The 121,896-nt window shown below is 42.5% G+C and overlaps 3 protein-coding genes and 1 pseudogene across 3 annotated transcripts; 3 read left to right on the top strand and 1 right to left on the bottom strand.

The window, feature by feature from the left end:
* Window positions 1–3,966: 3,966 nt before the first annotated feature.
* On the top strand, window positions 3,967–12,747 carry LOC140906734 (glioma pathogenesis-related protein 1-like). The gene is made up of 6 exons (XM_073331262.1): window positions 3,967–4,235; window positions 5,149–5,394; window positions 6,038–6,150; window positions 10,322–10,404; window positions 11,757–11,783; window positions 11,881–12,747. Exons 1-6 carry the CDS (start codon window positions 4,056–4,058, stop codon window positions 12,102–12,104), a joined length of 873 nt encoding a protein of 290 aa, XP_073187363.1. The 5' UTR covers window positions 3,967–4,055; the 3' UTR covers window positions 12,105–12,747.
* A 1,413-nt stretch (window positions 12,748–14,160) lies between these two features.
* LOC140909457 (E3 SUMO-protein ligase KIAA1586 pseudogene) lies at window positions 14,161–16,118 on the top strand (annotated as a pseudogene).
* Window positions 16,119–24,659: 8,541 nt separating this feature from the next.
* LOC140905095 (glioma pathogenesis-related protein 1) lies at window positions 24,660–40,617 on the top strand. The gene is made up of 6 exons (XM_073327734.2): window positions 24,660–25,046; window positions 32,434–32,679; window positions 34,675–34,784; window positions 37,222–37,304; window positions 38,783–38,809; window positions 38,890–40,617. Exons 1-6 carry the CDS (start codon window positions 24,867–24,869, stop codon window positions 39,057–39,059), a joined length of 816 nt encoding a protein of 271 aa, XP_073183835.2. The 5' UTR covers window positions 24,660–24,866; the 3' UTR covers window positions 39,060–40,617.
* An 11,298-nt stretch (window positions 40,618–51,915) lies between these two features.
* KRR1 (KRR1 small subunit processome component) lies at window positions 51,916–62,847 on the bottom strand. The gene is made up of 10 exons (XM_073327733.1): window positions 62,725–62,847; window positions 58,205–58,380; window positions 57,747–57,881; window positions 57,254–57,379; window positions 57,076–57,159; window positions 55,771–55,827; window positions 55,030–55,200; window positions 54,788–54,865; window positions 54,561–54,654; window positions 51,916–52,635 (listed from the first exon to the last, which is right to left on the bottom strand). The coding sequence occupies exons 1-10, from the start codon at window positions 62,795–62,797 to the stop codon at window positions 52,493–52,495; spliced, it is 1,137 nt and encodes a 378-aa protein (XP_073183834.1). The 5' UTR covers window positions 62,798–62,847; the 3' UTR covers window positions 51,916–52,492.
* Between the last annotated feature and the right edge of the window lie 59,049 nt (window positions 62,848–121,896).

Raw genomic sequence — 121,896 nt, 5'->3', positions numbered from 1 at the left:
GAGCCCTTCACATGCCATCTCAAAAGATAAGAGAGATGAACTAAGAGTCCTGAGTTTTTATCCCAACTTTTCTGCTATTTGTATGTTTGTTTATATAGTGTTAGTATCTGAAATTGTACAAGACAACAAATGTTTTATTTGCTGTAGATGACAACTTTATTTCCATGTTTGTTTCAAATAAATTCTTTTCACCTTCACAGACTGCATTTTATTTTACCATAGTCTGTGTGTCCATTGTAGTCACCTAAGAAAGAATGACACTTGCAGTAATTAATTGAAAAGTAAAGGAGTACTTGTGGCACCTTAGAGACTAACAAATTTATTTGAGCATAAGCTTTCGTGAGCTACAGCTCACTTCATTGGATGCATTCAGTGGAAAATACAGTTTCCTCTCAGTGGACTTTGATTCTTTGATTGTGCATAGTTACTTTATTCATAGTAGTTAAGTTTTGGTTGTTAAGTTAGGTAGTTAGATTAGCGAGCCCCGCTGGGGCATGCCTAGGTCTCAGGGGTTTAAGCAATGTGCTTAATGCCACAAGCCTATGCCTGTCAATGATGCCCACTGCAGTTCCCTTAAGTGTCCGGGGGAAGCTCACGTGCGGGAGCACTGCAAAATCTGCAGAAACTTCAGGCCCTGCACCAGGCTTAGGTTCCTCCTCACAGAGGCAACAGTTGGCCCTCCCTTGGAGCCTAGTCACTCCGACTCAGCATTGAGTACTTCAGCCTCAGGAAGAAGTGCCCAGGCTTCTATTAGTGATACTCAGTGCTGTTCTATATCTCCAGGGCCAAAAAAAGACACTTCTGCTTCTTGGGACTCCTGGCACCATCAGTCAACCCCAGTGCCGAAGAAGATCACTCTGGCAAGGGACTCTCCATCATCAGTGCCATGGCGGTGGGTATAATAGGCCAGGGAAGGCTCTGCCTCCCCTGACGCTGCCACTGGACCCCTGGTTGTGGGATACTGGGGGAAGTTTTTGCTTTATTATGCCCCATGCAGGTTCTGAAGCCGCTGAGGAGGCGGTATGGGCTATTCAGCTTCCTGGGTTCTTCAGTAATCTCTCTGGACTCCAGGGCGATTACGGACAGACCCAGGAAGGTGAGTAGCAAATACCGCCTCCTCAGCGGCCTCAGAACCTGCATGGGGCATATCAAAAGCTTCTTCAGATGAGAGTGAGAGGCAACCACATGTGAGGAGCGACAGGGCTTTTCCCAGGGCTGTGCTGCAGCCAAAGCCTTTAGGAAGGAGAAGAGAGCAAGGAGCGGTGTTGCCTGGTGGGGTACATGGTGTGGTGTAAGCTGGCCATAGCTGGTCTCCTAGAGTTCTGAGCAGTACAAGGCCCTGCCTTGTTAGTGTAGTGGTGAGTATCCCTGCATACCCTACAGGAGACTGGGGTTCAATTTCCCAGTGGGGAGAATCGCACCTTTCAAATGGGAAGAAAAACACCTTGTCTGGCCAGCACAGTCCACATTTCCTGCTTCTATGGCAACTTCCATTCACAGCCTGCAATGTTGATTTTCACCTCCTGCGAGACAATTAGCCCACAAGGCCACCCCTGCCTACTTGCCCTAGTGAAAACCTCTACTTTGCCTTCCACCACTGGGCCCAGCTTCAAGATCTGCATGTCAGGGCACGTTTCAGAGTGGCAAAGGGAAATAGCCCTGTGACAAAGGACATGAGGACAATCACCCAGCCAAACAGGGGGGCAGCTGGTCAAGGGGCAAGGAAAAGACAAAAGCGGACAGGCAGCAGACTGGCCTCCTGTCTTTTTTCCTTTGATTACGATTTTAACTGTTGGGGAGACTTGAGAAATACCTGTGGCCATTGGTGAGGTAGGTGGCTTCCCGAAAGCGCAGACCTGAGCATTTTAGGCTCAGCTGCTATGTAACTTGGCAGCTGGCCATGATCGTATGCTGTTAGTACTCTGTGCTGTGGCCGCAGCAACCTCGGCTCAAATCCAAGTCACGGCCTTGCTTTTTGGTGGTGGATCTCCTGACACGCACCTAGTGGCTCAGCCTGATCGTATCCATTTGCAAAGACAGACAGAAGTTGGTTCCTAGTTTCTGCTTGGTAAAGGAAAGTCAAGCAGGTAAATCAATCAGAAAAAGAGTTACAGGAATTCTTCCTGGGCGCCAATGTCCGGAAGCAACATATTCCATCCTGGAAATGGCTGTGTTTTGCATGTCCGGCCACTGCACGTTGAAAGGAAGGAGCTGCAGGCCTGAGAAGCTGCAGCCCTCAAGAGGCGCTTCTAAAGCCAAAGGGGCCTTGGCTGAGTTTGTGATGGTGTGACTTTGAGGAGCATCTGAAGTGTGGAAGGGGGAGGGTAGAAAGAGACGGTTGTTATGAGAGGAAGAAGGTGCTGAACAGCCCATCATTGAGGGAAAGGTCCCAGACAGGTGTTGTGGGAGGAGCTGTGTAGCCCCCAAAAGCAGCCTGCAGCCAAAGCCTTTGGGAAGGAGAAGAGAGAGTCTTCTAGGACCTCTCCTGTCATCCATGAGTTTGTAAATATTGTTTGCACTGGAGATAGAGAGTTCTTCCCTTCCCAGGAGACCTGTGGCCATGTTGGGGCTCCCTGACAGTTCAGAATGGGGTGCTGCTCCAACCAGACCATTATACACATGGTAGCCAACCATACCATTTCTGGGGAATAAAGTCAGCATAGCCTCTGTGCTGCCTCAGTGCTGAGGCCTTGCAGTGAACCTGTGGGCCAAATGCACAATATTATGCCCTCCCAATCACAGTGAGAGGGGGCTTCTCCAGAACTGACTGGTGTAAATATGTGCCCCTCCTCCAGTTACCTGGAAGGGTAGTGCCCTCCTCCCCCCAGCCTGGCTATATTCTTTCTTGCCCCATCCAGGAAAGCATTCCCTTCCATCTCCTATTTCAGAGCACGCTCATATGGAGTAACAACCCCTTTTCGTCCAGCCAGCCGGACAAAGGAAGGCCCCACAACATATAGTTGTGGTGAGCACATTTTTGCTTTCATCTAGGCATCCAAACAATAATAAAGCTCAACAATAATCTAAAGAATTATGAGGCTCCTTTAACAACTAAATAGTTCAGTTGTACAATGCTTTAAAGCTATGAAGTGATAGAAAAAGTTATTTTCTTCTTGGAAAACTTCTAAAAGAGTTAAACACATATTTTATGTTGTTGTTTTTTAAAAAGACATAATCCAGTCTCATAATCAAGGACATTTTTAATGTAAATTATATTTAGTTTAGAGAGGAAGGAGAGTGAAGTGGTTAGGGTGCTAGTCTAGGGCTGGCAAAATTTGAGTGCCACAGATGTGTGTAACCTTAAGCAAGCCACTTAGTCTCTCTGTGTCTCAGTCCCCCCACCCCTTTACAATGTGGTAATAATACTGTTCTACCTCACAGAGGTGTAGTAAGGATAAATACATTAAAGACTGTGAGGTGTGTAGATACTACAGTAATGAGGACCATTATATCATTTTGTTTTCAAGGCCTCCATAAACATTAGCTAATTCTGCTAACAGCCCTATTGGTTAAGCACTACCCCCAAGCTGACAAGCTACACCAAATTCTGAGGTTCAGGTCATGAAATCCAGCACTTCCCATGGGATTCTTTTGTAAATCAGAGTGGGGCAACACAAATCTCCTGGAGGAGAGGTAGGGCCTCCTTGATTTCCAAAGATTAGCTGACCTAGAAATCCCATCCACGTTTCCTCATTTGTAAAGAAGGATAATGTGACATGAGGTCTTGTAGGAGGGGATTGAACTGTGGTCTCAAAAAGGTAAGAAGGCATCTTCCACAGAGGGCAATTTGATTTTTTTTTTTTTAAATTAAGCAACATTAAAGTGACAAACCAGTTTCCTTACTTTTATGTTGAAGCTGCTGAAGCAATTCATTTCCTGTTATCACACGGGCACGAATCAGCATGACTTCTTCTTAGGAAACTGACAAGAGTGGAAGATAGAACCCAGTTTGAAACCGCACCCCCAGAGTGCTATGTGGGAAGCAAACAGCACCATAGCCACCTAAGAGATTCTTCTTACAAAGTTTTGAGAGAAATCAAAAACAGCTGAGAATCATGAAAGTCAGATTATTCCTTGGTGTTCTGCTATTACTAAACCTTTTAAGTTCCTGTTATTCTTATGAGCCAAATACTTTGCCTGATATAGAAGATACACAGTTTATTAAGGAGTGCGTGAATGCTCATAACAACTTTCGGTCCAAGGTGAATCCACCAGCCAGTAACATGCTTCACATGGTAAGGAGACCTTCACCATCTATTTGTAATGGAAATTGGATTGTGCTGTTGAATTAACACATTTGCCTTGTACTTTTCTCACCAGTTCTGTGAATATTTGAGCTACTCCAGTTGTTAGTAGTTTATAGTAAAAACAAAAAAGGCAATTAATGATTACAGCTGGGTACAGACTTCTTCAGTCTTCCTCATTTGGAAGGAGAGTCCTTCATTTAAGACTGGATTGCCAATTTGTAGTCCTGCCTGAGTCAGGAGGGCAGTGCATTGCTGTGCTGCTTCAGGAGAAAGACAGAGACCAGATAGACTTTGAGTGCCCTTGTAATACTGGCACAGTTTACTTGCCCTGCTGTCCTGGCTCAGGTGTCAAAATTAAGGCTCTTTCCACTTCTTGCCCCTGCCCAGCCACTCCTCCCCCTGGTGACAGCAGCTACTGTCCTGTCAGAGCCACACACACAGTCTGATGAGTGGGTAGCTTAGAAAAGTAAAGGGGCTTCTTATGCCCCCTACTCCCTGTGCAGGTGCACAGCTGAGCTCATGACTGAGCTCTCACTGTTTAAAAGCTTCCTTAAATGAGTTCAGTTATAGAGGGCAGATTTTACAGCGTGTTTCAATAAGACACTTAGAATTTCTCCCATTCAGATTGTCATAGCTTGACAGCACATCAGAGGTGAGTGCACATTAAATGTCTTTCAAGATATGAGGGACAGACAGGAAAGAGTGGATTTTGTAGTGAAAGGGAACAAGTGACAGGATTTTAGGAAAGACTGGATGTGGGGCAGGGAGACAAGCAGAGAAGAGTCCAAGTTTGGAGGCCTGGGAGGCAGGAAGGATTAAGAGAAAAGTTTCATCTAAAGAGGTTTGAGTTTGTGCAAGTCGTTGCATTTTAAGTAATTTTCATGTCTTTTTCATTCTGCAGTCCTGGGACTCTGCTTTAGCTAAGAGTGCCAAAGCATGGGCAAAGCGATGCCACTTTGATCATAATGTCTACCTTAAAGTACATGGAAAAGTGCACCCTAACTTTACTCCAGTTGGCGAAAACATCTGGACTGGCTCTCTCTCTCTTTTCTCTGTGAATGCAGCTATCAGCACCTGGTATAATGAAGTCACAGCCTACACTTTTGAGACCCGCCATTGTACAAGAATATGTGGCCATTACACCCAGGTGATTCTTTTGTTTCTCCATCTTAATTTCAAATGAGCTGTGGTCTTTGAAGAGAAAAAGACACATACACATTTTGCCTTCTACATGTTATAAATTGTAGCCTAAATCACTTACAAAATTGTGATTTACAAAGTGTGGGTTAGGAGAACTTTGTGCTAAAAAAGAAAAAGGGACAGAGGCAGGAGGGTGCTGTGCAGCAAGAGACCCACTGACCTTGGTTTTGGTGTGGAGACACAGCACCTCCATGCAGATATTCCTGTGCCTCTCTTGGAGAGATCCGTGAGATGACTGGTTCTGGCATTGAATCTGACATAGAGCGGGAAGGAGGCATGCTCTGGTCTAGGGAGAACTCAATGAGAGGATATTTAGATTTTTCTCCCCTATCCTCACAAGCCCTGGGGGATTTCTCTGCAGGAGGGGGATGATTTGAGTCTAAGAAATATTCCAATATTACACAATCACAAACCAAATAGTAAATACAAGAACTGTTCATCTAAACGGCTCCCTAGGCTGGAACTAACGCTTCTGTAGTTGCTGTTACAAAACATGCCCCCTCATCTGGTTGTTTCTTGTTTGATATCATAACTGCAGCAGTCTCTGGGTAGTCCTGGAAAAGTTTAATATATTTTGGTTTTCCTTTTAGGTTGTTTGGGCTACAAGTTACAAAGTTGGCTGTGCAGTTCAGTTCTGTCCTAGCGTTACAGGTTTCAAAGGACTCACCAATGGAGCACATTTTGTTTGCAACTATGGACCAGCGTAAGTCAGTTGATGTTATTTTAAAAGATCCCAGAGCAGGTGATCAATTCCACTCTGGCTGATGTTTGGAGTGGTCCAGCCAGAGAGCTGCACCCAGGTTTCTTTGACCTGAGGAACAGTTGCCTTGGACCTTTGCTATGGAGGCATGAAAGGATATGCCCATCATCTCCTTCCCTGCTCGCAGTCTGCAGAATAGCCCTTCCAAAAAAACTGATTAGAGGTTATGCAGATGCAGAAGGCATAAAAACTGCACCTTCCCAGGGGGAGGGGGAGGAAATAAACCAAATTGCCAACTAAAGCTTCACTGTGTCCCTCTCCGTGAGGAAGCCTAGGGTCAAACAGTGCATTCATTTTAGTACAACTTGGCAAATTGCAAACCAGCCAGTGTTATAGCTTTTCTGACAAGGGGTAAGCATGACTATTTTCTAATAAAAACATACCACCCAATCACACCTATGCAGGGCGTGAAATGAATCTACGCAGGAGGGATATCTTTTATTTAACTAGGTCCTCAAGCAAAACAGAGGCACAGTAAGTTCTGTGGCTATTCTGTATTTCCAGTTTGATTATTTATTGGGTCTTTATTACAGGAAAGCAAGAGTTAGATACTGCCCCTCACTTTAGTACGTGTTGGCTAGCAACCCAGTAATAATGTTTTTTTGTCGTTGCTTCACTCTGACTATTCTATTGTACTTCTGATTAAAACCACTAAAGAACCAATAAAAAAAAAAGTTACTTCCCCACAAAACCATTTTAGGTTCACCCATTACTAGTACACCAAAACAGATACAGTGCTTAAAGCTCCTTAAAAATCTGCAAAAAGAAAAGGAGGACTTGTGGCACCTTAGAGACTAACCAATTGATTTGAGCATAAGCTTTCGTGAGCTACAGCTCACTTAATCGGATGCATACTGTGGAAAGTGTAGAAGATCTTTTTATATACACACAAAGCATGAAAAAATACCTCCCCACGCCCCACTCTCCTGCTGGTAATAGTTTCTCTAAAGTGATCACTCTCCTTACAATGTGTATGATAATCAAGGTGGGCTATTTCCAGCACAAATCCAGAGTTTAACAAGAACGTCTGTGGGGGGGGGTAGGAAAAAACAAGGGGAAATAGGTTACCCTGCATAATGACTTAGCCACTCCCAGTCTCTATTCAAGCCTAAGTTAATTGTATCCAATTTGCAAATGAATTCCAATTCAACAGTTTCTCGCTGGAGTCTGGATTTGAAGTTTTTTGTTGTAATATAGCAACTTTCATGTCTGTAATCGCGTGACCAGAGAGATTAAAGTGTTCTCTGACTGGTTTATGAATGTTATAATTCTTGACAGCTGATTTGTGTCCATTTATTCTTTTACGAAATTGGTTAGTCTCTAAGGTGCCACAAGTACTCCTTTTCTTTTTGCGAATACAGACTAACACGGCTGTTACTCTGAAACCTTAAAAATCTACTAACAGCCAACAAAAGCTCCCTTCCTGGGAGACTTCTTATTTCCTCCATACTAGCTCTCTATTTCTGTAACACATGCCTAATGTAGTTCCAGTTTACCAAGTTCTGCACAACTATGTAAGTCTCATTGGTGTCAACATGCTAAAATGTGTACAAAAGGGGGCCCTTCACAAATCGCATTTTTAATGCAAAAAAGTTAGTAGCTTAAAGGTAACCTGCAAGGGATTTTTTTAAAACGGGGTTTGTGCCTCTTTTAGCGTCTTGATAATGTAAGAAAGTTACAGAGTTTTGTATGTTTAATTGAAAAGGTGTGGGAAGAGCAGCTTCTGCTTCAACTCAAATCTCAGGAATGTCACATTTGTGCTTCTTTGATTTTGCTGGAATATTTGTTGGCGATCTCAGCTGTGTATTGGAAGCTCTCTCATACCTATGAATGAGCGGGAGCATTGAGTTTTCAACACAGTTCTCCTTTCTCTCAGCTATTTTAGACATTGATATTAATTAGGTGTTGATAAAAACAGACAAGCAAAAAACCAGAGTTTTAAACGGACTAAATATTCTTACCACCTTAAAATCACTCAGTTTTTAATCTCATCCCATTCATAGGCAGGGGTCCTTAAAGGACCCAGAATTCAGAGGTGCTTTCACGTGGGTTCACATATCCCACCCCTGAAAAGGGAGCCTGCTGCTACCACCTCTGCCAATGCGGTCATCTCTGCTGGTGCACTCTGTGGCTGCCACCACTGTTCTCTCCACCACTACTCACCTCTGCCGCCGCTTGCTGCTCGTTTGCGTCTCAGAGCCACTTCTGTGATGCTGCATTCTGAGGGCCAACCCCACCCTTAGTGATTTCACTAGGTAGCGGGGAACCTCTCAGCTGCTGTTGTTGGATCATATTAAAGAAGTTCTGTATTAAAATCACAAATGAGTTTGATTCCCCATAGTTTAAATTCCAGGGTATTACTAATTAAGAGGTCTCTTGGTTTTTGGTACTGTTTCTCTCCCTCTATGTGTGAAACTTGCAAGCTGCTAATTGCGTTAGTACATTCTAAGACAGAGTCTGTTCTCAAAGCAATTCACAGAGAGAGAGACTCAAAGCAATACTCTAACAACAGAAACAGCACCCAGACACTCCCCGCCCTTTTGTTGTATTAACAATTGTAATTAAAATAGAGATAGAGGATGCATGTGGATGGATGCTTGGTGTGGATAATAACTGAATGATCAGGGAGGTACCAGCCTAAGAATCCAGTGTCCATCGGCTGAAGAAGGCGTCAAGTGGAAATAACCAGAGGACCCCCCGGAGGGCAGACTGGAATCCACCCAACAGCCTCAAGAATGGGAGAACCAAAGAACAAGATAACATCTTAGAGCCGTCAGGAATGTGCTATCTGCTGATTGATTCAGCAACAGCATGATGAAGCAATTCCCATAGACTGGCATAGGAAGAAATTCCTATAAAAATAGACTCTAAAAAGTGAGAACTTTGGGGTCTGATTCTGCAAACCAACTTCCAGGAGCATCAGATGAGCATCTGACAAGGCCCTGCTCCCTCCTCATGTCCAGGCCACCTGGCCAGTGGCTTGGCATGAGCAACTCTAAGGCTGGTAACTATGATAACAACCTTGCAGAACCTCTGTGAGAGTGTGTGTATGTATGTATGAATGTGTGAATAAATATGAGATTGATTGGAATGTTATAACTATAACTAACTGCTTACTATGATTCTTTCTGTATTCACAATAAATGTGGTATTTTGCCTTTTTCCCTTTAATAAGATCCTGCTGGTTTTTATTTTATTGGTATAACACTGCCTCAGTTGCCTTTCACCTGAACACTGTTCCCACACCAGATACAAGACTAAGCTACTAGACCAGCTCATCAATGATGTCAGCCATTGTAACCCCAATAACAAGGACTTTCAATTGAGTCTGGTCATTTTTGTCTTTAAACACTGGAGAGGGGAGAGGAGGGCCAAATAGTGTATAAGACCCTTTGGGTAGAGTGCACATCATCAGCTGAGAACACCTGTCATTGTGCCTCTCATTTTCACTGGGATTTGACATCCTTACCCATTTCTTAGCAAGTGAGGTTCAGTGTAAGGTGACCCAGTCAATCAGGCATGTGAAGTACAATGCTGATGCCCTTTACTCATACAATAAGGATAACATGTTTCATTGCCCCTGCATTCAATACAAAAGTGAATCGTAACCCAAAACCAGACAAAATTGGGGGAAAGGAAGCAGTTCTCCACCAGGCTAGCACTGCAATCCTGCTACAGCCCACTCAAACTTTGCAGCTACTGTAAATTCAAACTAAAAAAAAAAAGATAATTTCCATTAAAGAAATACCCTCAAGTTACTGTCTTCCACAACTGTGGTATAAATTCTTTAAATAAAACAGGTTTCAGTAATGCTGAGCCAGATTCCCAGACCCTGAATAGCACATTGCTCTCCAGGAAGTCCCATTCATTTAAATAGGATGAGTCATGTGAGTAGCTGCTCCCCAATGTGAGTGAGAGATTCATAGTCTGGACCAAAAGAAATTTCTAAAACAATTGATTTTTATTTTTAAAAGCTACATATTTCTGGGTCAAAGGTTTTTTTGTTTGTTTGTTTTGTTTTTAATAATCTTATGTGATTGTAACAGTTCAAATCACATGATGTATTTAAATTCTTCCCCCAAAGGATTAAACAAAACATTCTTCTGCTTTGCAGTGGGAATTATCCAATACAGCCTTATAAAACAGGAGCAGCATGTAGTGACTGCAATGGTGAAAAGTGTGTGGACAAGCTCTGTGGTAAGTGCAAGGGAATCTGCTAGGGGCGTTCTATGGAAAGCAAAGTCGCATAATTGGCAGGGGAAATGTGGCAGGTATTCAAGCTGTACCAGGTTAAATGAGTTATTGACATTATTCCATCAGCTGGAGTATTTTCCTAGAATTTTTATATCTGAATTCAGAATTGACATGGAACAGAAAACCAACAATGAAGAACCTCTGTGATTTCTGAAAAATAGCAATAAAGCCTAATCCGGCAAAAGGGTCTGCAACACAGACCCTTACTGCTATGTAACATCCCAGTGAAGTCAGGAACCATCTTTAACATCAGGGATATTTTCAGTAGGTGCAGAAGCGCTTAAAGGACAAACTCCAATACATAAAATGAAAATATCTATTTTTAGACTGAATATCCCCACTAACCAGGCTCAGGGGTGCTCCAACCGCACAAATACCCAAACCTTTAGACTTTTTGTTTCCTGGCTGTGAAATCCTGCTGGCATGTTTTGCAGTCCATGGCATCTGATATCACAGACTGATACATCAAGGGATTACCAGAAACATTTCACAGAGGGAGTTAAAAAGAATTTTCAAACGTTTAAGGCTAGATCCTGCAAATATATCCACCTGCGCTGTTCTGATATGGAGTATGACTGACTTCCATGGGGTACGCCCAGGCAGATTCACTTGCAGGATTCAGCCGTTAATGAAAATTGTGTTTCAGCACAAATGACTGTGCTTATTGCACTTTTTAAAGTTATGTAAATCTATCACATTTTAAAAACAATAAATCCCACCTTTTATATTTGCGGTTTCCCTCATCTCAGTGTTACCAATTTTATTTACTGCATCTTCCACCATTTTTTATTATCAGTTCACAGTCAGAGCCAAACTTTTAGATACCCCTCAGCTAGGGATACAGTTTTGTTGACATGGGTCAAATTCTTGACACGGGTCATTTTTGTAGGACATTTGGAAATCTACCTGGGGTGTGAGTGCAGTCAGTGAGTTAGTCATCTAAATGGTGTTTGCCACTTCCTGCTCTTCTCTTGTGCCTTTCACATCATGGGTTGCTTTATATGATTTGCTGAGTGATCTGGCTCAAGTCTCTGCCACTTTGGCGAAAGTGGGTGATGACCAAATTCCAACTCAAAAGCCTCTGTAAAAATCTGCAGTTGTTGATCTTAGTACTTTAACACTCTTATAAAATTAAGGGGGATCCTTAAGTATTAGCTGCTGTCCAGGCAGGGAGAAAACAAATCCTAGACCGACCATTATTCGGAATTCATCAGCACCAATGGGCTATCCAGTTTTCATTAATAAATACAGCTGAACGATAGCCATAATTACATTTCTCTCTCATCTCTCACCAGAAAATCCAGAACGTGAGAAATTGAAAAGTATGTATCACAATCATATATTGTTACCTGAATTACTTACATGTCTTCTACATGTCACATGGCTTGATAAATACATTATCTCCTTTTTGTTTTCTAGGTTACTCCAGTTGGTATCCAGACTGGGACACCCCTCCACACCCCAACCCCTCTGGTGCCCCACGCCCCAACCCCTCTGGTGCTCCACGCCCCAACCCTCCACGCTCCTCATGTGACCAATACTGTATTACTGTTTTAATAGTAAGGCTACTGTTTGTGTTACTGACTTTTGGTGCTGTCTTAGTAGTACAATGGCAGTATCCCCAGATATTTATATATGAGTAATCTCCATTTGCCTCCTATTATCAATGTACATAAGCATTAGTACCAGACAGGTTTCAGAGTAGCAGCCATGTTAGTCTGTATTCGCAAAAAGAAAAGGAGTACTTGTGGCACCTTAGAGACTAACAAATTTATTTGAGCATAAGCTTTCGTGAGCTATAGCTCACTTCATCGGATGCCAGTTTTCCTGGCTGCTCATGATTGTTTGGGACAAGGAGAAGGAGGAGGAAAGTATGTTAACTATTCAATCAAAACCAGACATTTTGTACCTCTCTGCACCCCAGGTATACCTCTTTGTTGTCCATTCTTTTCCCTACGAAGCACCTTAGAACATAAGGCCAGAAGGTGACAGCTTTAGATATTTCATTATAACTGCCTTCTCCTAACCATCACCATTGTCAAGTAATGATCTCCCATAAACACATCATGAGAATCACCCCAGATACCTTCCCTAAAGGGTTCCGCAGTTAAAGGAGGGTCATTGCCAGTGGTGAGCTGCAGCCGGTTCGCACCAGTTCCTGGGAACCGCTTGCCAAATTTTGAAGCAGTTTTAGAACCGGATGTTAAAAATTGTTAGGAAATTAAATGTTATAAAATGATCTTAAAATGTATAATCTTAATCTTATAAAATGGTGTAGAAAATAATAGGGCAGGGGTTGGTAACCTGTGGCACACCTGCCAAAGGCGGCAGGCGAGCCGATTTTTACTGGCACGCTGCTGCCAGCTGGGTTCCACTGGCCCCACTCAGCCCGCTGCCTGCCTGGGTGAACAGAACTGAGCAGGGCCTGCGGTTGGGACCCCGGCTGGCAGGAGCCCGCAGACGGAACCCCAGAGCGGCCGCGGGTGAGCCGCTGCCGGTCTAGGGTTCTGTCCGCCACCCCGCTCAGCCCGCTGACGGTCTGGGGTTCCAGCTGCTGGCACCTTGCCAGCTGGGGTCCCAGCCATTGGCCCACTCAACCCGCTGCTTGCCTGGGTGAACAGAACTGAGCGGGGCCGGCGGCCGGGACCCCGGCTGGCAGGAGCTGGCGGCCGGAACCCCAGACTGGCAGCGGGTGAGCCGCTGCTGGTCTGGGATTCTGTCCGCCACCCTGCTCAGCCTGCCACCGGACTGGAGTTCTGACCCCTGGCCCCTTGCCAGCTGGGGTCCCAGCCATTGGCCCACTCAACCCGCTGCTTGCCTGGGTGAACAGAACTGAGCGGGGCCGGCGGCCGGGACCCCAGCTGGCAGGAGCCGGCGGCCGGAACCCCAGACTGGCAGCGGGTGAGCCGCTGCTGGTCTGGGATTCTGTCCGCCACCCTGCTCAGCCTGCCACCGGACTGGAGTTCTGACCCCTGGCCCCTTGCCAGCTGGGGTCCCAGCCATTGGCCCCTCTCAGCCCGCTGCCTGGCTGGGACCCCAGCTGGCAAGGGGCCAGGGGCCAGAACTCTAGTCTGGCGGCAGGCTGAGCTGGGTGGCGAACAGAGTCTGGGGTTCCGGCCGCCGGCTGCTGCCAGCCAGGTCCCGGCCGCCGGCCCCTTGTCAGACGGGGTAATGGCCGCCGGCCCTGCTTAGCCCGCTGTCATTCTGGGGTTCCGTGGGGGGCTCAGGTAAATGTAAAATTTATAACTGGCACAGGAAACCTTAAATTAATGAAGACTTGTAATACGGTATACAAAATAAACTTCAAATGCAAAGGGACGCGGAATTCTAGCAGTTAAAGAGCCGTTTCTACAACAGATAGTTCAAGATTTATGTTGCTATGCGCGTGTGCATGTAATGTCGCAGTCTGCGACTCGGTCGCATCTAAGTTCATCCTGATGCAAGACAAATGTCTCGTTTATTATTTTATTAACAGGGTTTGCACTTGCCTTGTTCGTACACTTGCTCAACTGTTTTCTATACAATTCAACACGACCAGTGAGTCGTAGTCGGTCTGTTTGTTTCTAGTAAGTTGTGTGTGATATTTCGGTGTGTAATACTAACTGGACTGTTATTTGAAGATTAAAGTTTTCTATTCAATATTATTTATCCTTCATAAGGAATCGCCAGAAAAGCATTAGTGACTGGTTTTCCACTAAAATGACAAAATCATTTGTCAGTAGTTCTATTAGTGAAAATAATGATTTAAATACTGAAAATGCCAATGACAATAATTTTGGTGATGAAAATATCTTAAATGTTGAATCATCTGAAAATGTGTCCGCAATGGAAGAGGATTTACATGATTGTGAAAATGTAGTACCTGATTGTTGGACTTCCAAGCAGGCACAATATTTTTTAAAGAAATATAATGGCTTGATAATTGAAAGCAAAAAACTTGGCTGTTCCCACTATGCAAATATGTCACATTTGGGGGTCCTTGGAGGAAAATCTTGACACATTTCTTTGGAATGGCAAAAGTGTACTATTAAAGTCTCTGGAACTGATAAAAAAGTTCAGCAAGCTTCATTAAGGAAAAAAATGAAGGAACATTTCAAATCAAGCTCTCATTTGAGAGTTATAAATATTTTAAATGAATCTAAAAATAGAACCTCTCACTAGAGTGATTGATAAAGTTACTGAAAAAAATATTGCAATAACCAGCAAAATTTTCAACATAGTTTGCAGCTTAGTAAAAAGAAACCGACCAATGTCAGATATGGAGGATGAAGTAGAGCTACAAATTAAGAATGAAACCGATTTAGGGAACGGGCTACATTCTCGATTTTCGGCCATCAGAATCGTAGAGCATATTGCTGAATTAATAAGAAAACAAATTTTTAGTAAAATCATTTGAAAACAATTCAAAGATTTGCATTATTATTGATGAAGCTTCTACAATTTCAAGTAAAACTGTGCTTGTAATTCTTATAAAATGTGAAATACAAGATTCTTCACCAACAATTTTTCTCAATTTAGTGGAATTAGAATCAACAAAAGCAGAAAATATTTACAATGCTTTGAGAAATACGTTAACCAATACAGGATTTGACACAGAATATTTAAAGAAAAATTTAATTGGATTTTGTTCTGATGGCGCGAGCACCATGTTTGGACATAAATCTGGAATTGCTACAAGACTCATTCAAGATTTTCCAAACATTATAATTTGGCATTGTTTGAATCATCGGCTACAACTGGCTTTAGATGATGCTATAAATGATATCAATGAATTAAGCCATTTCAAGGTTTTTTTGGACAAGATTTATGCAATTTTTCATCAGTCAAATAAAAGTCAGTTTGAACTTAAACAAGTTTCTGAAGAACTATATATTGAAATAATCAAAATAGACCGTGTTTTTGGTCCACGATGGGCTTCTTGTAGCCTTAGAGCTGTCAAAGCTGTCTGGAGAGCTTATCTAGCTCTTTATATCTATTTTTCCAAAAATAAGAAATTTTCTGGCATGGAAAAAAGATTGAAAAACAAAGAATTTTTAAAAGACTTGGCATTAATGATTGACATTTTGGATTAACTTGATTATCAAATGCACTGCAAGCAAGACAATTGAGTTTAACAAAGGCAGATAAGCTAATCGAATGAACAATTGATTTTTTTCATACAATTAAAAGATAGTTTTGGTATACATGAAAATAAAATTAATGAAATGATAGAAAGTGATGCTTTTAAATGCATAGAGTTTGAAGATAATGTAAGGTTTAAATCACTGCCACGAGACAAAGTAATAGAGTGTATTATTGAAAAAATGAAGGCAAGATTATTAAACGAAAATCACATTAAATATAAAGAAGATAATTTAGGTCATTCTAGTAATACACCTAAAATAGTTGAATTATTCAATGTTATGGATCCCACTTCATGGAATACTGAAGAAGTCAGGTTACCTTGGAAATCAGGAGAAGAAAAAGTGCATGAATTAAACAAATTCATAAAATTTGTAGTCGATTTAAATGATTTTCGTGACTATGTAGAGAATAACATTCAATCAAAACATCTTCCTGATCCGGAAATAAGGAAAGCAAAGCAAATTATGAACACAATTGCAATTAGTTCTGCAGAAGCAGAAAGAGCTTTTTCGTTTTTCCCCCTCAACCCCTGATTAGACACAGGAGGAGTTGACCTGGTCTGTGAGAAACACCAGAAGGGAAGGTCTAAATTGGAAAGGTATCTGCCCTGTCCCTGACCCACTAGGTAGGACACAGACCATGGGGATTGACCTCTGTTTCCCCCATGCTGGCCAGTGGTGAGGTTAGCTGAGTGGATGGCAGGTTTGAGCCACTAGCAAGAGTGGCTAAACTGAGAGCTGCTGTGAATCTCTGAGGCAAACAAATCTGCCAGTAAGCACAGGACCCACTGAGGCAGGGGAGGAACTTTGTCACACGTATATATATATAAAAGTTGGTGTATTGAAGCATTGGCAGAGCAATGATGGAGTCAGCTGCCTGTGTACTTGATAGCAGCAAGGAGCCCCATTCCAACAACAGCAGGCTGTGTGTCATGTCCTACATGATCATCTGTTCTCCTATTGTATCCTCATCACTAGACATTACACGCACACTTTCTAAGGGCTGAGTGACTTTAGGGAAATAGAATACAGAGCATTTCTGCTTCACATCCAGAGCAAGTGACTGAGATTGGAAGTTTTTACCAACCAAATGACTAAGGAGGAATTAATTTGTTAGGTCTCAGTCCAATTCCAGGAGGACAAGTAGTTTGAGGACCTACAAATATAATTACAGAATACTCCGTATGACCCATATTCCCTTAACTGTAGCTCCAAGGACTCCACTCAATGTTTCCTTGGCTTCAACCTGGGATAGGTTATAGAATCATGGGAACTCCCTCCTACCTTCTGTCATAAATATAAAGGGAATGGTAAACACCTTTAAAATCCCTCCTGGCCAGAGGAAAAACCCTTTCACCTGTAAAGGGTTAAGAAGCTAGGATAACCTCGCTGGCACCTGACCAAAATGACCAATGAGGAGATAAGATACTTTCAAAGCTGGGGGGGGGCAGGGAGAAATAAAGCTTCTCTGTCTGTGTGAGGCTTTTGCCAGGAACAGAACAGGAATGGAGTCTTAGAACTTAATAAGTAATCTAGCTAGATATGCATTAGATTCTGTTTTGTTTAAATGGCTGATAAAATAAGCTGTGCTGAATGGAATGTATATTCCTGTTTTTCTGTCTTTTTGTAATGTAAGGTTTTGCCTAGAGGGATTCTCTACGTTTTGAATCGGATTACCCTGTAAGGTATTTACCATCCTGATTTTACAGAGGTGATTCTTTTACTTTTTCTTCAATTAAAATTCTTCTTTTAAGAACCTGATTGCTTTTTTAATTGTTCTTAAGATCCAAGGGTTTGGGTCTGTGTTCACCTATGCAAATTGGTGAGGATTTTTATCAAGCCTTCCCCAGGAAAGGGGGTGTAGGGTTTGGGAGGATTTTGGGGGGGGGGGGGGAGACGTTTCCAAGCGGGCTCTTTCCTGGTTATATATTGGTTAGACGCTTGGTGGTGACAGCAATAAAGTCCAAGGGCAAAAGGTAAAATAGTTTGTAGCTTGGGGAAGTTTTAACCTAAGCTGGTAAAAATAAGCTTAGGGGGTTTTCATGCAGGTCCCCACACCTGTACCCTAGAGTTCAGAGTGGGGAAGGAACCTTGACATCTGTTTCCCCTTCCTCTGCCCCCAAGCTGGTTTTCCATACATAAGGTTTTAATAAGTGTTTGTCCTACCTCTGTCAGCACTGCCATGAGGCTCTTGTCTTGCTCACTTGGCAGGTTCTACTCAGTCACTCTGGACCCAGTGCTGCTTCCAGACATGTTGATTCAGCACAAGGGGCACAAGTGGGACTGCAGCAGAGGTAGGACAGAGAGAGGCCTTAAAAGACTTATTACCAGTGGGTTGGATTTGACATTAAACTAACAACTAGCTTGGATTAAAATAACCCCCCAAAATCCCTGCAGTTCTAGTTGAGGGGGTGGGGGCAGCAAAAGAGCTGGAGAGGTATCTATTTAATACACAATAAACACTGAATTACATACCCGAATACGCTATACGTGACTTTACTCACCTAAAATGTAAGCCACCACATTGCAAGCCCAGTGTTCTTGTGTGATACCAGACTAAACTTAATGGTTTCATGTTATGACTCTGGCAATGGCCATACCCAATTATTTACAAAAAAATAACCCATATGTACCTGGCTGATTGCGCAATGCTTTGTCCCAGGAGAAAAATTCCTCCCTGACCCCCAAGGCAATCAGACTGTGCTCTGTGGTATGACATTTGGCTGCACTTCTCATGCTGAGCTATAGTACAAGTATTCTCAAGGATCATAAAATTAACGATAGTCAATATTGCCCTTTAAAAATATGGATATAGCTAAAGCATTGTTCAGTTAACTGTCTGCAGCACGGCAATGCAGAGTTTGATATTACCCTGAATAAAGGAATATTTCTTTTTTATCGGCTGTAAATTGACACTTCACCAGTCAGAGTAAACCAAGGGTCATGGTAGATTCTCCTTCACTGACTATTTTTAAATCAAGATTGGGTGTTATTCTAAAAGCTGTGCTCTGGGAATTATTTTGGGGAGTTCTATGGCTGACTGTTATACAGGAGGTCACAATGATCTCTTCTGACCTTGGACTCTGAATCCATTGAAGATACTCATGAATTGTTACTGCTACATCTCTGAAATAAGAATGACCATCACACCGCTACAAGAACAGCTTAGTTGTGTTTGTCATATATTGCTTTTGTATATAATAAAATCTGCCATTTATTATTTTTAGTCTTTGAATCTTAGTCTTTACACTAAAGTTTTTTGCATTTTAATTCTTATTTTAATTTCTGTGCCAGATATTTTGCCTCCTATAGCACTATCTCCCTTGAGAGGTGGGATCATTATCCTCAGAACAGCTTCAGGGAAAGAGAGATTTGTGTTATTGAGGAGTGTGAGAGCACATAACAATGGGGAAGTGGCCTTCATTGGATTGTAGGTTGGACAGATGCAGATGTGAAAACACCTGCATATGCAATTAGTAAATAGCAAAACTGTAAGTTTAACTTTAGGTTGTGTGATATACTATGGAAAGCCTGGACATTGGAAATGTAAAGATGACAATGCATTCTAACTTTCAAAGTTGGGGGAAAAGAGGAATAGAATGGGGTGGAGAAAGTGAGCTAAGAGGAAGAGTCTGTCCTGGAGAGCAGAGCCTAACATTTTTGGGGACGACTCAAAGTTGTGATGGATTCAACTCTCTTCTCCCGCCATTTACCCTTAATTCACCCTGTCCACACATCTGTATACAGAACAATGAAGAGATTTAAAAGTTATATTTGCACACACAAGCTAATTTTCAATGGTTAATTTGCCAGTTTCAGAAAATGATATACAAAAAGACTTTTACATTAGAAACCTAAATAAAACCCCATTCATTTTTAAAATAGTTTGTTTTAGCACCTGAAATTCTTCAAGCACTCTGTGTGTTCCACTTCTGGTGCCCATGCACCAAGTGTGCTGGAGATTGGAACGCTTTAGCCAGCCATATCCACTGGGCCATGACTACACCCTTCCTGCCCTGGAGTCCCCAATCCCAGGGCATAACGGGGGCAAAGCAACTAACCAACCCTCAGTTTCATCTTACCACCTGGCTATGAGATGGAGCCAGTTAGTAGCATCCAGTCTCTTGCTCTTGCAGTTCTCCTCATTTAGTTTTTTGTAATAGTTGATAGTGTTGTGTACATTTGGTTTTAATTAAGGTGAGCATTTTTCCTCTTAGTTTTCCTCATCCAGTACCAGGAGCTAGCTCCATGTAGTGCCAGAAGTCTCCTGGGCTTAAATATTGTTTCGAGGTGGTTAAACACCTCAGCAATGAACATTCAACATGTTTATTTTGCCTCAGACAGGGGCATGTTAAGGACAAATGCAGTTCTTGTAGAGATTTTACTGAAAGAACTAGCATCCATGGATTTAGCAAATTAAAACGGTCTCCTGGAAAATAAGTGAGGCCTGCCTCAGAACCTGGAAGAAGGCAGGATCCATCTAGTCCTCAGCACTTTTCAAATAAGAGCACTCCAGCAGCTGCTTATTCAGCCTCCAAGGCTGTTGCTGCCTTTCTGAAGAACTCCCCTACTACCTTGATGGTTGTTCCTTCATCTCATTCTGAGAGAGGGGTAAATCCCTGCACAGGTGTCGGAATGGATCTCTATGTAAGGATGATCCTAAAAAGCAAAAAGGGATAAATCTCTACTTCTGCTAAGAAGGCAGCACAAAGCCAATCTTTCACCCTTCTGGTGTCTGTAAGGACTTAGCACCTAGGCCCTTGGTGCTGGTGGCATCCAGCCCCTTGGGGATCGCTCAGGGGATTCCCAGAACTGATAGGTAGCACATCTATCTCATCACTAATGCTTTTGGCACATATCACTTGGGTACAACCAACCCAAGTACCAATGGGGTCATGGTTTGTCTCAGCACCACAACAGTTGTTGTCGAGCTTTACGGCATCAGAGAATTTGGCCATCTCTACATTTCCTGAATCTTTTATGCTGGCTTCATTGGAGTCACAGATGTTTGTATCAAAGGCATTCTCAGCACCAGTCTGGAAGCCTTCTCCAGTGCACTACCTCCAAACTCCAATAAGGACTGCTCCACCACTTCAGGAACAAGAGTGATTTTCCTCCTCAGCCCCGTGTAAAAAGAATTTGAAGAGCAGTTAGCAAAAGATGACAACTGTCAAGGTTCATTCCCCACTCTGAACTCTAGGTCAGTGGTTCTCAAAGCCGGTCCGACGCTTGTTCAGAGAAAGCCCCTGGCGCACCAGACCGGTTTGTTTACCTGCCGTGTACACAGCTTCGTGGCTCCTACTGACCGTGGTTTGCCACTTCAGGCCAATGGGGGCTGCGGGAAGCAGCGTGGGCCAAAGGACTGTTTTTGTCAGTAAATTCAGAAACTGACAGTATATACCTGAAAGAAAAGGAGGACTTGTGGCACCTTAGAGACTAACCAGTTTATTTGAGCATAAGCTTTCGTGAGCTACAGCTCACTTCATCGGATGCATAAAATGGAAAATACGGTGAGGAGATTTATATACACACAGACCATGCAAAAATGGATGTTTACCATACACATTGTAAGGAGAGTGATCACTTAAGATGTGCTATTACCAGCAGGAGAGTGGGGTCGGGGGAGAGAAAACCTTTTGAAGTGATAATCAAGGTGGGCCATTTCCAGCACATTTCCAGGAGTTAACAAGAACGTCTGAGGAACAGTGGGGGGGAGGGGGGAAAGAGAAGAGGAGGAATAAACAAAGGGAAACAGCTTTACTTTGTATAATGTCTCAACCACTCCCAGTCTCTATTCAAGCCTAAAAGAAAAGGAGTACTTGTGGCACCTTAGAGACTAACCAATTTATTTGAGCATAAGCTTTTGTGAGCTACAGCTCACTTCATTGCATGCATACTGTGGAAAGTGTAGAAGATCTTTTTATATACACACAAAGCATGAAAAAATACCTCCTCCCACCCCACTCTCCTGCTGGTAATAGCTTATCTAAAGTGATCACTCTCCTTACAATGTGTATGATAATCAAGGTGGGCCATTTCCAGCACAAATCCAGGGTTTAACACGAACGTCTGGGGCGGGGGGAGGAAAAAACAAGGGGAAATAGGCTTGAATAGAGTCTGGGAGTGGCTAAGTCATTATGCAAGGTAACCTAAGTTAATTGTATCCAATTTGCAAAATGAATTCCAATTCAACAGTTTCTCGCTGGAGTCTGGATTTGAAGTTTTTTTGTTGAAGAATAGTCACTTTTAGATCAGAAATCGAGTGACCAGAGAGATGGAAGTGTTCTCCGACTGGTTTATGAATGTTATAATTCTTGACATCTGATTTGTGTCCATTTATTCTTTTACGTAGAGACTGTCCAGTTTGACCAAATGTACATGGCAGAGGGGCATTGCTGGCATATGATGGCATATATCACACTGGTAGATGTGCAGGTGAACGAGCCTCTGATAGTGTGGCTGATGTGATTAGGCCCTAGGATGGTGTCCCCTGAATAGATATGTGGACACAGTTAGCAACGGGCTTTGTTGCAAGGATAGGTTCCTGGGTTAGTGGTTCTGTTGTGTGGTGTGTGGTTGCTGGTGAGTATTTGCTTCAGGTTGGGGGGCTGTCTGTAGGCAAGGACTGGCCTGTCTCCCAAGATTTGTGAGAGCGATGGGTCGTCCTTCAGGATAGGTTGTAGATCCTTGATGATGTGTTGGAGAGGTTTTAGTTGGGGGCTGAAGGTGACGGCTAGTGGCGTTCTGTTATTTTCTTTGTTGGGCCTGTCCTGTAGTAGGTGACTTCTGGGAACTCTTCTGGCTCTATCAATCTGTTTCTTCACTTCAGCAGGTGGGTATTTTAGTTGTAAGAATGCTTGATAGAGATCTTGTAGGTGTTTGTCTCTGTCTGAGGGGTTGGAGCAAATGCGGTTGTATCGCAGAGCTTGGCTGTAGATGATGGATCGTGTGGTGTGGTCTGGGTGAAAGCTGGAGGCATGTAGGTAGGAATAGCGGTCGGTAGGTTTCCGGTATAGGGTGGTGTTTATGTGACCATCGCTTATTAGCACTGTAGTGTCCAGGAAGTGGATCTCTTGTGTGGACTGGTCCAGGCTGAGGTTGATGGTGGGATGGAAATTGTTGAAATCATGGTGGAATTCCTCAAGGGCTTCTTTTCCATGGGTCCAGATGATGAAGGTGTCATCAATATAGTGCAAGTAGAGTAGGGGCATTAGGGGATGAGAGCTGAGGAAGCATTGTTCTAAGTCAGCCATAAAAATGTTGGCATACTGTGGGGGTATATACATGTGGGTACCCATAGCAGTGCCGCTGATTTGAAGGTATACATTGTCCCCAAATGTGAAATAGTTATGGGTGAGGACAAAGTCACAAAGTTCAGCCACCAGGTTTGCCGTGACACTATCGGGGATAGTGTTCTTGACGGCTTGTAGTCCATCTTTGTGTGGAACGTTGGTGTAGAGGGCTTCTACATCCATAGTGGCCAGGATGGTGTTTTCAGGAAGATCACCGATGGATTGTAGTTTCCTCAGGAAGTCAGTGGTGTCTTGAAGATAGCTGGGAGTGCTGGTAGCGTAGGGCCTGAGGAGGGAGTCTACATAGCCAGACAATCCTGCTGTCAGGGTGCCAATGCCTGAGATGATGGGGCGCCCAGGATTTCCAGGTTTATGGATCTTGGGTAGCAGATAGAATACACCAGGTTGAGGTTCCAGGGGTGTATCTGTGCGGATTTGTTCTTGTGCTTTTTCAGGGAGTTTCTTGAGCAAATGCTGTAGTTGCTTTTGGTAACCCTCAGTGGGATCAGAGGGTAATGGCTTGTAGAAAGTGGTGTTGGAGAGCTGCCGAGCAGCCTCTTGTTCATATTCCGACCTATTCATGATGACAACAGCACCTCCTTTGTCAGCCTTTTTGATTATGATGTCAGAGTTGTTTCTGAGGCTGTGGATGGCATTGTGTTCTGCACAGCTGAGGTTATGGGGCAAGTGATGCTGCTTTTCCACAATTTCAGCCCGTGCACGTCGGCGGAAGCACTCTATGTAGAAGTCCAGTCTGCTGTTTCGACCTTCAGGAGGAGTCCACCTAGAATCCTTCTTTTTATAGTGTTGGTAGGAAGGTCTCTGTGGATTAGTATGTTGTTCAGACGTGTGCTGGAAATATTCCTTGAGTCGGAGATGTCGAACATAGGATTCTAGGTCACCACAGAACTGTATCATGTTCGTGGGGGTGGAGGGGCAGAAGGAGAGGCCCCGAGATAGGACAGATTCTTCTGCTGGGCTAAGAGTATAGTTGGATAGATTTACAGTATTGCTGGGTGGGTTAAGGGAACCATTGCTGTGGCCCCTTGTGGCATGTAGTATATATACCTGGGGATTGGCAAATGCCTGTTAAACGGCTTCATTACCACTTGAATGGCTCTTTAAGTTTCAATGTGCTAATAGGTCTGGCAGGCTTTTTCACTTTTAAGTACTAGATGCACTCCAGAGGAAGACTCACCAGGCTGCAGCAGCCAGCTGTGGTGGGAGCCTACAGGAAGGGTCAGAACAGGGATAGGACGAGGCGGAAGGGTGAACACTAAGACCCAGGGATGCTCCACATTTTCAGGTGCCCTACGCAGCAGCTGCATATGTCTAAGGACACCCTTAACTGTGATCATCTAGTCAGACCTCCTGTATAACACAAACCATAGAACTTCCCCATAATAATTCCTAGAGCAGATCTGTTAAAGTTACGCCTTAGTTTCAGTCCAAAACAAGAAATGAAACACACACAGACAACACATCTTGAACTCCAGTTACTATACAGAGAATTAACATTGCTGTAAGAAGTGCATTGCTATAGAGTTCACTAATTTGGGCGATTCTAAACTCTAGAAGTTTCTGTCTGAAACGGAGGACGGGGTGCCAGTGGGGCGGGGGAAGTTTCCCCACCTACCACCAGCTGGAGCAATGCTGCTTGTTCGTCCCCTCCCCTCCCCTCCCCTGCCAGGAGCAACATCACATGCTCCTCTCCCCCCCTCCCCTCCCTGGCCTATTCTTTGCCCAGCCAATAAAAATGCTCACTAAAACAGAAACTTGACAGCTTCAGTGCAAAATTTATTTACCACAATTTCTTCATTCGTTTTTTTGAGGCTGCTGAAGCTGAGTAGTTTCCTGTTACCAGTACCCTATTAAGCAGTTGTAATTTGAAGATAAAACTCAGCCTTCCAGCCAAAACACCATCCGGGGAGCTAAGAGCACCTTATATAGCTAAAATATTTTGCTTTCAAAGTTGGAACGTCAGAGAGACATGAAAATCATGCTGTCCCTTCCTGTGATGGTAGTATTGGCTCTCTCAGTTTGCTGCTACTCTTATGAGCCAAGTACTTTACCTGATACAAGAGACAAACAGTTTATTGAGGAGTGTGTGACAGCTCATAACCGTTTTCGGTCCCGGGTGAATCCAGCAGCCAGCAACATGCTTCACATGGTAAGGTGACCTTCAACAATATCACACAATTTTACTCCTCACTTGCACACAGATGGTGAATGTTGCAATGCTGTTAACAGTTCTCAGGAAGATTTACTTTTGTAACTGCTTGCAAAAGCTTTTCAGCTACGCCAACCCTCCTTGAATCATAGTCAAAAAAACAAAACCCACACCCCCAAAGCCTCAAACCACTTCAGTAAGACTCCAGTTATCACAGCTGGACATATACCTGCTCAGTGCCTCTCCCTGGGTTCCGATGGATTTTTCAAACCCCACTCTTACGCTTGAGGTTTATGGTATGAAAATCCTCCTTGTTTTAAACTGTCACAGCTCAGCAGCCTGTGTGATTTATGTGAAGCCTTAAATATGCCTATTAGTTGGTTTCCACCCCCTCCCGGCTCTCTTCAGTGTTGTGTGCTGTAAATCTACGCTGGAAGAGGACACTGTCATCAAGTTACTTTGTAGATTTTAAAGCTGTTTTGTTACCTGCTATGCTGTCTCAGGATTTTATCCAACAGAGGATTATTCACAGCTGGTGGTGGTCATAGAATATTTGGGTTGGAAGGGACCTCAGGAGGTCATCTAGTCCAACCCCCTGCTCAAAGCAGGACCAATCCCCAATTTTTGCCCCTATTTTGTTCCTATAACCTAGAGGTGCTGGGGCGGCAGCAGAGGCCCAAAAGAAACTAAACCAAATCTAACCAGGAATGAAGTCCCTGGCTGTCAGTTCTAGGATCATTCAGGCTCCCCATTCACCTGATTATTACTGTTGGGAGTGCAGTGTCTACCCATCCCACGCTTGGATACAGACAGATCCAGCCTTCTGTTAAAAATATACAAAATCCCCTTAAGGGGATAACTCCCATTTGTCAACTGCAACAGTGATTCCCTTTCCCTAGTTCAAGAGACTCACAAACTACATTGATAAATGTGTTATAAGTATGTAACAGAAACCCTGCTGTTCTGTTCAGAGGGACAAATCCTTGGGAGGGTTTCTTCAAAGTCCTGTTTCAGAGTAGCAGCTGTGTTAGTCTGTATCCGCAAAAAGAACAGGAGTACTTGTGGCACCTTAGAGACTAACAAATTTATTTGCGCATAAGCTTTCGTGAGCTATAGCTCACTTCATTGGATGCATTCAGTGGAAAATACAGTGTGGAGATTTATATACACAGAGAACATGAAACAATGGGAATGAAGCAGGAGAGCGGGGGGGGGGGAACCTTTTGTAGTGATAATCAAGGTGGACCAGTCCCTTATAATTTTTTATTATTAATTTATATTATAGCATCACCTAGAGGCCCCAGCCAAGCTCAGGGTCACCTTCTGCTAGGCATTGTACAAACCTGTAGTAAGAAAAGACAAATATAAAAGTCAAATATAAGACAGAAGGGGATACAAAAGGATTAAATGATTTGTCTATAGTCATCCAGTAGGGTAGTGGCAGAACTGGAAATGGAATATAACTCTCCTGAGTTTCAGTCTTGTGCCCAATCTACTAGACCATGCTGTTTATTACATATCTAGTGATGTTTAGAATGCTTAAAAGAGATTAATAATAGTCCATCTCTTACTTGGTTTATAATCTCTTACTTAGTTTAGAAGGTAAATAGATATTAACTTTATCTGGTTTGAATTGCCCTGGGCAGAAAGCAATAACATAACATAACAATATAACATTAAAAAACCAATCGGAGAACACTTCAAACTCTTTGGTCACTCGATAACAGACATAAAAGTGGCAATTCTTCAACAAAAAAACTTCAAAAACAGACTCCAACGAGAGACTGCTGAATTGGAATTAATTTGCAAACTGGATACAATTAACTTAGGCTTGAATAAAGACTGGGAGTGGATGGGTCATTACACAAAGTAAAACTATTTCCCCATGTTTATCCCCCTGCTGTTCCTCAGACGTTCTTGTCAGCTGCTGGAAATGGCCCACCTTGGTTATCACTACAAAAGGTCCCCTCCCCCCACTCTCCTGCTGGTAATAGCTCACCTTACCTGATCACTCTCATTACAGTGTATATGGTACCACCCATTGTTTCATGTACTCTGTGTATATAAATCTCCCCGCTGTATTTTCCACTGCATGCATCCGATGAAGTGAGCTGTAGCTCACGAAAGCTTATGCTCAAATAAATTTGTTAGTCTCTAAGTTGCCACAAGTACTCCTTTTCTTTTTTTAAAGTCCTGGGAAAACATCCCACCCTACCTAGTTCCTTTTCTTGTTAGGTTGGGTAATATTTAGGTTGTGATGCTTCCTGTATCTTCTCGTTGGAGAAGTCTCCATTACTGAACTTCAAGACAGGGAAATCAAGATATATTGATGCTGTGGCCAAATATACTCTAGGGAAAAATCTGCCACCACATAAGATGTACTGTGTCCATGCTCAGCAAAATCCCTGCCAACATTCTAAAACTCATTTGCATATATGACAATTGGAGTGACCAGCAACTGTGAATCCACCACCAGGAAAGAGGTGGCCGCTAAGAAGCGGACCCTATATACGCACACACCATGAGTAACTTTGCTGAGACAACTACTGGAGAAGCAATTTTTTTTTCCTGGATAAACACCACAGATTGGAAGTTGGAAAATGTTTTTTTTCTTTTTATAGTTATGAGAATAGTGTGTTTTTGTTACAGTAACTCCTCACTTAATGTTGTCCCGGTTAACGTTTTGTTATTAGGGAACATGCTCGTTTAAAGTTGTACAATGCTCCCTTATAACGTTGTTTGGCAGCCACCTTCTTTGTCCACTGCTTGCATTGGAGCTAGCTGATGGGGGTTGGAACCAGGGTGGACTGGCAGCTCCCCTATCAGCTCCCTTAAGTTCCCTGTGCAGGTTATCAATTGCTGGGCAGTTCAGCTGTCCCTCCCCCCACTGCCGTGTGCTGCTCCTGCCCTCTGCCTTGGAGCTGCTCCCAGGAGCCTCCTGCATGCTGTGGGGGGGGAGGGAAGAGGGGTGCTAATGTCAGAGTGTCCCCCTCCCCCCCACTCCTGCCCCCCATCTCCACAGAGCAGGGAGGAGGGACAGGAAGGGGATGGAGGGAGCTTGCTGGCAGCAGCTGCTGTCTCAACTTGCTGATCTACTTAAAAGGCAATGTACTTAGAGTGGGGTCAGCGTACTTAAAGGGGCAATGCACGTCTCTCACACTCACGGTATATGTCTCGGTGTCTCTCTGCCATGCTGTGTCTCCTCCCTCCATTCATGCTGCCTTGTAGAGTGTGAAGCTACATTAACAATGTGTTACCCTTGAGGGCTCAGTGGAGTGCTAGTTCATCATTTAGCAGTAAGGCATTCCCTGGGAAATATCCCACCCTCTTCCACCCTCTGACTCCACCACCTCAACCAAGCTTCACAATCATAATTGTTGTGTAAAGTATTAAATTGTTTGTTTAAAATTTTTGTACTATGTAGATGTGTGGGGGTATGCACACACACGCAAATCTAGTCTTTTGTCAGGCGAAAAAATTTCTTTGGAACCTAACCCCCTCTATTTACATTAATTCTTATGGGGAAAATTGGATTTGCTTAACATCGTTTCACTTAAATTAGCATTTTTCAGGAACATAACTACAACGTTAAGCGAGGAGTTACTGTACGTGCTGGTTCAAAGCTTCCAGATGAAGCTGGCCCTCTCACTAGGTTCTACCTGGGTCCTGTCTGCCTATGCCCCTCAAGGTTCTTTTACTGGTGCCTATCAGCATCCTGAGTCTTGTACGTCTTATTGAAAGAGCACTAGGGTTGTATATTAGGATTACAGCAATGAAGTGCAAAATTTCTTTGTTTTAAATTAGACACAAAATCTGAAGAATTATGCTCACAAATTATAGGAGAAAGATTATATTACAACTAGTATGAGGCCTAAAAACCTTGACAGCATTATTTTTGAAGGAGGTCAGACTAATTCAACCCCGCCCCCCAATGAGGTACCTAATGTGGAAGAAGCAATAGAGGAAGTGCCAAAATCTATTGTGAAATACAGTGTAGTGTAAAACCACACACTGCTTAGCTCTTCAACAATTAGAAGTTAAGTATGACTAAGACAAGAGAAGTACAGTATTTCACTTGGAGCCCTTGTTTACCTCAGGGCAAATCTATACTACAAAATTAAGTTGACCTAAGTTACACTGATATATAGCCACCACAGAATTGAATCAATTTTACACGTCCACACTACTCCTTTTGTTGGTGGTGTGCATCCTCACCAGGAGCGTTTGTGCTGATTTAACTGCTAGCATGGGGCATTGTGGGACAGTTTCTGAAAGGCAGCAATAGTCAGTATAAGCAAAGCATGTCTACACTGACAGTGCATAAACCTAACTACATCGACTTAAGTGCTACATCTCTCTCAGAGGTGGAGTTAATAAGTCAGTGTAGAGGGCGACTTACATCGGTGGGAGCTACATATTATTGTGGACACTTACAAAGAATTAGGTCAATGTAAGCTGCCTTATGTCAATCTAACTCTGTAGTATAGACCAGGCCTCAGATCACGCTCAGGATTCTATCTAGAGATATAAGAGAACAAACTCAAGATATTCCACCTTTTTGAGAATAGCCTTTTTAAAATGGATGTGAGAAGCATTTCCTCTTTCTCTTCATGCAAGCAACAAAAATACAAGACGAGGCTGTTGACAGTGTTTGTGGTGTCTTTAGCATCTAAAGAATATGCCAATTTCAAAATAACTATACACATCTTACTGGGAGGTTACAGAGGCATTACCAAAGAAGATAGACTGTCAAATTCTTCGTTGCAAACAAGTGAATGACAAATGTAACCCTTCCCCCCTGCTCAGTTTGTGTGAAGGCACTCTTTGGGCCTCATCCAAAGGCCATTCAAGTCAGTGGAAAGACTCCCAGTGACTGCAATGGGATTTGGACGTGTCACTTTCTTGCAAGTATTCAACTGTTCATGCACTGTTCACTTTGGGTACATTGACACTTCCTCAGGGACCATGCTTCCCAGCATAGGTAAACAGACACGCACTAGCTTTGCTCGAGCTGGTTCGCTAAAAATAGTGGGGTAGCATGGGTGGCAGCTTGGGCTAGCTGCCTGGTGCAAACCTGCCCACTGCCCCAAGGTACAGAGTCTGGCGGCTAGCTTGAGCCACCGCCCATGCTGCCCTGGCTACACTGCTATTTTTAGCATATTAGCAGGAGCAGAGCCAGCACATCCTTCTCCCCACACTGGGAAGCGTGCTCCCAGATGTAATGTAGTGATATTCTTTGCGTGTACAGTGGTGGGCCATTGGTCACACAAGTCATATGGCATTGTTTCTGCTCCCTAATTTGATGTGTGAATTATTTTTAAATGTGAGAATAAAAATTGATGAGGAGTTATTGAAAAATAATGAATATGTTTTCCATGTGGTATTTGTACAAAAAAACAGCCATTCCTCACACACTCTTATTGGCTTTTCACATGAATCAATCTTTGTTTATGTGAACAAAGATGCATTCACACGGAAAGCAAATAAGAGTTATAAATATGGTCAAACAAATCAGTCCTTTGGGATCTGAGTGTTTACAAACACTGTTTTTGCGGGAGTCAACCAACTCTAACTAGGAGTAGTCACACAAATAGGAAAAAAAATTCACAGATTGTTTTCGGAGGTAGAGGAGAAAAATTGAATTGTAAAGAAGAACAAAAACTACAGAACAGGTCCCCTAAACTCTCTGAACCAAATTCACTACTTGCAACCATTGTCTGGGTCTCTTTCTTAAAACTCATAGGGGTTGCACAGATGTAACAAGGAGTATTACTCTTAACTTGTAATAATATTAAGGCTGGAATATTCATTCAAGCAGATCTATTGTATTTGTTCTCTTTAAAAATTAGGGAAATATCTAGTAACAGTTTGTCTAAATTACTGACAAAAGCTTGATAAACCAGTCAACATGAAAAAACAAACTTCACGAATATTTTGTTGGGCAAAGTTGTTTTTATATCGATTTTGTGAGACAAACCCAAGCAAAGTCAAAGATTTAAACCATAAAAGCTGACATTATAACTCACCTGTTCTGAAAGGAAATCACCTCAACTTGAGTTAGTTACTAAATGTCAGATAAAAATATCTTCGCTTTTGTTGATTTATGCACAATTCACTTTTACGGTCTTAGCTACAAAAAGAAAGGGAAAAAATATATATTTGCAGTGGGTTATAAAATGTATCTCTAAAATATGTTTAGAAATTACCTCAGTTTAATACTACTGTAACATAATACAGTTGTCAGCATATTTCAAGTACTGTACTTAGATAAATGTCATAAGCTACATTTCATAAAATTTAAAGTCTCATTGTGTTAGTTTTACATTTCTAATGATCATTTAGTCCTTGACAGAGCAGTTAGTATTGATAATTAATTTGAAAAGAAGAAAGTTTATTTACAGACACTTAGGCAGTCAGGAGATGCAACAGAAATTCCACAAGTTAAAATTTTTCTAAAAAACAAAATACCTCATGCAAGCATGGAATTGACTGGGTCACTGAATTTTCACAATAAAAAGGGGTCTTTTTAAAGATACAAGTGTAAGATCCTAGGGCTGAGTTTTCAGAAAGACACAACTCTACATTTGTCCCAGAAGGTTTTGTGTGCACAAAGAAAAAGAAAAAGCAAAAGCAAAAGCAAAAGCAAAACCAAAACACTTGTGGAAATAGGCATTTGAGTACACAAATTTCATAGACAGCAATTTGACTGTCTGATTTGCGTTTGTTTATGTAAATATGGATTTGGAGCCAGCATTTGCACTCACAGAACTTGTGAGTACAAATTTACAGGCAGAGTTTAAACCACGTTAGAAGTTTGGCTCATGGTATGCACATGACTTGATTAGAAAGTCAAGGAGCTCTGCCAACGGACATGCATATTAAGCTCTCATTGACTTTAATGTTAACCACAGACACAGACAGGATTTGCTCTAGGATTGTGCAAAAAATTGGAACATCTGGGATTTTCCTCAGCCCATAAAACTGGACAGATGGCAACACAAATTTGCTCTGAAATACCTATGTTGCTCTTGAAAATTAGTTCTTTAACACAGCAATGAATCCCCATTTTTGACTAAAAAGAGCTTAAATGCCTACATTTATTTTCCAAACAATTTTAGTGTTTGTCTTATAAACCCAGAACTTTTAACGTGCCTGTCTGAATGAGTGGTTAAACTTATCAAAAACTGTCCTGTGTACTCATTTATCAGCTGGTTCTATAAAACTCCCGAACCCTTTCTTGGAAATCTCCAAGGAGGCCAGGAATGAATAGATATGCAGAACATATGAAATTTTCACATCTGTGAGTAGCCTCCCTAGGAAATTCCTTTGCATTACTGTTATGCCAATGTAACTGAAAAGGGTTTGTGTCTGTCTTTACATTTGGCAGAGCTGGGACCCTGATTTGGCAAAGACAGCCAGAGCATGGGCAAAGACATGTCAGTTTAAACATAATATCTATCTCAAGATACGTGGGAAGGCCCACCCTACCTTTACTTCTGTTGGAGAAAACATCTGGACTGGGTCTCTCCACATTTTTTCTGTGACTGCAGCCCTCACTAGTTGGTACAATGAATTCAAAGACTACACCTATGGCACCAACACTTGCACCAACGTGTGTGGCCATTACACTCAGGTAAGTCATTTGCTACATTTCTCCAGCTGAACTTCAGAATTATTTTTGTCGATTGTAATTTAAAATGGGAGAGTCTTATTCCAATTCAACAAACTATTTTCTAAGTCTTGTAATCACACTGTGCGCATGCGCTTTTTATTTCACTGTTTTAGAAAGGGCCCTTGAAATAAAGAGGAATTTTTTTTTTTATCTTTTAAATTTAATCTTATTTGTGTTTCCCTGAAAGAGACTCTCTTCTAGCAAGGAATCAGATACAGACCCTCAGGCTAGTAGCAGCAGTACAGGTTATTTAAGAGTTCAGAATGGGCTCAAAATCAGAATGGGGCAAGACTGGAAACTGGCTACAGGGTCTTTCAGTTTTAGGTCAGAAATTCAAAAAGATCAGGCTCAGATTGGTAATGACTAAAAAAATCATTATTACTGTTACCCGCTGTCTAATCCAGAAGCTATTTGCAATGCACAGCTTTATTCAGCCTATATTTATGAAAAATATGCACCATTTTTATGTGCAAGTAGGAGGTTTGCTTTATATTAACTATCTACATATTCTTACATATATATAGCTCTCACTTTTATAAAGAGTCCCATTAAAAACTGCTTTCTGACTGCACAGTGGCCTATATGTTAAATGAAATTGTGGCATCAGTCCAGTTCATAGCAGATAAGGTTCATGTCTCCTGTGGGCAGTCTCACCAAAAAGAGGCAAAGGATCATGCGGCCATGAAGGCTGAGCTGTTGAGCTTTGCCTATAGACAAAAAGAGGATTTCAGTTTCTGGGAACATCATACCAGCATTTTTTGGGAGCAGTAAATTCACTAAAACTTTTTATAACAAGTTTAAAATAGGGTGGAGGAATGGTTAGCGAACAGAAAGTCACATTCCTGGGATGCTGAGAGGCAGGAATCCAGCTGACACCCTTTCATTCTCATTGGATAAAGGGTAACTTTAGGTACTTTGAGCCAAACTGTACTTTTAGATAAATGTACATAACCTAACTGGCTTCAGCATGTGGGGAAATTGAGCTGAGTGAGAGATGAGCTGAATTGGGCCTTTATTGCAAGTCATGTCTTTGACCTATTAACACTTTTCCAGATAGAAAAATAGTGCGGGTCAGTGGACTACAATGAAGTCAATGAGACTGATTCAACACACCTAACCTTCACGTTTGCTAGAAGAAGTCAACTACCTGCCCAAGTTATTTTCCTAGTCACACAAGATCAACATATGAAAATGCATCAGTGGAAAGAATTCCCGTTTGCCAGTGTTTTCAATAATTTAATGTCTTCTCCTTTATATGCATTTAAACATGACATATTTTGGGACAGGCTTGGTTACTTTTTGCAGAAGCCAGTCCCTGTACAGCATTCTACTTAGGCTATGTCTACATTGGCATTTGTCGGTATAACTTATGTTGCGCAGGGGTGTGAAAAACACACAGTCCTGAGTGACGTAAGTTACACCAACAGAAGCACCAGTGTGGACAGCGCTATGTCAGCAGGAGATGCTCTCCCGCCAACATAGCTACTACCACTTATTGGAGGTGATTTAATTACGTTGACGGGAGAGCTCTCTCCCGTCAGCATGGAGCGGCTACATGGGAAGTCTTACAGCAGTGCAGCTGCATCGGGACAGCTGTGCCACAGTCAGGTCTCTAGTGTAGACATGACTTCACGCTGTACCTCATCTTTATGTTCCTGACTTATCCATTGTAAACGGTGCCCTGGATCTTCCACCTTTTCTTAGCTGGTACAGACCTTCTGTTTCCAGCCTGCTGATCCATTTACCTCCCTAGTCCTGTCTCCCCAGAAACGAGGCCTCACCCGTGTCCAATTACTCATGTCAAGCCAGGCCTGGACAAATGAGGAGCCCCTAGGATACATTTTTCTTAGTTCAGCAATTCTGTGTGTGTGTCACAAGTACAGTAGCAGTCTCTCTGTAGTCCCATGAATGTTAAATCGGGTATTTGATTGTAGCTTATGGTCCACTGCTTTTCAGGTTGTTTGGGCGACAAGTTACAAAGTTGGCTGCGCTGTTCACTTTTGCCCTACAGTGACAGGGTTTCATGGATCGAAGGCAGCCCATTTCGTTTGCAACTATGGGCCAGCGTAAGTCCTCTCATTACAATTATTGTACAAGGCTGTGGTGTGGGGGAGGAGCGACTCGTTACTTTCCGAGAAACTCGTGTTGACAGTGCTTGAAGCAGCAATGAGATCTTCCAGAGGAAGCCATGCCCAATTCTCTTTGCTCAGGGAGAGGGCTACCCACTGGAGTCAATAAAGGGGCCAAAGGTAAAATAGGGGAGATGCTGGAAGATGGACTGCATTGAATATTTGAGCAACTGATCTTCTGATTGGTTTGCCAGTGATACACCATACACTTGATGTTACTTCTGAGCATGCATGGAAATTTTTTAAGACTTTTGGCAGGAGTTCAACCCTAATTTTGAAATTTACATTCAGGGGATTTAGCCCTTAAACACAGAGCCTTTATCTGTGTAAACCTCGCCACTCCTTTTATCTATTCAGTGGCCCTTTGGGGGGAGGGGAGTAGTTCTCCAATTTAACTAGGTCATTCTATACATAGGGTATGTCTATACTGCAATTGGAGGTGTGGTGGTAGCTTGGGTGGACATACCTGAGCTAGCTTTAATCTAACTAGGGCAAGTACTAACAGCAGTAAAGCCGCAGCAGCAAGGAGTCCAGCCTAGATTTGCCACCCAAGTACTTAGGGTTCCCGGCTCACAGGCCAAGTAATTACCCAGGGTCCTGGGCAGACTTGTACAGCCTCACACTGAAGCCCATGCTGATGTGACTTCACTGTTCTCAATTTTCAGGCTAGCTAGTTTATACGATGCATCATCCCTCCCTTCCTCCCCCACCCCCAATTGCAGTGCAGACATACCCTAGGGTATGACTAGATTGACTAGAATACAAGACCGTACTTGCAAATATGTCAAACCAGTGCTTTATAAATTGTAATGCAGTATCCTTGGACTTCTAATACATCTCTTGATACTATGTGAGCCAGCATCCTATTGGTGTCCTTTACCGCTGCTGAATAGTGGATTGAAACTCTGTATGCCGTGTTTCTTGTACACCCAAATTCTATCCTTTAGCATGTGAGCTAACCCAATCAAACTATACTTCATTTGGGCATTAGTTCCATGAGTGTGCCTTTTGATTTAGTTTCAGAGGAACAGCCGTGTTAGTCTGTATTCGCAAAAAGAAAAGGAGTACTTGTGGCACCTTAGAGACTAACCAATTTATTTGAGCATGAGCTTTCGTGAGCTACAGCTCACTTCATCAGATGTTTACCGTGGAAACTGCAGCAGACTTTATATACACACAGAAATCATGAAACAATACCTCCTCCCACCCCACTGTCCTGCTGGTAATAGCTTATCTAAAGTGATCAACAGGTGGGCCATTTCCAGCACAAATCCAGGTTTTCTCACCCTCCACCCCCCCACACAAATTCACTCTCCTGCTGGTGCTAGCAATGGTCAGTTTAGATGAGCTATTACCAGCAGGAGAGTGAGTTTGTGTGTGTATGGGGGTGGGGGGGATGTGAGAAAACCTTGATCTATGCAGGAAATAGCCCGACTTGATTATGTAAAGAGTTGTCACTTTGGATGGGCTAGCACCAGCAGGAGAGTGAATTTGTGTGGGGGGGTGGAGGGTGAGAAAACCTGGATTTGTGCTGGAAATGGCCCACCTGTTGATCACTTTAGATAAGCTATTACCAGCAGGACAGTGGGGTGGGAGGAGGTATTGTTTCATGATTTCTGTGTGTATATAAAGTCTGCTGCAGTTTCCACGGTAAACATCTGATGAAGTGAGCTGTAGCTCACGAAAGCTCATGCTCAAATAAATTGGTTAGTCTCTAAGGTGCCACAAGTACTCCTTTTTTTTTGATTTAGTGACATTCAACCCTGTGCAGGGGGAGAGCACAAAAGCTATGGACCACTTAAATTCCACTTAATCCTTCATTTGAGTGCTTTGTCCTCAAGAGCGTTTACTGGAGATTATATAAACAAACAAATATGGGGTGAAATCCTGGCCCCATTGAGTTCAGCTGGGCTACAATTTCACCCAGACAGTCCCTAGAAAGGAAGGAGGGTGCGGAAAGAGAGAGAGAGGGAGAGACAATCGATGCCTATAACAGGCTGCATATAAACTGAAATAAAATAGCTCCCTTACAGATTCCCAGCCAGCCTGACAGGGATTCCTCTGTATTAAAAGGTGCAGTGCTCACAGTGTTCAGTAACTCTTTCAGTAGCATAGCTAAATACCACACTTTCAAAGTTCTCAGCATCTGGAAGTTGACATTTGGCCGTGTTAGACAAAACTTCATTAAAATGGAGTTCCTAAACATGAGGTCCAGTCATTCCTACTCTCTTCCATTTCACTGCATGTTCTGTGTGCAAGGGACTTTGCTGTAGTATTTCCTCATGATAAAATAATTGCAACAAAACGTGAACCCAAGACAGTCAAATTCTTCCCAAGGAGGTCAATATCAGAACAAAGTTGTCCCTCTTTTCAGTGGGAATTATCCGACACAGCCTTATAACACGGGAGCAGCATGCAGCAAATGCAACGGTGAGAAGTGTGTGGATAACCTATGTGGTAAGTAAAAAGGAAAGTTTCTCACTGAATGATATCATATGGAAAGACCCATAAATAAGACATAATATCAATGGACCATTGTCACAAGACAATGGTTGCTTGCTTTCAAGTATGTATGAGAAACGACATCCAAAAGCCAAGTATGGTGGGGATCCACATGTAGGAGGAAAATATGAAGAACCCTTTTCCACCCCAGGTAGCAAGAGACACTCTTAGCACACCGGTGAGCATTAGGAGTGAGCCAGGCTAATACCCCCACCAGTGCAACAAAACTGCAAGGGAATGGCTAGCCAGCCTGGGATCACAGCTAGGCCCAACCTTCTGTAAGCGTATGATTTGCTCCCCACCACGTGCTTGGGGTGGGGATGCAAAGAGGCAATATGCTGGTTTTTCAAAAGGAACATGAAGCAGCCCAGCTGGAAAAGTTTTCAGAAAATGTTCAGCCCAGTGACTGTACCACTGTGGATAACTACTTAATAGTCATTGGGCCAGAGTCAGAGAACACAACATTACAATCCACCTGGCAGGTGGAAGACACAGGGTCCAGTCCCCCTGCTCCAATCTCTCTTTTGTTATTTATCCACAGTGGAACAGCTTCAAAAGAAGAAACTGAGGGAGCCCCAACATCAGAATATCCCAAAGCTCAGGGGTTAGAACCTGCTCCTGGGGAAGGGAGACCCCTGTTCAAATCCTTCCCCTCCCCTCAGAGAGGGAGAGTGGGGAATTGAACCAGCATCACTTCCTCCTCTGGCTGTTTTGGACGGAGCAAGGCAGACGCCAAACTCATTCCTGCAAGAGGTGCCTAAACTGCCTGACTCCACGCTCTGGATTCCCATTCATGCATCACTAAGCAGAGAGAGGTGCCTAAGTCCAGGCTGCAGGGAGACGGGGCTATCTCAGAGGGAGTGGGGCAAAGGACACACCCCTCTCATCAGCATCTCCCATTGGCTATCTTAGGCTGCTCCCCATCTAGTGTGTTGGCTTTTGTGGAATGCATTAAGAGGCACTAGTCTCTCCCCATTCCTTGTATAGGAGCCTAAATGAGACTCTGTGGATCAGTGTTTGTTCTGTGATTTTCTAGAGGCCTAAAAGTTAAGTGTTGCGATGTTCAGCATTGTAGCTCCTAGGTCCCTTTGTGGCTCCAAGCCTAAGTAAATAGCGATAGCATTAGTTGCAGTGATCAAATCCTACTTCCTCTATTTCAGTCATTAGGGGCTAAAAGAAGCAGGTGGTTATGAGCAAGTTCCGTCTAAGCGAGGCCCGGAAGTATACGTTATTCTCAGATTTCCTCTTTTGAGAATTTTTTCAATGTTTTATTAAAGTGAAACAGACATATTTGTATTACACCCAGGTGAGAAAAGCACAGATCCTGGAACATCTTGTTATGTACCCAAGTTCTCAATTATTTTTCATTTTTTTTAATTAAAATGGTTTCTAACTGGTAAACATGTTTATGTTCCTTTCTCTTCTCTTGCCAGAAAATCCAGAGCGTGAGAAAGTCATAAGTATGTATCAGATATTGTTTCTTGAATTTGTTACCTTAAGTACAGTTATGCTGGAAAATAATTCCTCGTTTTGTTTATAGGTAACTCTGGATGGTATCCAGACTGGGACAAGTATCCAGACCAGGATAAAGCCATGTGTGACCAGTACTGCATCACTGTTCTAATTTTAAGGCCATCGCTAATTGTACTGACTTTTGGAGCTGTCTGGTTTCTACAGAAGCATTATCCCCAAATATCTGTAAGTGACTAATATGCATTTGAAAGATTGCAGGAACACTTTGGGCTATTCTGCTCCTATTCCAAGTGCAGATTTCCCATTATTAGTGTGTGGGGAGTGGGGGAGAATCTAACACAATGATCTGTAGAATGAGGCCTATTCTATTAATGATAAATTGCATGTGATTTGAAAATAGATAAATGCAAAAAAGCCACCCACAACCCTTAATCCAAGGTAACTATCTGAATATAGGTGAAGGCTCACTGTAAGTCACTTGGTTAAGGGCCAGAGTTCAGGGCATGAATTCACCCTTCTCTTTTACGTGCCCTGATATTTGAGGACCTAACTGCACAAGCTTAAGGACATATTAACATACAGCTAATTAGTGCTGTCCTTACCCACAAGGATAGTTGAATAGAAGTCAATTGGATTACCTATGTGAGTAAATGAGGCAAGATGTGGCCTGTAACCTTTTGCATTTGACACTGTAGGTGTTTGGTTTTTGTTTAAATGTTTGAGGGGATGAAGAGAAGAGTCACAAGTTTCTTAGCTAGCAGGCACCCTCAGTCCAGCCAAAGGCCACCTGGTGCCCTTCCTCATCCTCCTGCACCTCAGTCATATGTGCATTTCTTGACAGGCACCAGTTAGTGGCAGGTGACTAGTGTTTGTTCGTACTGTGGGCTGAGCACCGGATATAGCCGTGCAGTTATTGAAATGTGCATTCCCTCTCAGAGCTTGCAAAGCGTAAACTTTTGTAACTGGAAAACTACTGATTAGATTTTCTTCACTTAGATCTTTTGATTAGATTGTGAGCTCTTTGAGACAGAGACTGTGTCTTTATTGTTGGGTGGAAAGCACCTAGCATGTTGTGAGGACTACCAGAATATAAAGAACAATAAACTCATGCTTTCTAGAGTTTAATGAAGTCTAAAAGCAAGTCAAATAGAAGAAAATACTTCAAACCTGCAATAAAAGTTATCTATTTCACTTTATACAATGTGCATCATAATTCAATAGTTACATAGCCTAAACAATGTTTACCTACAAGGGGCCCAATCTTGCAAACACTTAGGCATGTGAGTAGCTTTGCCTATGTGAACAAACCCATTAGTTTAACTATGCAAAAGAATAAAAGGACACAAATCTGACATCAGAAATTATAACATTAAAAAACCAGTAGGAGAACACTTCAACCTCTCTGACCACTCAATAACTTAAAGACTTAAAGATAACAATTTTGCAACAGAAAAGCTTCAAAAAAACAGACTCCAACGAGAAACTTCTGAACTTGAATTAATTTGCAAACTAGATACCATTAACTTGGGCTTGAATAGAGATTGGGAATGGCTGGACTATTACACAAATTGATTCTATTTCCTCATGTTAAGTATCCTCACACCTTCTTGTCAACTGTCTGAAATGGGCCATCTTGATTATCACAAAAGTTTTTTTTTCCCTCCTGCTGATAATAGCTCATCTTAATTAATTAGCCTCTTAGAGTTGGTATGGCAACGTCCACCTTTTCATGTTCTCTGTATGTATATATATCTTCTTACTATATGTTCCATTCTAGGCATCTGATGAAGTAGGCTGTGCTCAAATAAATTTGTTAGTCTCTAAGGTGCTGCAAGTACTCCTGTTCTTTTTCCGGATACAGACTAACACGGCTGCTACTCTGAAACCTGTCATTAGCTTAACTGACTACTTGTGAGAATGTTACTTATATGCATTAAGTGTTTACAGGCCTGGGCCCTAGCCATTCCTCTGAGACCCCCCCAGAATAAAAGACAACACCCTCACTTGCTCATCTCATCTCTTCCAAAACATTTGGCTGAGTAAGAAGTATTTGCAACATCCCCTGTGACAAATCTTGGGGCTCTGTCAAAGAGAGCAAGATGATTTGGGGAATCTATGTGCAACCTACAAACTGTTTGGTGTTATTCACCCTCTGTAAGCCCTTACGATTATTTTAAACTGTATTCTGACTACATACTCCTTGTGCTAAACACAAAGGGAAGGGTGCCTGACTGTCTGTCTTTGAACAAGACTCTGATGGGCCTTTAAAGACTGGAGGGCTGAGAAGTTGGGGAAGTACTCATAGAAGGACTGACAGAGAAACAGGTTTCCACACAAGAGGGGAAACCTTTTAGACTGCTGGTCAGGCCAGGAGCTGGAGGACATTGACTGGTGGGGTCAGAGAGAGAGAGAGAGAGAGAGAGAGACAGAGACAGACAAACACTTCATGTTCTGAAGAAGTCATGTGCAGGAGGTAGGAGGAGGAGGAGGATCCTGGACACCGTAGAAGACCCTGACCAAATCCCAAAGAACCCTCAACAGTGGTGAGGAAATTGAGGCAGGGAATGGCGTATAGGTGTTTATTTTTTTGCCTAGATCTGTATGGCTCTCGTCTGTGCTGTCTAAAGTAAAGTAAAAAGAGGAATTATTTTTAGAAATCCTACTGTAAAATCTCTGTATTGTCTTCAATATCACAAGTCCCTGAAGGGGTAAACTATAAACCAGAGTGCCCGCATGTCTGGAGCCTTGGGAAAGGTTGTGCTTAAGCTACGAGGGATCAGCACCAGCTAGGGTAGCTGAACCATGATGTGCACACCCACTTCCAGAAGGGGTATCAGACAGAGAGTCTGTGCCCAGGAAGTGTACCAGTGAAGTCAAAGAAGAATGGTGACTGAATAGGGTAGCTACATTCCCAGAACATCGGACATTCTGGCACTTCCAGAAACACCATGGGCTTGCCCCAATCAGTGTGACCTTCCTCTCCACACACCAGTATGACCCCATAAGCATGGAGCGTGTGAGGTAATGCCATATGGGGGAAGGGGGGACACCATTTTTCAAGAACACACTGCCCTGCCTATGTCAGCTTGACCTGACACGCAGCATGGAGGTCATGGGGCAGGGCAGCACAGCACATTGTTCAAAATTGTGTTCCCTGTCTGATAATGGGTAAAACTACATCTGGTTTTGTCCCAGAACCAGATGGGCACAAACCTCTCCAAAAGGACTGTCTGGTATAAAATCAGACAAGAGGCATCCCTGTGACTGACACCTGCCTAGAGTAAAGGGAGCATAAGAGCACACGAGCCCAGCATGTGGGTCCAAGGACAGCGGTGTGTTGAGTGCCCAGCAGGGGGAGTTCCACTAAGGCTTTGTAAGGAAGCGCAGCATAAGTCCATTCCAAGTCAAAGGCCCTTCACCAAGATCTAAAATTGATCTTATAGAATCATAGAATATCAGGGTTGGAAGGGACCTCAGGTCTAGTCCAACCCCCTGCTCAAAGCAGGACCAATCCCCAATTAAATCATCCCAGCCAGGAGTTTGTCAAGCCTGACCTTAAAAACTTCTAAGGAAGGAGATTCTACCACCTCCCTAGGTAACGCATTCCAGTGTTTCACCACCCTCTTAGTGAAAAAGTTTTTCCTAATATCCAACCTAAACCTCCCCCACTGCAACTTGAGACCATTACTCCTTGTCCTGTCCTCTTCTACCACTGAGAATAGTCTAGAACCATCCTCTCTGGAACCACCTCTCAGATAGTTGAAAGCAGCTATCAAATCCCCCCTCATTCTTCTCTTCTGCAGACTAAATGATCCCAGTTCCCTCAGCCTCTCCTCATAAGTCATGTGTTCCAGACCCCTAATCATTTTTGTTGCCCTTCGCTGGACTCTCTCCAATTTATCCACATCCTTCTTGTAGTGTGGGGCCCAAAACTGGACACAGTACTCCAGATGAGGCCTCACCAATGTCGAATAGAGGGGAACGATCACGTCCCTCGATCTGCTCGCTATGTCCCTACTTATACATCCCAAAATGCCATTGGCCTTCTTGGCAACAAGGGCACACTGCTGACTCATATCCAGTTTCTTGTCCACTGTCACCCCTAGGTCCTTTTCCGTAGAACTGCTGCCTAGCCATTCGGTCCCTAGTCTGTAGCTCTGCATTGGGTTCTTCCGTCCTAAGTGCAGGACCCTGCACTTATCCTTATTGAACCTCATCAGATTTCTTTTGGCCCAATCCTCCAATTTGTCTAGGTCCCTCTGTATCCTATCCCTGCCCTCCAGCATATCTACCGCTCCTCCCAGTTTAGTATCATCCGCAAATTTGCTGAGAGTGCAATCCACACCATCCTCCAGATCATTTATGAAGATATTGAACAAAACCAGACCCAGGACCGACCCCTGGGGCACTCCACTTGATACCGGCTGCCAACTAGACATGGAGCCATTGATCACTACCCGTTGAGCCCGACAATCTAGCCAACTTTCTACCCACCTTATAGTGCATTCATCCAGCCCATACTTCTTTAACTTGCTGACAAGAATACTGTGGGAGACCGTGTCAAAAGCTTTGCTAAAGTCAAGAAACAATACATCCACTGCTTTCCCTTCATCCACAGAACCAGTAATCTCATCATAGAAGGCGATTAGATTAGTCAGGCATGACCTTCCCTTGGTGAATCCATGCTGACTGTTCCTGATCACTTTCCTCTCATGTAAGTGCTTCAGGATTGATTCTTTGAGGACCTGCTCCATGATTTTTCCGGGGACTGAGGTGAGGCTGACTGACCTGTAGTTCCCAGGATCCTCCTTCTTCCCTTTTTTAAAGATTGGCACTTGACTGAGAATACTGAAATAAAAGGTTTTGTTTTGCTTTGTTTTTTAAACCCAGGATTGCAGTTAATCGGATGAGGTGTTTGAGATAAGAGAATTTACGGACACAATGTGTTTCATTTGAGAGAGAAAAATCAAAGGATATGTCTCAAAAATCACAAGTGTAGCTTCTGCAAAAATTGGACACTCTCTTCCTTTCAATCTCTATGGAAAGTTGTGGGGTTTTATTTTTGGAGTCACTCTCTGTGGTCATATGAACATCTGAGAACTGACTGAGATCTCAGCAGGGCTTTTTAGCGTCAGTCAACACATCTTTGGACTCCAGAACCCAACTAGCCAGATTCAGGCCTTTGGCTCTGATCCTACAAGTGACTTTATATGGATGGACCCCTGAACCCATAAGGAGCCTGGTGCAGGAGTCTGCTTGAGTGAAGTCACATGCAGATGTGTCCTTTTAGAACAGATTTAATTATATGCAGCCCAGCTCCTACGACTATAAAAGAGGAGCATACAGTCTGCTGCTGTTTTGTGGGAAGTGAAGTTAAACATAGTAAGATTTCTCCTCCCTGACATAGCTTACCTTGTGCTCTATTTTATTACACTTCCTTATTCTCCAGGGAAGAGTTTAAAAAGTTCAGAACAGTCACACAACATTTCAACACACACTCAAACATCCCTGTGGAAATACCCATACAAAAAGCTTCATTAAGATGGTTGTAAATCATAAACTTTAGATACCCAAACACAGGATTTATCAAATGATTGAAAGCCAAGAAATTTAAAAGTTAAGGATCAATAAACAAACTCTGACCTGACGACACCCATTCAATGGCCACAAAAAACCCAGATACTATTTCCAGTCATCCCAGTAAGTCACCATAACTCATCCACATTTTCATTATGAACTACAAATCCTCACCTTCTATATGAAAAAGTGCAAATTACATACAGGCCATCAGCCTTAAACACAAACCCTTTCCTGCTTCAGCTGCTCTGTGTTTCTAGCCCATAAACATAATAATCCATTCAGTTAGGAACCAGACAGCCCAAACCACTGTAGATTGTTGCTGGGGAAAAAAAATCACTATACCTGCCCTTTTCAACTCCTTACATAGCACACCATTAGAGCCATATACTCACATCCTCTCTTGAAATTAGACACAAAATTCACTAAGAATGATTATATGTAGCCAGTTATAAGTCAGGAATGAACACTGGGTGGGCATATGCATCAGTTTAGATTGTTTACAGAAACATAATTAGGCATTTCTTGATTTTCCAGTATATCACCTTTCTACCCCAAAACCCCTGAACAAGCCAACCATAAAAGAAAATAAAAAATTAAAAATACATAACGCTTCTGCAAGCAGAGTTCTTACTCTGAAACAGAAGCAACAGAGATTCCATGAAGTTAACTAGGGACTTAGTTATTGCTAGTGATTTTATTTGGCAGGTGCTCACATACTATAGTGATGGGTGGCAATATAAAACCCTAAGTTCAATAGGGCTTTTTCTTTATTTTTTTCCTTTTTACTTGAACCTTAATTTTGCATTTCTTGGTTTTCCTCTCACTCTCTCTCATATATATACTATTTTTTTTTAAATCTCACCTATCAAAGTTTCTCTGGGGATAGTAACATTCTGAATAAAATGTAGTCATATCTAAAGCCAAATTTCAGCACAAAGGAAAAAGGAACACCATCAGCTTAACAAAAAAACTCTGTACAACTTCGTCAAAGTCCCCCTCCACCCCCGAACCTACTGTTGTTACAACTATTCAGATTTTTTTTTTTTTAGTGAATGCATCTGTCAGCATTTTATGCCTAGTTCATTTCATTGTTCCCCTGTATAGGTAAATAAAGACCAATTCAGTATACATATATGTGAGTAGCTTTACTCCAGGCCAGACAGTAGTTCCATCAAATTCAGTGCACAAATGACCCACCTGAGTTACAATTTGAAATCAATGGGGCTACTCTCACATATAAAGTTGTTCATATACATAAGTATTTGGAGTCTTAGGGCTTTAGTTAGTTTCTACTGTTGTTTAGTGGGTCTTTCAAACACTTACAAGTTAAAAAGAAAGTATGTTTAACAACTGGGAAAGCGCAGTTGTAAAACCACAGAAGTCAGTAGGGATGCCAAGGAACAGGTGCTGTACCTCAGGCTACTTTTTGAACTCATATTTTAATTTACTAGATTTCATGTTGGCAGGGTCCCTTGAATATGTTCTTGGTAATTTATCCTTTTTACTCTTGTTTCTATTATTACAAGATAGAAAGGTCTTTTTGTATGTGATTGACTCATTTCAGTGTTGCAGCTGTCATACAGCAAACTAAGACTGAGAGGAGAACTATCCCAGTTGCTTCAAATACTTCTGACTATAAATGGAGACAAGCCCAAAGTGGCTTCTCTACATATATGTGAAATCTGTAAGGTTAGTGACAGGATTAGGAAAGAAAGATTAAATTAAAAGCATCTTATTAACAACATCTAAATAAGTGCATTGTAAGACTTGTAGGAATAAAAGTTTCATGTCACTGAACAGTTGCAGCCACATGACTCATTAGAGAAAAATCAAACAGAAATGTTACCTCAGACTCTAACCTGTGAGAGCACAAATTGCAGGTGTAGCCCAGAGATTAAAACATGCAAAGGTTCAAGCATTACACAGTGCTATTTTATAACCCCAGTCAGGCAAAACAATCAGATACCAGACTATCAATACCAGAGTATTTTGAGGTCTAACTAGCAAGCATTTGCAGACTTTATAGAAGCCGTTGAAAACAAATGGACAATCTTACCCCTTCTCAGGATCTTAAACAAAGATCAAAAAGGCTGATTTCTAAGTAAACATAATAAAAAAAATAGTTTTAAACCAGCAACATTTGAAGAGACTTTTATAAATTAGCAAGGTCCTTTCCCCACAGGAAAGAGCTGTCAATTGCTGACACTAATGGCTCAAAACACATTACTTAATAATTCATTTCAGCTGGTCCAGTCCTGCATTTAGCTAGCCTGATTCTCCACAGCTTGCAATCTATGTTACTCCTGGGGGAATTCTGCACCAAAAAATTAAAAATCCTACACACAATATTTTAAAATTCTGCATATTTTATTTGTCAAAATAACACAATAGAATCATAACAGTTTCAATTATTTTGGTAATTTATTTCAAAATACCTGTCAGCAAGTATGTCTGTAACAAAACAAACAACAAAAAAGATTCAGGAAATGTTTTTTGACAAATAGATTCCTTCTGCATAATTAATACAGAACTCTGAATAATGAATAACAATTAATTTAAAATACAATACAGAAATGTATTTCCCGCACCCCTCAGAAACAGTGGAAAGGCTTTGGGGAGTCAGGGGTAACGGAGGAGCTGAGGGAGAGGAAAATAATTGCTGGGAAGGAGCATGGGTGTGAACTTGAAGGGTTGTTGGGTATGGGTGGGAAAGGAGGGGAGCAGGGAGGGATTGTTTTTTGAGGGGTGGGGAGGAGGGGAGCAGGGAGGGATTTTTAGGGAGCTTCCCCCATGCAGACCCTGGCTGACCCCTAGTCTCTCCCATTCAGTCAGGCACATGTCCCTCCGTCCCCACACAGATACCCACTCTCCCTATCCCCATATGCTCCTGCACCCCTTCCCCCATCTGTCTCTGTGCCCCCCAGCTGCCCTCTGTCCCCATGTATCCCTACTCCCCTACCCCAACCCCATGTGTCCCTGCAATCCATCAGCCAGCTCCCTCCCCTCAGCTCCATGTATCCCTGCACCCCTGTCCCTATGTCTCTATGCCCCTACTCAGCCATCTCCCTTCCCCCCTGTAACTCTGCACCCCTCCCCCTCTACCCATATGACCCTGCACCTCCCTCCCACCCTTTGACCCTGAGCCTCCACTCCCACTGAGCCCATCCCAGTCTGTCCTCCCCCACTAGTCCTTATGAGCCCCTATCTGACTGTCCAGCAGCCCCATGGTGTCTGACTCCCCAACCTCTGTCTCGTGACCTGGCCTGACAGGCGCTGTGAAGAAGGCAGGCTCTTTCTTTTCCCTATCATAGCTGGGTCTGGCCAGATGTAGCTGCTTTGTTCTAATGCCACACACCCTCTGGTGGGCAAAAAGCAGAAATGTAGCAATTTTTCTGCAAACAAAATTAAAAATATGTGCGGCACAGGAAATATGCATGTGCACAGTGGCACAGAATTGCCCCAGGAGTAATACTATGTGTTCCTTTGCAACTGTGCAAAGTGGGTATAAAATGGTACTATTCAGCTTTGAGTACCCACGTACTGTCTTTACTCTAGGAGAGTCAACTTCACTGTGCCAAAGTTTGGATGAACCTTATACACTCACACTCCACAGAGTAGGTGATCCAAGACTTGATTAACACACTTAAATATATATTTTAAGAGAAAAACAATACATGGTTTTTTAAAGCAATCAATTTGATATAAGCCCATCAAACATTAACAAGGATACAACAACAACAGTATGCAGTATAAGTACACACTAACAAGCAGTATGCAACTCACAGGTGATTCTTAGCATTATTAAATAAGTTGTCCATATCAGTGGTGCCCATTAAACCTACATTGACTGCCATTAAGCCTCCCTCTTCAATTTGATTTTCATGGTGGGTAGGTCCTCATGACTCACTATAAATAGGACCTATTTTTAAGGTAATTTTCATATTGAGCTTAAAGTAACCATACTCTTAATTAGGGAGTCTTTCTAGATGATTTTTTAAAAATTAGATTAACCTTGAAGGGGATTAAAATTTCTTTATATTAATGGACAGATCATGCGGTAGCTAGATCGTATAGTGCAATGTGTTTCAAACAATTGGTCATAATCTCTGGGAGTGACAGGTGTGACTGAATGCACCATGTAGTCACACACTACACAGTATTAATCTTTATACAAAGTATGCCTTGTGGGGTATCGTTTGAAAACTCATAAATTACTGGTTAATAATATCATGGTGAAACTTGTGAAGCAACATTGTATGTAACATTATCAACATAAAATGAAATGATGACTGAAATGTTGCTACCAGTCAAATCTGGGGAATGGATAAACCTGTTTCTCAAAGACAAAGGACAAGCTGAGACCTCTAGCCACGTGTCATCAAAGTTGATGGGCAATCACCTGTCAAGTGGCCATTTCTTGGCAAAGAAAGGGGCAAAAACAGATCGATGTACATTTTAGCCAACAGCAGCAGGGAATCTCTTTTGTCACAAGATCCCGTGGCTTCCAATCTCACAGCAGGAATGAACTTTATCTAGGGGTAACCCTCAGGAAAATGCATTTCAAAGATTGACTGGACTATAAAAGTGAGGGACAAAAACACCCCAAGGAATTTCTCCCTCTCTCTCTTTCTCCTAAGATGACACAAGCAGCAGCCATTTGGCTTTGGGAGAGAGTCCAACCTCAAATTTGGTCAGTCTTCTTACTGGGAACGTATTGTAAGAATTTTCTCTCGACCCAAGTCTAGTTTGTGAAGTTTTAGCACTAGAAAGCATTTTATCTTTATTTTTCTTGTAACCATTTCTGACTGTAATGCTTTGCACTTTTACTCATTTAAACGCTCTCCCTCTCTTTATACTTAAATAAACTTGTTTTATTCTTGAATCAAAACTAATCCAGTGTGGCATTCCAACTGAATTGTTTCGATAACTCCATTGAAAGTAGCAAACTGTTGGCTATTGTTCCCTTCCAGGGGCAATGGACCTAACATACCTCAATTGTCCAGGAAAGGGCTGGACAGTGCAGAATACACATTCTGGGGCAAAACTCAGGTCTGGGAGTGTGTTGGGGTCATCCTGCAAGCTATACACAGACACTCAGTGTGACCTCCATGCTGTTTGGCTGCTTGTGAGGGACCCACCGTGGGAGCTACAGCAGCAAAGCATTGAGGCACCCCAGGTTGCACAGCAGGTGGTGAAAATCCCTCACTGGTCTGGATTGCATCCCAGAAGGTCTCCATTGTACTTACCACATCCTTGTCCTTCAATGTCAGGTATTCTGACACCTCAAAACACAGGCAACTAACTAACTTAGGCTTATCATTATGACTGATTTGTTTATTCTTACTTTTAAAATAAATGCAAGGGAGTTGTGAAAATGTTCAATTTCAAATAAGGGGTCACCAAGCTGAAGAAGTTGAGCAGCATTGGTCCAGTGGAATAGTTCTTGCTTTCTATGCAAGTAATCATGGGTTCAAATCCCAGCTAATCTTTCACAGACATGGGGGAATGTACTTTATGAGGTTTATTGCCTGTGTTATGTAGGTGGCCAGACTAAATGATCACTAAATGACGTTCACTTCTGGCTTTAAAATCTATGAATCTCAAAAGCATGAATTGAATGCCAGCCAGTTGGTTACTCCTGGAGTTTTATTTCAATTTAATCTCCACTTACGGAAATAAAATAAAAAGGTCCTAAACATGTTCACAAAACAAAAGGTTAATTAAGAGGAAGGCCTACATACATTTATTAGTCAAAGAAAATGTACCGAGTATGATGATGTCCCTTAGAAATAGCAAAAACTTGAGTAAAATTGCTTAAAAATGAAAGTTAACAGATACTTTATATATTACCCTCTACAACCAGGGCTCAAAAAGTTAGGTACTTGTCTTGCAATGAACTCCAAAGGGCAAATCTCTGCATCATGCCTCACTTGTGCATGACATAGGTATGTTATTCTTAAGACAATAAGTTAAATGGTAACCAATAATTTTCACGAGTTAATTAGAAGGGTGAGAACTAAATTTTAGTTGCACACTGCTTTGATACTGCCATATCCTTGTTCAACTTTGATTGGCTTAATAACTGTTCCAAAATTCATTTTTATGGAGAAATATATACTGTCATAAATATAAAGGGAAGGGTAACCACCTTTCTGTATACAGTGCTATAAAATCCCTCCTGGCAAGAGGCAAAATTCTTTCACCTGTAAAGGGTTAAGAGGCTAAGGTAACCTCGCTGGCACCTGACCCAAAATGACTGAGGGGACAAGATACTTTCAAATCTGGAGGGGGGGAAAAAGGCTTTTGTGACACCTTTGCCAGGAACAGATCAAGGATGCAAGCCCTCCAACTCCTGTAAAGTTAGTAAGTAATCTAGCTAGAAAATGAGTTAGGTTTTCTGTTTTGGCTTGTAAATTCGCTGTGCTGGAAGGAGTGTGTATTCCTGTTTTTGTGTCTTTTTATAACTTAAGGTTTTGCCTAGAGGGATTCTCTATGTTTGGAATCTGACTGCCTGTGTGATTATCTTCCATTCTAATCTTACAGAGTGTTTCTTTTATCTTTGTTTTGTTCTTCTAATAAACTTCTGTTTTTAAAGAATCTGATTGGGTTTCTAGGGTACTAGGAAACCCAAGCTGATCTGTGCTCAACTTGTTTATTCTCAAGCCTCCCCAGGAAAGGGGGTATAAGGGCTTGGAGGATTGCTGGGGGAAGAGGAACTCCAAGTGGTCCGTTTCCCTGGTTCTTTGTTAAAGTGCTTGGTGGTGGCAGCATACCCTAGTCCAAGGACAAAGATTTTGTGCCTTGGGGAAGTTTTTAAACCTTATACTTAGGCTAGGTCTACATTAGAAACAATTTGCCAAGACCCTACTTATACCACTGGAATCAGTTATACCAGCAAAACAATTGTATGCCATCACGTAGCTGTAACTACACTCTGACTTTTGACATTATTCCCACATTGAAGAAAAAGGAAAAAAAAAAAAAAAAAAAAAAAAGCACAGCGCTAGTCAGCATTACTACACTGGCAAGTTTCTAGTGCAGACTTTGCCTTAGTGAATGAAGTTTAAAATTTTTAATGTCAACTTTATATGCAACTTGAAAATGTAAAAAGTACCTCCACATCACCACTCCTTTTCTGACTTAGTTGTATTTGTTAAAGCTTGTTTCCTACTGCCATTTTATAAATAATTACGTATGGCAAACACTGGCTGATAGACCATCCTCCAGGCCACCTGTTTTTTTGTTAGTATGTTTCTCAAGCAGTTACTTCTCCTTCAGTATTTTATTCCCTTGGCCCAGAGTTAAGGTATCAAATGTCAGTGTCACGCACTGAAATCTCCATTCTTTCATAATGTTTAGTTTGTTTCAAAACTGCTTCCATAAACTGAAGAAATTAAACAAGTGTCTTATGATAGGTACCTGCATACTCTACATGGAAACAATGTCACACATGTTGCAGTCACATTATAATGTGTAGAGGACAAATAGTGAAGAAATACACACCACACGTATAAGAAAATAAATATTAGCTCTGATAAACAGAATGACATATAATATATAAAAATACAACTGGTTGCTTTTACAAAAGTTATCAGATTTAACATCTCCATATCTGAAGCTTGTTATACAGTGGCAGTCTGTTAGAGAAACATTTCTTCAAAAACCCCTCAAAGAAACAATCCCCTTCCCCTAATATATTCCCGTCAAATTCTTATGGCCAACCCCCCTTCCCCAATATGTGTTTTATATTATGCAAAACTGAAAACCCTCACGTAAGGTTTAAAACTCCTAATCACTCTCAGACATATGATGTGAATGGTGAAAAGATACTATTGTACGTTCTCAGTTGTTTAGGATGTGACAGAGAGCATACCAAATTATTTTCTTTACAAGTTCCAAGGATTTTACACTGCTTATTTAGGTCCACAAATCCCCAACATATTCTCGTTGTCATGAATTTGTTTTTTAATCTTTTCATCAGTGTTCACTGGCAGTATGGCAATGCTGATAACCCCAAGTCTTAAATCTTCAAAGTACGAAAAAAGTTCCTTTGCAAATGTAAAAGAAATGCAAGTGTTCCAGCTGACAAATCATTTCTTTTTCTTCTTTTTCTTTTCACCTGCTGCAATTTTTAATTTAACTTCTTCCACTGGAAGTGCTCCCAGCTTCTTTTTCTTTGCTTTCTTCACCTTTTCCTTGATTGCTTCTATATCAATTTTTGTTTCAGTAGAAGCTATACAATAAAAACCAACATACAAATATGAGAAACATCCCTTTTGATTTTTTTCCCAGTATCTACTGGAAACAGTCTACAAAATGATTCCATGTTTATACACAATGAGCTATGTTTAACAGTGGACATAGAAAGAGACATGGGGGGAAGGCAGGTTGGCACGTGTGTTTTTGTATTCCCCAGCCAGTGGCCTTTGCGAGCAGTGATTTTAATAAAAAGGGTTTTAATATCACATATAAACCAGGACCTTGGGATTTCCTGCCCCCACCTCCCTCTTGGGCAGAAATTATGAGATAGGATCAAGTGTTCTCTCACATAAGCTACTTCCTACCAGAGCAGAGGTGGGCAAACTCCGGCCCGCGGGACCGTCCTGCCCAGCCCTTGAGCTTCTGGCTGGGGATGCTAGCTCCCAGCCCCTCCCATGCTGTCCCCCCTCCGTAGGCGTGCTGCCGCGTGGGCGGCACGGCTGCCAGTCCTGCCACTCTGAGAGGCATGGTAAGGGGGTGGGGGGACTGGATAAGGGACAGGGAGTACTGGGGAGCAGTCAGGAGACAGGGAGCTGTTGCATGGGGCAGAGGTTCGGGGGGGTGGAGGGGGACGGTCAGGGGAGGGGGTTGGATAGGTGTGGGAGTCCAAGGGGGCCTGTCAGGGAGCAGGGGTGTGGATAGGGGTCAGGACAGTCAGGGGACAGGGAGCAGTGGGCGTTGGCTAGGCAGTGGGGTCCCAGGGGGGGCGGATAGGGGGTCCCGGGAAAGGGCAGTCAGGGGACAGGGAGCAGGGGAGGTTGGACAGGTGGGATATGGGGCGGGGGCCAGGCTGTTTTGGGAGTCACAACCTTCCCTACCTGGCCCTTCATACAGTTTTGCAACCCCGATGTGGCCCTCGGGCCAAAACGTTTGCCCACCCTTGTACTAGAGCATAGGCTTGAGCTGACATTTTTAGATCTCAGTTCTTCTCTTTAGCTTCAAAAATGTTTTTGTAATCTATTTTGGAAGGCTGAGAGATTTACATTAAAGTATATACAATAAGTAAAAGTAGAGCTGGTCGAGAATTTTTTGACAAAATCTTTTTTCATGAGAACAATGCCCATTTGTCAAAACCAAACTGTACAAAAGGGTTGGTTTTGATGAAATTCTTGTTTCTACATTTTTTGTTGGAAAAAGTTTCAAGGTTGCCAGAAGTGTCCCATTTCAACATTTTCCAAGTAAAAAATTCTGATTTTCAGTCAAAAACAACTTTTTGTTTAGCAATCAAAGTCATCATAGTAAAATATTAAAAATAAAGAGGGTTGAAATGTAAAAGTTTCAAAAATATTGAAACAAACATTTCGATTGATCTCAACAAATATCCCCCCCACCCCTCCCCGATTGTCGATTCGCAAAAAATGGTAGTGTGTGAGACCTTTAGTTCCAGGTCAGGATGGGATACTTTTTCAGCATCTCAGTTTCTCCCTCTAAGTAGTGTCTTTATGTCTCAAACATCAACCAAGTATGATTAGCAAGTTCATCTTTTCTTTAAATTTAAAGAAACTGTTAAAGTGGAAAAATCAACAGACCTTCACAGCTTCTATTCTAGCCCACAGCCTGAAGTAGCAAACACATCTTCTGCATACCTGATGATCCAGTAGGCCCTCTCTGGCTTTTCTCCCAATGTCACTCTCTAGAGTCAACACTCTGTTACACTAAACATTCAAAGGCAGCACTGCTGTGGGCTGCTACACCTATTCCGTTGCCCCATGCAGCTCTACTGATGGACTTAAATAGCAAGGGGGCCTTGCACTGAACCTCCTCACCCACAAGGTGAATTTCATACTTAATGCTCCATACACTTTGGTTGGCTAAATAGCCACCAACCAAAGGAACAGTAGCTTTAAAAAACAAAAACAAACAGTGGAAAAGATTCTAAGGACAGGAAACAAACATTACCTTTTTTAGGTTTTACAACAAGCTTTTCCTTGGGAGGGATAAAAGCTTTATTTCTTTCCTCTTGTCTCCTATTAATGGCTTCTGCTTGTTTTGCCTAAAATTACGAACAAAAGGTCAAACACTTGACTTACCAGTCACATTAGACAAAATGAGAATCATATTGAAAACAAAAAAAACCAACCCATTTTCATTTTGCTGAAGACTGAAACAAATCAGAACTGCCTTACCTTTATCTCTTCCACCCTCTTTCGTTTCTTCTGGCTTTCTTTCAAGAAGTATTCACCACTTGCCAATTCTTTATCAACCTGTAAAAAACACATTTATGATTCCTAAGAGTCTTTAGCTATGTGTTAGAGACAGATACTGAGGAAAGCATCTGGCATCAACTGATTAACGCTCCCAATTACTTACGAGCAAGATTTCAGGACCTTTTATCTTTCCTACAGAATTATACGAGGCTTAGACTGACCTGGCTTTCTGGTTGCGGAGGTGGGAAAGGCGTGTACTCCTTCTTAACATTTTTCTTCTTTGGCTCCTTGCGTTTGTTCAAGTTCTTGTGTTTGAACTGAGGCAAAAATCGTTCCCAACTTTGTGTTCTTAGTTCAGGATCCTTTGACAGCTCCCGTTTAATCATGAGAGTCTTCAATCATTTCAAAATATTAAAAAGAAATATTAGTTAAAACATATAATTGACATACTTCCTAAGTCCAGTTATTTAAATGTATAGTGAATCACCTACACTCACAGGGAAACTGGGTGGTTTAAGCAGGAGCAGTCAAACACGTGAGGTAATTATGTCTCAAGGAGTTTGTTCTACAGGGGCTCAGAGACATTAACAGTACCAGGGAAGCTGCCTTGATATTATATTAATGAGTATCAAGCTGCTAATCATGGAGACATGTAGATGAATATGCACTTTTCCTTTGGTGCCTTGTCAGGTACTGTTATGATTACACTGATTGTGCACCCTAATACACAGAAGTATATTCAAAGCAATATACTGTAAAAGTTTCTTTAAAAAAATTGCATTATAGGAGAAACCCTCAAAATAAAGTATCACAGGAATACTTAATTGATATAGCCTTTTATAAATTAAGGTGGCTTGTGACAAGGAACATACCTTAATACAGAAAAATAGGCAAAGATGCAACCCCATACAAAATGCACAGTAATGTACTAGCCTTAATGTAATACACCAGGCCACACCCACCTTTATGTTATATATGGGATGAATATTCTTCATAGTGTCCAGGACCACTTTTCTAACCTAGGTTTAAAAAAAAGCAAGGGGAAGGGAAAACATAATCACTATTCTAAATTATCGTAAATGAAAGTCCTAAATATATGTTTTCTTCAAACTCCTTTGCACAAGTGGACCTTTAGAGAAATATTTTTTCTAAACCTTTTTGAATTAGTTATCGTAAAACTAATTACTTATTAGTTCCCCATAACAAAAGTAAAAAAGTTTCAGATAGCAATATGATTTTTAAATTTTTAAGTGGTATCTTCAATTTAAAGAGGCATAATCAAGTCAAATTTACCACCAAATTTAGATTTTTATAAAACAAATGGATCACAATACCCATAACCAACAGAAAGGTTTCCACGAAATTGTGTTATAATTCCAGTGGAAACAACTGCTTATAACATTCTCCTGCAAAGTTTGCAGCTCAAAACAGCACTCAATCTGACAGTGAAACCAATTTCACTGACGCTAAAAAATACTGTTACTCATATACCTTTATATTGATTATTATCGGTTGTATTACTGTAGCCGTTAGCAGCCCCTGCCATGGACCAGGAGTGCACGGTGCTAGGTGCTGAACAAACACAGAACAAAAGGATGGCCCCAAGTTGCTCACACACTAAGTAAGAGACAATATATGGATGCAGACAGACAAAAAGACAGGGAAGTACAAGTAAACAATGAGACAGTGTTGGTCAGCTTGATAAGCAAATGTCTTAGAGCAATATTTCCATCCTCACGAAACTCATGTATTTCTGCATTGTTTCTGCTCCTACTGCGTATGACGTAGGTTGACCCACTTACCTTTCCTGCAGTCAGACCACTAAAAGCAGTAAGGGGTCAAGTTTAGAGCTGATCCATGTGTGACAGTCATGCAAATTATTCAATAAGTTAATGTGCAGGCCAACAAATAATTTGAATATAACTATCAACCTCACCAGATGGTTGAACACACTGTGCCCCAAATAATGGCAGGGATAGCACATGGAAGGTGAGTGAGTAGTGGGATGGAAAAGTAGTAGTCAGATGGAGGCTATCTAGGGATGCTTGGGTTGGTCGGTAAGTGGGTGGGTGCTGGAGGGTTTAAAGAACACAGAGGTTGTTGGGATGGAGAGTTGTCTCGGAAGTATCTACATGCTAGCTAGATGCTGGGGGTGGGTAGGAGCTGGATTGTAGCTGGAAGGTTAGTGGGGGTGGGGAGGGGCGGGGCAGGGCAGGGCAGGGCTGGTGTTAGGGATCTATTAAAAAAGCAAGTGAGTTCTCTCTCACCTCTTTTAGCCCATTAAAAGGTCCCAGAGCTGAAACAGTGTTCCCCTGAACCATGATATAACAGTTTGTTAACAGTTCCAGAGCCTACACAAAAAAGGGAATAAATAAGTATAAACTGGTGCTTAGATAAACGACTTCACATAATTAAGATCTTGATTATTACACTTGTAAGATGTACCTTCAGAGTGGATCCTTTTGGCCCAATGAGTCTTTGTCTTCTTTTTATAAATCTCTCTCTGTTTCTCACTAGAGACCCTACTTTAATGATGTCACATGCAGTGTCATCCTGAAGGATGCGTACTGCCTAAAAAGGAAAATCAAAGCTGTGTTAAAAATAAAAGAGAAGAGCGAACACACAGGTAATCAGCACTACCACCAGCACTGTGTCATTGTGATAAAACTAATCAAAGCACAAACTCATTACTTGTTACTAAATGAAAGTCAATGGAACAATGTAGTCTGTCACTCTGGTTTAAGCACAGTTTCAGTATTCCCAGATGTATTTTTTCTTTTGAAAGTTGTATTTTATTCTCCCCAACTGACTTTACTTGAAAATCATAAACTTCTTTCAAAATAAGCATGTAAAATTAACATAATTTAATACAGATAAATGCAATATTAAAATTGACCTACTAAATAGTTGATATAAATTAGTGGCTTTAGCTACACACCTGTTCAAATGGAACACTTCTTGCTAAAAGCTTTATTAAGTCTCTTGCCCTGATGATCACATATGGATCAAAAGTCTTCTTAGTCGTTGTGACAGTTATACTACCTTCAATTAAGTCCAACGTCGCATTCACATGCTGCAATATTTATAAAGAAATTAAAAATAATGGTCAATCACACGTAGCCAATTGTTAGAATAAAACATTACTATTTTTACGCTGTGTGCAGGTTTGATTTCTAAACTGACTTCCAACTTAATAAATTAAAATAAGAATGCAGGATTCCATTCTAAATTTTTAAAATATGAGTTAGCCTATTAAAAATATATATACTTAAATTATTGTGAAAATAGTGCATTTTCCTGTATGATTTTGCTTTAAATAATTAACATTATGTGTAATAAATCTTTGAAATGGTATAAACTAAGTTTACTTGATGTATATGTAGAAATTATTCATACATGTTCATTCAAGGCTTTCTGCACCAGTGGCCAACATTCTTTCAAGTAAGCTTCTCTGTATTTCGGGAACAGAGTTGCAAAGCTGCTTTCTTCCAGAAGCCCTCTAGGATTATCTTCTCTTGTAAAGGCTGGTTCTTTCCATCCATCAGGAACAGTGAGAAGTTCTGACTCATTTACTGTTACAAATAAAAATTCACTTGCATTAGAGTGCTTTTCTCTCCAACAATGACTTTTTTCCCATTTAATAATTACAAAAGGAACTAGATTAACAGTCCTAAATCTTGGGGTGGGTGGGTCTGATTTTAGAGGAGTGCTTAGTATAAGATGTACAAGAATATTGAAAGGCAGATCTTAAATTCCTCTATTTATTCAAGGAGCAGATAAGGAAGGTCAGTGCCAATGCAGACCCATGGATAAGAGAGGCTTCAATCTTTGGTAGTCTCAGCATGGAGGCCGACATGGGCACTAATAAACCCTGATGGGGATTCTATTGCTGTGGACACCTGCTCTTTAGAAAATGGACTGAACCTAATAATTCATTTCATATAAGACACCAAACAACTTTCAGGTTTCAAGTAGTACTGCTTGCTGAATTGGAGCCCGAGCAGAGAAATGTCACATACCATTACCAATCACTTGAGCCATCCAACTCCCATAACAATTAATTCTAATAAAAATATTATGAAAGATTCAAACTGTTTCATTTTGTTTGCACAGATGATATATTTGTTATGCTTAGCAGACATTATAATAAAAACAAATGATTACCAGGCAGACAAGTTTAATGACAGTGTGTAGTTATTAGACATTTTTCTGTGCAGGCAACAAGAAAATAAGATTTGGTGACAGACATTTGTGGTCTAATTTTTATTTAGTGATTAGGATGAGCTCTGAGGAGTGGGAATCCACAATAAAATTATTTAGTTGGGAGTAGAGCTATTTAGTGTTATTCAAACTGAGTAACTTAACATCTCTTTATTACCTGGAGTGGTTTAGAGAGGCAGGTGGAAAGGACAATCTGCCTTTAAGCACCTCACTTTAATGTTACAAAATAATTCATACCAACATTATCAGAAGTTCCTCATAATTGGAGCAATTTTGGTGCAATAAAACTCTAGCAGTCACACCTGTTATCTTTGTTGGCAAAGAGACTACTTGCACTGGTAAATATTATGTATGTGACTAAAGGTAGGTCTACACTACTACTTAAGTCGAACTAATTTGCGTCGCTCAGGAGGCTGTAAAAGAAACCCCCGTGAGTGACGCAAGTTACAGAGACCTAAGTGCTGTCCACACCTGTGCTACATCAACAGGAGACACTCTCCCACTGACATAGCTTCTGCCTCTCGCAGGGGTGGAGTAATTGTGCTGACAGGAGACTGCTCTCCGGCCGGCATAGAACATCTTCACCAGACGTGCTGCAACTATGCTGATGTAGTGCTTCTAGTGTAGACCTGCCCTAAGTTTGCAAAACTAGGCACTTATTTTTTGAAGTGTTTTAAAACAAACTGTATTCCCAAATGCTTGGCAAAGATGACCACCACCACACCACAGTGGGAGCGGGAAATAATTGGTATAAATGAGGGAGAAAAGATTAGTTTTAAAATGAAAACAGAAAGCACACAGTAATGTAAAATAATTAAAGACAGCCCTTCACCCCTAACATTTAGTTTACAGAGGACTGGATAATTCTTGGCCCATTTATGTCTGAAATTCTTGGCCTTATTTGCTTACAAGTAACAAGGAATTATTTGAAAGACAGAAAATCCATTAGTCTCCATGTGCCAACCCTGCTTCCTTTCTCTGTAACCAACTATTGGTGTCATACGATCTGAAGGTATATCTACACTTACAGTGGCGTGTAGAATACAGACACAGCACACCCAGCTAGCATGGGTCTACAGCTTCAGCAAGTAGAATGCCCTATATGCCTGAACTCAGTGTATCTAACCCTCTACACGGCTCTCTATGTGCCCCAACAGTGCATCCCATGTCTACACTGCTATTCTTATCTGTGTAGTGTCCTGTCACCTCCTTGCTGCCAGAGCCTTTACCCACCACAGTGAAAGGCTCTGGCAGGGGAGAGGCAACCCTGCTTCCCCCAGCAGAGCCTTTCACTGCAGTGTGTGGCTAGGGTTCCCAACTTTCTAATTTTTGAAAATCAGACCACCCCCCCTTGTCCCGCCTCTCCCCTAAGGCCCTGCCCCTTCACCAAGGCCACTCCCTTTCCCCTGAGGCCCTGCCTTCTGCTCACTCCTCTCCCCTCCCCACATTGCTCACTGCTCTCCACCTCCCTTCCTCTTCCACCAGCTGAACCCCCTCTGCTCTGGGGCTAGGATGGGACCAGCAGCCTGACGTGGAGCCTGCTGCCTGCCTGCCCATGACATGCACATGGGAGGCAGCCCTGGCTGAGCAAGGGCTGACATGGGTTCATGGCCTGGCACCCTCCCCCCCGCCCACAGTAACTAGACTTTTGGTGTTCAGTTAGTACATCTGGAAACCCTATATGGAGCTACATAGGTAGAGATAGGTTTCAGAGTAACAGCTATGTTAGTCTGTATTCGCAAAAAGAAAAGGAGTACTTGTGGCACCTTAGAGACTAACCAATTTATTTGAGCATAAGCTTTCATGAACTACAGCTTATGCTCAAATAAATTGGTTAGTCTCTAAAGTGCCATAGGTAGAGATAAATGTAAACATAGTCTGTGTAAATGTAGACATGGTCTGTGATACAGCCCTGGGGCCTGACCCCAGACAAAGCTCAGTCACTATAAATGTTATCTGGGGATGTCTGCGTGAGAAGCAACTGGGGTGAGGGGATTCAGCTGCACATTTTGATTTTATTCTGTTTATTATTTTTTGAGAGAACAGAAACAGGAAGCCACCCACGCCCACCCTACACTGAGTATCCCTACTAGCCACCAACCCTGAACCAGTTATAGCCCTGTATCATTACCACACCAACTACTGGTAAAGTAGTGTGCACACTCATTCTATGTCATGTCCCATTCCTGGCACGACTACAGAAGTGTAGTACCACTGTGACTCTGGCTTACACTTGCCCCAAATGGATGTATAGTAGACACTTGTTTGTACAAACACCTTGTAAGAGCAACCACTGCTTACAAGCAACATTTCCCCTGGGAACACTTTCCCCACTGTGAATTGTCCAGTTGGTAACAGCAAATATAACTGCCACATAAGAGCTACATTGGTGACGTTGTGATGTCACATCCAGGGGCGGAGATGCGGAGGCATGTAGGGGTGTTGCCCCACAAAACTGCATCTTTCCAGTCCCCGACTCACCCTGGCCCTTCAGCACAGCTCCAGGGCACACAGCCCTGTCCACTTGCCCTGCCTGACAGAGCCTGCATGGAGAGCATGTGTAGGGGGGAAGGTCTGAAAGAGAGGAATTGGGGGGGGGGGGGGATCAGAGGAGCACAGAGATGCAGCTGGAATGTTTCCCCCTCCCTTCCTCAGCATCTGGCTTGAGAGCAGCAGAGGGCTGCTATATTGCAGTGGGGAGTATCGGAGAGTATCAGGGGGACCCCCCCCCGTACACTGAACTGTCCCCTCCATTTTGATTGCCAGTGGTGGGGTGTGGGCATACTGTTTTGCACTAGAGGGTTGCCATGTTGCAGTGGGGCATATCAGGTCACCCCCTTCCCAAAGCACTACCCTGTGGGGCCTCTCTGCTGTCCATGCTAGGGGACACCCCTTTCCCTCTTCCCCCTATTGCAGGCTACACACAGTGCTGTCCCCATGCCAGGGTGGAGCATGAAGCCACCAGAAGACGCATCCGCAGCTTGTCCCCAGCAGCCGGGCTCACGCAGCCGTTTTGCTGACTAGGAGCTCCCCTGCCCCATTCCGCCCAAGACTTGGGGTTCCCACACCCGCCAGGGTGAAACACCCTTAACCCTTCATACGGCTTTGGTCAGACAACAGTCCCCTTGACAGCAACCGCTGCTGGGGAGCAACATAGCAAGCCAGCACTGAAATGTAAGCGCCTACTGTATTGCTCCCGCCCCTTGAATCTTTGCCTGCGTGCCATGGGCAGGCCCAACACGTGGCATCTCACCGCCGATGCTCACGAGAGGTCCCAGAGCAGCACAGGCCAGGGGTGCACGTTGCACTTCACAGGCGCCTCCCTCCGCCCGCGCCAGGTGCGGGGGGCCAGGGCTCGCCCGGCAGGGGACGGGGGCGAGCAGGGCTGGCTCAGACGGCGGGTCCGGGCTGCACCTTATGGGGTGGGGCTGCAGGTTTTCAGGTCTCCATGCGCAGCTCACCCCCGCTGCCTTCCAGCAGGCTGCAGCTCGCCCTTCCCCCCACCCGGCACACTGGGATGGGCGCGAGCGCAGCCCTGCCCGCAGGGGCGAGCACGCGCACTGGCCCCCAGAACGAGGCGGCGGCGGCAGTAACGCGCTCCCCATTCAAGGGCGCGCGCACGGAGGGGGTCCCAAGCCGGCGCGCGGAGCCCAGGCCGAGTCGTCTAACCGGCCCGCCGCGAGGCTCCCCTTTACCGGCTTTCTTGTTGCTCCGGTCCTTGGACGCCGGAGCCACCTGGCCGCTCTCGGCTTTCTTGGAGGCCGCCATGTTGCCGCCACCGCCCTGACCTCTCACCCAGCGCACGAACGGACGCTCCGCGCGGCCCTGGCTCCTCCCCGCAGACGCGTGGTCGCGACGATCCTGCGGCCGGGCCCGTCGCGCTGCATGCTGGGGCCTGTAGTCGCCCCCGCGCTGCGCGCAGGCGTGGCAACTGCCGCCTCGGGAGTCGGGCGGGGTCCGGCTGAGGCCTCGCGCGCTGCAGCCGCGGGAGCGTGGCGCCCTTGCTGGGCTACTGTGGGCGCCCTGCCTAAAGCGCCGGATCCACCCGCCCAGCCCAGCCTTTCACAGAATAGCAGGGTTGGAAGGGACCTCAGGAGGTCATCTAGTCCAACCCCCTGCTCAAAGCAGGACCGAGCCCCAGTTTTTGCCCTGGATCCCTAAATGGCCCCTCAAGGATTGAACTCACAAGCCTGGGTTTGGCAGGCCACTGAGCTATCCCTCCCCTTTGTTGCTTTGCACATGGGGGTTCTCGCCAGGGTAGTCAGGTGTTTGTTGGGTCCCCAGCACTGTAATATCCAAGCCCTGCCAAGGAACCACAGTCTGTCTGTCTGTCTCTCTTTCTCTGGACCCAGAATGCCCAAGAAAGGTTGCTGAGCTGAGCGCGAGAGAAGAAATTACAAGGGTTGCCAGCTTTGGTGACACCTATCCCTGGGATTGCATCACATGACATAATCTTTAATCAAAGATTAGTTTTTAATTCTCAGGGACTCCTGGACAGTCCTGGAGGGCTGGTAACCCTACGAAGTTAAGGAATTGTAATCCTGAAGTTGTTGACGTCCATGTTTATCTTTTCTGGGAACCTCTGAAGGCCTTATAGGAAAAGTAAAGCAAATGAACACACCCTTGCAATAGTTATTGTTCCAGGGGATAAATACCTTTTACACTGTGAATACTCTACTCGGCTACAAACCATGAAAATAAATCACTAATGAAAATAAAAGAGCAGGAGTGCTTAAAAAAAGGGGTGTTTCCCCCCACCCTGAAACTTAAAAATCAAAATTAGTTTTTGATGAGAAAAATTGATAAAATTTTACTTTTAAAAAAGGAGAGGAAAATAATGAAGAAACATAAACCAAAGGGATTTTAGGATTTTAACATAATTGAAAGTTTTCTGGCAAAAATATGGGGTTTTTTGGTAAAGGTATTTTCTATTAAAAAAAGAAAAGAAAATGCAGCTATCTCTATAAAAAATAATTAACTAAATGACACCTCTTCATGTACTCTGCTTTCCTGAAAGACTGGAAAAGTGTGGGGACTGGTGGACTGCCAAATGCGATTAAACTTTTCTAGTACTCCACTTAGGGTATATTTATATGGACAGCGCTGCAATGGCACAGCTGTACTGGTATAGCTGTGCTGTTGCAGCGTATCTACTGAAGAAGCTCTCTGCCAACAGGAGAGAGGCCTCCCATGGGCATAAAAAAACCCACCTCCCGCTGACATAGCTCTGTGCACATGAATGCTTATGTTAATGTAACTTACGCTCGGGGATGGAATATTCACACTGCTGAGTGACGTACGTTTTGTTGACATAGACTGTAGTGTAGACAGAACCTTAGTCTTTGACACAGTTATAATTAAATTTCACATGCTGGTAACATGCTTACTGTACACAGTGCACTATATGCTGTACTAAACCATTTGAAATAGCACCCAACAGGGTAGGATGTAATCTTCAGATTTAGATTTAAGTCCTTAAAAGTAACATACATGGAAATTTCCATCAGTATACTCTCATCATAATATAGCCCCAGGTTTTGATGCCTGTATATGTGTAGCTAAACAAATGGAAAAAGACAGCAGTGCCACCAAGTGGATTGCTGCTGACTAACAGCATGACTGACTGCGGCAGCATTGCAGGATGTGGGTATTGCAGCCAAATGATCAGAGTCATCATGGTTGATGCACTTCAGCAGGGTAGTATGATCAAGCCAGCATAGCTGTTGCCTGTGCTGTATCTCTCCTGAAGACAGAGGTCTATAGTCTGAAGTGTTGTCAAAACGGCAACTTTAACAAGAAGTTCTTGTGGCACCTTAGAGACTAACAAATTTATTTGGGCATAAGCTTTCATGGGCTAAAACCCACTTCATCAGATGCATGGAGTGAAAAATACAGTAAGCAGTATAAATAATACAGCACATGAAAAGATGGGAGTTGCCTTACCATGTGGGGGTTCAGTGCTAACGAGGCCAATTCAATTAACTTCCACCTTAATTAATTCATTCCTTGGTATCCTGCTGTTAATTGATTTGTCTCTTTAGACTGACCTCACACTTGGTAAGACAACTTCCATCTTTTCATGTATTTATACTTGCTTCTGTATTTTCCGCTCCATACATTTGATGAAGTGGGTTCTAGCCCACGAAAGCTTATGCCCAAATAAATTTGTTAGTCTCTAAGGTGCCACAAGGACGCCTTGTTGTTTTTGCTGATCTTTGAAAGTGACTTTATAATTTGGATACACAGTAGCAGACATTTTCCCATGAAGTTGTCATTCTCCAGAAACAAAGGTGAAAATAAAGTTAATGCAAACATGCACTGATATATTGCTGTGTTTCAAAGTGATAGAGAACAATGTTGACCTCATTATTAAAACTACAATACATGTAGTCAGGTGCTTGATAATTCAGGATGCATGACAGACCAAAAATATCTGCTCGCTGTCTGTGAATGGAAAAACATCATTTTAATCAGAATGACCTTTATTTTTAGATTGAGAACCAACCATCAAAACAAGAACCAACAAGAACAAAGTCTCTATGTGAGAGCACAAACCAGGACTTTTCAGACAGTCTGAACTCTGACAACAAAATGGTTGCTAAACTGTGCATCCAGGGAGAGAACTTAGAAACATAAAGGTGCAGTACAGAGGAAAGAAGAGTCTCACAGTTTCATGACTACATATGAATCACATACAGTGGACAAGTGTAGAACTTAACAGTCACCATTCCATGCAGTAACCATAATATCTTCCTAAGCATGGAATAGGAGATACAGCAGTATCACAATGGCTGTGAAGTGGAAAATTCTCTGGTTTTTTTTTTTTTTTAAATGTGCACACACTTTTTCTCTCCCTCACCTTGTTTTTTATGCCTCATTACTGCCCCCTCCCACACTATTAACCTACAGAGGTCAGAAAATAAGTGATCAGCAAGGTTCCCAACTGCGTTCAGGAAGAGATCATTCAGATTTTCTGAATTTACTAGAAAGCAGATTTTTTGACCTGAAATGCATGCCTACAAGTACAAATGTTCCTGACAGTGAAATGTGTGTAGGGGAGAGGAGGAATAGTAAAATCAATGTGAAATGCAGGCACAAGTCCCAGTGGCAGCAAGTCTCAGAGCCTGGGTCAACTATTTCTTGAGGGACTGAGTTAGGTGCCTGCCTTGCTTCCTCACAAAATAGCCAGAGGAGATGGTGCTGCCCCCCATCTTATAACTTTTATCCCACTGGTTAGAGCACTCGCCTGAGATGTAGGTTCACTTCCCCTGCTCTGCCAGAAAGGGAGAAAGGTTTGAAGAGGGGTCTCCCACCTCTTCAGAGAGCGCTCTAACCACTGAGCTTTAGAATATTCTAATGTTATGCTCCCTTAGCTGTTCTACTGTGGATAAATAACAGAAGAATGATTGGAGCAGGAGGACTGGACCCTAGGTGTCCCAGTTAGGTGCCCCAACCACTGGTCTACATAATCATTCTCATTCTCTCTCTCTGGCCCAATGACTATTTAAGGAATTGAACCTAGCTCTCCCATATCCCAGATGAGTGCTCTAACCACAGGACTAAAAGTTATAAGGTGGGTGGTAGCAGCACGTCCTCCTCTTCCAGCAGCCACATTTTGAACTGGATCTGAGCTGGTAGGCAACCTCTGAACTTGATTACCGGATCAGGCCCCACATGCTACTTAGGCTTCTGAACACCTGTCCTCCCTGCTTCATGAATTGTTCTGGGGCTTAAGCTGGAGATAGCTGACTGGATGCCTAGAGCCTAGTGACCATGTGCATGCCCACAGGCAGAAACTTAGGTGCAGAGTGAGATTAGGTACCTACAATGTTCGGCAGGAGTTTTGTGGATCACCGTGGAGCCTAGAACTGGGACTTAGGCATTTAAGTTCCTTTGTGATTGGAGCCAGGGTAACTGCAAGAAATTTAAACTTGAATACTGAGGTGAGAGAGGAATATGCAAGATAACCCCTCTTTTCTCCCTCTTTTATTTATTTATGCAGCAGGTTTTCTGTCCATGTTTTAGAACATTGAAGGCAGCCTTACTGTTATGCAGCATGAAGGGAACCCCTCCAGCCCCCAAAATTAGAATTGAGGTATTTTGGTAGTGCTTGTATCTAAGAAAATATAACGTGTTCCTGAAGTGATGCAATTTTTCAGTTGAATAATGCAATTTAAGATTCACCAGATGAATATTTTTCTGTTCTTTAGATAATACATAGCAAAGACCCTCCTAACATCTGCCTCTGTCATTTGAATTCTGCATCTACAATTGGTCACTTTTCTGAAAGAAAGAAAAAAGCAAGAACATGCCTGTAATTCTCCATTATGTGGTCGTTTATAGAGAGTATATATCCACAGGAAACTTATATTGTTAAAAATAATGTTCTTTGCAAGGATGACAAACTGGTTATACATGAAAATAAATTTAAAGTATTTCATGGGTCAGGTGATCATATTCCTATTGTAGGTTCTACTGCAAAACTCAATTACCTGAAGCACAGTGAATGAGGTTTCTTTGACAGTGTACTTCGGTTATGTGAGCTTGCCTATCTTCTGCACTATTACAATTTCCTTTTCTTAAGTAAATCAAATATATAGAACAGAAATTTCTCTTAAACAATTTTTAAAACAAATTAACATCTTCCTGACTGAGAAAAAGCTACAGCTCCATTGTATTACCTTCCACTATAGTAATATTTAAATACATGTATGAATATTCAGTTACATCTGTGAAGATGAAATATACAGATCCTGCTAATCCTGGGTGGTGAATTATTTTATGCATATTGAACAGATACACAGCAATCCTTTATTTGTAGAACACATCAGTAGCTTGAACTCTACTGAAAAGCAATCAGCCATCTTCACCCATTATGTTCATTTTATCCTTTGTGACAAGAGGGACTGCAAACAAATATTCAGCACCAAATTATTCAGTTAAAATGTGTTAGACATTACATTAATCGTATTTTAAAAATGACTTTGAGATAAAAATTAAATATGGCTGTGTTGCAAATTCAGTACTGTAATTAAAAATGGTTAGTTCAATGGTTACCGTTGTCTCCTACAACAGACAAAGGATGGGGCACTAGGGTAGGAATCAATTTTGTTTCCAGTTCTGCCATTATCTTCATGCATGGCCTAAGGCAAGTCACTTTAACCTTGATGCCTCAGTTTCCCTATCTGTGAAATAGGAATGATGATGCTTATTCACCTTTATAAAAGTGATTTGAGACATGCAGATGGGAAAAAAAAATCAATAGTGCTAGATCCATAAAGGGATTTAGGCATCTAACTGCCACTTTAGGTGCCTATGTTGAAAATTCAGATCCTCAAAACTTCCACGCAGTTGCTGCCTAACACTGTGGGCACCCAAATTCTCCAGGCACCTAAGTTTCCATTCATGAAGTCCCCAAGTGCCTAAAAATCTGCCAGAGAGCACATGCATCACCGCCTAAGTCTTGACAGCTGGCACCTATCTTACATCTAAGCTGCAGTAGGGTCCTCAAACTAGGAGTTCCCCTGCCTATGTTGGCTGTGGGACCTGATCTGATAGGCATTCTCAGGCTGCGTCTACACTACAGATGCTACATATATGGTGCTGCAAATGTGCTGCTGTAGCGTAGACACTTGCCACATTGACAGAAGGGGTTATTCCATCACTGTAGTTACTCCACCCCTCTGAGAGGTGGTAACTAGGTCAAGGAAGAATTCTTCCATCAATTTAGTGGTGTCAGCATTGGGGCTTAGCTTGACTTAACTACGTCTCTCAGGATATGAATTTTTCACACACATCCCCTCCACCCCTGAGCATTTAGCTAGGTCAACTTAAGATTTAATGTAGAACAGGCCTCAGAGATTGCCTAACAACACATTGGGCCCCACCCAAAACACAGCTGATGCTGCCCTCCCCCCTTTATAACCATTTTCCCAGTGGTTAGAGGGTCTCACCCAAGTAGTGGGAGACCTGGGTTCAAATTCTGTGTGACACTTTGTACCTCAAAGTAGCACCCTGGAAGCCCCATGGGGATATGATTATGATATGTTTTCTCCAAAATATGCCTTGTGTGGTATCATTTTAAAAGTCTTGATCTGTTGAACATTAATATCCTGTTAGATTGTATGTGCTATCATTCTATGTGACGTTTTTCTATGTGTGTTGTCACCGTGCCTCCGTGGGTCACAACTGAGAATACCAAATTCAGGACAAACTGCTGAGAAATAGGGCAGACACACCCCAATCTCATACAGTCACCAGTCCCAGCTAATATTCCTCCTCTTAACATCTGGCATCTGAATGCAGCCAATAAACTGATCACCAGGGTACAGCAAATGCCACACTTGCCACTGGATATATAGGTTGTACCCTGCCACATACTGCATATTAGAAATCCTGTCTGGACAGTGCTGCACACTTTTCATCCAGCTGACAACATCAGCTCGCTGTGGTGAGCAGACTGGGAGAGAGCCGCTGCCTCTCCCAGGAACTTTCTGGTTTTGGGCTTCCATGCTGCCTCTGGAGCCAGCTTAACAGCTTCAGGTGTGGAGTGGTTCATTGTGCTAAAACTAGCCAGGCCTGGGGCATCCAGGACTGCCCCCTGTGCAGCTGTGAAGGATGCTGCATACATGCTGGATGATCATTCTTTTCTTGGTGGTGTCTCTGGAGTTCTTCTCAAGCTATACTCTGCTGACACAGAGGCCAGCGGCTAGCTTGAGTGTAGTTAGCTGTTCTCCACCCCACCGCAAACCAGCCTTGTTTGTCTTGCCCATCTGCAGTCAATGTGTATGATGACTAAGTCCCCTTTGTGGATCTAGCCCAAGACTATATGCAAAAGCAAATTCAGTGCATTGTTAGAGAATGGAAGTGCTGCATAGGCAGCATAGCTGTGCCCTGGGCACATAGAAGGCTATAATGTCTTGCTGTGAAACATTTTCTCTAACGATGAACCCATGTGTGGCACGGAGGCGCTTCAAAGGGAACTAAATCTAGCTGTCACCTGCCAGATCAAGTTAGGCTGATGTTTGGTGAGGGAGAAAGCGGAAAGTAAGGGGGCCCCAGAAAGGGTTTCTCTTGTAGTTTAATGTGCTTTGTCTATCAAAAGTTATTTATTTTTCCTCTCTACCAGTAGGTGGCAGTAAACACTCAATTCCCTTTGTTGATGCTGCATATAAACAGCAACTGCTCCTGCACACAACCAAAATTGAACAGTTTCATAAGGTTGAGAGGTTTGGGGTGATGGGACGCAAGCATTTATATAGAGATATTGTACACACTGTCCCCACTCATTTTGGGCTAGATTGTGAAAATTGCAAAGCCCACAGAAAGGTGCAGTGCTCCAGAATGAGCACCCGGAGGCATTTTGCCTCATTGAGCTCCTGGGGAAAACAGACTGATCATTTACTGGAGTCTGTAGTAGGGTACCGCTTACTTACCTCCACACTGCATCGCTGTCCAGAGCTGTTGCGCAGTGTGTACAAGGTGGGGTTGAGTGTATGGGGTCAAGTTCTCACCTCGTCCAAGTCCTTTTGGAGTACTTGTACCCCCTCGGGAACAGTCCCTGCTCTTCCTTGACTGCCCCCAGTGAGGTCTCCCATGTAAGGATTGGCTAGACTTTAATATTTCCATACTATTGCTTGAAACGCTTTTGTCCAATTCTGAAGGTCTGCAACAAGTGATTAGAAATGCATGATAATTGTGTTCTTAATAGATTGGGAAGCTTCTTACCTCACCCCTGCTAGATTGTCTGAGGGAGATAGGAATTTCTCTGCACCTACTAACATAGTATTGGAGTGCCTTCCTGTTAGCAGGAAGCCTCTTCCCTCTTTCTTCAGATACCACAGGATATCCTCACCGACACTCACCTTACTATTAATTAATTAATTTACCCCACCTTTGTAAAGTATTGCAGGATCTACAAATGAAAGAGCACTGTCTGTGTTAAAGGCATTATATTAGCCACATTTCAGATGAAGTAACTAAGGTGCAAAGAGGTTGAATGACTTGGCACAGTGTGGGGTAGAGAAAGAACTATTATGAAGTGAGTTGGGCATCGACTGTGGCACCAAGGAACCTGGAGACACATGCCTGGCCCTTGTTCTGGCTGCTTTGGGTGGCAACGTGACTGTTGCTCTACAGGGGCAGATAAGAATTTTCCAATTATAGGGAATCCTTAGGTGGATTAATACTGGGGTAGCAGCTCCGCACCACCTGCCGAAACCACCCCAGGAGTTTAGCACACAACACTGTGGCCAAGCCTCAACTGGCAGAACTTAACATGCTAAGGAGTGCCCTTCAGCACTAGGGGAGCAGAAAAGGGATCTTCGAGTCACCTTTACCACCAGCTGCACTGAGGATGAGCCCAGCACAGTTGAGAATTTAGCTCCTGAGGTCTTATTGTGTGTTTGACACTTTCCTAAGATTTTTTAAATACTGATCGCCAGAACTGGTAGTGAAGGTAAGCTGTGTTACGCATCTATGCTTGGCTAACTTGGTTATGTGGTGAGCGTTTGGAGCTTGTTGGATGTTACAGGGTTTTTAGGATCCCTTATTATAGTTACGAATAGACTTTAAAGGATTAATTTTTTATGGGTAAATGTACAGATTTTATCATACACACACAAACCAATGAAAACACATTTCTATCAATAAAAATTGAAATTTACAGAACAGGAAAGTAAGAGAAAAGCTGCTTGAGAACGAATTAGAGTTTGATTTAAGCAAGGGTATTTGTATATTTTGATATGTTATTGTGATGCTCTCTCTGACAATTTGTGTTGTAACGGTTATAAAGCTTTCACTTTTTGAATCTCAACATCTGCCATCAATAAGTAATTATTGTCTGGACATTCTCTGCTCCCCTAAAGTTTTCTGCTACTGTGAAAATTTAAAATCTATAAAAATCAGAAAAAATGCTTAAAAATAAAAACAGATATTGTCAACTGAAATTATAAACAAACAAACAAAATAAAAACCAGGCAGCAAATTCTGCTAAGCCTAGTTAAGAAGCTGCCCATGTTAATGTAATAATCTGGTGATCCTCCATTCCATTTAAAAAGATTATATCTTAGTTTAACTATACAGAGGAAGTCTGATGGGCTTTCCCCAGGTACGCCCTGAAACTGGGGTACCAGAGCCCCCTGACCCACCAGCCTGGGCTCCCTCTCACACTGTAATGCCTTGACAAGCTACAGAGCCCTCTAGCTTGCACATTTACCAACATACATACAGGTAGGGACACACCCAACTGCAGTTACAAGCAGGCTCTCTGATCAGCCCCTGCATGGAAAAGCTACTCACAGTTCCTCAGGCACGCACCCCCTCTGGAGTATAAACCCAAAATTATACCATCTTATGCTGCACAGAGAACTGTATAGTGTAAACTCATAAAATTCGCCCTCTCCCTCAATGTGGGGAGGAATATGCAACAGCCTTTTGCCCCGAGTTATGATTCCCGCACCCTGGTTTAGATAAAGCAAAACCAAGTTTATTAACTACAAAAGATAGATTTTAAGTGATTATAAGTGATAGCAAACAGATTACCTACAAAATAAACAAAAAATGCAAACTAAACTTAATATACGACATGGATCGGATATGAATAGCAGATTCTCACCCTAAGAGATGATACAAGCAGACTGCAAAATTCTTAAGGGGCTGCAGTTGCTTTACAGCTTGGAATCCCCAGGTGTTCTATTCACAGGCTAAAAATCCTTTTCACCTGAGTCCAGCACTTCCCCAAGTTCAGTCTTTGTTCCTCACTGTGAAGAATATGGGTTGCAGTGTCACAGTAAGCAGGTAACAACTCTAAAAACCATAGAAAAATAGCTTCATTTCAAAAGCCAGGAAAGGTTGCTAAGTGACAACAATGTATTTGCCTATCACAATTTATTACAACCTAAATGCTTGAAAGTAAGGAGAGAGATAGTCCATCATGCATAATTTTTCTTATAAATTTAGGTACATGTTTAATATTGTACAATATATTTGTCTTGAGTATTTATACTATTTTAATTGTCAGAATGGTCCAGTATGTCATTAGGGACAGTCTTTAATATGATATCCCCTTTTTAAAGTTATTTATTTTAGTAATATAGACCTCCAAAAAGATCCACATACAGGAATCCATACATCTGCTTAAAACGATATGCTGAATTAGGGCCTTAGCTGCCCTATGTGTATATTTTCTTTTTTATGCAGCGCAACCTTCTTTAGGTGCAATTCAGGATATGTGATGAGAGAGCGAGCAAACCATTGCTATTGGTACCCATTTACTCTGCAGTGCAGTAATTATTTCCTAATCTGTAGACAGAACTCTACAGCCACTTGGCACTTCCCCATATCACATTTTCAGATTCAAAAGAACAGTTGGGATTTTGAGATAATTCAAGCAATCAGATGAGCTAATGTACATGGTATGCATCCTCTGGAAATGTCATGAAAGTCCCATTCAATCTTATCACCAGTAAAAAAAAAAATCCATATGCCTATGTTTTAATCAATTTTTAGCTCTTAACAGCAGGTTATGATTGTGGTGCAAGACACTTTCTCGGGATTAATAAGTGACTTGTGTTGATGGCTCAAGGGGTAGGCTATTAACTGCATCTTTATGGTCATTAATCCCCATAAAGTGTTCTGCACCTGGATCATTACTACATAATTAAACGATCAATATTATCTTTTGATTCATATACCTGATGAAAAATTCTGCAACTTTATCTTGGCTACAGCTATGCTCAGTTCTTCTAATTTACAGTGGAAGGGAAATCAACAGCATGAGCAAATAATAGCCACTTTAAATCTGCTGGCTCCTATAATTTTCACTTATTTTATAAAATGGCAATCAAAGGTTGTCTAAATACCATTTAGAACCATTAATATTCTTCTGACTGTAAAGGAATGTTAAATAGAACAGATGCACACTGGAAATAATCTCTCAGTCTGAAAATTCATATAATACTCTTGTCAGTTTAAGTTTATTTGTTTTGATTCAAACAATAAACCACCTATACAAGACCTCTGGGGCCCAAATCCTCAAAGATATTTAGGTGCTTAACTCCCATTTATTTCAATGGGATTATGTCAATGGTGGGCAACCTGCAGCCCAGCAGGGTAATCAGCTAGCGGGCCATGAGACGTGTTTACATTGACTGTCCACAGGCACAGCCGCCTGCAGCTCCCAGTGGCCATGGTTTGTGGTTCCCAGCCAATGGGAGCTGCGGGAAGCGACGGCCAGCATGTCCCTGAGGCCCGCGCCGTTTCCCACAGTTCCATTGGCTGGGAACAGTGAATCGTGGCCACTGGGAGCTGTGGGCAGCCGTACCTGTGGACGGTCAATGTAAACACTGTCTCACGGCCTGCCAGCAGATTACCCTGATGGGTTGCATGCTGCCTGTGGGCCTCAGGTTGCCCACCACTGGATTAGGTGCTTAAATACCTTCGAGGATCTGGGCCTGAGTGCCCTAAAATGTATTAAAACAATCAGACAGGAACTCTGCCTGCCAGCCATCCATCTACAAAGAAAACTTCTTTCTATCCCTCTATCATTCTGGGAACATACCCTCAACTCTTTCAAACAGATGTTAAAGTCATCTATTTCATTTTTCTTTTCTCTCTTATTTTGCTCCCGTACAGACTACTTTGGCTTCCTCAAATTTCTACCTTTGTTGCTAGAATCCAGTAATCTGTCAAGATGTCAGTAGATGAAGATAATAGTACTCATTGCAAACTCAGTCAAGTAAGGAGCACACCATATTGCTCCAGCATGATGCTGTCAGCATTGCTGCATTCCAAAAGAAAAGCTGTTGAAATGCCAAGCTGTTGAAATGCCTAAAAACATACAGTACTGTATAGGATAGGTTTAGGATAAGCAAATAATGTGAGGCTTTCACATTATGGGAAGACTTGCTCTATTATAGGATCACACATTATTCCCCATTATCTTTGCCATTTTGTCATTGTTAGCAGATTGTGCTTCACCACAAACAGAATCACAGAAAAGTTGGGCTGGAAGGAATCTCAAGAAGCCTTCTAGTCCAGCATCTGTGCTAAGCAGGACCACATGCACCAGACCATCCATGACAGGTGTTTGCATAACCGATTCTTAAAAACCTCAAATAATGGAGATTCTACAACCTCCCACAGAAGCATATTCCAATGCTTATCTATCCTTATATAGTTAAAAAGATTTTCAGAATATCTAACCTATAGCTTCCTTGCTGCAAATTAAGCCAATTACTTGTTGTCCTACGAAAAATGGAAATGGAGACCAATCACCCACCAATAATATAAATTATATACAAATAATTCATGTTACTTCTCGCTACTAAACCAACTTAAACATTAGAAATTATTGTTCACGTAGAGAAGGGTTTATTTACCATTGGGGTTGTGAGCCTACATGACTTGGAGGATGATGGGATTATCAACACTGATAGCGAAGGGAGGAAGAGACAAGATTGTGCAAGGAAAAGTGAGAAACTTAGTCTTGGCCATACTGAGGTTGAGGTGGCATGGCATTTCTAGGTGGAGGCATCTGAAAGACAGTTTGAGATGAAAGTCTGAACAAAATAAGAAACATAGCTTTGGTAATTAGCAACATAAAGAAGATAGCTGAATGTATGAGATTGAGCAAGTTCCCCTAGAAAACAGAGTGTAGAGAGAAAAAAAGGAGAGACCAAAAGCTGAACCTTGAAACATGCTGATAGACTGGGAAATAAAGAGGAAGAATACCCACAAAACATCCAAAGAAACTAGGAGAGCAAAAAATTGTTGAAGAAGTACAAAGTTTAGGTGGAAGTAGTAGATATAGACAATGAGAGCGTTGGCCGGGAAAAGGTCATTGGCAACAGCAATTTTGGTGGAGTGAAAGAAATGAAACCAAATTGAAGGAGGTCCATCCAGAGGGAATTAGTGATGAAGATATCAAGACAGTAGGTTTAGAACACAAGCTCTTTAGCGCAAAGGCTGTCTCTCACACACCTAGGATCTTGGCTGGGTATGTACTTGGGGTGACTAGCCCATCCTACAGCTCATGCTGCCACAGCTATACTCTACTTTCATTGCACTAGCTTGATGAGAGGTAGCATGATTATGTCTCCTTGGGCTGGGAATCAGTGGCAGAATACACCCGTGTTCACACCCTGCACAGTGTTGTAATAATGTTTGTACAAGGTATGCCTTGCGAGATATCATTTAAAAACTCATATGTTGCTGATCAGTAATATCATGGCAAAATGCACATAGCAACATTATGTGTAAAGTTATGAACATAAGCTGAAATCATGACTGAAGTATGTTTCCCAGATAAGTCTGGGGAGTGTCAAAACCAGTTCCTCAGAGAGGCAGGGAAAACTGACACCTCAGCCAGGTGTCAACAAGGCTGATGGACTGTTACCTGCTAAGTTGCCATTCTTTGGCAAGGAAGAGGGCAGGGACAAAAATCTACATTTTAGAAAATAAACAACAGCATGGCGTTTCCTTTCTTCACTAGGCTGCCTGTCACTTTTCTGGCAATGCTTCTCAAAGCGGGGACTAAAACTATAAGGCTATGTCTACACTGGCAATTGAACGACAAAACTTTTGTCTTTCATAGGTGTTAACCCCCACCCCCACCCAAAAGACAAAAATGTTGCTGCAAAAAGTGCCAGACAACACAAATGCCGCTTGTTGGGCGTGGAAGTTTTTTGTCAGCAGGAGAGTCGACAAACAGCGGCTACACTGCACGACTTTTAGTGGCATGGCTGTGACAAAGCCTAAAAAAGGAGGGACAAATACCCCCAAGGCACCCCTCCCCCACCCCTCAGCATCACAGCACCCATTAGCAATTTGTGTTGTGTACAACTGGCTAGGTCAGATTCACTTACAATTTGACTGGTAAAACAGGTATGATAAATGCATGAAACTAATTTAAAAAGTTTAAAAAAAAATGTCCAAGAAGATCAATATACTGTTTTTAAACACTGGGCTTAATTCACCACTGTTTCTCCAGTTTTATACTAGTGTAATTCCATTGGCAAATTGGGCCCACCGATTTAAAAAGAAAAATCAGTGCATTTGCTCAGTTACCATGGTAAGTAGCTGAAGAGCTATTTTCAGTCACTCAATTGTATTTGATTTATGAGCACTCTTTTTTATAGCACATTGTCCTTTTCCACTGACCTCCAATTTATTCCCTTTGGTGGTCAGGTCTGCATGGTCCTGCTTCATTTAATTCCTTGTAGGTCAGCACTCTTTATGAGCCAGATTCTGCCACGCTTATTCATGTCAAGTGATACATTAACGTAATGAGCAGTCCCTATTAGGTAGCATCTTAATACGGAGTAAATTACTACTCAGCATGGGAAAAGGTGGCACTATGTAGTACAGTTTAACAACCAGAGTAAGTTATTTTCCATATTCATTCTCTTCTTTCTACAGTAACAAAGCACAAAATATTTTAGATCCCACAAAACTGTTTCCTTTTTAAAAATTATATTGACAATGGTGGGATATAATATACCAGAGATATTTTAAAATGATAATCTATTTTCTGGATTTCAAAGTCAGACATTAATAACCTGACTCTGACTCTAATTTTTAAGGGTGGTAACCGTGTTAGTCTGTATCAGTAAAAATAACAAGGAGTCCTTATGACACCTTAGAGACTTACACATTTATTTGGGCATAAGCTTTCATGGGCTACAACCCACCTCATCAGATGCATGGAGTGAAAAATACAGTATTTTTCACTCCATGCATCTGATGAGGTGGGTTGTAGCCCATGAAAGCTTATAATTTTTAAAGAATTCAGGATAATGCCTGTGAAAATTTGCCTGAAACACATCTGCAATATATGCTTACAACCCATATCTTTTTCACAAGCATCTTGTGTAGATGTCTACTATAGCAAAATTATGGCAGAATAAATAGCCCTGGCTATACATGAAGAAGAATCGCATTAGAACTTTGATAACTCTCACTAAGCATCATTACTATTATACCAATTCAACAGACAGAAAACAATTTTTAATTAAAAATATTTATAGCAAGCATAATACCAACTGCAAGTTTCACTATCCAGTGAATGAATTTTGCAGCTGGCATTAATTCTCTCTTATTTAAAATGAGGTTAGCCAATAACAGCTGCTCATTAAACAGAAGACATTTCAGGAGTATCCATATTATGTTCTGTGACTAACTGAGAAGTCTTTTCTTTGAAGGATTTTAGGGAGCAAAGTTTGATTTGATACATTGTTCTAGGATTTTATAATGAAGTCATTTCTCCTTCATTTGAGTTTTCTGCATCATCAATATAATTCAGTTGCTCCGATGAATGGCTTAAGCTTTTCAATAGATAAAACATTTTAATTAGCAATAGTTCTTTTGTCTGTTATCTGTGGGGGAGTGAGCGAGGGAAATTGATTTTTAACATGCCCTTTATTTTACTGGGACAGCAGTGCAATCAGAAAGCGTCAGTGGAATCACTCACAAATTCATTTTGAAATACATAATTACATAAGGCCAAATCTTGCCACTCCTACTCACATTGAGCAGTACGTAACTTTCGCCATGTCTCCACTATGAAATTACGTCGACCTAACTTACATCGGCATACAGCCACCGCAGCGATTATGTTGCGTGCGCATGCACTTGGTTCTTTGCGTTGGTGGTGCCCGTCCTCAACAGCAGAGCTTGTATGAATTGTATTGTCAGTGTGTGTTAGGGATTATCCACCATTTTTGTTTTGTTGTTTGTCAGCCTCCATATCGGTTCACTTTCTTGTTGCTTTGTTTGGCACTCTTTTGCTACCCCTTACCTCTGATTGGGCAAGCCTAGAAGAGTTCTACCTAGTAACAGGGACAATGGCGGGAAAACTTAGGAAAGGCAGGAAAGATCACCTGCCCTTGGGGGAAAATCTGCCGGGCTATATAAGGGCTCAGCACAGTATACGAGGTGCTTCCCGCTCCACCGGCAGTCTGTGTCTGTTTGTGGTAACATCAGAGAAGAAGAAAGACGGAAGATAGAAGATACTTACCTGTTCCTGACACCTAGCTGTTCCCAGTTCCACTGTGTCATATGCTTCCATAAAGTTCCTGGTCCCCTGGTTCGAGTTCCTGGTCCGCTGCTCCTGTTCAGTTTCCTGGGACTCCTGGTTTTGTTGGTCTCCTGTGCAAGATTGAGTAAAGTAGAGGATATTTGTCACACCCTTGCTTTAGTTCTTTGCCTGCTTTGGGTGTTAAACCACCGAGTGTTTTGTTAATAAACCCTATTTTGTGTTATCCCTTAACAGTGACTAGTGTAAATCCTGGGGTTACCATAGGTGATAGATAGTAATTTAAGGGAATGGGCTTGTATGGGAGGGAGTCCCAATTCCTTGGGTAATATGTGAGGCATTATGGGATGGCTCCCAGAAGTCAGTAACAGTCGATGTAAGCAACACAGGGTCTACACTGACCTTGCATCCATCTAATTATACTGACTGTGACTCTATGCCATGGTGGTCTTACTAAGTACTTATGTTGGTGGGCACCAAATTTAAGTGAATACTTCCACAGCCAGGTGGATGCAAGGCAGCTTATGTTGACCTAATCATGTAGTGTAGACCAGGCCCTAGTGAGCAAGCCCACTGATGTCATCAGGGGGACCATTCATGGAGTAAATGTATTACTTTAAGTGAATAAAAGGGACAGAATATGACAATATTCTAGGAGCAGAAGCAGGCCATAGGCACTTGTAGTCTAGAAATATCTGAAGAGAACTCTCATCTCCTTCATGAACTCTTCAGTGCTTGTTGTACCAGAAGGCATGTAAGGCCCCGATGCCGCACTACATTTGAGCTGCATTTGTATGTAGTGGATGGACAGTGGCAGTCGCCTGACCCTAGTGGTAATTAAAGTAGTAAGAGTCCTACTCTAACTTCTGCCACTGGCATAAATTCAAACACAAACAGAGCAAATGCCAGCAGAGGATCTAATATAGTAGAACTTTATTCTCTATAACACACCCTTGACACATCTCCTCCAACCCCTTACGCCAAGGGAGGTGCAGCTGGCATAAGAGGCAGATGTATGGTCTCCACCAGCCTAATGCCTGTGGAGATTCCCCTCACACAGGGAAAGTTCTCCAGGATCGGTCTCTGGTCAGTTTAAGTTCATGTGGCATGAAGTGAACTTGGCAGATTACTGAATTTGTCCCATAGAATCTCATATGATGATCCCCTTCCTCCATACTTGTCTCAAAGAAAAATAACAGGGAGCCTGGTCAGTGGAAAATTCTGTGCTAACTTGCCAAAGTAACAGCTGGTTACTCACAAACACAAGGCAGCAATCATAATTTGGTTTATAATTTAACTTGTTACATTCCATATGGTCATTCAAATTTTGCTTAAATACGTAACAGTGGGTTTTGAAACCCAACATCTAACAAACTTTACTTCACAGACTTTATAGAGTCTGATTTGCTTTGGGTTTTGGCTTAATTGTTTTTCTTTTAATCTTCAGTGTATTTTATATCTTCAGTGTATTTTATACTGCTTTGGTACATTCTAGCCCAAGTCTTCAGCTATGGCTAAGGAGTGCTCAGTGCAATTCAAGAAGTGGGTGGTGCAAAGGTGACATAAAAACACACTTTTGCCAGTGCTTAATTTGTGCCAGAGCTTGTCAGCGCTGAGCCCTGGCACATCTTTCATTATAAATTAAGCACTATAGATAATAATGTTGATTTATAAACTTTGTTAAATGATAGAAACACTAATACTTATGTTGCAATCAAGGTCTTTATTTACTGGCAGCTAAAATTTATTTTTTTAAATTTTGGCAGCTTTCTGCACAAATGGCCCACCCCTTGTCATAAAATTCTCAAATTGGTCCATGGATAGATCTAATTGAGTATCACTGGTCTAGTGGATAGGGCACTATCACTGAGCTGGGAGACAGGAGATTTAAGTTTTATCCCCAGCTTTGCTACTAACCTACTGTGTGAACTCGGGCAAGTCACTTCAGCCCTGTTTCTCATCCCACCTTTCTTGACTATTTATATTGTAAATTCTTTGGAGCAGGGACTCCTCTCTTACTATAGGTCTTTACAATGCTTAGCACAATGGGGCTCTGATCTTGGTTGGGGTCTGGCAGTGCTACCGTATTACAAATAAATAAAAATTGTCCAGTGCTGGTTTGTCTTTAAAAAGTCACATTATCTAAAGAGGAATGCAATGACCTGATGGGTAGTAAAGGAGCTATTGAAAGAACCATTTTAAATCAAGTTTTATAGCTTAAGTTTCATATAATTTTGAATAAGGAAAAAAACTTCTGTCCTTCAAGCATTTCACATTATGCTTTGATGAACAGAGTTTGGAAAATTAGAATAGTTGAAGAAAAAAGCCAAACCATAGTTGAGTTGAGCCTAAATATATCTAAATTTACGCAAAACCATCATCAAATTATGGTTATTACCAGGAAATTATGCCAAAGTATTCTCATTGGTTGGCTCATAATTAACAGCCACAAGACTACTCAAGAAACAGGAACAGTACATTGCTGAGCCTGGCTTGGGGTATCATTGGCCTGCTTATTGCTGAAGGGATGCATGTGTTTTTCCTAGCAGACAAACACACCATTATCCTTTACCTCAGCAGGGTGGAATGTCAACCAAATAATTGGTTTAATTTAGAATATTATATTAAATTTGTGAATAAGGCTTTTCTTGTGTCCTGGAAAGACTTTGTACACAAAGCAGCTGGAATCCCATTGACAATAAAAGCCTCTTCCTCTCCCTCCCCCACACATTGCTTTCAGTAAGAACCTGAAAGGACTGTGAGGAGTTTCTGCAATTATATGCCTTTGAGTAGTAAAGCCCAGTGGTGCAAAACAGTTCGTTTCCTAAATTTAACATCTGACAGTAATTAAATTAAAAAAGACCAAGACAAGCATTTTATCACGGAGATCAAGTTTTAAATACAGGAATGGGTAATGAGAAAACATTTGTGGACATTTCAAAAGGCTGTTTTAGAAGCCACAAAGTCTGGGCAGGTTTGAAAAGCAGCATAAATCTCTAAAATTAGCCTGCATCTTCATATAGCAAAAACCTCTGCTCTTAGCTTTGCTTTAGAAGAAAAATATACAAGTTCATGTTATTAATTTTTTCATGGTAGCACATAGAATATGTTGGACAGATACTTTCCAGACAGGCAAGAAAGGACAGGCCCTACTGACAAATTACACTGATGGATGCTGGAGATGTGTGTTTTCCAATCATAATAGGATATAATGTTCAAGGACAATAAGTAGTTTAAATATACTGGGAATAAAATAAGTCCTAAAGATTGTATAAGCTCGCTAGCAGATGGAGATGGTAAAACTGCTAATGCAGAGAACTCAGAAGTGTTCAATAAATATTTTTGTTCTGTATTTGGAAAGAAGCAGGGTGATGTACCCATCACATGAGGATGATGGCAAACTTTCCAGTCCATTGGTAACTAAGGAAAACGTTAGTCAGTATCTACTAGGGATAATCATTTTGAAGTCAGCAGGCCCGGATAACTTGCACTTATGAATCCTAAAAGAGTTGGCTGAGGAGATCTTTGGTCCACTGATAATTTTAAAAAATTTTTGAACAACAGGGAAATTTCAGAAGACTGGAAGAATGCTAATATTGTGCCAATATTAAAAAAGGACAAGCAGGATGACCTGGGTAATTATAGGCTGGTTATCTAGACATGAATTCCATGCACAATAATGGAAAAGATGCTATAGGCTTCAATTAAGAATTAAATAATGAAAATATAACTAATGCCAGCCAGCATAGTTTTATGGAAAATAGGTACTGTATTGTGACACAGATCTGATGTCATTCTTTGAGGAGATTACAAGTTTGGCTGATAAATGTAACTGTGTAGATTATCATACTTAGACTTTTGTAAGGCATTTGACTTAGTACTATACAATATTATAAATTAGTACTACAGTATTATTAAAGCAAATATTAAATGGATTAAGAGCTGGTTAACTGACAAATCTCAAAAAGTAGTTGTGAATGGTAAATCAGAATTGTCAAATAGGTTTTCTCCCATTGTGGTTCTGCGGGGATCAGTACTTGACTCGGTGCTGTTCGATATTTTTATCATTTATTTGGAGGTAAATATAAAAATACTGCTGATAAAATTTGCACAAAGATTGGCGTAGTGGTAAGTAATGATGACAGGGTAGTCATACAGAATGATATGGATCACTTGGTAAACTGGGTCCATTCAAATAAAACACATTTTAAAATAGCCAGATGCAAGGTCATACATCTAGCAACAAGGAATACAGGTCATAACTACAGAACAGGGACTGTATCCCGGAAAGCAATGACTCTGAAAAGGACCTAAGGATCGTATTGGATAAACAACTCAACATGAGCCCCCCGTGCAACACCGTGTCCAAAAGGGCTAATGTGATCTGTGGATATGTAAGGAAGGGACTAGTGAATAGGAGCTGGGTGGTGATTATACCTCTATGTATGGCAATGGTGAGACCGAAGCTGGTATACTGTGTATAGCACTGGTGTTCACATTTTAGAGAGGATGCAGAAAAAACACAAAAATGATTCAATGATTAGAGTAAATGCCTTACAGTGGGATATTTAAAACTGGTTAGCTTATCAAAAAGAAATTTGAGAGATCATTTGATTACAGTGTCTAAGTACCTTAATGGGGAGAATATACAAAGCATTAAAGGGGGCTTTAATGTAGCAGAGAACGGCATAATAAGAACCAATGACTGGAAGCTGAAGCCAGACAAATTCAAAATAAGGCACACATTTTTAATAGTGAGGGTGATAAACCATTAGAACAAACTAGCAAGGGAAGTGATGAATTCTCTCTCTCTCTCCTGATTTCTTCAGATCAAGTCTGTATGCTTTCTGGGAGATGTGCTTTAGTCAAAGTTATTGGGATCAATACAGGGGTAACTCCTGATCACTTTAGATAAGCTATTACCAGCTGGACAGTGGGGTGGGAGGAGGTATTTTTTCATATTCTCTGTGTATATATAAAGTCTGCTACAGTTTCCACGGCATGCATCCGATAAAGTGAGCTGTAGCTCACGAAAGCTCATGCTCAAATAAATTGGTTAGTCTCTAAGGTGCCACAAGTACTCCTTTTCTTTTTGCGAATACAGACTAACACGGCTGTTACTCTGAAATCAGTGAAAGAGAATGACCTATGATGCAGGAGGTCAGATTAGATGATCTAATGGTTCTTCCTGATCTTAAAATATATGAATATCAACATTATTTATAGACCTTTCCCCACACGGCTCTTTACATTACTGAAAATTGCACTGTGAAAACTCCAAGTAGAATTGAAAATATCCACCTTAATCACTGTGTTTAAGCATTTCTTTTCCAGCACCCTTGAGTTTCTTTAATGCAGGAGACAGGAAATAATGGAAGTCAGCAACAGACACAGCATAGGTCAAATGAGCAATTTTAAGAGTTAAGAATATTCTGGGCACACTGGTCACCAGAGTAAGTTTAGCTCAGCTGCTTATGAGTTGACAGATAGAATAATGCTGCCGCTATGGAAGTAAATCTCATCCTAAGTGGCCCTCTTCTTCTATGTCTGCTCTAAGTCTCCAGGCTATTTTAGCTGTCAGAACACAGACCAACTTTCACAAGAATAAGAGCAGGAGACCCAGTCCTGATAAAACTGGACAAGGAAAAAGACTGGATATCACCAGCTGTTTTCAGTGGATGTAGCTGTAATTTGAGATTTTGCATGGTTGAGGAAGATCAAGGTACAAGGTACAGCCGAAACAGGCAGCATCTTTATCTTGTTCCACTTAACTGCTGTAATCCTTGTAGCCTCAGTAAAAGGAGGAGATAAACCTGTTGAAAAGGATCATAGTTCTGATGAGAAGAGCCCTAAACTGATTTAATAAGAATATACATCTTTGGAATTTAATAATCCACATGAATCAACTGGATGAAACTCTCCTGAAGGCCAGAATATGACCCGAGCTGGATGAGTGGTGAAGCGAGTAACTCCATCTATAACAAGAATATTTAACAAAGAATTAAATATGATTTATACAGGAAAAAATGGGATGGGGAAAAAAGATGTGAAAATGTTTGTGTATGCTTTCTATAAATTAGCAGAAAGTCAGACAGGAAGAAGGTAGGGGAAGGCTCTAGGAAGAAGTTCTGCTGTGGAGAGACAGGCACTGAGTTGCTCTACGGATAATATGATTACATTATTTGAACAAGGGGAACTTCCGTACAATGTTGGGAAAAAAGTGACTCTTCCCCCTGTCTTAGCAACACTAACAGTTCATCTTTGGTTTTGCAGTCTGTATTCCAGGACGTATCAGTGGCATCTCTTCTGCTTGCAAACAAAAAGAAAGTTATGTTTCAGACTTTTTTTCCCAGTTAGACAGAAGATAACACTGCTTACTAGTACGAGTCCTCTAGAACTTTCACAAAGAAACTCCATATTAGACAAAGATCCCCTGACTTCAGGTTTTATTACCAACTCAGATCTTGTTGCAAGCTTGTTGCCCTTTCAGTGAGCCAGAGTTGAATTTCGAGAAAACTGGGGCCAAAATCATGGTTTTTGGTGGAAACCAGGCAACATACTACAGTCTGGCTGTCATTCAAACTTAAAAGTCAAAGGGATGCAAACACCATGGCTAGTTCTCCAGTGGTTTGCTGACAAATAGCAATATCCTGCAGTCTCCCAATTTAAAGCTGAATACTTTACCGGCCCAGATATTTTGCTGCATGTAAAGGAAGAAGGAGGGGAAGGTCAGGCTGGTCTGTGCATATAGCAGAGCCAGTCTTTAAACAAAATTGGAAAATAATGGGATCAGATAAACCCTAGTGAACTAGAGTAAGCATGTGTCAAGGTTCCTCCCCCACTCTGAACTCTAGGGTACAGATGTGGGGACCTGCATGAAAAACCTCCTAAGCTTATCTTTACCAGCTTAGGTCAAAACTTCCCCAAGGTAACAAATATTACCCCCGTTATCCTTGGAATGGCCGCTACCACCACCAAACTAATACTGGTTACTGGGGAAGAGCTGTTTGGACGCGTCCTTCCCCCCAAAATACTTCCCAAAACCTTGCACCCCACTTCCTGGACAAGGTTTGGTAAAAAGCCTCACCAATTTGCATAGGTGACCACAGACCCAAACCCTTGGATCTGAGAACAATGAAAAAGCATTCAGTGTTTTACAAGAAGACTTTTAATAAAAAATAGAAGTAAATAGAAATAAAGAAATCCCCCCTGTAAAATCAGGATGGTATATATCTTACAGGGTAATTAGATTCAAAAACATAGAGAACCCCTCTAGGCAAAACCTTAAGTTACAAAAAAGATACACAGACAGAAATAGTTATTCTATTCAGCACAATTCTTTTCTCAGCCATTTAAAGAAATCATAATCTAACACATACCTAGCTAGATTACTTACTAAAAGTTCTAAGACTCCATTCCTGTTCTGTCCCCGGCCAAGACGACTACAGACAGACCCTTTGTTCCTCTCCCTCCTCCCAGCTTTTGAAAGTATCTTGTCTCCTCATTGGTCATTTTGGTCAGGTGCCAGCGAGGTTACCTTTAGCTTCTTAACCCTTTACAGGTGAGAGGAGCTTTCCCCTGGCCAGGAGGGATTTCAAAGGGGTTTACCCTTCCCTTTATATTTATGACACGCCCCCCAAATCTCAGCTAGGGTGAAACACTGGCTGGGATTTCTTCCTGGAGCTCTAGGAAAAACAGAGTTAATAAGACACATGCATCTCTAAATATACTACCAAGTACATAAAGACTAACAATATTTTCCACATCTCAAGGACGATTTTAACCAGTTGATTCTGGGAAACTTTCACGGGAGAGTGCATCAGCCACTTTGTTAGAAGCTCCTGAGATGTGTTGGATGTCGAAATCAAAATCTTGGAGAGCTAAACTCCACCGAAGAAGTTTTTTGTTAGTTTCTTTGACGGTGTGAAGCCACTTTAGTGCAGCATGGTCGGTTTGCAGGTGGAAACGCCGTCCCCAAACATATGGGCGTAGCTTTTCCAGAGCGTAGACAATGGCATAACATTCTTTTTCAGTGACTGACCAGTTGCTTTCCCTCTCAGACAGTTTTTTGCTGAGAAACACTACAGGGTGGAATTCTTGATCAGGTCCTTTCTGCATTAAAACTGCTCCCACACCACGCTCGGATGCATCTGTGGTTACTAGGAACGGTTTGTCAAAGTCTGGGGCCCTTAGTACAGGGTCAGACATGAGTGTCGCTTTAAGCTTGTTAAAGGCCTTCTGACACTTTCCGGTCCACTGAACAGCATTTGGCTGTTTCTTTTTGGTTAGGTCTGTCAGTGGGGCAGCGATTTGGCTGTAGTGCGGTACAAATCGTCTGTAATAACCGGCCAAGCCTAAGAAGGATTGAACTTGTTTCTTTGACTTTGGGACAGGCCACTTTTGGATAGCATCCACTTTGGCCTGTAGGGGGCTGATAGTTCCTTGACCCACCTGGTGTCCAAGGTAAGTCACTCTGTTTAGGCCTATTTGACACTTCTTAGCCTTAACAGTTAGTCCTGCCTCCCTTATGCGCTCAAGGACTTTTTGTAGATGTTCCCGGTGGTCTCCCCAGGAATCCGAAAATATGGCCACATCGTCAAGGTAGGCGACTGCATATTCTCCTAATCCCGCTAGGAGACCATCTACAAGTCTTTGGAAAGTGGCGGGTGCATTTCGCAGCCCGAAAGGGAGTACATTAAATTCATACAGCCCGAGATGTGTGATGAAGGCTGACCTTTCCTTGGCAGATTCATCTAGCGGTACCTGCCAGTACCCCTTGGTTAAGTCCAAGGTAGAGATGAACTGGGCCCTTCCCAGTTTCTCTAATAGTTCATCTGTGCGTGGCATGGGATAGTTGTCTGGGCGAGTTACAGCATTTAGCTTACGGTAGTCCACGCAAAAACGTATTTCCCCATCTGGTTTGGGAACTAGAACCACTGGAGATGCCCATGCACTTTCAGAGGGGCGGATTACACCCATCTGTAACATATCCTGGATCTCCCGTTCTATAGCAGTTTTAGCTTGAGGAGACACCCGGTAAGGTTGGACCCTAATTGGGTGAGCATTACCTGTGTCAATGGAGTGGTATGCCCGTTCAGTCAGTCCTGGGGTGGCTGAGAACGTTGGCGCGTAGCTAGTGCACAGCTCCTGGATCTGCTGTCGCTGCATATGCCCAAGGGTCATGGAGAGGTTCACCTCTTCCACACCACCAGCACATTTCCCTTCGTAGTAGACACCTTCAGGCCACTCAGCGTCGTCTCCTCCCTGGGCTGTAAACTGACAAACCTTTAATTCTCTGGAATAAAAGGGCTTTAGAGAATTAATATGATACACCTTAGGCTTTCGGTTGGAGGTGGGGAATGCTATGAGATAATTAACAGCTCCCAGGCGCTCCTGGACCACGAATGGCCCTTCCCACGATGCTTCCATTTTATGGGCCTGGAGCGCCTTTAAGACCATGACCTGGTCTCCTACTTTGAAGGAACGCTCTCTGGCATGTTTATCATACCAGGTTTTTTGCTCTTTTTGAGCATCCTGTAAGTTTTCTCTAGCAAGGGCTAAAGAGGTTCGGAGGGTGTTTTGTAGGTTGGTTACAAAGTCCAGAATGTTAGTTCCTGGAGAAGGTGTAAATCCCTCCCATTGCTGCTTCACCAACTGCAATGGCCCCTTAACCTCACGGCCATATACAAGTTCAAATGGGGAAAACCCTAAACTGGGATGTGGTACAGCTCTGTAGGCAAAGAGCAACTGCTGCAATACTAGGTCCCAATCATTGGAGTGCTCATTTACGAATTTACATATCATGGCCCCCAAAGTTCCATTAAACTTCTCCACCATGCCATTTGTTTGATGATGGTAAGGAGTGGCAACCAAGTGATTTACCCCATGAGCTTCCCAAAGGTTTTTCATAGTTCCTGCCAGGAAATTAGTCCCTGCATCTGTGAGGATGTCGGAGGGCCAACCTACCCTGGCAAAAATGTCTGCTAGTGCCTGGCACACACTTTTAGCCCTGGTGTTGCTTAGAGCTACTGCTTCCGGCCATCGGGTGGCAAAATCCATGAAAGTCAGTATGTACTGCTTTCCTCTGGGTGTCTTTTTCGGAAAAGGACCCAGAATATCCACAGCTACTCGCTGAAATGGAACTTCAATGATGGGGAGTGGCTGGAGAGGAGCTTTGACCTGGTCTTGGGGTTTTCCCACTCTTTGGCACACCTCACAAGACTGGACATAGGTAGAAACATCCTTGCCCATTCCCTCCCAGTGGAATGACCCCCCCAAACGGTCTTTGGTCCTGTTCACCCCAGCATGGCCACTAGGGTGATCATGGGCTAAGCTCAAGAGCTTGGCCCGGTATTTAGTTGGAACTACCAACTGTCTCTGAGGATGCCAGTCTTCCTGGTGTCCACCAGAAAGAGTTTCCTTGTATAAAAGTCCTCTTTCTACAACAAACCTGGATCGATTAGAAGAGCTGAGAGGCGGTGGGTTGCTCCGTGCCGCCGTCCAAGCTCTCTGGAGGCTTTCATCTGCTTCCTGTTCGGTCTGGAACTGTTCCCTTGATGCTGGAGACATCAGTTCCTCATGGGATTGTGGACCTAAGCTTGGTCCCTCTGGAAGCGATATAGGGGATGGAGCTGTTTCTGTTGACTGTGAACCGCTCTCCGCTGGTGCACTATGTTGGGATTCAGGCTCCGGCAGAGCCTCTTGTGTAGGGTTATCGGCTGCTGCCAGTTCAGGTTCGGTGGGGCCCTCTGGTGTTGAGGTTGCAAGTACTAGATTCAGTGCTGACACGGGGTCTGGTGTTGGTTGTTCGGCTGGTTCCGGTTCTGGGACTGGTTCCGTCTGGGTCTCTGGGACTGGATCCACTACTGCTGTTGCAGACATTGGCCTGGGGTCCAGGTCCATCACCTCTGACTGGGTCCTGATAGAAGTTTCCGGAACAGAGCTAGGCCTCACGGCTTGTTTAGCCTGGTTGCGGGTGACCATTCCCACCCTCTTGGCCTGCTTCACATGATTGGCCAAGTCTTCCCCCAACAGCATGGGGATGGGATAATCATCATAGACTGCAAAAGTCCACATTCCTGACCAGCCCTTGTACTGGACAGGCAACTTGGCTGTAGGCAAATTGAAAGAGTTGGACTTGAAGGGTTGAATCGTCACTTGGATCTCTGGGTTGATTAAATTGGGGTCCACTAAGGAAGCATGGATAGCTGACACTTGTGCTCCGGTGTCCCTCCACGCGGTGACCTTCTTCCCACCCACACTCACAGTTTCCCTCCGCTCCAAGGGTATCTGGGAGGTATCTGGGCCTGTGGACCTCTGGTGTGATTCTGGTGCAATGAACTGTAATCTGTTGGGGTTCTTGGGGCAGTTGGCCTTTACATGCCCCAGCTCGTTACACTTAAAACATCGTCCAGCTGACGGGTCACTGGGGCGAGGAGGGTTGCTGGAGAACGGGGTGGTGGGACGATAAGGGGTCTGGAGGGTTCTTTGGGAGGTAGGTGGGGCTTTGGGCGGCCCCCGGTAATAGGGTGTGGTCTGGGGTGGTCCCTTCTGGTCTCCGCTCCAACTGCGACCAGTTTTCTTCTTCTCTGCCACCTCCACCCATCTGGCTCCAATCTCTCCTGCCTCAATTACAGTTTTGGGTTTCCCATCTAGGATGTATCTTTCTATTTCCTCAGGAACACCCTCTAAGAATTGTTCCATTTGCATTAGGAAGGGCAAATTTACTGGAGATTCAACACTTGCTCCTGATATCCAGGCATCCCAATGTTTTACAATGTGGTAGGCATGTCGGGTAAATGACATGTCTGGTTTCCACCTTAGGGCTCTGAACCTCCGACGAGACTGCTCGGGTGTCATCCCCATTCTGACTCTCGCCTTGGATTTAAACAGTTCATACTTGTTCATGTGTTCTTTAGGCATTTCAGCTGCCACCTCAGCTAAGGGTCCACTGAGCTGCGGCCTCAGCTCTACCATGTATTGGTCAGTAGAGATGTTGTACCCAAGGCAGGCCCTTTCGAAGTTTTCTAAGAAGGCCTCAGTATCATCACCTGCCTTGTAGGTGGGGAACTTTCTGGGATGGGAAGTGGTACCTGGAGAAGGATTGCTAGGGTTTGTTGGTATATTCTGCTGGGCCTTTATCCTCTCCATCTCCTCCACATGCTTCCTCTCTTTTTCCTTCTCCTCCTCCACATGCTTCCTCTCTTTTTCCCTCTCCTCCTCCACATGCTTCCTTGCCTCCATTTCCCTCTTGTGGGCAGCCTCTTGGTGTTGTTCTGCCTCCCTTTCTTGTTCCTTCTTCAGCTGCATGAGTTCTATCTGTCTTTCATGTTCCCTTTGTTTTTCCTCAGCCTGAAATTTGGCTAATTCCAGCTGTAGTCGAGCTGAGGATTTGGCCATTCTAACCTCTCTGTTTTTAACTAACTTTACACCCGAGGTTTAGAAATAAACAAACAAAACTTGGCTGTAAAATTTTGCTGTGCTGGAATAGAATACCTATTCTCTGATAGTGATTGTCAGCCTACAGAAAAAGACAATTCCCTTGTCTCTGCTCTGGGCCCAAATTAAAGCAAAAACCCTCCAACTACTTGGAAACCTGCTTACCCAGCCCAAAGAAGAAAAAAATTTCTTTTCAAACCTGTGCTCCTTGTAAAACAAACAAAAAAATCAAAATCCTAAAAAAACCCTGCCACTTTTGTCTCCAGGCAAATGGGTAGAGCACACACCCCCTATTTACTTTTAGGAAGAAAAGAAAAAAAAAAAAAAACCTCTGGGTTGGAAGACTGTGAATTTCCCTGCAGGAGTTAAGTACCCTGCCTCCAGGCAAGAAAACCTGCAATTCACAAGATAATCCCCTTTTGTCTCTGCTTGGCCACAAAGCAGAGAGAAACCAAGCTGCTTTCAGTTTCAAAGCTGCCTTCTGGACTTCCTAAAAATTCCTTTTTAAAATCTGTATTTCTAGTTCAAAAAATCTCAACTGGATCTCAAAATGATTTCAGGTTAATCCCACCACTGTGCCACCATGTCAAGGTTCCTCCCCCACTCTGAACTCTAGGGTACAGATGTGGGGACCTGCATGAAAAACCTCCTAAGCTTATCTTTACCAGCTTAGGTCAAAACTTCCCCAAGGTAACAAATATTACCCCCGTTATCCTTGGAATGGCCGCTACCACCACCAAACTAATACTGGTTACTGGGGAAGAGCTGTTTGGACGCGTCCTTCCCCCCAAAATACTTCCCAAAACCTTGCACCCCACTTCCTGGACAAGGTTTGGTAAAAAGCCTCACCAATTTGCATAGGTGACCACAGACCCAAACCCTTGGATCTGAGAACAATGAAAAAGCATTCAGTGTTTTACAAGAAGACTTTTAATAAAAAATAGAAGTAAATAGAAATAAAGAAATCCCCCCTGTAAAATCAGGATGGTATATATCTTACAGGGTAATTAGATTCAAAAACATAGAGAACCCCTCTAGGCAAAACCTTAAGTTACAAAAAAGATACACAGACAGAAATAGTTATTCTATTCAGCACAATTCTTTTCTCAGCCATTTAAAGAAATCATAATCTAACACATACCTAGCTAGATTACTTACTAAAAGTTCTAAGACTCCATTCCTGTTCTGTCCCCGGCCAAGACGACTACAGACAGACCCTTTGTTCCTCTCCCTCCTCCCAGCTTTTGAAAGTATCTTGTCTCCTCATTGGTCATTTTGGTCAGGTGCCAGCGAGGTTACCTTTAGCTTCTTAACCCTTTACAGGTGAGAGGAGCTTTCCCCTGGCCAGGAGGGATTTCAAAGGGGTTTACCCTTCCCTTTATATTTATGACAGCATGTTTCACACAGCTTTACATGGAACCACCAGAAAGAGATTTCTTTTGTTTTGTGTTAAATACCACAAAGTGGCATCAGTTCCTTCTGCTGCTCCTATCACTCTTTCCCCACCCAGTCAATCAGAGCTAAACTCCCTTCTTTAGCATTCACAAAAGCTTGTGTTGGTGATGATGAGCAGGGATCTCTCTGCTCGGAATGAGGATCCTGACAGCAGAATCCAGAATCATTTACTCCTGTAGCATGGGAAGAGGGAGCAGCAATAAAGTTTTGCTATACTCTTCAGATTTTCCCTGTAAACATTTCACAGCCATCACATCTTAGAGAAGTAGAGCACCAATATATTTCCACACAGCAAAATCCGGAGAGCATATGGCTTCGACCATTAAAATCTTCTTCAGGACCCTATGAAGAACATTTAAATCTCAAGCATTTCAGTTTTTGCTCACCTCATAGCAGATGGGTCACATTCTGGATCTGGTGCTTGAGATGGAACTAAGGAGGTGAAATGCATTCCCTTTTCACGGGCTGACTATTACTCTTCAATTTGTGTGTGTGTCTGTGGGCAACTTTCCCATCAGTGCAATTAACCCCTAAAGGATCACCCTCAAAGTAGGTCAAATGGAGCCTTCAAAATGTCCAGAAGTCAGAGGGAAAATATCATTCCTTTGGCAGGCCACTACTCCATGACCTGGTAAGAATTTATAATTGTGCACTCAGCCTTCAGTTTCGTGGTCCCTAAATAGCCAGTCCCTGGCTTTGCTCTCATCAGTGACCATAATTAAAAGATGAAGCAGATAGGGAGTTGGCAAAAGTACAGGTGGCAGAAATTTCATCCCAAGTCAGACCAATAGTGTCACAAGAAGTTTTGAAGTCTTTATACTGTTCAAGGCCAGAGGGAAAGAAATGTTTCTTTACTGCCACTTCAGAATCTGCAAGCAGACCTGTTCCATGTTGCAGTCAAACCAGCTAATGCAGGCTACCTCTGCTCAGTTACAGAACTGGCTCTCTCTCACCATTAGGAGTTTTAATGGAAAAATAAAGCATTGCTTGGATCCAGACTAATATGTCTTTCTGTAACAGGGTGTTCATACTCTTTATACACACATGCTTGGATTGCTTGAATTTCAGCCAGTCATTGTCACTCTAAGGTTCTGAAGTTCTGGAAATGCTACAGGTTACAGCCTATGAATTGGTTCAGGTCTTGCCTGGCTGGTGAAGGCCAGTGGGGACATAAGTGCTCCAGGGCTAAAGCACCCACAGAAAAAAAAATAGTGGGTGCTCAGCATCACTGGCCACAGTTATCTGAAGGGGCCACTATCGATCAGCTGTTCAGCAGCACCCCCAATGAACTAATTGGGGGTGCCACCAAACAGCTGACTGGCAGCAGGGCCTCAGGGGAGGGAGTGCAGTGAGGGCAGAAAGAGGTGGAGTAAAGGCAGGGCCATGGGAGAAGGGGGTGCAGCAGGGGCAGGGCCATGGGGCGGAGTGGGGATGGATCACCCTCAGGGAAAACTGGAAGTTGGCACCTATGAGTGGGGAGATAGTGGACCCATTATTTAAGATGATCAAGGTCTTCTTTTCAGAAAGGGGAATAAATAAGGAGTGATTCCAGTTGTTTAAAGAAGCTGACTTAACAATTAAGATCTTGCTAACTATCAAATTGTATCCAATCTCACTTTTTTGGGATAATTGTTGAAGAAAGTTGTGACTGGTCAATTGTCGTAGCTGAGTTTTCAGTTTTCTTTGTTCCAATACAGTTAGCTTTCAGCCTAGGGTTGGGGTCAGAAAATGTACAGCCTTGTGATCCCATATAGCAGTAGATATTGTCAAGATTACAGGGCTAGCTATATCCCTGTCCCCTTTCTGATCTCTCTGACAGCACGGAGCTCAGGTCTTGAGCCTCTTTGCCCATATCTGTCTCAGGCTGAATCTTTTAATTCTCACATTCAGACCAGAATCTCGGAGAGACTCTGTGATGCTTCGTGGGGGTACCCAGGGTTGTGAGGCACCTCACCACCACCTGCCCTTTTTGTGAGGAAGCCTGTCTGTGCCTGCTGGGGGGTGAGCTCCCCCAACTCCACTAGCCACAGGCAACACAAGCATTCCCCTCTAGGCCTCACAGGCCCCGCTGTCACTCTACAAGTTAGCAATTGGCACACCGCAACCCTCAAACCCTCCAAGCGTCTCCTTACAGTGTGTAGCCCCCAGTCCCCTGTCAGTATTCACAAATTCACGGCTTCCAAAGAAACAGTGCCCTGCAGCTTACCAGTTCCACCTCAGATCATCACAGCACTTAGATTTGTTTATGGTGAAATCAAGTGGAAGTTTCTTTAGCAAAGCACAGAGATTGAAATGGCAGCAAGTAGAAGCATTGGAAACAAATGGTCACATATGATTTTATTTTATGAACATGTATTCTAGAGCCTAATCTTAGAGAACAAGATACTCTCATGTCTAATAAAGTATTTCTCCCCTCAAAATTGTGCAATGCTTTACAACCAGGCTGACTGTGACCCTCCTTTCAAGAGGCAGGCACGTTGTCAGTTTGCCTGCTACATGAAGGATTGTGTGTGTTTCAGAGTAACAGCCGTGTTAGTCTGTATTCGCAAAAAGAAAAGGAGTACTTGTGGCACCTTAGAGACTAACCAATTTATTTGAGCATAAGCTTTCGTGAGCTACAGCTCACTTCATCAGATGCATATCGTGGAAACTGTCCACGATATGCATCTGATGAAGTGAGCTGTAGCTCACGAAAGCTTATGCTCAAATAAATTGATTGTGTGTGTGTGTCTCTTTGCATTACAGACCAGTCCTTTGTTTTTCATCATTAACAGAGCACCCCTCTGTAGTTTGTTTCTTTCTGTGGATTCCTGCTCTTGTAGATTTTGCAACCTCTCCATCTGCACCTGGCTCAGTGTGCCAATAGGCACAGAGTGTGAGGCATACAGTACACAAATGGCCAGACAAGGAGATAAGTGTCTGTTACCTCCTGCCTGAAGGGGATATTTCCAAGGTACATTACCTCCTGGCAACCAGCCTTAACTCTAAGACATTAAGAACATAATTGTAATTACTGATCAATAGCACCATAGATATTACCCCTACATATATTTTGCAATGATTATGACACCCAGTAGGGTACTGGCTCTCAGTAGAGACCTCACATACCTCCTTTTGAGCTCAGAGATCCATGTACAACCCTATACACCCCTCTGTGCCCTCTGCCAGTGGGCATCACAGGGTCCTTGGGTCACAAACACCCCATCTGTGCCAACCACTTATTACCCTGCAGGACTGACAGGGGTTTGAGCACCTGCTGGATCTGATCTTTGGGGACCTGTGACCAGTGCCATTGACCAACAGTCTTCCTAAACCCAAGTGTTTTATTCAGCTGTAGGAACAAAGCTTTAGAGAAAGATTTCACTAAACAAAGAGCCTACGTACATATTGAACCTCATCTAATCTTTATGTTTCACTACAAACCAAGTTAGATGGTCTTCCCTCTTGTGTTACAGGACCAGAACAGAATCAACTTACATTCGGTTAGGAAGCCAAGGAGCTCTTGGGACCCAGCCTGGTTCCACTTTTTCTCAGAGTCTGGGCTTGTCTAGACCAGTGGTTCTCAAACTTTTGTACTGGTGACCCCTTTCACATAGCAAGCCTCTGAGTGCGTGCCCCCCCCCTTATAAATTAAAAACACTTTAAAATATATTTAACACCATTATAAATTCTGGAGGCAAAGTGGGGTTTGGGGTGGAGGCTGACAGCTCACGACCCCCCCATATAATAACCTCACGACCCCCTGAGGGGTCCTGACCCCCAGTTTGAGAACCCCTGGTCTAGACTGTAGAGCCTTGGCTGATAGACCTATGCCGGCAGAGCCCTCTAGTGGAGGCCTGCATACATGACCTCCCTGAATGACATCAGTCATTCTTCCGTTGGCACAGTTGCAGCCACACTGGGGTTTGGCTGGTAAAGCTATGTCACCAAGGGAGTATTACAGGGCCCAGGTATGACTTTTGCCTCAGACTGTTTTTTTCCCCAGTTGGCCGGCCATTAAGGCTGAAGTGGAGTGCCCCAAGGGTCGGTCCTGGGGCCGGTTTTGTTCAATATCTTCATAAATGATCTGGAGGATGGTGTGGATTGCACTCTCAGCAAATTTGCGGATGATACTAAACTGGGAGGAGTGGTAGATACGCTGGAGGGCAGGGATAGGATACAGAGGGACCTAGACAAATTGGAGGATTGGGCCAAAAGAAATCTGATGAGGTTCAATAAGGATAAGTGCAGGGTACTGCACTTAGGACGGAAGAACCCAATGCAGAGCTACAGACTAGGGACCGAATGGCTAGGCAGCAGTTCTACGGAAAAGGACCTAGGGGTGACAGTGGACAAGAAGCTGGATATGAGTCAGCAGTGTGCCCTTGTTGCCAAGAAGGCCAATGGCATTTTGGGATGTATAAGTAGGGACATAGCGAGCAGATCGAGGGACGTGATCGTTCCCCTCTATTCGACATTGGTGAGGCCTCATCTGGAGTACTGTGTCCAGTTTTGGGCCCCACACTACAAGAAGGATGTGGATAAATTGGAGAGAGTCCAGCGAAGGGCAACAAAAATGATTAGGGGTCTGGAACACATGACTTATGAGGAGAGGCTGAGGGAACTGGGATCGTTTAGTCTGCAGAAGAGAAGAATGAGGGGGGATTTGATAGCTGCTTTCAACTATCTGAGAGGTGGTTCCAGAGAGGATGGTTCTAGACTATTCTCAGTGGTAGAAGAGGACAGGACAAGGAGTAATGGTCTCAAGTTGCAGTGGGGGAGGTTTAGGTTGGATATTAGGAAAAACTTTTTCACTAAGAGGGTGGTGAAACACTGGAATGCGTTACCTAGGGAGGTGGTAGAATCTCCTTCCTTAGAGGTTTTTAAGGTCAGGCTTGACAAAGCCCTGGCTGGGATGATTTAACTGGGAATTGGTCCTGCTTCGAGCAGGGGGTTGGACTAGATGACCTTCAGGGGTCCCTTCCAACCCTAATATTCTATGATTCTATGATTCTATGAATGGGTCTAACTGCCTGAACAATGAAGCAATCAGTCTCAGGACTGTACCTACCTCTCAGGGAGTATATTGAAATGGAATGCCAGAGAGGAGCAGACAAACATGCCATCTCAGAAGTAAAATACAAAATAAAGCATATTTTGGGGTACTCATTACCAAGCAGCCCCACATTGTCAGATATATTGAGTGTTTTGCATCTATCAGATGCCTTTGACAAAGGAAATGGTTGGCAAAGTGGCTGGTGTCACTCAAGTGGCCATGCTCCTTTTGCAAGAGGACCCAGAGTAATCATGGGCAATTGCTTTTCTTCCCCAAATGTTTTGTAAGAGGAGTTGTCTTCTAGCCCCTGTATGTGGCCACTAGGAGAGCAAGACAATGAGTGACATCTTCAGTATGTGGATGATACCCAGCTGCCTGTCTTCACCACATTTCACCTAGCTGGCATAGTGGAATGAATGATCCAGTATCTAAATAAGATTGGGTCGGGTAAAGGAGATTGATGTTGATAAGGTTATATCAACAATCCTAGCTGTTTTTCAAAGTGCAGGATAAGGCCTTGAAATAAGAAATGCAAAGATAGTAAAATGCCATGGGCATCACCTTAACACCTCTTTCTTCCAGAGATCATGTTTTAGGAGTTGGCAGTACTGCCAAAAGAAGGGAATCAACAGAATGAGACACCTTAGAATCACAGCGTGTGCCATCAGTGTGTCAGGCACTCACATCTGGGAGATACTGAAATCTTCTCCTGGGATGCTTGTGGCATCTGTCACTGGATACTCTTCAAGTGGCTTTGTGGCCATGGAGTAGATTGGATTTCCCCCACTTATTGTGCCAGGGGCCTGAATTTGTCTTGGGAAGTCCTGATGGCAGAGGTGAAATTTCTGGTATTTTTACATTTGGAGGTCAGACTTAGTTATCATAATGATCCTTTCTGGCCTTGAAATCCATAGGCGCCAACTCTCTGGGTGCTCCAGGGCTGGAGCACCCATTGAAAAAAAACTGTGGGTGCTCAGCACCCACCAGCCACAGCTGTTGGCAGTGCTGCCACTGATCAGCTGTTTGGCAATGCCCCTGATGAGCGGGGGGGTAGGCAGGGGCTGCAGGGAGAGGGAGGGGTGGGAACATATGGGATGGGGTGTAGGGCCTCTGGGTGGAACGGGGTGGAACACCCCCAGGGAAAACTAGAAGTTGAAACGTATAGCTCTGATTCCATCAAGACTTTGGGGTATGATTGGACTTGAGCTGTAGCCCCAGAGGATATGCCCTAGTCATTACTACATTCACTCTCACTTACTGCCAGTTGCTCTTGCAACCACAGCATGAGTTGAATTCATGCATTGTGGCAGTTAATTTTCTCCCTTCAATTTATCTTTCAGAAAATGGTTGAAAAGAGCTTGAATAACTTTCACACATTCTTAATATAATCGGTGACTTCTACTTAAAGGGATAGCAACAAAAGCCATATTATCCCAGATATTTCAGTGGAGACTAAATTCCTTATAAACTTCAAAAATAACTCATTTAAACAAGAGTAAAATATCATCTCATTAGGCATAGATCCCAGCTTGTAGGGATATTCCTTCAAATAGCACCGGAGGAGATGAAAGTCAAGTCAGAGAGTTCACATGCTTTGCTACTAAATTATGGGAGAATTTTTTGTCCCTACTTCTGAAGTTGTCAGCTAACTACCAGCTCAGCTCAGACACCCATCTCAGATAACTACCATGGAAGGTCTTAAAATCAGCACTCATGAGACGGTTAAGTGCATACTGGAGTAAAGTTTGCTGGGTACTTACGTATTGCATTAGTCTTTCAGGTCCTGGAAATATTCTTTGTTCAATGAATGATGCTATGTAAGATGCTGGCAGATCAGGTCAGGTCAGGGTCACAGACCAATTTGCTTGTGTGTTAGTATAGCTCAAAGTGTTAAATGTATACGTGTGTATTCAGATGTTTAAACTTCATGAAAACTAGTGGAATGTTATTTGTATTGTTTTCATTTATCTGCTCCTGATACAATGTAATGGTAAACATTTATATTGTGCATACCTATTTATCTAACTAAATAACTCATAAAAAAATCTTATGAAATGCTAATGAAGGACTAACAGAAAATGCTAATTTCAAAGCAAATGGCCATTATGGATGATGGTCGGAGGTCAAAAGACTAAGTACATTCCTAACTCATCATCATCAATCATCATCATCAGAGGAAAAGCCTACATGGGTAGAGAGGCTGTCAGCTTGTCTTTTGTGAGAAGATATAAGAAGGGATACAAAGAAAGATCCTTCATCTTTGAACTGTTTGGACTCTTACAGGGAAGTATACCAAATGCAAAGCGGAGATCCTCAGACAATCTGGGTATCCTGAAAAGACTTTAGGAAACTCTCAGTTTATTATATCACTGCCATTATTTGGAGTTATAAACTGTGATTCACCTGTACATATCTCTTACCTGCGTTAACCTCTCAATAACTCCCATTCTTTTTCTTAGCTAATAAACCTTTAATAAGCTTACTGTAGAATTGGCTGCCAGCCTTGTCTTTGGTGTAAGATCTGGAGTACCAGTTGATCTGGGGTAAGTGACTGGTCTCTTGGGACTGGGAGAAACCTGATGTGATGTGATTTTGGGTTTGTGTGACTTTATCACAAAGTCCAGTTTGACTGAGTGGCAAGATAGGCTGGAGTGTCTAAGGGGACTGGGTCTCTCTCCATGGTAAGACTGGTATAGTGATCCAGGAGTTCATATTTGTGACTGGCATGGTGAAATCTAATTGCAGAATACACCACCAGTGTGGGGTTGTGATACTGTCTGACTGAGAACGACCATATGTATAATTGTTGCTACCACTGTTCTACAATTGCAACAAATCTTATATGAAGTGTAAGGGGTCAATGAGAAACTTACAATCAAGTATGATTATCCTCGTTAAATCCATGTATCATCACTGTATCTGAAGTTATGAATATTGGCTAAGTATCTGTATCTAATATGTGGTTGTTCCTGGGGTAACACCCACAAGATAGCTTACATCCAGTCTCACCAGCCCATTGTGAATGGACTATTAAAAGTTTGATGGGCCACTAAGAAAAATCAACTCTCCAGATAGCTCTTACTGTAGATGCCTAAGCAAGAATATGGGCAATGGCTGTCCCTGTGAGTTATTAAAGGACATGTGATATGCTCATGTGACCCTGGACTCCTTCTTGGGCCAGTCACCTGGCTGTGACCTTTGTTTGAGCCAGTAAATTTCCAGGCATATGGCAAAGGGTATAAAAGACCCCAAAGATATCTCCATTTTGCCTTTTTTCCTGCCCTGATTCTCTGGACTATGGACTTACAACAAAAAAGGAGCATTTTGAACTATGGGCTGAGGACCTTCCAATCTTTTGGAAGTTACCAGAGAATTTACAAGCCTTCAGTTTATTCCATCACTGCTATAAACCTGATACCCAAGGACTTTTCAATTATTTGTTTGTATATGATTAACCATTATTAACTCTTTTCTTAATAAACTTAGTTACTAAAGGATTGGCAGCAGCATGGTTACTGGGTAAGATCCGAGTTATATATTGGACTTGGCTATGTGGCTGATCTCTTGAGATTAGAGGACCCTTTGTATGACAAAACTGGTTTTCAGTAACCACTCATCATAGAGTCCAGTGTCTGGGTGGTGAGACAAGGGCTGGAATGCCTAAGGAGACTGTATCTCTGACTTCTTGTTAACTAGTGTGGTGACACAGAAGTTCACTTTTGTTACCAGCCTGGTATAATCTAATGATAGAATAAGCACCAGTTTGGGTGAGTCTGCCCTATAGCTCAGCACTTTATCCTGAATCTGGTATTCTTAGATGTGACCCACGGAGGCACGGTGACAGGCACTCACTGTTGTGAGCCACTCCAGACCAGACAGCCTGACACTATGTTCATTTTGTTGGCAAAGAAGCATACCTGATATTCCTGGCACTTCCACCCCATTGACTGCAACACTGTTCACAGAGACATTTGTGAAAGAACTAGAGCAGACAGGAAAATGGTTTTGTTCACCTATCCTTGACCCCATGCCACACACAAGCTTTTACAAATTCAGAAACATTTATGACTCCCCAATGAGTATCTTCTGACAAAGCAAACATCCTAGGACAAGAAAAGGAAACAATGCAAACACAGAGACAGAGATTACATTACCCTGCACTGCTCAGGCCACAGAGAGTATATGCTATAAATGACAGTATACTATTTCATACAATAAGTGTTGCTATAAATAACCCTTAAATCCACAGAACATTTAAAAGACAATGATCTAAATGCTCTCCTTGTTAACCACACCAAATTCTTGGTTACTCACACACTGTAGGGCAGTGGTGGGCAACCTGTGGCCTGCGGGCCGCACGTGGCACGGCAGGATAATCTGCTGCCGGGCTGCCAGAAAGTTTGCTTATATTTGCACGGCCGCCAACAGCTCCCAGTAGCCGCGGTTTGCCGTTCCTGGCCAATGGGAGCTGCAAGAAGCAGTGGCCAGCACATCCTTGTGGCCTGCTCCGCTTCCCGCAGCTCTCATTGGCCAGGAATGGCGAACTGCTGCCACAGGGAGCTGCGGGTGGCCATGCAAATGTAAACAAACTGTCTGGTGACCCTCCAGCAGATTGCCCTGACGGGCCACATGTGGCCTGCAGGCCATAGGTTGCCCACCACTGCTTTAGGGACATCCATCCTTACCCTGTTCCTAGGGCTCAGGCGTAACTGTTAATTTAGGCACCCACCCTCACCCTTCCGTGGGCTCAGGACGTAACCTTATACTCTGCGAGTTTGCGGGGTCTTTTACCAAAGAGCCTTACACAATAATATCCTACTTAACCTGTATTTATTAACAATCAATCAATCATCAAAACAGAATGCACATACACATACAATGCTCACCACTCCCAATAAGGCAGATGAACTTTTCTTGATGGCCAATCAGGATCAGGTCATCTGGGGGACTTCAGCTTCTGCACGATGTGATTGGCAGAGTGTTGAGGTCTGGCAGCTCTGATCTTGGGGCTGTGTCCTGGAGTTGGTTCCAAAGAACTTCCTTTTGGACCCCAATTTATATAGTGAAACTGGAATCTTGCTTAGCTGTACCTTACCCAATCATTTCACTAAAATATTACTAAACGATTTTCTAACCAATCCTAACATATTGTAAAACAATCCTTTAACCAACTATACCCTACCACCTTAATTGATTTACACCTCGCAAAATTAGTTATGCAACAGACAGAAACAATCAAAGAACCAGACAGAGACCATACAGATAAACAATAGGGAAGTGGGGACCATAAAGACAAGACAAAATAAAGAAATGAAGATTTCACAACCCCAACTATTGATAAGTGATTCCTTGCCAGATAAAGAAAACTTTGTTTGATAGCATTCTAACAATCTTAAGGTCTGTTTCTTTATCTGGTGATGGTAGGTACTCTTAGGACAGGATCGCCTTTTTAACAGCCAAATATTACATTGTTTTAATGTAATTTAGATGGAATGTGAGGATATGACTTTCTGCTTCTTAGCTCATGGCTGCTGCTCTCCTAATATGGGCCACAGACAAAGGCCTCAGACCTTACAATATGGCTACAGGAAAAGGCCTTATCCTTACACCCCACTGTAGAAAAATCATCAGGAACCAAAAAGGGGTCAGGACACGGAGGTTGAGTCTTTCAGAACTACTGATTCATACTCCCCTCTGCGGGGAGAAGTTTGCAGCCGCTCCTCACACAGGCAGCAATTAGGGGCACATAGCTCCCAACCTCCACAGAGCCCATGAATCTACATATAAGTCTAATTCCACCCCTGTAGACATCCATAAGGAGGGACGCTCTTTAAGATTCCTCTCCCCTTTGTCAGGGAAGTTCCTAAGGGATCAGCTCCTTCACCACAGCTGCACATTCCAACTCCCTTTGTGGGGAGTCAGTACTGGTCAGATTAGGAAATACCCAATATATTTTTGGCTGCTATATAAATAAAGCAACCATTTCCTCTGTGTCAGCTAGCCATAGATTTTAAGTCTCTCTGTCAGGAAAGCATGCTGGGTGAAGGGGCTGCTTCTCTCTGGGATACCCTCTCTGCATTGAATACTCATGAAACGCCAACCATACGGTACTAGTTTGTGTTTCTGTGTGTTCAGGACAAGATGGGGAACCTGGGAACTTAGGCTTCATTCCCTTTCCTCCTCTTATATATGGGCATTTTCTGCTCCTTTGGTCGCCTCCATGCTGTAGAAGCGGATGAGCATTTCTGATCCTTGTCAATAGCACTCTTACGGATTATTGTCTGTATAGAGGCTAATGTTTTCAAAAATAGAGGAATTAAGAGTCTGAGGTTAGGTCTGCACTACCAACATAAGTCGTTATAACTATGTCTCTCAGGAGTGTGGAAAATCCACACCTCTGAGCTATGTAGTTATAGTAACCGAACTCCTGGTGTAGACAGCACTGTGTTGATGTGGGGACTTATCCTATCAACATAGCTACCGCCTATCAGAGAGGTGGAGTATCTACACCAACAAGAGAAGCTCTCCTGTCGGTGTAGGTAACGTCTTTACTGAGCACCACAGCAGTGCAGCTCCGCCAATTCAGCTGTGCCGCTGCATCTCTGTAAGTCTTTATTGCTGGGGGTAATTCTGCATCACTCTGCAATGCAGAATTTGAGCAGAATTAATGTTCTGCACAGAATTTCATGTTTTCCTCACAGAACTGGGGCTGCAGAGCTGCTGGCTGCCAACTGGGGCTGCTGGACTCTGCAGAGCCTGGTTCTCCAGCGTGCAGTAAGCTGAGTGCCCGGCCCAGTGGCGATGGAGGCTCTGTATCCTCTGGCTGCAGGGCTTGATCCCCATTTGCCCAGGGATGGGAGTGGGCCCAGGAGACCCAGCTCTGGCAAAGGGTGAGGAAGGGCAGGGCTTCACCACGTCCATCAGTGGGACAAAGCTGAGCAGAGCGGATTATATGGCCGGGCTCTCGGGAGAAGTGAGGGGGGACATGTGTGGGCGGGGGGGCACAGCTGGGCTTTGTGGAGCCAGGGGATCCTGTTTCTGGGCTCTGGGGGAAGGGGGTCCCCACACAGCCCTCTCTAGCACACCCCTCCCCCCAAGTGGAACTGGGTTGTAGTAGGAGTTTCTTTAACTCTCTACTCCTGGGGGAATCTTTTTCATTGTCTGTGTTGTTGACACATTTGCTGACAAGTATCTTGAAATAAATTACTGAAATAATTGAAACTGGTGTGATTATTTTGTGTCATTTTGACAAATAAAATATGCAGAATTTTAAAATATTGTGCACAGAATTTTTAATAATTTTGGTGCAGTATTCCCCCAGGAGCAGTAACTGTAGACAAACCCTTAAGCTATTTTTAGGGGTATGTCTCCACTGCAGCTTGCAGGGTGCTTCCCAGCATAGGTACAGAGCTATGCACTACTCTAATGCTTTAAGAACAGCAGTGTAGTCATGGCGGGATGGGCAGCGGCTTGGGCTAGCTGCCCCAGTACATTCATGCCTGATCCCCTGGGTATGTAATTGGGTGGCTAGCTTGACCTGCATCCCGTACTGCCGCTACTATACTTCTATTTTTAGTGTGCTAGCTAGAGCAGAACTAGTGCTGGTTTGTCCACCTGCATTGAGAAGCACACTCCCAGCTGCAGTGTAGACATAACCTAACTGTCCAACTTGAGACAGTTTTAGTCTGATTAGAAGAGGTTCTGCAAGCTCATAATTCTCATTGACTACAGCTGGCATGAGTACTGAACAGGCCTGAAAAAAAACAAACCCAAGATATCACTTGTTGATTACCCAAAAACTGAGGCACTTAAAAAAAAATCAGAACTATGGCCAATTTTTCAGAAATAAAATTAACAAGAAGCAACAGCAGAAATCTATACATGAACACCGTCTAATCAAAACTGACTTCGCTCTCTTTCTGTCATTTTGGTATATACTACCTATGCTTGTGCTATATTTTCTTCTTAGTTAAAGCCGAAGAGAGTGTAACCATGGAGGCTCAGCATTTTCATTTTCTTTATGTTTGCTGTGTGTATTTTCAGATTGTAAGGTACGAGGGACAACATTGGATACATGTGCAACTCCATTAGAAATCAGTGGAAATTGCCTACATATCTGTGAGGAGATTTGGTCCTCCAGAGTGTGACAATTTCTTTCATTATTCAAAGCAGTTCCTGTTTCTCTCAAGTGACTTCTGCCTTCCAAGAACAGAACTTTTAAAAATTGTAATTAGGGCTGTTGATTAATCGCAGTTAACTTGCGATTTACAAAAAAAAAAAAAAAAAAAAACCACCAAAAAAACCTCTACTCATGATTTTAAAAAATTGTAATTAATAGTAGTTTTAATCGCAGTGTTAAACAATTGAATACCAATTGAAATTAAATATTTTTGGATTTTCTGCATTTTCAAAAATATTGATTTCAATTACAACATTGTATACAAAGTTGACAGGGCTCACTTTATATTATTTTTATTACAAATATTTGTACTGTAAAAATGGCAAAAAAAATACAAATTTTTCAATTCACCTCATACAAGTACCTTAGTGAAATCTCTTTATCATGTAAGTGCAGCTTACAAATGTAGATTTTTTTTGTCACATAACTGCATTTGTAAATAAAATAATGTAAAACTTTAGAGCATACAAGTCCACTCAGTCCTACCTATTGTTTAGCCAATCGCTAAGACAAACAAGCTGGTTTACATTTACGGAGCTGCCTGCTTCTTATTTACAATGTCACCTGAAAGTGAGAACAGGCATTCACATGGCACTTTTGTAGCTGGCATTGCAACGTATTTACATGCCAGTTATGCTAAACATTCGTATATCCCTTCATGAGTCGGCCACCATTCCAGAGGACATGCTTCCATTAAAAAAAAAGTGTTAATTAAATTTGTGACTGAACTCCTTGGGGGAGAATTGTAGGTCTCCTACTCTGTTTTACTTGCATTCTACCATATATTTTGTGTTATAGCAGTCTCAAATGATGACCCACAAAGAAGATACCAATGTGAGATTTCTAAAGATAGTTACATCACTTGACCCAAGGTTTAAGAATCTGAAGTGCCTTCCAAAATCTGAGTGGGACGAGGTGTGGAGCATGCTTTCAGAAGTCTTAAAAGAGCAACACTCCAATGTGGAAATTACAGAACCTGACCCACCAAAAAAGAAAATCAACCTTCTGCTAGTGGCATCTGATTCAGATGATGAAAATTAACATATGGCAGTCTGCACTGGTTTGGATGGTTATCGAGCAGAACCCATTATCAGCATCGACTCATGTCCTCTGGAATGGTAGTTGAAGCAGGAAGGGACATATGAATCTTTAGGGCATCTCACACATAAATATCTTATGACGCTGGCTACAACAGTACCATGCGAATGCCTTTTCTCACTTTCAGGTGATACTGTAAACAAGAAGCAGGCAGCATTATCTCCTGCAAATGTAAACAAACTTGTTTGTCTTAGCAATTGGCTGAACAAGAAGTAGGACTGAGTGGACTTGTAGGCTCTAAAGTTTTACATTGTTTTATTTTTGAATGCAGTTATTTTTGTGCATTATTTTAGATTTGTAAGTTTAAATTTCATGATAAAGAGATTGCACTACAGTACTTGTATCAGGTGAATTGAAAAATACTATTTCTTTTGTTTTTACAGTGCAAATATTTGTAATAAAAATGAATATAAAGTGAGCACTGTATGCTTTGTATTCTGTGTGGTAATTGAAATCAATATATTTGAAAATGTAGATAATATACAAAAATATTTAAATAAATGGTGTTCTATTATTGTTTAACAGTGCAATTAATCATGATTAATTTTTTTAATCGCTGAACAGCCCTAATTGTAATTAACTCCCCCATGAATGCAGAGTGAATTTTTCCTACTGTAAAACCAATTTAGTACTGAGTTTCCAGAGTGACCAACTATGCATAATTATGGACAGTAAAGCACAAGTCTGGAAGCAGAGACAAGCATACAGATGAATCCTTCTGAAGATTTAAGCATTTCAAAGAAGTCCATCTGGAGCTGGATTTCTAGTCTGAACCATGAGTAACAGGTAAATGTTTTGATGCTGAGAAATTTAAGAAGAAAGAAATCCCCATATGTTGTTAATTTTGAACTTTTTTTTAAAGTTCTGGTGGTACTTGAATTCATTTCTATATTTATAGAAAAATAGCACGTATATAATGACATTACAAGGAGAATTATGAGTAACCTTTTTTCTAGGAATGAATTCAGTGATCATGATTAAAATAAATTAAATTTGGGGAAGTAGTTAAATAGGAATAGGCCTGAGTTTGCCTGTGAACATTTAAGAAAACAAAAATATTATACCCTTGAACTTTTCATACATGATGACTGACAATACATAGAGACCCAGACATCTGTAAAAAGAGAATGGAAAGTTGCCAGATGTAAATGGAGCAGCCCCATAAGTATATTTTAGCTTATTGGATTTTCATGTAGCAAAAATTCCACTGGAGAGAAAAGAACACTAATCAGACAGCAAAAAATGGTGCATTAGAAGACAACTCATTAGCCAATTGGGACTCAAACACTATTAGAAATGACTGGGAAGCGCCAAGGATGTGCCTACACTATTTGACATGTGATTAGCTTACACAATTTAAATACTATGGTCAAGTACTTATTTTTGTATGATTTAATACTTTAGCAAATAAACATGTTTGATCAGAGCTATTTACTAAGTCAGATAATACACAGTCAATCATTACACTATAATTAGCACACAGATTTGCACTGCAACAGTTTGATTCATAAAAATGCAGCTTGAAATCCCAGGATTAGCACAGATAAAATTTTGTAAATTACAGACCAAATCTTGCAGTTTTCACCTGCAAACATTTTGAATTCCAATTTTTTAAATCCCTCCTGCTACTAAGATGACCATACGGTAGGATTTTTTGAAAAATAAACTTTTTTAAAGAGTCATAAGAAAATGTCCTATTTTGAAGACATGTATAAATGAAAAATTTCAAAATAAAAAAGATCGATAACTTTTTCAATAAAAACATTGCCCAGAAATAAATTTTTGGCCAAAAATATAAAAAGGACCAGATCTACCATTAACAAAATATAGCACCAACAAACTGAGTGGAAATTAATTTTTCCTTTTTTCTTCAGGTATGCACCAAAATAATTCTAGCACTTTGTAGACCATTGTTTGTTCTGGGCTGTTCATTAGGAAATGTAATGTAACTGCATATATATTCCCTCAAAAACAACATTTTATGAGGAAAGGTATAGAAACAACCTTGCTAGTGATCTCATTTGTATATTTCATAGAAAAATAGCACATAGGTAGTGACATTACAAGGAGAGTTATGAGTAATCCTCCAGCCAAGAACACAACCTCCAGACACAGGAGTGCAGACATTCCTGGCTGGGATTCCTGTCTTTTAACAGCCACACTTGATACTCCTAGATGGTCTGTTGACTGACTCTTTGGATGGCATCATGCCAGATCACAGGCTTTTGCCCTGTTTGAATAACCAGGCCATGATAAATTTAGATGTGTAGCCTGCAAGACAACACTGCTAGGGGCATATCTTCTTCCGGAAGTAAGTCTGTGCCAGCATTAAAGCATTAACACCACACGCCATTTTACACTTGACATCTGTGGACACAGAGTATGTGACAAAACGAACAGCACAACGAAAGAGGAAAGGAAGACATGCAGTTTATAGGCTTGGCTGGAGGCCAGTAGAGGGGATGAATTGCAGCTGGGGCCCAGGAAACCCATTAAGAATCTTTGGGGTATCTCTGTATTTAATATGAGAGCACTCTGACTTCAGGCATTCTGTTTCAAGGCCAACACACAACAGGACATCACAATAACAAACAAGGCAAGCCAGCAGAGCATGACACAGACAAGTTGTTCACATACACCCCTCCTTGCCCACCAAAAGATGTCAGCCTGCAGAATATGACAACCCATTTTGTGAGGAGCAATGTCAAAAGAGTACGTACAGTAATGCTCTATGGGAAGTGCCCACAATTGTGTGGTGCACAGAGGGGAACAGCTCAGATGGCTCTTAGCCAGTCTGTCATCTGACAAGCTTGAAACATCCAGCAGAAAAATGAGATATCCACTGCCCTTAAATGCCCACTAGCAAAGCACAACCAGCCTTTTAAGAACCGTTTGCCTCTTCAAAGGGGTCATTCCACCAGAATATACTCACCCATTTACTGACATTACTACTTTTTCTTGCCATGAATCTCTCAGTTAATAAGACATAAATTATACAATTATAAATTATACATGTGTGATAATTCCATATTAGGTACTAATTTAAAGGCATTGTATAAATCAACAGCCAGAATCACAAGCAATCAGGAGATACTCATCTTCTAATTACAGCTTAACCCAGGCCAGCCTTAAGCACAAGCAAGTAGCAACTTAGTGACCCATCGGGTATGTCTACACTGCAATTAAAAACCCACAGCTGGTCCTTGCCAACTGACTTGGGCTCTGGCTCAGGAGCTGTTTAACTGCGGTGTAAATGTTCAAGTCCAGGCGGCAGCCTGAGCTCTGGAACCCTCCCACCTCACAGATTCCTAGAGCCTGGGCTCCAGCCCACTCCTCAATGTTTGCATTGCAATTAAACAGCCCCTTAGGCCAAGCCCAAGTCAGCTGGCACGGGCCAGCCACAGGTGTTTAATTGTAGTGTAGACATACCCACAGTTTAAAACTTCTGAATTCACGGGCTGGCTCTACTTTTCCCTCCAGCAATGGAACAAAATAAGGACAACCATCAGATCCCCACTTCTAGTAACAGGGCCAGAAGGATAGGCTGCTCTTGGCCTGATTTCCCCTCTTTGGAAGCTAAAGGTCCCACAAATTGTAAGGCAGAGAGAGTTATCAGACGATGGATTCCACAGGTAAGAGTTATAATTCAAGTTACAGAACAATATATTTCTGGACTAACGAATGTCTAATCAGAGCAGGCCTTTCAACTCAGCTCTATAAAAATAAATGAGAGAAATCATCAGGTGGCATACTTATGGGAACTATCCTGCTACTTCAACACACTAAGGGCTTGTTTACACTACAGCCACGCCAGGAAACCTGGGCCTACAATATGGTTCCACTTTGTAGTGTAAATGGGACATTATTTCTCCAACTATGTTAAAGCCTTGGCTATCCAAGATAAACAAGGCCTTAGCTCGGTTTGGGGAAATAGTAATGGCCCATTCTACACTGCTAAATGAAGGCACATAGTAAGCAGGACCATCACCAGAGTTGCTGTGTCAAGTGTTCTAAAAGGCAGCCACAGAATCCAAGAATGGGGTAGAGGTCGATTGCTGCATACTTTCTGGGCACTTTGGGGGAAATTAGGAAATAAAGCTAAGAATGACTTTTCAATCTTCTTCCAGAAGTGATCTCCACCAAATTTGCTTCACTTTACAGACTTCTCCTGAAAGAGACCGTAAGACTAAAGCAGCATTGCTCTGTATTATGTCCCATCAAGCACCTAATGATCAATTGGAAAGGAATTTTTATTTTCCCCTGTGTGGCATAAAATCTCTACTACTATCACCAAACATTTAACTTCTCTCCCATCTGCAAACAATTAACATTTAATTTCTAGGCCACATCTCCAATTGCAAATTTAGGTCTACTATTACAGCTGCAGACATGGTAATCCTCCTCAGAGTGAGGAAACATGATGCTAAAACATCCAGATGCTGTCTACACAGCAATCTCCATGTTACTACCACCAGCAGAGGTGCAAACCAAGTGAAGTTGCAATTGTGGCAAAATCCTAAATTTCTCATTGTAAACACAGCCCTAGGGAACAGAAAATAGTTCACTCCCTATCCCTGTTCCTTCTTTTGACTGTCTGCTCAGACTGCCAACACTGGCACTGTTTTCTGATGTGTGACGGCTAGGAATCAGACGGTAACTGAGGCCACCAGTCTATTTTACATAGGACACATTTAGGAAAGAAAAAGGAAATGGATTTCTGGGGCTGACATTGATGAACTGGCTCACATGGAAGCAGCCTTGACTCCCTTCACACTCCTGAATCCTGAACAGATAATGCAAACTCACAGACATCCTAGAGGAAACAGTGCAATACTGAGTTATATAACAGGCTTGGTTAAAGAGATGGATCCATCAGCTATCATTACTGTCCTGAAGACATACATGCAGCTTTGCTGGTGGACAGCACAATGTATTTGGAGGGGAACGATTATTATAGTCAGAAGAGAGGTTAGTGGAAATATTTCAGACCTCAGAAGACAAGAAGTGTACGATGTAGCAATGTAAAGGATGAATATTTCACAGATTATCTCCCAGAAGTGTCTACCAAGATCTGACCCTTTCAAATCTCTTGCTCTGGTTTGTATTTATGCTTAAGTAGATCCGGTCTTTCACTTTTGAAAACAGATGATGGGCATAGAGAACTTGGCAGTGCAAAAAGGAGCTCTGACTTATGAATACTATGTATGCCAGTGTTTTAGTGGATTATGTGGTCTTTTTGAAGCAAAGAGGAAGGTTATTGCAAGAATAGGAGCAGTATTTTAAACAGTCACAGTCAGGATTTGAAGCAGCAAACAAAGGTCACTATGACTGATTTCAAGTCCCAATGAATAATGTTTTCATATTTGGTACTTTTGGAATGCAAATCAAAGGAAACAATAGACAAAGACTGCCTTTGTCTTGAGTCATGTATTACTGTACAAATATAGCCTACCAGTAAAATTACCTCCACCTCGTCCTCCAGCCTGTGTACTAGAACAGAATGAATACAAAGAAAGATTACTGACTTGTACCTATTCTTATCCATATGGTAGATATTACAAAACATCTTTTTTCCCTTCATTGTTCGGCCAGCTCTTGGGTACTGATTCTCTTTGGGGGGAAAATTTTTACAAAAAAGTAGAAAATGGGGTATTTCCCTGGGCCTCATCTGGTGAGTTCCACTAAGTGAGGGCCATCTTTGATCATGATGATATCCTCAGGTCCCCACCTGTTATTTATTACACTCCAGCCAAAACATTCACAAATCAGATGAAATGGCTACTGGGAACAAGAGTGGAAACACTTGCCTATCATGGCATTAATCTTAAAGTCAAATTAGTCAACACATTGTCAGCTACATGTGAGTACAAAGTTAAGCAAACTTGGAATGAATCTGAAAAAAAAAAAAAAAAACCACACCAATTGGTGATTACTCACATCCTCTCTGCTTGACATTCTCAATACTGAATTCCCCGATTTGACTTAGTTTTCTTTGTTTGATCCGACCCCCTCTCTATTCCCAGGACTTTGACTCCTCTTTACTTGGGCTTAATCAGTTAGAAAGATGCATGTACTCTGCTCCTGTATATTGAGAATGTAGTCCTGAATCCCAGGGGAGACAATAGCCCCGTTAGTAAATATTAATCTTTTGTGATTCGTTTCTGCATTAAATTCATGATTCCTTAAATTCATTAATGAATTAATTAAATTAAATTACATTCATGATTCCTGGCCAAAAATACCAAAATCTACCAGTATATTCCATTTGTAGTAGCGCTGTATGTATTATATTGTTTTAGCTGTGTCTGTGCATGCCTGCCAGATCTGGAATGGGTTTTTATTGATGCTGGAGATACAGCGTAGGGTTTCAGTTAATTTAATTTAGCAACATAGTGAACAGGGATCACAGTGAACAGCTGTACCGATGCAGCTGTGCCATTGTAGCGTGTCTGGTGAGGATGCTGACGGGAGAGAGCTTTCCCGTCAGCATAATAAAACCACCTTCCAGCAAGGCGGTAGCTCTGTCGGCGGGAGAAACTCCCACCAACATAGCATGGCAGTGCACACTGGTGTTTAGGTCAGCATAATTTACATTGTTCAGGGGTCTGGCTTATTCACACCCCTGAGCGACATAAATTATACTGGCATAACGTGTAGCGTAGACAAGCCCTAATTCAGAGATTACTCTGTAATGGAGACAGTGCTTTCACTCTCAGTTTGATACACCTGAATGGCATGCCTCCCACAGCAGGCAGGCTCTCCTATATGCATGGGTGACAATCAGGATCCAGACACCCCAAGTGGAGAACAGAAGGTTTAGGCCCCATGATAGAGCAGCTGAACCAAGTCAAGGTCTTTTACTAAAGCCTGTAATGTTCTAAACTTAATAATCAGTATGAGATATGTACGCAGGCTACGGGTATGAACTTATATAGATGTAGAACTGTGTTCATAAACTTCGGCTCGACCTCACACCAGCACAGTGAGCGAGAGGCACTTCTTAAGGCAGGTGTTTACGCAAAACCAGACTAAACTAATGATTCCTTGTCCAACCCAGATGGGCCATTAGAGTTAAATGGAAAGATATTGAGGCAACTGGGACTTTCCCCACATTGAATATCTATAGTGACCGAAGGGTGGAAAAAAAGTCAAACCTGCAAACCCATTTTAAATGGAAGGGATTTGAAGGGAAATCTGTTCAGAAACCAAGGCGCTGTCTCTGGGCAGGAAGCTCTCCCTGGATGCTGGACCCCCCCCACCCTGTAGCTAAGGCAGTGGTTCTCAACTGTAGTCCAGCGCTTGTTCAGGGAAAGCCCCTGGCGTGCCAGTCCGGTTTGTTTACCTGCCACGTCCGCAGGTTTGGCCTATTGCGGCTCCCACTGGCTGTGGTTTGCCACTCCAGGCCAATGGGGGCTGTGGGAAGGGCGGCCAGCATGTCCCTTGGCCCGCGCCACTTTCTGCAGCCTCCATTGGCCTGGATCGGTGAACTGCGGCCAGTGGGAGCCGCGATCGGCAAAACCTGCGAATGTGGCAGGTAAACAAACCAGACTGGCGCGCCAGGGGCTTTCCCCGAACAAACGGTGGACCAGAGTTGAGAACCACTGAGCTAAGGGATATGGTGGAACACTATTCAAAAGAAAATCACTAATTTGTATTAGAAAAGTTATATCTATTATGAAATTGTAATGCCTGAGGTTGTCTCTGTTTATTTTCGGAGTAACTTGTCTATGTTTGCTCTCCCTTACTATTTTTGTCTCGGAATCTGTGGTTTTTCCTATTAACTAAACCCTTCGTTTATTTTTACCCAAAACAGGTCTCTGTAGTGCAAATTGCATGGAATGTGTGTGTGCCAAAGTGAACTGATCTGTGGGGCTGGTTTCGTGCCTTTGAAGGTGACAAACCAGAAGGGAACAGTCAGACTATCTGGTACTTGAGAACTCAGGGAAGACAGATTTGGGGAAACTCAGGACTAGAAAGGCTGTTGGTGTCACCCTGCAAGGAGTAACTAGGCTGGTGAAAGCCAAGGTGAGACCTTGTGCTTGCGGGCAGGCTGTTGATGTCAGGGAACTGAACAATAGCAGCACAGCATAAAAGCGGTGACAGAATCCCTGACTGGTCTGGTTGATCCCTAAAACATCACAGCATGTCATCACTGCCATATTAATTAGATCTCCATGACACAATTGCCAATTTTCACATGGTAAATAAGCACCCCGACTTTCACAATAAGCCAAAAATCAAGCGAATGCCATTTCAAAACAAGGCCAAAACAAGCCAATCCCTAAGAACCCCAATGCTCCATGTGACTAGATCCCCCCGCTGGGACTGTGGTGGGCCCGTTGTTCACCCCGACTCTCTCCCCCCTTTGCCCTTGCTTGCCTGGAGCCGATTAAAAAAAAAAAAGCAGCAACAAGCAAGAAGCCAAACACAAGCCCAATTTCTGCATTTTTTTTTTTTGGCAGGTTTGGCATGTCTGCTCCATGACAGAATAAGTTATATTACATCAATCACCGGTATATCCAGCAAATATCCTAAGTCCTCTCAGGAAATCACATTGGCACCAAAATCTCCTTGCTGTCTCACATGCAGAGTAGCAGAGGGGAAAATTAAAAAAGCCTTGTGTCGCTCTAATTTCATCATTTTTATGCAGCTTTTGGAAGGGATTACAGGAAATAAGATTTGAACTTGGCTACCCTTTGGAAGGCCATATACACTGTACTTACAGCTCCCCCAAAAAGCAAAGAAACCATATGCACCACATTATGTCCATCCTGGCTCCACTAAGGGACCATCTTCTTTGATGCAATTTATACTCTGGGATAATTTAACGTAATTTCTACCTATTTTGGCAAAAGTACGTTGAGCACCAGATGGTGTGGTCAGACCCCTGTGTTTCCTTCTGTTTCCAAGTCCATTTATGCCTCTCCAGTGCTCCATACGTGCTTGGTTGGAATAAATCTGCTTTGAATTCTATGTAACATGCTGGCTAAGCAGATGTGATCGTGTCTTTCTCTAGACATGCCTGGCCCACAGAGGCTAAGAGCTTGCTATTGCTACCAGTTAATGGAGCGATTCCATAAGTGGCAGAGGTCTGTATTTTTTATGCTGAGGATCAGAGTTTCTGTCCTTGGTGATGACCAGTAGTGAGGCTTGTTGCTTTAAAATATAGATGTAGAAATGTAGAGGTTGCTCCTGAAATGTAGAGGTTGCTCCTATTGCTGCCACTGCACTGATGTCTCAGCTCTGGCCATTGCAGCATCGGCAACTGGCTCTTCATTCCGACACTTTCCACGCAATTGTTTTTAACAGTTTTGTATAGTAGTTAAGGAGGAGATGTGGCGATTGAAAGAAAGGGACTTGACCTAAAGTACTTTAAAAATTGGGATAGTTCACACATGCACTGACAATTTAATATTTTAAGAAGTTCAACTGATAGACTTCTGAATTTGCAGCTTAGCATCAAAATGTCAATGGTCTATTACAACTGATCTACTGGGCACAGCTAATTGGTTTGTTTACCACGACTGGATATGTCCTTGGTTAAAAGCTCACCTCATTCTTTCTAAAAAAGAAGGGAAGTTCAGTCTGAGTTCCCTTAAGGCATACAGAAGCAGATTCATAGACTAGTCATTTGTGGTTATATTTGCTGTTGTCAATGGAATGCTTTTCTGAGGCTATGGATATTGCAAACTTAAAGTGTAATGACTTATTTCACAATATCTCCCATGGTAGGAGCATTTATATACAGAGAGCTAAAACACAGGAAACGCTTCCGTTACTAGAAACTGAAAATATTGGAAGATGAAGGCAAAAAGCATTTGATATACATGAAAAAAGGTACTCAAGTAGAACCATCCTTTCCATCCATATTAAGTCAGGAAAATGTGTGGTAAAAAGGTGACAGAGTTACTAGCAATTTGAGTCAATTTTTTCTGGCAATTATGAGTCACATGGTGCACCTTTTTATGATTTAGGCATTATCCCTTGGTCTGATCCCTATCCCTTTATTCCCCCCTTCCCACAGTGCACGCATGCAGGGCTTTAGAGATTGCTTTTGCAAGATGTCATACACCTGAACCTTTTCTGCTAGAACTGCTTAGTGGCCATAAATGATCATATTAAGCCATATTTGAGAAATCCACCATACAGCTCTGATAACTCCATAGTATTCTAAGCTCCTTGGGAGGCAGGATATTAGGCCATTGAATAATTAATGGCATGACCGTGCTTTCTTGTTGAACACACCGGCAAAATTCTTTCCCCTGGAGACCACACATGCTTCATGGGTTAATATTATGTTTTAATCTAATGCTGGTTGCGAGAAAGCTATATCTGTACACTTTACCACTCACAAACATCAGTGCAAAAAGCCAACACATTATATGTGAAATAAGGGAGACAGTTAGTGTTAGGCAGGTAAGCACTAGCAAGGATGATGCTAGATTACTGAACTTAAGTGGGTATTGAGAAAGTAGAAAGATTCCAAAGCATTGCCACAGAGATTAATGACCTAGAAGAAGGGAAATGAATATGCACAGTCTAGAGCAGGGGTTCTCAACAAAATTTTTTGTGGCCTCAAAGTGCGGCCACCAACTCTTGCTAGTGGCCGTGCTGACAAATTTTTCTTAAGATACTTAATTAACTTTAGGAAAAACAAATAAATATGCACACATACATGTTCAAATCATTGTAATTTATTGAATCTTTTTGCAGACTCAATAATAAAAATAATGTACAGTTGTCTCTATTCTTTACTGGACCTAAACAGAATAGAAACAAATAAGGTGCTCTGTAGGTTCTTCTCTTTTTTGTTGTTGTTTCTTTTGCTTTTTTGGTTGCTTTTTTTTTTTTGGACTTGCTAGCTAGTAAATTTGCTGCTGTGAAAAGTGATATTAACAAACATACAAATATCAGTTTTCACAGCAGCAGACTTACTCAGTCCTGGCAAGCCCAGGGACAAATTAAGCCTTAGATGGGGAGGTCAGTACAGGGGAAATAGGGGATGCGGGGAATGCATGATAGGCCAGCAGGGGCAGCAGGAACCAAGGGTGATGGGGGTGTGAATTCTGTGGGGCTAGAGCTTGCTGCCCACTCTAGCTTGATGCTAGAGCCCGACCCTACCATCCCCAGGAATGTGGGGAACTCACTAACTGCCTGCTCCTCCAGCATTTGTGTCTCCGGGGGGGAGGGGGGGGGGGAAGAGAACAGGGTCCAACCCCTGCTGGTGGCCCTGGGAGAGAGACCACTGCTTTGCCCCGCCCCCCATCACTGCCCAGGAGGGTGTGGCTGCAAGAAAAGCCCCTTGTGGCCACATTTGAGAAATGCTGATTTAGAGAAGAGAAAACACAGAAAGAGACAGTTATTGCTGCTGTCCCCACTTTGTTCCATTCTGGTAGAAAAAAAAAAAGGAATGATAAATGAAATAACTAAAACACAGTTAATCCTACCCCACCTGCTCCTGGTCTCCTCCCCACTCCCAGTGTGGAGAGCACTGCAGGGGAGAGAGAGGGCATGGCCAGAACACACAGCACCTTGGTGCCTGAACAAGTTAGAGGTGCCTCAGGATTGCTCTAACTGTCTCTGAGGTTAAACCAGGCCCCAGTTGTTCCCAGGGTTGGGGGGAGTGTCAAAATGACATAACACAACCTTTGCCTCTCTCCTTGGGTATTGCATCAAGTTCAGTTTGGCTGCACCCAAGGATCTAGCCCATTATATCTATGAATACATAAGACTCTAATAAACAAACAGTTTCAGTAAGCATCAGAGGCCAAAGCCGGATCATCTTATTCACATGGGGCCAGATTTTCATGGTGCAATTTTGTGTACATCCATCTCACATAGGTAGACCTCAGGATACACGCATAGCAGAGGCCTGGTCTACACTTAAAAATGACCTAGCTACATGGCTCAGGACTGCAAACAAATTTCACACCCTCAGAACTGTAGTTAGATCAACCTAACCCCCAGTGTAGATGTGCCTCAGTCGACCGAAGAATTCTACCTTCACACTAGCTATCACCTCTCAGAAAGGTGGATTACCCACATCAACGGAAAGCCCCCTTCCATCAATGTAGGAAACATCTATACTGTGGTGCTACAACAGTGTCGCTGCAGCACTGTAGTGTAAACTGTGACCTCCTGTACCCACGACATCCTGTACCCCATGTTCACCACTTTTATATGATTATGATGTATTTCATACAAAGTATGCCTTGTGAGGTATCATTTGAAAACTCATAATCTACTGAACATCATTGTCCTGTTATAATATCAACATTGTATATGGAGCTATGAGGTTGTACTATAGGATTGTTACCCAGAACTAGCACTCCAGCTAGGTGCTAAAAGGACATTACTTGCTTAATCAGGGATTCACCAGCAGGGGAGCTGTAAACAGGAAATTTACAATTCACCTGAAGGACAATTGGCAACTCACATAGACCATGGAACTGCCTGACCCATAACCCAGCAAATATTTTTCCAGTACAAAGGATCAGAGTATAAAAAGGAGAGACAGTGACCTCCTCATCACCTCTCCTCCCTCATCTCTACTCATGGCAGCAAGATCACTTGAAAGACATCATGCATCATTGCACTGTGGGTAGTGGTCCTGGCCTGGAGGTTTTCCAGCCAGTACAGACTATTGAAAATTTTGGGGCGAGAGAAACTTTTGCTTTTAAACTTATTAGCCTTGGTAAAGTTTAGGAATTAGCTTGGTAAAGTTTAGGAATTATCTTTTTATTTCTTTTGTAACCAACTCTGACTTTTATGTCTTACCACTTTTAAAATCACTTAAAATCTCTCTCTATTTAATAAACTTATTTATTGTTTTATTTAAACCAGCGTGGTTGGCTGAAGTGTTTGGGAAGCCTCCACTTGAGACAGCAAGGCTGGTGCATATTCGTTACCCTTTGTTGAAATGATGGACTAATTTATGAGCTTGTATGGGCTAATGAACGGTACAAGATGCACATTTCTGGGGGCAAGGCTCAGACTGAGGGATATGCGGGCATCACCCTGTATCTATTCATGTACTTGGCTGGGAGTGACTTTGTATACTGCTGGCTGAGAGTGAACAGAGCCTGGAGGGGTTTGTTGTTCACTAGCGAAGCAGTATAAAAAGGTATCCCAGACTAGAGAGCTAAGGGGACACAGCAGTTCAGGTTGCTTCCTGGGGAATGTCATATAAACATACCCTCAGGGTTTGCACCCACACAGGTCAGGCACATACAGTATTGCAACAGGAGGATGGGGAGGAGAAATCAATGGGACAGCAGTTGGCCTGAAATCCATAGGACTACAAACAAACAAAGATTGTGTCTTTGGAACATCTGTACTTTTCCTAAGAAGAAAATGGAATGTTCTTTATCCCCAGAGTCACTTTAGATTCCATCGTGCAGGGTGGAACAAAAGGCACTCAGCATTTTGCTGGACTGTGCCCTTAAATATCTGAAGGATTTAAGCATCAAAAAGAAGGACAGCTGCTGCCTAACATGGGTCAAAAAGATATAGCTAGAAGCAATGGGGTGAAGCTAAGCAAAGGAAAATTTAGACTGAATGTCAAAAAAATTGTCTTAATAGCAAAGATCTATGAGATTGTAGAGTAGTTACCTAGTAACTAAACAGTCTACTATTTAAAAATCAGACTGAACAAAGAGCTGGAGAACACAGTGTAGGGAGCAATCCTGCACTGGCGGGGAATGGTCTTCTCTGAATAACCCCATAAGTCTGTTCAATCTCTTACTTTTAGTATTCTCTGTTAACCACAGTTTTGTGTGCCCCATATGCTCCACAGAGCTGAGCTAATGAATACACAGCCCTTCCCATTCTCTTTGCCAAGTCTATTTTATTCATGCCTAGTTCCCACTCTCATCCTTTTTGCTGCCATGCCTTTGAGTGCAGTGATTGGATGCTGACATTTAGGGTGATCCCATTCCTGGGTAACTGTCAAATGTAATTTAAAAATTGCTTGTTTGGTATTTGCTTAGATAATTGTTGTAATGATACTGTAAAGTACTTTGTAAAGTACTTTCAGATGCATGGATGAAAAAAAGGTACAATATAAGTGCTAGATCTATTATTATTATTGACAGTGGGGTAGCCTGCTATGGTCACCGTAGTCAGTTTCTGAAATGTTAATATGCTTGCCACTTCACACAAGATAAATATACTTTTATAAGGTAGCCCAACTACTCTTCTGCATATCTCAGGACAATGGTTATGTACAGCCAGATCCCTCATTCAGATTTCTGTTAGACATTGTTCACCACTACGAGGGTGATCAGATAGCAAATGTGAAACATCCAGACACATTTTTTCCCGGCAAGGGAGGAAGGAGAGAAGGTTGCCTAAATAAGTCAAAGCCCCTAATATCTGGACATGTGGTCACGCTAACCACAACCCAGAGTATAAGCACGTAACCAGTTTAATGCCATTATTCTCAATTATTTTACAAGAAAGAACAGACCAATTTCTTATCATTATCCAATTCCATTTTCCACTCATCACTATCCCTTTGTTGGAAAAGACTTAAATATCTCCCTAAGTAGGATTTTCATCACAGGAGAAAAACAGCAAACTGAGCCAGATGAAAATGACAAAATATTACCAGAGTTACAGCAATTACTGTA

This window comes from Lepidochelys kempii, chromosome 1, assembly GCF_965140285.1.
Source record: "Lepidochelys kempii isolate rLepKem1 chromosome 1, rLepKem1.hap1, whole genome shotgun sequence".
Taxonomy (NCBI): Eukaryota; Metazoa; Chordata; order Testudines; family Cheloniidae; genus Lepidochelys; species Lepidochelys kempii.
This window is presented reverse-complemented; position numbering and strand designations above follow the sequence as displayed.

Excerpts from the sequence above, each read along its gene's own strand:
- LOC140906734 (XM_073331262.1), top strand. The coding sequence starts at position 4,056 with ATGAAAGTCAGATTATTCCTTGGTGTTCTGCTATTACTAAACCTTTTA. Across the intron at positions 4,236-5,148 it reads CCAGTAACATGCTTCACATG|TCCTGGGACTCTGCTTTAGC; the intron begins GTAAGGAGACCT and ends TTCATTCTGCAG. Across the intron at positions 10,405-11,756 it reads GTGTGTGGACAAGCTCTGTG|AAAATCCAGAACGTGAGAAA; the intron begins GTAAGTGCAAGG and ends ATCTCTCACCAG.
- LOC140905095 (XM_073327734.2), top strand. The coding sequence starts at position 24,867 with ATGAAAATCATGCTGTCCCTTCCTGTGATGGTAGTATTGGCTCTCTCA. Across the intron at positions 25,047-32,433 it reads CCAGCAACATGCTTCACATG|AGCTGGGACCCTGATTTGGC; the intron begins GTAAGGTGACCT and ends TACATTTGGCAG. Across the intron at positions 38,810-38,889 it reads AGAGCGTGAGAAAGTCATAA|GTAACTCTGGATGGTATCCA; the intron begins GTATGTATCAGA and ends TTTTGTTTATAG.
- KRR1 (XM_073327733.1), bottom strand. The coding sequence starts at position 62,797 with ATGGCGGCCTCCAAGAAAGCCGAGAGCGGCCAGGTGGCTCCGGCGTCC. Across the intron at positions 57,160-57,253 it reads CAAAAGGATCCACTCTGAAG|GCTCTGGAACTGTTAACAAA; the intron begins GTACATCTTACA and ends TTTTTTGTGTAG. Across the intron at positions 54,866-55,029 it reads CTCCGCAACCAGAAAGCCAG|GTTGATAAAGAATTGGCAAG; the intron begins GTCAGTCTAAGC and ends TGTTTTTTACAG.